Source organism: Choloepus didactylus, chromosome 1 (assembly GCF_015220235.1).
Source record: "Choloepus didactylus isolate mChoDid1 chromosome 1, mChoDid1.pri, whole genome shotgun sequence".
Taxonomy (NCBI): domain Eukaryota; kingdom Metazoa; phylum Chordata; class Mammalia; order Pilosa; family Megalonychidae; genus Choloepus; species Choloepus didactylus.
The window spans coordinates 244,453,917-244,598,095 of NC_051307.1; the positions used below are offsets into that span (position 1 = coordinate 244,453,917).

A 144,179-nucleotide genomic window follows, 5' to 3' on the forward strand; every position below is an offset into this window, starting at 1 on the left:
TGGGATTTGAAGCCAGGTTTGTCTGACTTAATCACACTGCTGGATCCTCAATGGTCAGTCTTACAATCCCATTAAGGGCAACACACAGACCCAGATCCCCACAGCAGTTTAGAGGTGTTTGGGATGAGCCCCAAGGAAAAATTCCTCTGGAGTAATCAATATCAGAAACAGCAGTGAGGCATGCTGCTTCCACACCCAGGAAGCTTCTAGAAGCAGCCAAGAAAATAGGAACCTACATGCTCCAGTCTATTAAAATTGGGCGATGAATCTAAAAGGAATTTAAAATACTTGGCCTCACCTTCCTCATTCCTTGGTTAGTTTTCGGTGTAAATTGATAACTAGGTAGATATCCACAGTGGCCTATACTGATACTTTCAAGTGAAGGGTGAAGGAGGCAAGATGGTTAGAAGGGTCAAAAAGTAGGTAGCATTGTCCAGTTTTGGGGAGGACACAAGTATCTGGAAAGCTATGTACAAAGTTCACCCTCTTTGCCCCTATGATCCAGTGTTGATCACAAACTACTGTTGCCACTGGTTTTCTTGTTTAATTATTCACTCATTCAGCTTTTATTAAGGACAAACTCTCGGCCAACCCCCTGCCAGGAGTTGTGAACATGGTCCCCGCTCATAAGCAACAACTTGTCTGGTGGGACTCAGTGTTCTTCAATCCTCTCCATTTATGTATTTGGCTCTCCCCAGAGCTCTGAGGACCCTAATACCTACCCCAACCTAACAGCCCCCTAAAGGACTCCAGCTACCATCAGGCTCAGTTACTGAACAAAAGCAATGTGGGCAATAGCTAAGTATTATAAATAAGGGTAAATAAAAGGCTCTTTGCATCTGGGGAGATAATATTTCTAGTTTGGGGTAGATCTTTGAAAATCACTATTTGAAATTTGAAAATTGTTCATTTGTAGCTAATGATTTTAGTCTAACTTGGGATACTCAAGTTACCTGGGTTTTATGCTGCGCACATTTCATCTCAAAGATGAACCTGCGCTCCTACACTTTGTCTCTCTATCTTTGCGGGCAGTAAAGACAATCCAGCACCTTTCCTGAAATCAAGGCAGGATCCAGGTGTGGCATCTGCTTGAGAGGCTTCCAAAGGAAAGATGGTCAGAGGACACCTCCTGGGCTGTGTGATGCTGTATTGTGCGAACCACCAGTCCACAGCTCCAATGACCAGGGGCTGGTCAGCTGACTAGAGTGCCGAGCACCATGCAGCTTTGTGAGTCCAAGCCCGGGGCCCAGGGGGCCTTCTGACTGCATGATCCCGCAGAGGGCAGCGCCCCCACGGACCTATGTGCAGGACTGCGGCAGGGCCCTGCTTGAGCTACCCCTGTTGTGGGTCTGAGCCCAACCCTCCAGGCCAGGAGCCTGAGCTCCCAAAGGGCTCATAAAACTCCTACTGCCTCCTCTCCCTCTACCTGGTAAGGCACAGATGGTTATCCTGCAGTCCGTCTTTAGTCCTTCTTCCTGTATCTTAGCAGCTAGGAGATGAGTGCAAGTCTGTATGTTGCAGCCGAGTTTTTGCTACTGCGTGCATAAGGGTAACTGTCCGATTTTAAGCTTCATGGGTTTTAGAAACGTGCAAAACATTAGTCCTCACAGCCAATAGTTCTAGTCCAATCTATCATTTCCAGAAAAAAAAATGTTCTAGTCCAATCTATCACTTCCAGGAAAAAACGTTCAGAAATTAAGTGTGGAGATCAGAAACCACTAAAAATAAACAGAAAGCTAGAGAGAAGTGCCGAGTGTGGTAGAGAACAAGGGGGAGAAACCCAGCCATGCCAGGGGTGTGGTGACACCAGTAGCCAGGCACAGTCATTTACTAGCCCCAGCCAGAGCTTCTGCAGCATACCACAGCCACACCCGTGCCTCAGGAGTCGGGCAGATTGAGATCCTGCTGTCACGTACCACCTGTGTGACACAGTCAAGTGATTTTTAAGCTCTTTGAGCTTCAGTTTCTAGTAATGTTCTGCAGAAGAAAGCTGTAAGGATTAAATAGTAATACGTATACAAAATGCCTCTGCCTGGGACTTTCTGTTCAACAGATGGTGGCAATATTATTGTGTTTCATCACCATCATCATCTTCGTTTAGGTAAGGGTTATACTCAGAGTGATCCAAAGGCAGCCATTTTCCACTGCCACCCATTTTTCTGACAGTGAACAGGTTTCTATAAACAGGTTACCTCCTAGGACTACTAACGCCTAAGGACAAAGAGTGGGGGTAGCAGAAGTGAAGGGGAGAGTGTCTCCTGCTTGCTTACGTAAGTAAAAACCACGTAAGATAAAACCTCTGTCAGCCCACCCACACTTGTTTTCCCCTTCTCCATTAGCTTTTAGTGACAGGTACAATAAATAATCAAAATGAAACCTTTTTTAAAGATATCTACCAGAAGCTCTTTCTTGCACATGGCTTAAAATATTGTGCATATGTTATCATATCATGCTTGATTATGGATTAACAAACACACATTCAGCATATTTAGACAAGTCATCCATAAAGCAGATTTTCTACATTTCAAAATGGGCAACCTACTCAGTGGAGGATGTCAGGTTCTAAGCCCTGTCTTGAAAAAGTTTTAGAAATTGTAACATACACATATATTTTCCCCTTTACCTTGCAAGCACTAAGTGCTAGCTGACTGAAGCTAGAAATAAAAATAGCTCTGCTTTTAGCAGCTTTCTATTTTATGGTGCCATTGAGATACACTCTTATTAATGGGCTGTGATCCTGCTGAAACACAAAGATGGAAAAATGGTTCTTTGAGTCATAAAACAAGTACAGCACTGGTAGATAAGACCAAGTTGAACCACATGGATAGGTAACTACTGAAGCCTGACTTAAGAAATAAATCAGTCAAGTATAAGGAACAAAATGCCCTTCATATTTTACTGCAGATGTTAATGTTTACAATGACAAATTACAATCACCACACCTACCCACCCACAACATCCTGATTTGGGTACTCTTAAGACACCTTATCAGCATTATTCTGTCAGTGCTAATCTCACTACTCTGTAATTGTTGGTTTCAACAAATGCGTCCCTAGAAGACTTGACAGCAGGAAGTACAGTGACAAAACTAGTAGGCCAGCACCTGACTTGGTGCCTGTAACGGAGTAGATGCACTGTAAATGTGTATTAAGTGAATGTAGGCGTGCTTCCTTTAAAGAATTCACAGGACAGGAGACTGCATGTTTTTTAAAAACTCAAAAAAGGAAAAGTCAGATTTAATTTGAAGAAAAAAAATCAGAAATTGTTTGGAAAAATAACGGAGCAAACCAACTCCTGAAAAAGTTTTGCATTTTGTGATGACATTTTTTTGGAAGGGCTGCAAAAAATAAAAATGCTATTTAGCTTAAGAACTGGTGTGTTATCTACAACTCATGAAGAATCCTTGGTTGTTTCTTAATAACAAAATTTACATACTTTTCCTTCCCATATCTTCGACATTTAAAGAGGTGGTAGTACAAAGTCTCCTATTTTCCACACAGGACAAATTCTTTATTTCAGCCAACTCTCAATGGGGGGGCCACTAGTACAACACCATCGCCTCGGACAAAAAGCATCGGAATATTCCGTTTTGTTGACTAGAAGAGGAAAAAAACAGAAAACACATTGATACAAATACGTATTATTATTATTATTATTATTATTATTATTATACATGGTTTCATCATAGCACACAAAAACTGGACTTAAAAATATGACTACTTACCTCTGTATCCCAAAGAATCAATCTATTAACTGTTCACTTTAGCCTGGATACCAACAACTGGGGCAGAGTGACTGGAGCTGGCCACCAAAACCCCTTCCCCTCCTCTTCTGGGCACACAGCTAGAATGCATTTCTCAAGCTCCCCTGCAACTAGACATGGCCATGCGACTGAATTTTAACTGGTGGGAAGTAAACAGAGGTGACGTGTCCATATCCATACTGACCCGTAAACTTCCCTCTGTTGTCTTTCCCCTACTCCTGGGTGGATTCAGATGATGGTAAGAACCCAGGAGATGGCAGAGCCACCTGATCCTGGATCCCTGACTAACCACACAGAAGACAGTGTGCTGCTCTAAAAGCCACTAGGGACTGTTACATGAGCAAGAAGCTAATGTCTTTTGTGTTGAGCAATTCCATGTTGCTTCTTGGTGCTGCTGCAGTCACACATATGGAATGGATACCTTGTAGTGTTAACTTAGGGGTCTGGCGTTAAGCAGTAAGGAAACAGATACAGCAGGCTGGAAGGTTTGAAATCCCCCTTAAGCCCTGGCAAAACATTAGGGAAATTTGTTGCCTGCAATAACTTGGAAGGTGGACCAAGGGCCTGCCAAACTTCTGGGGGTAGAGGTTGGAAAAAATCAAATGTTAGTAGGTGTTGTTATTAGCCTGATGCATTTAGCAAGACAATATAAGAAAGAGACGAGTTCAGGCAAGAACTAGCTGGGTTTCAATCACAGATTAAAAGAAATAAGGAGAATGGAAAATAAGGGCTTCACATCTTTAGAAAAGTTAGCTGCACTGAGACCCCAAACTGTGGAAGATAAACTTGAAAAAAAGCTTTGATGAAAAAAGACCCAGTAAAATTGTTCAGCAAATAAATTCTGCCCTGAAGCCAAGATCATATTAGGTGTTGCCTGCACCCAAACTTACAAAAGCAAATGGCCTCAGGTAGACACCATTAATTTCAGAGAGAAGAATAGAGGTAAGGAATTAAAGGAAGAAAAGAGCCCTATGAACTCCGTCTAGGAAACAACTCCGACTGAGGTTACTGACCCATAGAATGGTCTAGAAGACAATAGAGCAGCAATCTATGAAGTTATACATCTTTAAAGAAATTGCATTGTCAAAGGAAACATAAGCCTGGCCCCAAAAGCATGTAACTATTCACATCTTCTTGTTCAAGCAAGAAGTTGGCTGTGAAAGCTCTGCAGCCCCCAATTAGGGTTGCCAGATTTAGCAAAAACAAAACAAAACAAAAAAACAATAACCAAAAAAAAACAGGACTCCCAATTAAATGTGAATTAGAGATAAATAACAATTTTTAATGTATCTGAAATTTAAATTTAACTGGATGTCTTGCGTTTTAACTGGTAACCCTGTCCCAATGCCCACTTCTGATGTGGCCATGCAGAAGAATGTATACAAAGAAGTTCCTCCCAGACAGAAAAGCCAGGGGCCAGAGAGGACAACGTACAAGTTCCTTCCAGAGAACATCTTCAGGATCTAATCAAGGAATTTCTTCTACTACCAGGACATGGAGCATTCCTGCCTTCCTAGTGGGATTCATCAATTGTTAAGGACCAGTGATTGCTGTGTGTTTCCCATTTCTTCCTTCTTAGAAATGGAGATTTTATAGTGGATATCCTGGGCCTGTTCTGCTACAGTGGTTGTGGGTGGGACAAATAATGTATCATTTGAGCTCATAGGTCTCTGTACAAGTGACTACATGTGGACCCGACAAAGAAAACTGCAGATCATCTGGGACCCAGACTGAGCTGGTGTGGTTGCCTCCTCTGAAGCAGAGGTGAGTATGTCTTGGAAAGCAGGGCTCTACAACGCCCATTTATGTTTGTCTTTACAGAAACTGGACGATCAAACTCGCAGAGTTCAATGGCCATGCTGACATGAGTGTACACTGCTTTACAGAAGGATGTGAGATAGGCAGTGCCAGGAGTGCTTCTCAGTGAGTCTTTACAGCAGTCCAAGGGCCATCCAAGTGACAGCTCACTTACCCACATGTGTCAACTTGGCCAGGTGATAGTACCCAGCTGTCTGGTCAAGCAAACACTGGCCTAACAATTGCTATGAGGACGTTTGAGGCCGGTTAATAAACCAACAGGCTGGTTTATTAAATCATCAGTCAATTGACTGCAGCTGTGACTGATGACTCATCAAAGGGCATCTTCCACAATGAGAGAATGCAATTGACTGGATTTAATCCAATTAATCAGTTGAAGACTTATAAGCAAGACAGAGAGAGGACCTTCACATCTTCGGCTGCCCAGTGAAGCATTTCCTGAGGAGTTGATCGAAGTTGCCAGTTCATTTCCTGAGGAGTTCATTGAACACGTTCGTTGAAGATGCCAGTTCATTTCCTGAGGAGTTCGTTGAAGTTGCCGGTTCATTTCCTGAGGAGTTCATCGGACATCTTCCTTGGAGTTGACGGTTTGCTGACTGCTCTACAGAATTTGGACTCGTGCATACCCACAGTTGTGTGAGTAACTTCTACAATTTGATAGTCAGAGACACCTCTCATTGATTCTGTTTCCCTAGAAAACCCTAACTAATACACCCACCCTGGCTGAACTGCCCCCAGTTCCATATAGGAACCAGTATCTCTTAGAACAATCCCCTGAGAGTAGCTTCCAGAGCCCCCAAGGATGACAGTGTTCCTCTACAAGTAATGTCGCCCTGCACTGAGGGAAGCCCAAACCCAGGGGTTTCTAAGGGTATTTAGAGATCATTCATAATTCTCCCAGTCCAGACGCAGTTTACTGTTTCCTAGTAACACAACTGACATTCCACTTTATTAAGTTTCTAGGGAAAGAGAACTGGTAAACTAACCCCTGGTCATATTTCCATATACAATTTTTTTTCCCTCACTAGCCCCCTGCTCAGAGGTATACAGAGACATTTGGTGCCAGAGTAGACAGACTGTGGCAGAGACTTCTTTCTTTCTTCCTGGAAACACAAACTACATTTCCCAGCATCTCTTACAGTTAGTTATCATATCACTGAGTTCTAGCCTAAAGAATGTGAGAGGAGGTATGTGGCACCTCTGGGCCTGGCTCAAAAACCTCCTATGAGCATTTCTTTTTTCTCTCCCTACCACTGGCTGGATGCAAGTGATGATAAAGATGGATGGTGAAGCCACAAGATGGAAGGATCCCAGATTCCTGAATGACTGTATGGAGGAAACCTGCTTACAATTTATGTGGTCAAGAAACAAACTTAGGCTGTGCTGAGTCTAGCCCCACAGTAACTAATATGCCCATAAGGGTAAACTTTCAACACCATGTGTGAGTTATCTTCCCTGGGCTGTATGCTCATACCATCCAGCCAGGGGGCCAGGCTATAGACAAATGCTACTTGAGGAAAGAAGAAGACAGGATCAGGTATAAGGGGTTCAGTGTACCAACTTAAGTCTACCAGGCAAGAAAAGGATGCTACAAACTCAGTGTAAGAAAAGTTTATTGAATTCTCTAGCAATGGTGGTAATCAGAATCAAACAATCCAAACACATGGATCTGCAGTCCTTGGTTATGAAATAGACTTTTTTTCTGTTTGAAACAAATCTATGCTCCTAGAGTCCCCATTCCAGAAATGAAAAGTAAAGAAAGCATGAATCTATCCTATGGGTATCTTTACACATGAGCAAAATGATAACATTATTCATGGAAGGATAGCTTCTAATAGCAAAAGACTGTAAATGGCTATTTGATCATGGATAGGAAAATAAGTTACTGTACATCCACATAACAGAGTACTGTAAAGCCAAAAACAAAAGTATGAGTAGGCCATGTACAAAAATGGATAAAGCTCTGAGATGTATTAAGTTTAAAAAGTAAGGGCTGGGAGGACTTTAGGGAAAATTGCAGAATAGGGAGTTGTAGGGCTCACTCCTCTTCAAAAACAGTGAGCGGACAGGCAGAAACAGTCTGCAACAACTGCTCTGAGGCTCTGGAAACCAGGGGAGCAGTGCACAGCATCCAGGGAAGAGGCAGACAAAGAGTCTGAGAAACTGCTGTGAAGAACTGTAACTCACTTGGCTTCAGCTCCTGGCACCCATTCCCCACCTTTAAGGCAAGCAGCTTTGGGTAACCCCTGTCCCTACTTGGTAGGGCTGCTGTGGACTGGGAAGGCAGCAGAAGCCCTCCTCCTCAAGAACAAAGTGGGACATGGCCTAGCACTGATCCAGCTATTAGCCAGCGAATTTGGATGACTGGGTCCCACTGCTTTAGCCAGTCCTGGACAGGCACCACCACACCACTGTTTGGACCAATGCCAGAGACAGAGCTGACAGAGGGGTCAAAATACGCTGCCTTCTTAGGGTTGTGGGGAATAGGTTGCCGAAGAGCACTATGCTAGCCAGGCTAGGAAAGCGCAGACTTGGGGAGCTGAAAAAAAAAAAAAAGGCTTTTTGGCGTCTTTCCTGACTGTCTCCCCAGGGCCCTGTGGAACTGGTCTTTGCTGCCTACGTGGGTCCCTGGCCGTTTTGGCTGAGAAATACTGAAAAACCAAGTGTCAAAGAAGAGCCTTAACACAAACCCAATCAACAACAAAAGCCTAGACAAGAGAGAGAAACTGACCTTCAGAATAATCTCATCAAGTTAATCAGATGCACAAATATCAGCAAAAAAATTACCAGCCCCACTAAGAAATAGAAAGATATAGCTCAGTCAAAGGAACAAATTAAAAAGGAGGAGATGCAGAATTTGGAACAACTAATCAAAGAGGCTCAAACAAATCTCCTAATTCAGGAAGATGAATTAGGTGAGTGGACAGGCAGAAACAGTCTGCAACAACTGCTCTGAGGCTCCGGAGACCAGGGGAGTAGTGCACAGCATCCAGGGAAGAGGCGGACGAAGAGTCTGAGAAACTGCTGTGAAGAACTGTAACTCACTTCACTTCAGCATAAGGAAGAATGTGAAAGCATGCAGAGACAAAAATAATAGAGCTTATAGGAATGAAAGGTACAATATGAGATTAAAAATAAACAGCAGCAGATTTGACCAGGCAGCAAAAAGGATCAGCGAGCTAGAAAGACAGGACATCCAAAACTGAACAGACAGAAGAAAAGATAGAAAAGAATGGAAAAAATTGAGCAGGGTCTCAAGGAATTGAGTGAAGCATGAAGCGCACAAACAGGCACATCAATGGGTATCCGAGAAGGAGAAGAGAAGGGAAAAGGAACAGAAAGAATATTTGAGGAAATAATGGCTGAAAATTTCCCAACTCTTACAAAAGACATAAATATGCATGTCTAAGAAGTGCAATGTATTCCAAACAGAATCCAAAAAGATTTACTCCAAGACACATACTAATCCGTTTCAACTGTCAAAGATAAAGAGAGTTTTCTGAAAGCAGCAAGAGAAAAGTGAGCCATCATGTATGGGGGATACGCAATAAGACTAAGTTCCAATTTCTCATCAGAAACCATGGAAAGGAGAAGGTAGTGGTATGATATGTTTAAGGTACTGAAAGAGAAAAACTTCCAGCCAAGAATTCTTTATCTGACAAAACAATCCTTCAAAATCAAGGGAGAGTTTAAATTATTCACAGATAAACAGAAGCTGAGAGAGTTCATTAACAAGAGACCTACACTACAAGAAATATTAAAGGAAGTTCTGCAGGCTGAAAAGAAAAAAATAGCAGAGAGAGGCTTGGAGGAGAGTACAGAAATGAGGATTATCAGAAAGGGTAACTAAAAGGGTAAAAAGAGACAAAAACGAGATTTGACATATAAAAGCCAAGGACAAAATGGTTGAAGTACTGCCTTTAAAGTAAAAACATTGAATGCTGACAGATTAAACTCCCCAATCAAAAGACTCACATTGGCAGAATGGATAAAAAAAAAAATATGATCCATCTATATGCTGTCTACAAGAGACTCACCCTAGACCCAAGAATACAAATAGATTGAAAGTGAAGGACTGGAAAAAGATATTCCACGCAAGCAGTAAGTGCGGTCGGGGGGGGGGGGGAGCTTGGGTAGCTATACTAATATCAAACAAAATAGACTTTAAATGCAAAAAGACAAAGAAGGACATTATATATTAATAAAAGTGGCAATCAACCAAGAAGAAGTAACAATCATAAATATTTATGCACCTAACCATGGTGCTCCAAAATACATGAAGCAAACACTGGCAAAATTGAAGGGAGTAATAGACATCTCTACAATAATAGTTGGAGACTTCAATACACCACTCTCATCAACAGACAGAACATTCAGACAGAGGATCACTAAAGAAACAGAGAAATCAAATAATATGATAAATGAACTAGAGCTAACAGACATATACAGAAAATTGCACTCCAAAACAGCAGGATATACATTCTTCTCGAGTGCTCATGGATCATTCTCCAGGACACACCACATGCTGGATCCCAAGACAAGTCTCAACAAATTCTAAAAGACTGAAATTATACAAAGCATTTTTTCTGATCATAATGTGATAAAGCTGGAAATCAATAACAGGGAGATAGCTGGAAAATTCACAAATATTTTGAGGTACAACAAATATTCAAAAATATTTGGAAGTTAAACAACACAATCTTAAATAATCAGTGAGTCGGAAAAGAAACTGCAGGAGAAATCAGTAAATATTGCAAGATGAATGAAAACAAGAACACATCATGTTAAAACTTATGGGATACAGTGAAGGCAGTGCTGAGAGGGAAATTTGCAACCGTAAATGCCTACATTAAAATGGAAGAGCTAAAAATCAAAGACCTAACTGCATACCTGGAGAACTAGAAAAAGAACAGCACAATAATCCCAAAGCAAGCAGAAGGAAAAGAATAACAAAGATAAGAGCAGAAATAAATGAAATTGAGAACAACAACAAAAACAGAGAATCAACAAAACCAAAAGCTGGTTCTTTGAGAAGATCAATAAAATTGACAAACCTTTAGCTAGACTGACACAAAAAAAGAGAGAAGATGCAAATAAATAAAATCAGAAATGAGAGGGGAGACATTACTACCGACCCCACAGAAATAAAAAAATATCAAAGTTGGATACTATGAACAACTGTATGCCAACAAATTACACAACTTAGATGAACTGGACAATTTCCTAGAAACTTACGAATAACCCATTAGAAGAAATAGAAGACCTCAACAAACCAATCACAAGCAAAAAGATTGAATCAGTCTTCAAAAACCTACCAACAAAGAAAAGCCCAGGACCAGATGGCTTCATGGGTAAATTCCACCAAACATTCCATGAAGAATTAATACCAATCCTGCTCAAACTTTTCCAAAAAATTAAAGAAGAGGGAATAATACCTAACTCATTCTTTGAAGTCAACATCACCCTAATACCAAAGCCAGATAAAGATACCATAAGAAAAGAAAATTACAGACCAATTTCTCTAATGAATATAGATGCAAAAATCCTCAAAAAAATACTTGCAAACCAAATCCTACAGCACATTACAAGAATCCTATTCCATGATCAAGTGGGTTTTATTCCAGGTATGCAAGGGTTGTTCAACACAAGAAAATCAATTAATGTAATATACCACACTAACAAATCGAAAGGGAAAAACCACATGATCAAGAAAAAGAAATAAAAGGTATCTAAATCAGACAGAAGTAAAACTTTCACTATTTGCAAATCAAGTGATCCTATACATAGAAAGTCCTGAAAAACGTACAACAATGCTGCTGGAACTAATGAACGAGTTCAGCAAAGTGGTGAGATACAAGATCAACACGTGAATACCAGTAATATTTCTATACATTAGTAATGAGCACTCTGAGGAGGAAATAAAAAAAAATTCCATTTACAACAGCAATGAAAAAAATAATATATCCAGGAATAAATTTAACAAAGGATGTAAAGGATCTGTATTCAGAAAACTACAGAACATTGCTACAAGAAATCAAAGAAGACCTAAATAAATAGAAGTACATTCCATATTCATGAACTGGAAGACTAGATATCATTATGATGTCAATTCTACTCAACCTGATTTATAGATCCAATGCAACACCAATCAAAATTCCAATGGCCTACTTTGAAGGCATGAAAAGCCAGTATCAAGTTTATTTTGAAGGGTAAGGGGTCCCAAATAGTCAAAAACACTTGAAAAAGAAGAATGAAGTTAGAGGGCACACACTTTCTGACTTTGAAGTATATTACAAAGCTACATGTCCAACAGCATGGTACTGGCATAAAGACAGATATATTGACCAATGGAATGGAATTGAGAGTTCAGAAATAGACCTGCACGTTTATGGTCAATGGATCTTTGAAGGCTGCCAAGACAACTCAACTGAGACAGAACAGTCTCTTCAACAAATGTGCTGGGAGAACTGGATACCCATATCCAAAAGAATGAAAGAGAACCCCTATCTCACATCTTGTACAAAAATTAACTCAAAGGGAACCAAAGACCTAAATACAAGAGCCAGAACCATAAAACTCCTAGAAGAAAACGTAGGGAAGCATCTTCAAGATCTTATGGTAGGCAGTGGTTTCTTAGATCTTACACTCAAAGCACAAGCAACAAAAGAAAAAAACAGATAAATGGGATCTCCCTGAAACTGAAAACTTTTGTGCTTCAAAGGACTTTGTCAAAATAGTGAAAAGGCAGCCTACCCAACAGGAGAAAATATTTAGAAACCATATATCCAATAAGGTTTTACTATCTAGAATATATACGGAAATCCTACAACTCAACAATAAAAAAGACAAACAACGCAATTAAAAATTGGGCAAAAGACTTGTAGAGATATTTTTCCAAAAAGAAATAAAAATGGCTAAAAAGCACATGAAAAGATACTCGATATGACTAGCTATTAGGGAAATCCAAATCAAAACCACAATGAGATATTTCATACCCACTAGAATGGCCACTATTAAACAAACAGAAAACTGCAAGGGTTGGAGAGGATGTGGAAAAATAGATCACTTATTCATTGCTGCTAGGAATGTGAAATGGTGCAGCTGCTATGGAAGACAGTTTGGCAGTTCCTCAGAATGGTAAGTATAGTATTGCCATATGATCCGGCAAACCCATTACTAATATACTCAGAAAAACTGAAAGCAGGGATACGAACAGACATTTGCACACTAATGTTCATAGCAGCATTTTTCACAGTTGCCAAAAGATGGAACAACCCAAGTGTCCATCAACCAATGAATGGACAAACAAAAATGTTCTAGAGATACGATGGACTATTATCCAGCAATAAGAAGGAACACAGTCCTTATGCATGTGACAAAATGGATGAATCTTGAGGACATTATGTTGAATGAAATACGCTATACACAAAAAGATGAATATTGTATGATCTCAAGAATATGAACTAAGTATGAGTAAACTCATGGAGTTAATATCTAGAATATAGTTACCAGAAGATAGAATGAAGTAGAGAATGGGGAGCAGATGCTTAATTTGTGCAGAGTTTTTAATAAGGTTGATTGTAAATATCTGGAAATGGATAGAGGTGATAGCAGCACATTATTGTGAGTATAACAGCACTGAATTCTGGGTGTGATTGTGGTTCAAAGGGTAAGTTTAAGGTCATGTATGTCAAAGAAGGAAAGCTAGAGGATAATACATGGGACTGCATAACATAGTGAACCCTGTTGGGGACAATGAAGATGGTTAATAGTACAAATACAAGAATGTTCTAACATGAACTAAAACAAATGTATGTCACCATTACAAGGTATAAATAATAGAGTGGTATATGGGAAAAAATACACATAATGCAAACTATGGACCACAGTTAACATTATATTTTAATATTCTTCCATCGATTGTAACAAAAGTACCACACCAATGTTAGATGTCAATAAAAATAGGGAGGTATAAGGGGAAGCGATGAAAAGCTTCTAAAATTGATTCTTGTGATGAAAGTACAACTCTGTGATTACACTGAGAGCCAAAGATTGTACATATTGGATGGATTGTATGGTGTGTGAATAAAACTGCCTTAAAATCAATAAATTAAAACAAACAAACAATGAAGTAGATGTAAGACCTAACAAGAAACAATGTCCAAGATGCGCTAAGTTACAAAAGTTGCAAAAGACTAACGGTGGCACAACATTGTGAATGTAATTAATACACTGAATTGTATATTTAAAAGTGATTAAAAGTGGAAATTTTATGTTGTATGTATGTTACCACAATAAAAATTAAAAAAAAAAAAGTATAGAATATGTGTAAGGTATGCGATCTTTTGCTGGGGGAAGAAAAAAGAGAGGGAGGATAATTAATACTCCTTCATATATGCATAAAGTCACTGGGTAGGATTCTCAAGAAATCAGTAATAGTGATTACCTCTAGGGATGGGGTATAAAGAAGATGAACAGAAGACAGGGAGGGAGACTTCACTAAAATTCCTTTTTATATTTTGTGATTTTTAAGCTATGTGAATCTATTACCTACTTAAAAATTAAATTAAAAAGGAAGCAATTTAAAGTGAGTAAAAAAAATAGAAATGAAATGTCTTCAGCATTACATAGTGATATATAACATGGGGTCATAAAGAGAGAACTAGTTCTATGTGAAGCAGTTGATCCAGAGCTGCTCTGTTCAATGACAGCCGCTAGCCACAGGGGACTAATTTAAATCAAAATTAAATACAATCGAGAATTCCATTCCTTAGCCACATTAGCAGCATTCCAAGTGCTCCACAGCCACGGGTGGCTCCTGGCTCCTGGCGACTGTACTGGACAATGTGGATGCAGAACCCTCCATCACTGCAGACAGTTCTCTTGGACAGCTAGTGCTCCACAGGAAGGTCTAAGGAAGATATGTGAAGTTGCCTAGGAGACCTGCAGGTGAGGGAGGGTCCCTCAAGTAGAGGGAGCAAGATGGCTCAGTTAGAAAAGGGTACATCATCACCAAGGAAAACAGTCTGGTGAGCCAAACTATGAGGTATTTGGTGAAGAAAGGTGTTAAACATTGAGTCAAAAAAGTAGGCCAAGGCCAAGTTAAAATCACACTTAGCAACCTACAAAATGGGACACTCCAATTATGGTGGGAGAGCCAAGAGTGAGACTGACTGCTTTCCACCTTCCCATTAAGAAATCGGTAGTCAAATTAATTATTTAGAAATCAATTATGTAAGTTACAGAAAAAAAATTTCTAGTCTGTGGGTCCCCCGTCCTAACTAATGTTAATATCATTAGTTAATTTCATCAGAGGAAAGAGTGAGCAAAACATAAAATGGGTCAAACTGAGAAACCCTTTAGTCAGGTTTCCTGTCTTTGGTTGAAATACCAAGAGAGCATATAGGAGAATGAGGTAGTTGTTCTCCTTAATACAGATTCAACAGATTAGAGATCCCACCTCACAAAAGCACTCCTCCCTTTCTATGTCTATAGTTCATATACACGCTACAATGAGAAACTATTATATATGTCTAAAATTCTGTAAGATGCTTGTACAAGAAAACAGACTTTCCATATAGAAAATGGCATGTTACTATACTTTCCAGAGAAGAAACAATTTTTCTTCACAGAGAAAAATGAGAAAAGTATTTGCATTTATCCGAAGATTTTATTTTTAATATTTTACCGAACAAATCACAGCAATGGAACTCTATTTACTCCCCTGCAGATGCAACTCTGGGAGCAAGAGAGCCCATGTTCACCTGGCACAGAGGGTACCATCATCCAACAGTCCCTTTAGGAGCAGCAGCCAGCCTTTGGCAGCAGTGGTTACTAATCTTTTGGGGAGGTCAGCGACTACTCCGACTGCTCCGGGAATCTGTTAAAGACAGTCCACCAAGAAACATGCACATGCCCAGACATGCAACACCTTCAAATGGTTTCAGGAGGCACCCCGTTTGGAGTGGACTGTGGTAGGGATGAGAAAGGGGCTGATCCTGCTGCCGCTCACCACGAATCTGGAGTGAGCAGCAGTGTTCCCCTCTATGAGAATGGAGACCACCACTGAACGGTCATTTCTGTCATAAGCAGAAGCCAAGACAAGAACATTAAAATGTTTATTATTAAGAGTCATTTCTGTGGTGAAATCCTTACGTTAATAATGTTATATAAAAAAGGCAGAATATACAATTGTATATTCCACATTTCATCACATTTAAGACACCATCATTTGTAAGCTTCTCTTTGAGCTAAAAAAAGGAAAATGCTGCCAATTAGACTATGACACACTTCTTTAATTCTTTCTTATTAAATCAATTGTAAGATGCATCCAATTTTAGAGACGCTAAAAGAAAAGTGCATCTTAGAATTGGTACATTGGTACACTATGATTTTATCTGTTAAAAAAAAAGCAACAGGCAAGACCCTGAGAAGCAGAAAGAAGAACCAAGAAAAGAGAACAGAGCCCGAGGAACGTGTGGGACAACATCAAGCATACCAATTGTACATATTGTGGGAGTCCCAGGAGGAGAAAAAAGAGTGAAAGAGGCAGAGAGAACATTCAAAGAAATAATGGCTGAAAGCTTCCCAGATTTAGCAAATGAAATGAATGTACACATCCAAGACTCTCAACAAATTCCAAACAGGATAAATCCAAACAGACCTATATCACAACATATTAAAATCAAACTGTTAAATGCCAAAGATAAAGACAGAATTTTGAAAGCCACAAGAAAAGCAATGTGTCATGTACAAGGGAGCCTCAATGATATTAAGTGCTGATTTCTCATTGAAACCATAAGACAAGAAGGCAGTAGAACGATATATTTAAAGTGCTGAAAGCAAAAAATTGCCGACCAAGAATTCTGTATCTGGCAATACTGTCTTCAAAAATGACAGAGAAATTAAGACAGTCTCAGATAAACAAAAGCTGAATGAGTCTGTCACCACTAGACCAGTCCTACAAGAGATGCTAAATAAGAGTTCTGCAGTTTGAATGGAAAAGGACAATTGATAATACATTGAAGCCACCTGAAAAAATAAACATCTCCAGTTAGAGTAATTACATGGGTAAATATAAATTGCAATACTATTGTATTTTTGGTTTGTAACGCCACTTTTTACTTCCTACAGGATCTAAAAGATTAATGAATAAAATGCAATATCAGTGGTCGTGGACTCATTATGTAAAGATGTAATTTGTGGCAAGAATTATATAAAGGTGGAACACTATGTATATTATTGAAGTTGGTATCAAAGCAAATAGGATTGATACAGATTTAAGATGTTAAATTTAAGCCCCATTGTAACTACAGAGAAAACATCAGAGACTATGCAAGCTCATAGAGACAGAAAGCAGAATACAGGTTACCAGGGGCTGGGGGCAGGGGAAATGGGAAATTAATGCATAATGGATGTAGGGTTTGTTTGGGGAGATGGAAAAGTTTTAGAAATGGAAGATGATGAGGGTACCACAACGTAGTGAATGTGATTAATCTCACTGAATGGTAAGTTTCGGAGGGGATGAGATGGGAAAAGTTTATTTTGCATATATAGTCCCATGATTAAAAAAAAAAAAAAGAAAGAACAAGTAAGGAAACAACGACAATCAACTGCAATTCATGATCCTGGATGGGATCTAGCAAAGGAGGAGAAAAGGCTCAAAGGGAGCTTACTGGGACGTATGAAAAAACGGGAACACAGACTGTAACTTAATAGCAATACAAAATTTTTAGATAAAAGGATACGGTAAATGTGGCAAAATGTTAAAATTGGTGGATGTGGCTATCTGGAAGGAATAGGGGTATGTTAAAGTTCTCTGTATTATTTTTGTAACTGTCCTTTAAGTTTGAAGTATTTCAAAACAAAAAGTTAATATTTTGCTTTTATTGTAAAGTATATGAAGTTTGAAATCCACTAGAAGGGAAACCCCCTCAAGCTAGAGGTCTACCGTGCTGGCTTGAAACTGTTATGGACCCCAGAAAAACCATGATCTTTTAACCCAATCCTGTTGGGTAGACCTTTTGATTGTGTGTTTCCATGGAGATGTGACTCACCCAACTGTAGGCAATACCTTTGATTAGATCATTTCCATGGAGGTGTGGACCCTGCCCATTCCAGGTGGATCCTGATTAGTTCACTGGAGTATTTAAGAGAGCTCAAGGGCTGACACAGACGCTGATGCTTGGAGATGCTTGGAGATGCTTGGAGTTGCGGACAGAAGGACGTCTGGAGATACTAAGCTAAGAGATGAAGCCCAGAGTTTGCCCTGGAGAAGCTAAGAGAGGAATGCCAGACACTTGGAGAGAAACGCCCTGGGAGAGAGAAGCAAGGGTGCACAGGAGCTGAGAGAGAGAAGCTGAAACACAACCCCGGACAAGCAGAAGCCACCCTGACAGAGGTGTTTTGGATGCCATCGACCTTTTTTCAGTGAAGGTATCCTCTTGTTGATGCCTTAGTTTGGACACTTTTATGGCTGTAGAACTATAAATTTGTAGCCAAATAAACCACCTTTATAAAAGTCAATCCATTTGTGGTATCTTGCATAATGACAGCATTAGCAAACTGGAACATCTATTCATTGAACACATTCATGTCACAGATCCACCAAGAGTACTAAAAATTTCAGAGCCAGTTTGAACAAAGTGCTCTGCAAAATAAATAATCTTACATTTTTACATCGACCAAATGTTCTGAGATTCTCCAAAGTGTTTCCTTAATTAACTTCCTAATCATCACACATTTATTCATTTTCTCAAGAGCGAATGATATGTAAGAGCTTTCGAAATATATTCAACAAAGTAAAGTCTCCTTCCCAGAAATTCAATTCCACACCTCCCTATTCAACTAAATACAGGGAATTCATCAAGAAATAAGTAATCTGATGTATGGTACAGTTCCTGGTCTTGGCTGTCTGGCAAATGTAGGTTTGAATCCTGGCTCTGCCACTTCCAGGCTTTGAAACCCTTGGTAAGTTGTCATCTATAAACTAGGAGTAATTTTAAGTGAGATATCAGGCACATAGTAAGCACTCAATAAACAGTTGTGGTTATTTGTAATGCTTCAAATGCACTCCAAGGAGCTTGAGCTTTTATGCTATTCTGATTACTGCTATAGCCTCATGGTTTATAACATACAACAGTTATCACTGTAATACTGAATGACATCTGTGAGAGGAAGAAAATGCACATGAAGAAAGAAAACGTCGAAATGTCCACATTTACAGTGGGAAAGAAAGAAAACTAGCAAAAACGTCAGGAGTGGTCAGAGAGAGGAAGAATGCCAGGATAAAGCAAAACTACAAAAACCAACAAAAGCTAACATTTAAATTATTACTATGTATCTGTCATTGACTGCAAGACTTTTCAAATAACTTCTCAGTTAACACTCACAATAGCTCTATAAAGGAGATCCTATCATTATCCCCATTTTACAGACAAGGAAACTTAGTCACAGACAGGATAGGTAATTTGGTCCAACTATGTAGTTGGTAAGCATGGGAGCCAGGATTTGAACCCAGGCAGTTCTGAAATCTGAGCCCATGTTTTTAGTTAATATGATCTAGGAGGGTCATGGAGATTGGGCCATAGAAGAGTGGTGGTTCTCAAAGTGTAGTCTGCAAACTCCTGAGCCCCTTTCTACTTCTTCCATAACAACATTAAAAACATTCTTTGCCTTTTCCTCTGTGTTGCCATTTGCAGACTGTGCAAAAGCAATAGTGGTGCCTTAGCATAAATAAAGGAACTGGCAAACTTTAATAGTAATTATTATGTTTCTCACCACCCCATATTTACAATTACAAAAAATTAAAAACCAGTTCACAATATCCTTGCTACAGCAATAAAAATTATTACTTTGATCAATCTTGACCCTTAAACACACAATAATATTTTAATATTCTATGTGATAAAATGAGAAGTGAGCATTAAGCAATCTTGGTGTAATGAACTACCATTGAGAAGAAGCACTTGTATTACTGAGTTGTGAGCACAATGACTTCTTTTCAGGTTTATTATTTTAACTTGAAAGAACAAATAACAGAAAAGCTCTAGTTATTCAGTTATTCGGCAGACATTTTCCTGAAAATAAATGAAGGGAATCGGGCACTTTAATAAAAACAATTAATGATATTTATTTCCAATGATAAAATTCAAGCTTTTAGGTGAAAATTAGAATTTGGGAAAACTTATATCCGCCACTGTAAATTGGATGGCTTTCCAATACTTAAAGACTTTTTGATGAGATCACTGGTGATATTAACAAATGTGATTTTTAAAAATATTGAACCATGAAATGTGTAATTATTTGGAAGATCTATGTAAGTTAGTGAACTTATGTCTTCTAAATGACCAGTGCTTGACGTTACAAAATCACACAGGGTTAAAAGATCCATTCAAAGTGTAAGACAGACCAATGGATTTTCATGTAACAAAGGGTATGAAAAGTTCATTGATACGGTTTCAGATTCCACAGTGCAATTAACTTTAAGAAACCATCACTTGTTGATTTTCGGTATAATATCAAAGGAAAGGGAAAGTAGCCATAAAAAATACCCCTCCCTTTTTCAAATACTTTTTTTTTTTAACTTTTCCAACTTGTGAGGCCAGATTTTCTTCAAATGAAATAACATGGTACAACAGAACGAATGCAGAAAAAAAGATGTGAGAATTTGGTGTCACAAATTAAGCCAGACTTAAAGACGTTTGTAAAAATGTAAAACAATGCCTAACAATCATGGAATGTTTTGTTTTAGAAAATATAGTTATTCTTTATAATGGTAACATGTATAGGTTTATTATTGTTATTTTTAATGAATTGACAAATATTTTTTAAATTCCTCAGTTTTAGTTTCCAATATAGTTAAGTACCAGTAGATTGAATCCACATAAAACAGAACACTGTCCAGTATTCCTGTTATATACTGGCATGCACAGACATCTTATACTACTACGTCATTAAATCCTGGCAACGCCATGAGGTACATAGTATTATCCCCATTTACCAATGAGGGTATTAAGTCTGCAAAATTAATTCCCTTGCCCAAGGTGTAGCATAGCTAGGAAGTGGCCAAGCCAGTAAGGGAAATCGGGTTTGCCTGATCCCAAAGTCCCTACTTTTAAATGCTATTCTTTACTGAGCCTATGAGTAGATGTCAACACATGACAGGCATTCCATAAATACGTTTTAAGCTGTTGGATGTTGAGAACGACTGGCATTTCCAAAGCAATGAAAAGAATTGCAGACTTACTTTATATATCTCTTCATATGTTTCTTCATCAATTTCTATAGTAGTCACAGTTTCTTCCACATCTCCCAATATCATATTTAAATGTTGATCATAAGCCTGAAGCAGAAGGGTGGGGGATAAAAAGTTTAATAGTCAAGTTATGAAAAAATAAACAGGGCTTACAATACGCAAATGGCTCAATGACAAGTGATGTAGTTAATACTCATACCACAAACTTTTACATGCAAGTAAAAAATAATCTCAACTACACTAATACACTGTCCATTTCCAATGATAAATTCATTGACCTGTTTATATGGCTAAAAATGAATCTATCAAAATAACAGGAACTTGTATTCAAAGGATCCACCCTCCTTGTTATCCAAGGCAGTCACATCATTTATATTTACACTTAATTATGAAAAATAGCAAATTCATCACTTATCATAAACTTCTTTCAATTCCACCTATAACTGTTTGACGAGAAAGATAGAGAAAAGCAGATAAAAACCCTTTGTTTAAATGCGAGGATGCCAGCAGTGCAGTCTCTGAAAGGTACGAGGCACTGTCATTCGATCCTCCCTGCCCTGGCCTAGAAAAAGCACCACAAAAGTAAAGTGGAGCAACCTCCCTAGCCTATTCAGAACTTAATTGTGTTTGGTACCTGCAGGTTCAATCAATAAATGATGCAACTGAGATATTCAGGGATATACTCAATCCAAGCTCCAAAGCTCAGCATTTTACTAAAATGTGACCCTCCTGGGATGTTGTTTGGAACCCATTTAACCTTATTTCTAACAAATTGTTAACTGACTTGCCAGCTGACATCAAAGTAAAAGTAGCAAATAAATCTTATGGGGAATTACTAGAGTGAGCATACTAACAAGAAAATAAACCTGTAGTCAACAACAAGAAAGACAAATAATCCAATTAAGAAACAGGCAAAGGACTTGAATGAGTAATTCTCCAAATATACACAACTGGCCAATAAGCACATGAAAAAATGCTCAACATCATTAGCCACTAGGGAAATGCAAATCAAAATCACCATGATACCTCACCTCATACTCATTAAAAATGACTATTAGAAAAATGGAAAATAACAAGTGCTGACAAGGATGTAGACAATTAGGTACCTGGAACATTGTAGGTGGGAATGTAAAATGTGCAGTCACCATCCAAAAGTTTGGCATCTTCTCAGAAAGTTAAACAGAACTACCATTTACCTGGCAATCCCACTTCTAGGTAAATACCCAAAAGAAATGAAAGCAGGGACTTGAATATGTACAACAATGCTCACAGCAGCATTATACATACAGCCAAAAGGTGGAAGCAACCCCAATGTCCATCAACAGATAAATGGACAAACAAAACATGGTATGCATATACAATGCAATATTATTTAGTCGTAAAGAAGAAAGAAGTTCTGATACATGCTACAACATGGATGAACCTAGAAGACATCATACTGAGTAAAATAAGCAAGACACAAAAGAATAGATATTATATGATTCCACTTATATGAAAAATAGCAAATTAGAATATGCAAATTATAGAGACAGGAAGTAGAGTGTAGGATACCGGGGCAGGGGAGGGAGGAAGAATGGGGAGTTAATGCATAATGAATGTAGGGTTTCTGTTTGGGGAGATGGAAAAGTTTTGGTAATAGGTGGTGGTGACAACACTGTGAACGTGATCTCACTGAATTGTTTGCTTGGGAGAGGCTGAGATGAGAAATTTTACATAGCATATATGTTTTCATATATTAATGAAAAAAAAGATTAAGGGTCATTCAGTATAGAGGCAATCAGCTCTACCCAGAGAAATGAAACCTCCAAAAATTAAGGGTAACATCTCTGTCCTGCCACAAGCCTTTGTGATTAAGCTCAGTTCCATTTTTCTCCCCCAAGTTGCCGAATACTCCATTTCCTTTCCCTTCAGTCTAGTTGTACATTAAGACCACTGTCTCCCTAGGACCCAACTTCTTTCTTAAGCATGGAGGTCCTTTATCTGAGTAGGTTTTGTGGAAGGTGGAATCATAGTACTGAAGAGCAAAGTTGAAGTCGGACTATCTATGTTCGTTTTCTGACTCTCCCTGTACAAGGTGTAACTTCACCATTCTCTGAGCCTGAACTTCCCCAACTGTAAAATGAGATAATGAGTATCTACCCTCAGAGGGCAGTGATAAAGATCAGATGAGACAGTTATAAAACATTCAGAGTAATGGTGTCTGGCATGCTCAATAAATGTTAGCCATTTTTAATCACCATGGAGTAGGAGTGGAAGTAATAAAAACAACATACTCAGGAAAGTAACAAGTCATCAAGAAGAGGAAAAACCTTCAGAATAATCCTATATTCTGGGACCAATCCTATAGAAATATTTGCAGATACGCACAAAGAAATATGTATAAAAATGCTTACTACAGCACCATTTATAATGGCAAGAAATGGAAAACAACCTAAATATCACTACTACTGTATACAGAAACTTGTGCAGTCATTTAAAAGAACAAAGAAGATTTGTATGCACTCATGGTCAAGGATTACCAAGAATGATTAAGTGAAGAAGGATTTCCAAGAACAATTATTTTTTTTAAGGGTGGTATTTATAGTGTAAATGTATGTATCTAGACACACATGTGAATATAGGTAAACATGCAAAAAAGACCTGAAAGAATACAGATCCAATTTTTAACAGCTGATACCAACAGAGGAAACAGGATTTCATCTTATACTCTATATTTCTGTGGTGTTTAATTTTTTTTGACAACAAAACACATATTTATGAATGTGTCAGCAATTTTTAAAAAATTTAAATAATCAAGGACAAATAAATGTAATTTACAAATAAGAAAGACAAAATGGAGGGAATGAAACTATTCTATAATGAGAACATTTCTCTTAGGAGAAAAAAATGTTAAAAACATGAATAAAATATAGGTGTATGTGGCTTGTAGAAACACGGGTGACTTTCAACTCCCCCACTTCCATGTTTCAAAATATTCTTTCACAATGGATAGTTACTACATTTCAAGTCAGTGGGGAAAGGGAGGGATGATAGGGAAATAGTGTGATTTTATGGTAATTTAATAAGCTTACTTACATGTAATCTACCTCGAAGCTCTCGGTCGTTTCTCATTTTCACATAAATTCGCTCATCCAGGCTGAGCCTGATGAGATCCAGGGGCTCCTCTACGGTATTGGTAGTTTGTTGCTGATTGAAGAAACAGGTTTAGTAATACAGTACTAGAGACAGTGTACTGTTCCAATCACTGTTCTATTGTATCACCATGGGCAAGTTACGTAACCTCTCTTGGCCTCAGTTTCCCAATCTATAAAATGGGGATAATAGTACCTACCTCATACTGTTGTTGTGAAGTTTAAATGACCTACATGAAGGCTTAGAACAGTGCCTGGCACATAAGTGCTATATAAATGAGAGAGAAATCATATACACAAAGCAAGGAGTTATATAGCAAATTAATCCTGGCTATACCAATTAACTGACTTTGCTCCCTCAAAATATAAACTGCCTGACCCAATTTCAGGGTAAAGGGAGCTACTCTCTGGGACTTTAGCTTTATCTCAAACATTTAATCATTCGTAAAACACTCACTTAATGCCTACCACACCAGTCAAAATGCTAAGGAGGGATGAAGGTAGGAGGGAAGGTTATGAATTCAGCACATGGAAGGTTGAGTTCAGGGTGCAAAATGGATAGCAAGGTGAATATAGTTAGTAAGCAGTATAGAATACTGGTTGAAAGCACTGGCCTTGGAGCCACACAGTCTGGGTTCAATGCCCAGCTCTGACCTTTATGAACTGAGATAACAAATCACACCATCTCTAATTTTCAGCTTCTTCATCTGTAAAATGAGGATGCCACAACCATCCCTACAGGGTTCTTGTGAGGATTAAATGAGTCAATGTATTTAAAATATAACCTGGCAAACAGAAAGCACTTAAAATAGTTAATATTAATAATTACTATCATTAACAGGAATATTAAAGAACTGTTGGCAAAATATGTCTGCAGTTTCAGAGAGGACAGGGTTAAGATCACTTGGGAGTCATACATGAAACTTGATAAGATTGTCCAAGGAGAGCTTCTTCAGTGGGCACATCATAAGACCCGTGGAGAAAGGTGACTGAATGTTACAGGCTCTACTTGTAACCGCTTCAAAAAGCTCAAGGAGGAAAAAAAAAAAGTCTTCACCTCAACTGGTACCTCCCCCACCACCCTAGTTCAACAGGTGTTTTCAAAGGACCAGGACAGGTTACAGTGACACAGAACCCACCCTTAAGTTCAACTTCATTAGAAGAGAGGCATACAAATAATTATAGTACCTAAGAATATATAGGTGACAGAACCCTGCTGTTACTTTGGCCTCGGTCTGAAATGTTGCCTTTTCAAAGAGGCCTCCTGATTATCCAATTCATTCACTCATAAACATTGTTGAGTGTTTCCAGCACTGTTATAAACCCTGAGGGTAGAACAGTGTGCAAAACAAACCCCTCTGCTCTTGTAGGGGAGACAGCAGTTAAACAAAGCAGCTCATACTTAATATGAAAAAAGAATGACACGCTATGAAGAAAAATTCAACAGGGTAAGCAGATTGGGGTGGTGGTGGTGCTATCTGATGTAAGGAAGGACTCTTTGATGAGGTGAGATTGAGAGGAAAAGCTGAAGAAGTTGTGACTTGACATTAATCAGAGAGCATTTTGGGAAGAAGAAAAGCAGGTGAAAAACCCTGTAGGACCATCTGTTTTTCTGTATCCCGGTCCCTTGCCTGTTTCCTTCATACCACATCACAGTTCCTATTTACCTCATATACTTATACCCTTCTCCAATAGAATATAAGCTTCAAGTGGAGACTGATGATGTATGTCAATGTTGCTGTCCCTGGTGCCTGGAACAGTGTCTAGTCACAGACAGCTGATGTTCACTACGTATTGGCTGAATGAGTGGATAAAGTACTAAGCTTAGTAATAACGATACTGACTCAACTTTATTACCACGCTTTCTATCTGAATCCCGACAATTCTGCAAGGCAGACAGGGATAATTACTCCCATTCTACAGACTCAGAAGGAAAGTGATAAGCATGAGGAATCGTTGTCAGGTGGGCTTCGAACAGGAAAAGAACTGAGAGTCTCAAGCAAAACTGGAAGAGGGCGCGGTTACAAAGGGACGAAGACAGATTAGGCCTTGCTGACCCGGAAAGAGGCAGCACGTCAGGACACTTTACCGTGAGCTCGGAGAAAGCAGCCCTGGTAAGGGAAGTCGAGCAGGGGCAGGACTGGTAGTGACGGAGAAACTGCTCTGGACCAGTCTTTTAGAACACACTCACCTGGTCCACGTCGTCCGCCATGTTTCAAACCCTGCGCCCTTTCTCTCCTCTCGCGAGAACATACGCGCACCTCCGCGCCTCCGGAAACGTGAGAACGCAAGATACCGGAAGTAGAAAAAAATCTGGGTTCGTCTCGCTGCCTACAATTTACATTGGTTACTAGGACTGAGGCGGAGCTTCCTCTGGGGGTGTGGCTCGGCCGTGGCCGAAGGGGCGTGGCTAAGCCGCGCCTCCTTGGGGGGCGGTGCCCGCGCCGGGACTGCTTCCCGCGACGTGGTGCGTCACTCGCGAGGCGAATCTCGCCGCGGGACCATGGGACGGAAAGGCGTTCGCGGCGGGGCGCAGCGGCCACGGGAGCCGCGCGGCCGGAAGGCCGAAGGCAAGAGCCAGGCCCGGAGCGAAGAGAAGGAGGCGGGTGAGAGCGAAGGGGCAGATGCTGAGAGGGACGGGAGGCAGGTCCGGAGTGCGGGGGACCGGGGTGAGGGAGGAGGCTGCTCGGCGCCGAGAAGCAGGCAGGCGGAGCCTCGCTGGGCCGCTAGGTCACTGCCGGTCCCCCCACTCCACCCCGACGTCCCTGCACGCCTTTGTCTCTCACGCGAGAAGTGGGGCGCCCTGAGCGATTTCCCTGGACCCCATCTGGCCATGAGATACCCATTGCCAGAGGGTAAAGTCCAGCCTCCTCGCAGATGCTCAGGGCTGAATGAGGAAAAAGCATTGCAGTTACTTTGTGTGTCTCCAAAAGACCGACCAGAACCTATAGTGGTGCGGTGTGCTAACTCCCAGAGTATTATCTAAAGCTAAATCTCATCCCAGAGTTCCAGACCCGCATCTAACACGTCTCCACGTGGGTGTCTAAGAGGCTTCCACTATTTATCGTGGACAAAGCAAAAGCTCTTGACTTTTCCCCTTTAAATCTTTGACTCTTCCCCAGTTTTCCCCGTCTCAATAAATGACCACTTCACCCTCTTGTTAAAGCAAAACACTCCTTTTCCTTACACGCACGAGTCCTGTCAGTTCAACCTCAGAAATTTATCCCAAGTCTGTCCACTTAATTTCCTTGACATAGCACGCTTGTCCAAGGCACCCATCGCCTTTCAGTTGCGTGGCTGCAGCTACCTCTTCACTGGTCTCCTTGCTTACCCTCATTCGCCTACGGTGGGTTCTCCACCCAGCTGCCAAAACAAAATGATCTTTAAAAGAAATGCAATCATGCCATGTGCCTACTTCAAACCATCTGCAGACTCCCATTGCTCTTGGCATAAAATCCAAATTTCTTAGCACAGCCTACAAGACCCTACATGAGTTGGCTGCTGCTTGCTACTTTTTCTCCTTGCCAGGGACTTTCTTTATTTATTGGCCAACTTTTTGTTCCTCAAACATGCTAAGTTGTTTCTCACCTTGAGCCTTTACCTTTGATGTACCTTCTGCCTAGAATGTTCTTCCACAGCCCTTATCAAGGCTGATTTCTTCTATTCATTCAGGTCTCAACTCAGACACTCCTTGAGCTTTTCTCATCTAGGGTAGTTCTTCCCCACCTACAGTCTTATCATTGTACCTCCATTAGTGCCCCACAGCATCTGTCATGATCTGTAAGGGTCTTGTTAATTTATTTGCTGCTTTTTTGACCACCCATCTCACTAGAATTTAAGCTCTATGAGAGCAGAAATATCTTATCTTTGCTGTGTCCATTTTGTCCTGCTTCTTACCCTTCTGTCCATACATAGTATGTGCTCAATAAATATTTAGAATAATCGCAAAATGCATGCTGTAGGAGGGATTTCTAGGGTTCCTGAAATAAATGAGTAGAAGATTAGACTAGGTACCCAGCAAGGACTCCTACAACACTAGATTCTATGATTCTGTACACATTGTAAGCTCATTGTCCATTAGGAAATAGTCAAATGGTAATAGTTCTTAAACTCAACAGGTGATTTACCTTACACTTAATACTATGAGTTCCATTTTATTCATTCATGCACTCATTCATCCAAATGACATTTTTTGAGTGCCAGTATATGAGTTAGGTAACATCAGAGATGGACATTTCTTGTGGATAGTACTGTTGACATGACATTTGCACATAAAATACCCAGGGCAGAGTGCATTAAATATCATGGAAGAAGGTACAAAAGACCATGGCTTCTGAAGGATTCATCAAGTTCGACTGGAGAGATTGGGAAATGCTCACTGAAGGAGTTATGTTTGAGCTGCGACCTTAAGGATGGATTATAGTTCAACAAGTGGCAGAAAAGTTGAGGGGCATTCTAGTCAGATGGATTGTGTTCAGAGTATGTTGCAATTCAAATATTAAAGATTTTAATCTGCTGATAATGCCACCTTCCTGGGTAGTAGTCCGCTCAGCTCAGCACTTCAGCTGGACCCCAGCTTGGTACAGCTCCAACACTTAGTGGTTATATGCACTTGGGTAAATTATTTTGGACAAATCACTTAACCTTTCTAAACCTCATCTGTGAAATGTAGTGCTACCCTGCAGGGTGGCTGTGAATTAGCATATAAGGCTTCTGGCATGGTGCCTGGTTCCAAGTTAGGTGATCAGTTGGGCTAGCTGATATCGTTCAGCCTAAATGTGGGTAAGGATGTACCCTAGCTTCAATCCAGCGCTGCCAGCTAGGGGAGCTAGCAACAAGTTGTCAAGGCTGCTTCCAGGTTCTGAAGAGCTACAGTCTTTGTTGTGGTTGAGTAGAAGACTAACTATAGACTTAGCACTTGTGCCTTGGGCTGCAGGTGGAACTATTTTGGTAACTGTTCAGTGCAGAAATTCTGATAGAAATCTTAACAGCACTCCTGTGCATGCAAGTGAAGGGGATACTTGGCTGCTTTCAACAGTTAGGAACAAAGAAGACAGTCTTCCACATTATTTTCTTGGATCTATTTGGGTACCTCTGGTTTCTTCATGTTTATTTGAATGCCTTCATTGATGTAATTAGTTTCGTCAACACATAAGACATATTGATTGAGCACTCAGTATTTCCACTCACTTTCGAGGTATTGGATTTATAGCAGTGAACACGACAGGCAAGTACCCTGCTCTCATGATGCTTATAATCTTTGAGGGGTGAATAGGGTGAGTAGGGCAGACAGTAAGTTAAGAAACCAAATTCACATGGTGATAAGAGCTTCAAAGAAGATAAAACAGGATGCTGTAATAAAGTTGACGTGGGGGTTGGGTTTGAGGAAAAGAGGTAACTAAATTAGAATGAGGGGGCAGGGAAAGCCTCTGGGAGGTGGTGACATTTTGAGCCACTTACAGAATGATGTGAAAGGGCCATTCATAGGAAGTGCTGGGGGTGGGGTGGGAGTGGGAGAAGAATTCTAGCAGAGGAAACAGAAAATTTAAAGGCTCCTAGGAGTAGACAAGCTTGGCCATTTTGAGAAACAGCAGGGAGGCAAGTTGGCTGGATACAGGGGCTGTTAGGTGGGGTTGGAAGGTGGGGTGAGTGGTAGAAATTGAGGTGACAGGAGGGCAAGCAGAGGAGTTTGAATTGTGTTCTGAGTGGTGTGAGATGCCCCTGGAAGGTGTAAGCAGGTGACCTTATTAAATCTCCATAGATGCCCCAGCAAGCCGCAGTGATAATTCCTGTTCTCCTGAAATAACACATTGACAAGCTCAAGGGAAAGAGGCCGGTTAGGCTCCAAATCCTGGAGAGTCCTGGAAATTTTTAGTCTCTAGATTCTCAAGGACCAAACAACACAGCAAAGAATAGAGAAAGAAAATAAAAGTCATTCATAGGTCTACTCTCTAGGAATAATCACTACTAACTATTGGTATGTTTCCTTCCAGTCAGGGCGGCTGTGTGTTTTTGACATGGTAGAAAGCATACTGTAAAAACAACTTTGCACCCATAACATTATATCATATATTGTTTTCCTTCATCTTAAAAGATGACTGAATTATATTTCATTGGGTGACTGTACCATAATTTATTTCACAATTATCTGTGGTTGGACGCTCATGTTAGTTCTTTTATTTTTGGTTATTATGAATCATGATCCTATGGACATCTTTTTGATTCATAGTTTTTTGTTTCCTTTTTTTTTTTTTTTTTTAAATTCCTCTCTCTCTCTTTTTTAAAATGCAGAAGTATACAGCTCTGCCTTTTAACCACTGAAACAAGAGTGGTTAGGGTAAAAATACTGCCTTTGAAGTATCCTCCCACCTCTGTTTTTAGATTAGTTTAAAAAAAATAAAAGGCATTTTTGTTCACTGAGAGGAGTCTAAAGGTCATTGTAGGGTCCAGAAGTCCTGATTTTGAGGGCACCCTATTCAAACTGTCAAGTCTTAAACCTTTCAGCAGCTTCTGGCCTTGAAATAAGAAATCTTCTCCCAAATCCTAAATAACTAATTATGAAATATTTTATTTTTCAAAATTTCTCCTTTTTTTTTCCATTGAAGTGTTTATAGAAATTCATCAAAAACTTCTTTTACAGAACATTTTAAAGAAACAACTGAATCAGTGATTTTAACTAGCATTAAAATGAATGCCCCTAGAATGTGAACTTTATTTAAATTAAATTATGATTCCATTGAAATCAAAAGGGAGAAGTTTTTTTTTTTTTTCCCCTCCATGTACAAATAGGTTCTTGGGGACTATAAATACCTGTACAGAGAATCAGCAGTACTGACTGAAAAGGAATTAACTTGTTATTTTAGATTAATAATGTAGCTCCTTTTGTTTTCCAAAATTAATTGAACTAGAGTCATGCAAAGGCAAAGATGGTTTATTCCAGATTCATGATTATTTGCATGAATGTATTTGCAAAATAGAAAAATATCTTCCCCTGCCATGTTATTTATAAATTATTTAATTGTTGAAATAGATTTATTAATATAATTAATAGTTTATATGTAAATAAACAACATACTCTTAGATAGTGTAGATAACAAAAACCAAAAGCATACACAATTTTTAAATTTCCCTTTAGCAAAAAGCACTATAATTATTTTAAGAAAATGAAGTTATTTTTGAAGTATTGCTATTTTATGCCAACCATCCGTTTGCTGAAGTGGTTTGTATATAAATTCCATAGCAGTGTGTGTTTTGAACAGAGTTTGGTTTTAAAAGATGGCAGAAACATGCATTAGTAGAAACACGGATGTGGTAGAACGCAGACATGCTTATGAAACTCAAAACATTTCACTTATGAGGAGTAGATTATCCTAATCCCTAAATAATTAGTCTTGGCAAGTAGTAATGGATCCGTGTGTTTTCCTTTGTAGAGGTTAACTGAAATTTAAGATTTGGAAGTTAGATTTCATTAAGGTAGTGTCTCTGTAGTCTTTGGGGGACTAAAATAAAATGCTGTTATAGGAAGATGGTTTTTACTGTGAACGTCGACTAGAGTGAAGGTGAGAAGAGGCTGAGACAGGATGGTGAACTGGTAACGGAGACGTGGTTTTGAGAGTGGTTATAGGAGACTTTGCCCATGTAACCATTCTGCCTCCACCTTTCCTAATGTCCTCCACCTCCTGTTTCTTGTGGTCATCCAGAGGTCCTTGAGAATGAGAAACCTCCAAAGAAGAGCCGCCCCTCAAAGGCTTCGCAAGGAAAGAGGAAGAGGGGTTTCAGTGATTCCCGGGGCCCAGCTGACGGTCCAGCCAAAAAGAAAGTGGCCAAGGGCACTGCTAAATCCAAAAAACTCAAGATTATCAAAGAAGAAGCCCTCAGCGATGGGGAAGATTGCAGGTGAGATGGGTCTTCATTGTTTCCTCAGAATAAGTGTGGGCAATAAGACCTGCCACCTGCCCTCTTTTCTTGTCACAAAGATCGGTAGAAAAGATTGGATCTTTAAACTCTTCTAAATAAAGAACTCCAATCAGTCGGAGCTTGGGAGAATGTTAATTATATATTTATCTTTTCAGAAGAGGACACCGAAAGCCCGGAGAAAGTGATTTATTTGCGGTTACACAGCTAGACAGTGTCAAAACCAGGATTAGAACCCAGGTCTCTGACTCTTGCTCCAGTGCTCTTTCTTCTACACAAAGATATTTGATGTATATAAAGTATTTACCTGCCATTCCCGCTTTATCTCGCATTATTCTCCTCATGCACCCTCTGCTTCTATCCAGTCTATCCAGCTGGACTTCTTATCATTCACTTGACACATTCTCATACTTTGCTCACCCCTAAGTTGTGCTCATATTGTTCCTTCTACCCGGAATGCTTTCTTCCACCTTGGAGATGCAGCTCAGAAGCCATCTGTGCTACAGAGTCTTCATTGATTCTTTCCTCCCTCTTCCTATAGCATCTCTTAAGAGTGTAACATGCTCAGTCTACCTTGTATTACCCTTTCTTGGTATGTACCCATGCTGTGTGCCCCTGTGTAAGCTCTCACGTGCCTGGCTGATTTTCAGATGCCCTGTGGCATCAAGGGCAGGGCCTGTTATCTGGACAAAACTGAACAAGTATTTGTTCAAATGAGCATTCATGTCAATATGTGGTAAACTATGACCAGAAGTCTACTAAATACTTGATTACCTGCCTCCTAGGAAGGTTGGAGGGGAAGAGGAAGAACAAACAGGCAGGAGTTTCTTCCTTCAAAAATAAATCTTCACTCTCAGTGTTAGTCTTTCTAGCAGCTTCCTCCTGGCACAGGGCACAAGTCCACTAGAGGGCAGCAGTAGAAAGCAGCACAGGGGAGCATGCGGATTTACCCTCAGGGTTCCTCTCTTTTTTACCCAAGAATGCCTCTGAGCTTACTGCTTCCCAGTTGCCTCCCCTCACTAGTTGAACTCTGTCTCCAGAACCAAGGTGCTTCCAGGGAAAGTTCTGGGTCCACCTTTCCCTCTCAGTTGAGACTTGATGATGGTCAAACCCTTGGCATATGGACTTTTCTGCTACTTTTATTCTAAGAATTTTTTTGTTTCTGTGGTGTTGAGAGAAAGCAGTAGGCTAAACAGAGAGTATGTGTGTTATTACAGCAGAAGACAAGGATTGGTTATTTTTAATGTCTGTGCTAAACATTCTTATATAATGTTCTCACATATTGATCCCAAGTATCAAAGCTTATAAAAGCTAAAAGTAATTCATTAGTCTAAACACATTTTGTAGATAAGTTTGCGGAGATATATTTTCTGGTATACACATTAGCTACCCTTTAGTCTTGAGCCAGTATTTAGCTAGCTATTCACCTGTGTAGTTTCCAATTACTAACATGGGTAGCTATATCCATGTTTCTATTATTTGTGACATACCTATGTATAGTCATAACCCCACTTGAATTTAGAATTCAGCCAACTTCAGTATCCTTACGTCATGTTTCTCAAAGGTAGGAAAAATATCTTCTGAGTTTCCCATAGGAGGATCAAAAATTGCGAATTCCTTTCTCTTCTTTCGAGACTTCTTTCTGCACAGGTGTACACTCAGACATCATAACATTTAATCCTTGAGCTCACGTTATCATTGTGGTTTCTTCTACCTTTTCCCTCCTCATTTCCAGAAACAACTGTGTTTTCCTTCACACAGCTCTAAATTGTAGGTTAAAAGTGTTCTTTCTGCTTTTGACAGCACACCTCAAATTAGACTGATGATCAGAGCATACCTTGATTAGAATTTAAGACCCATGTGTTGAAGGAAATGAGGTTGAGAGCTCTCAAAGTTATCTTTGAACGATTGCGGCAGATTTACAATAATGTAGAAGGAGGAATCTTTTAAAATTCCCTTTAGCTTAAATATAACACTTGAGCTTAAATATAACACTAAGATGTCTTCAATGTTTTCTTTTTGCTTCCTGTGACCTTTACACAGGGACTTTTCAAGGACCCCCAAGAAGGCACACCATCCAAAGAGAGAGAACGTCATTGACAAAGGCAGCAGTGAAGGAGATGATGAAGAAAGTGAAGATGATTGGGAAGAGGTAGAAGGTAAAACAGTTTTCTTTGTTCTTAGAACCTTTTGATTCTATTTATTTTCTGCTTGATTCTTTTTGGAATCATCACACTTCTGGCAATCCCATTTTTTTCTTTTGAAACTAGTAAGACCAAAGATAAGGTTGCAGTAGGGACTCAGTTTTGATAGAAGGAAAAATTCATGACCAGGTTATCAAAGAAGGTTGTATATTTTTTCCTCGGATGACTGTCAGTAGTGTAGATATAACATAGAGGCAGCATAATCTAGTAGAAAGAACACAGGCTTTGAAGCTAGCCCAACCTGGGTTCAGAGCCCAGCTTTCCCATTTACGTAGCTCTGTGACCTTGAGCAAGTAACTTAACTTCTCTGAGCTAAAGTTTTTTCATCAGCAACATTCAGTAAACAATGAATGCCTACTATATGCCTTGCACAGTTTAGGTGTGAAGATTGCTGTGGGAAAAAAGCTTACAAATGTGAAGGCCCTAGCGCATCATATACTCACAATGAATAGTAGCTAATGTATCATACCTGATTGCTTCCGCCTATGCTTGACTTTTCCCCAGCTTTGTATTTTGAAAATTTCCAAGCCTACAAAAACATGGAAAATGTAGTACAGTGAATACCCGTACACCCTTCACCTAGATTCACTAACTTTAACATTTTTCCACATAGACTGTATCTTTCTCTCTGTAAATATGCATTGTGGAATCATTTGCACATAAGTTGCAGGCATCCTAAAGCTTCACTTCTAAATATTTCAGCATGCATTTCCTAAAAATCAGACACTCTCCTATGTGACAAAATAACATTATCACACCTATAAAATAAAAAATAGTTCCATAATATCTCATATCCAGGCCAAAATCAAATACCCCAATTGTTTTAAATATATTCTTTTTTTTCAATCCAGGATCCTGTCAAGGTGTAAGTCTTGTATTTGGTTGTTTTGTCTCTTTAATCTCTTTTAATCTAGAATAGTCCTGAAACCCATTCCTCCTTCATTTGCTTTAAATAACTCTGCTTTTTTCCAAGGAGTTCTGGTCTCTTATAGACTGTCTTGTGTTCTGCTTTTGTCTGATTGTTTTCTCAAGGTGTTGTTGAACTTTTTTCATTATAACCCTGTATTTCTTATAAACTGTAAACTTAGTCCAAAGACTTGATTGGATTTAGATTGAACAGTTTTTGGCAGGAGTAGTTCATGGGTGATGCTCTGTACTTCCTGTTGCATCTGTAAGAGGCATCTGATGTCAGATTATCCCTCTTATTAGTGATACTAATTTTGATCACTTGGTTAAGATGGTATTGCCAGCCAGCTCGTGCCATTGCAGGGGTACATTTTTCCCTTTGTAATTTACCATCTGGGGGTGATATTCTGAGTCTCTGTGAATATCTTATTCCCCAATAACTTTTTAAAAAATTTAGTAGTTTGAACAAACATTGATTATCTTGATGGAATCAAAGATTATTACATTGGGAATTGGAAATGGTTAATTTTGTAATTCTGCCATTTCATGTATATTTATTAGCACATTTTCATCTATAAAGAAGAGCTCCCCCTTTTAAGAATTTTGTTTGTTTATTCATCCATTTATTATGAGTGTGACTATGGTCTTAGAGATTTTTTATAAATTCAAATATGTTATAATCAGTTGTCATCGTTATACTTTTCTGTCTTCAGGTTGTCCTAAATTTGGCTAGTGGGAGCCCCTTTAAGCTAGCTACAGTGTTCTTTTGACATGGCCTTGTTAGCTTTTAAGGACATTTTTGGTTTGGGACAGAAGATGTGCCAAGTTCACCTTGTGCTTTCCTTGCTGCAGACCTAGAGTCATCCTTTTTTCCTCCAAGAAGCCCTAGTTCATTTTAGTAGGGAATATTGTATAGAAACCGAGATCATGGCCTCAGGGATACCCGCTGCCAATGGGTATCCTTTCTTCGAGGCCCAGACCTGCTTTACAAGTGCCTTTGCTGATGAAGTTCACAATTAGATCCAGTTCAGCAAATTCAGTTCTTTTCAGCTAGCATTGCGGGCAGTGTAGAGGATTAAGAGATGAAAAGAGATGTTCCTTGTCATTTGCAAGTTTACATGTCAGAGAGAAAAACAGACACCTAAATCATGATTATACAAAGCAGATTGTGACAAGTGTTATTATATTCATTCAGAGAATAGGAGATTGTTTTCATTTGTTGTTTTAGTGTAGAAATTAGAATAAATATCTACTAAAACACACACATGAGCGTTAGCTCCTTGATAGCAGAGATCTGTATCTAATTCAATTCGATATCTCTGTGCCTTACTTTCTTCATTGAAAGACTTCTCTGTGTTGTTTTGCAGGTTAAATAAGACAAATAAATGTGAGATACGTAGCACAGTGCCTGGCGTGTTGTAGCTCCTTAAAACATGGTAGATGTAATGGTCTCTGTGGATTGTCTATCTGGCATCCATTCCTTACTTCCCAGCAGAATCTCAATTTTGTTAAGGACCATAGCTATAATTATAATTATTGATTTTAAAAAATTATTATCGATAGAACTTAATGAGCCTGTGCCAGGTGACGTGGGAGAAAACGCAACCTTCTCTAAATCTTTTGTGCCTGTGAATCCAGTGGAGATAGAGATTGAAACACCGGAGCAGGCTAAAACAAGAGAAAAAAGGTAAGATGAGGCACTTGCTTCTAGGTTCCTGTCACCTATGATAGGCAATAACTTCTACTTTAAAGAAAGCTTTTGAGAAACACATAGGGAAACACAGCCAAGTATCAAGGTGGTCAGGAACCTTGGGTGAGAAAGCCTGGGCTTCACCTTTGTGTCCTGGCAGGGGCAGGAGACGGGAACCTACAGGTCTTTTATCTGACTAATCCTTAGAATAACATTACAGATGAGGAGCCAGAGGCTCAGAGAGGTTAAGTGACTTTCCAGGAGTCATTCAGCAAGTAAGCAGAGGAGCCAAGATCGAAATCCATGTCGGTCTGACTCAACATTCATGCTTTTCTCACCGTGTCACACTGCAGGACTTGAGGCAATGCCCCAGGTCAGGGAGCCCCCATTCCTTCCCAGATCCCTGGTACCTCTAGGGCCTCTGGTGGCTGGAACAATGGAGTCCAGCACTTGGCGGGTAGATAATCAGTTAATGGGTACCACTGTTGTGTTGAGCACATTATTAGGCATGGTGGAGGGAGATGATAGAAGCCATTCAAGAAGCCTCAAGTTTTCTTGAAGATGCACAGAACACACACATGGAAGAAATTTTACACAGAACAGCATCATGCAAATGTGTGCACATTAATTTAACATAAAGGTAGTAGTTGCTAAGGAGGAAACTACTAGGAAAGGAGACAACCACTTCTTAGAGGAAGTGAGTTTTGAGACGTGTTTTTCAGACATAATTGGATTGAGAGGAAGGCAGTCTGGGTGGAGAATGTCCTGAGCTGGAGGTTTGGAGATGAGAAGGAGCAAGTCAAATGTAGAACAGAGTGAGCTTGTGGATTTGCTGGAGTAACAGCCTTCTGCAGGAAAACAGCTGGTTTCAATTTCCCATTTCATTGTCTGATTTTTCAATATACACTGTAGTGAAAAGACAAAAATGGAATTTGAGATCTATCTTCGGAGGATGGTGAAACGTTTTCATAAAGAAGTCCATGAGTGTACACACAAGGTAAGTGAAAGAAAAGAACAGGATACCTTCTTCTTTGACAAGGCAGTGTAGTGTGGTGGGAAGAACCTGGGTACTGGAGTCAGTCAAATCTAGGTTTTATTTGTGGCTCTTCTAGTTACTATGTAACCTTGGGCAAGTGTCTTATTCTCTCTGAGCCTTAATTTCCTTACCCATAAAGTGGGTATACTCGTAGTATCTACCTTGTAAGGTGGTTGTGAGGACAAAGAAAACTATTCTATATCAAGCACCTAGCACAGTGCCTGGCAAGTGGTAGGGGCTAAATAATATGTGCTTTCAGCTGGTGTGATCACTTTAATTCTGATCTTGCCTGAAGTCTCTCTAGTAGTTATTAAAACATGTTACAGACCTAGCAAGGTGCTAAGGATCGTGGGGATAGAGACACGTATAAAGCTTCTTCCCTACCATCAAGGAGTCTGTGATCTTACAGAGATCCTCAAGACTGCATGCTTCAAACAATGAAGGAGATCAGTGTGGGTCTGAGTAGCAGAGAAAAGGTTGGAGCTGGGTCTGGGAGAAGGGACAGCTTGGAGAGTTAGGGAGAGGACAGAAGGCTGGGGAATCGGCTCTGGCCAAGTTGTGGAGGGCATGGGAGAATGACTGATCTGCCTGGCCTAGTGGAGGGTGTGTGTGCTGGAGGCCAGTGGGAAGTGAGGGAAGAGAAGGACTCTGGTTTTCCTCCGATGGGCAGTGGGGAGCCCCAGAGGGTAATGGTGGGATGGACGTGCGCAGGGCGGATGGAAGCGACACTGTGTCTGCAGCTGCCACCGAAACCTAGAGGTGAAGTGGTGTGGGCACAGCAAGGACAGTAGTGAGGTTAAAAGATGGTGGGTGAGCTTGAGGGATGCATACCTCACCCAGGCCTCGGGGGATTAAATGAGTTAGTGAGGTGTTCCTTTCACCTCTTGGTGGGTGTTGGGAGAGGAAAGAAAGGGAAGGATTGAGATGACTCCAAGTTGGAAGCCTCAGTGAGGGAAGAGGGGCAGTGCCATTGATTAACAACTAGAGATGCTCTCGGGGAGATTTTGAAGGGGAAATGATGAAAGGCTGTGTGTGAGAGAAGGGAAAATCAGCCACATAATCATGTCAGTAGGTTGAAGACGGCGAGGTCAGAGATCAGATGAGGAGACAGATGTGGGGTCGGTGGCAGAGGAGGTTGGGGTCAACACACACACCAGTGGAGAGACCTGTGCCGAGAACTCCCTATTCCCGTCTCTTGGCATTGATGGTTCCCAGCAACTTGCCCATCTGTGTCTCAACTCACTATTGCTCTTGGTCTTTTTTGGTGCAAATCCCAGACACTGTAGCTTTCATCCATAAATCCTTCCATCTGTATCTGTGATGGACAAGGCCTCATTTTTAAAAAAACCCAGTTTGCGTATTGAAGCTTTGAGCTGATTATTTCTTGGAGAGTATGAGTCTATGGAGTGAAGAAGAGGGGTTGGAAACCGATATTGGGAAGTGGCTGATAACTGTGTTTTTACTTTCTCATATCACACAAAATGTCTTTTAATTTGGCAGCAAAAATCTCTGCTGGTTTTAGCCTGCTTCCCTGCCTTCCTCTTCCTCCCAGGTCCACCTGCTGTGCCTGCTAGCAAATGGATTCTTCCGAAACCGCATCTGCAGCCAGCCAAGTCTGCATGCTATTGCCCTCTCCATCATCCCGACTCACTTCACCAAAGTGACACCTAGGGACATGGATATCAGCTTCCTCTCAAACCTGCTGAAATGGTACGCTCTTCGCCCTGTGCTGCGGAGCCTCAGGGTAGGATTTGTGTTTCTCTTGGAGGGTGGGATCAGTTGGTTCCACAGACATCCCCTGAGACAATATTATGTGCCAGGCCATGTGCCTGGCATCGGGACTGAGAAACGCATCAAGTGTGTGTGCGATCACTGCCCTGGAAGAGTTCCCGGGCTAGGCAAGGAGACATAAACCCCCTAGTGATTACAGAGTAGTGTGATGAGGGCTCTGAAAGAGGTGTGCTGGGGGCCTGGGAAGGCTCCCCAAGGAGGTGAAGTCCGAAGTGGGTCTTCAGTGATAGTAGCAAAGAGGCAGACAGGTCCCAGAATTCACTCCCCCTTTTGATTTTCTTGCTGTAGAAGAGCAAAAATTCCCCTTTGCCCTTTCCTCCAACATCAGGGAATGCCTGTTTCTTTCCAGGTTCATTGGAACATTTACAGTTAATGCCGACCTTTCAGTCAACGAGCAAGACAGCCTGCAGACTACCCTGGAGAGGAGATTTGCTATTTACTCCGCGCGAGATGACGAGGAATTGGTCCACGTAAGTGCTTCTGCAGGAAGCACTGTTTTTATTAGCCCTATTCACTACAGATAATGGCAGTCATGGGCCAGACACTGATCAAGGTGTTCTTCACATGTCCTTCTTTAGTTCCTAACAACCTTACTGCACGTGCAGGCCCAGAAAGGCTCACTAACTTCCTGAGCTGAACCCAGTCGGTCGGCAGTAGAATCAGGATCGGGACCCAAGTCTGGGAGTCGACAGCTGCTCACTTCCTTTCTATTAATTTGATGTCCTTTGATAATTTGGTATTTTGAAACATTTAGTTTTTGGTCAGATGCCTTAGAAATGTTCCATTAATTATTCAAAAATTGTGTTCAGAAGTCCCGAAGAAATGTTTGTTTGTTTTCTTTCAAATTGGATGCCAAATGATAATCTTGAGAATCATTCCCTGAAATCCTTTGAAATGTGTTTCCATGCCTTTAACACTGGCAGGCAGCTCTGCAGTTAGGAGAGCTCTGTTTTGTCATCCTTTTCTTCAGAAAGGATAAGTAGGAATCATGGTGGAGTGCTGTTACCAATAGATTGTCTTTTTCAGATGCTTAAAAATACCCTTAGATAAGACTCCATCTGAGTAAAGAAAAATAGAGACAGAAGTCTGCTTTTATCCCTGCAGGGATCCTGTTAACCCAAGTACTTGGATTCAGGAACCCTGGATTCCTTGTGTGTTTGGAGAAAGAGACCAGATTTTCATATTGTTAGAGGTCAAATACTGACATCTTAATTGTCTTATGATTTGGTTTTTAAAAGCCTTAAGAAATCTGGCCTGGCCAGTAATTATACTATAATATTGCTGCCCCAAGAAAACCATTGTTAATATTTTAATATTGTCCTCACAGGCTCTCTTCCTGTGTTATTTGTATGTGTATAGGTATGTATGTGTGTGCGTATGTTTTTTTCTGTTTCTGGCAAAAATGGTATTATACAGTTTTGTCATCTGATTTGTCACAAATCAGGCCACATGGAGAGGTTACTCGTTAAGGGTGATGACCAAGTATGATTGCCTAATGCTAAACTGTTTCTAGACCATAGGCACACACATTGTCTTAGTCTCCTGGTGGTTAAGGAAGATGAGGCAGGGATTATTATAGATGGAGAACTCTAGGCATAGAGAAGTCACTCAGCTAGTTAGTCATCTGAACATCTACACTTGTGCTCCTGCACCGTGCTGTACACTAAGAAACTAAAAAATTAATATTGGTGCAATACTGTCGGCTAAACTATAGACATTCTTTGGATTTACCAAGTTTTTCCATTAATACCCCTTTTGTGTTCCAGAATCCAATCCAGAATACTACATTACATTTAGTCATCGTGGCTGCTCAGTTCTGTCTAATCTGTGACAGTTTCTTGGTCTTTCCTTGCCCTTCGTGACCTTGACACCTTTGAGGAGGACTGGTTAGGAACTCCATGGAATGTCCCTTGATTTGGGTTTCTTTGATGTTTTTTCACCTCCCTCTTTTTAACCCCTGAAAAAATAAGGGCAAAATAATTAGAATTTTTCTCATCATCGCCTGGCTTTTCACAGGATACTTTGACTATTCACAGTGATATTTTTTTTATTTTAACCACAAATGCAACATACATCAATAAAGAAAAGATAAAAAACAAAAAAGCACAGCTGTAAATACCCATAACCCAACTATATGGGTCCTTTTTCAAATATGTGTATCATCTCATATTTATATCCATAAACAGTTTTTCTTATAAAAATGTTATTATATTATACATTCTTTTTTTAAAAAAAATCATACTTGGTCATTGCCCTTAACCTCTCCATGTGTGCTGGTGAGGAAAAACAAATCAGGTGACAAAACTGTAATTCCATTTTTGCTAGAAACAAAACAAAACATTTACATACACACACACACATATATACGCACACACATACATACATATACACACACAAATAACACAGGAAAAGAATATTTTCCCATTTTTCTACAAGAATCATTTTTAAACAGTGTCAAGCGTTCCAATCTCTTGTTTAGACAGTTTGGTTGTTTCCAGCTTGTCCATGTTACAAACAAGCACCACAACAAACATCACCGAAGGAATTGAATCTTTAATTATTTCCTTAGGATGCATATGCTGCTCTTTTTTGTCACAGATATTTTTACTGATACTCCGGGCCCTGCAGCTCCTGACCCGACTGGTATTGTCCCTACAGCCAATTCCTCTGAAGTTATCAGCAGCTAAGGTGAGACTCTCTCAGGGCTCCCGGAGGAGTCTGTCACAGAGGAGAGAGAAATTATCAAACTCAAAACAAAGAAAGAAATTGGTCCTTAGAATATTTTTAAGGGTGGGTGTTAACAGAGCCCAGGTTCTTTCAATCCTGGGCACATGAGTGGGAGTCTAGTGACCTGAGCTTCAGCAGGGGCTTTGCCTCATGGCACAAAACAGTGGCCTGCAGGAGGTCTTGGCTCTTTGGTGCTTTTGTTTCTGGCCCGTAAATGGGTAAATTGGTATACCTGTCCTCCTCCTGAGCAGCATGGAGTGATGATGGGCGAAGGATTCTGAAATTTGAGATGCTCCAAGTCAGAGGCCAAATGCTGTCCTCATTTGGGTGTTGGCAGTATCTGAAACCTGATGGTCCAGAAGTTGACTTTAATAATAATTTCTTTTTTTTTTTTTCTGAAGGGAATGGCATGTATGTAACTTTTTTTTAATCATACTTTTTTATTGTAGAATATAACATGTATACATAGAAGTGATAACTTTCCATGTGCAATTTAACAAGTAGTTAGCAAATTTCAAAGAATGTTACAGGTTACAGTTCCATAGTTTCAGTTATTTCCTTATTGTGAAATATAACATATATAATAAAAAGGTAATTTTTTGAAAGTATGATTTAACAAGTAGTTATACAGGAAATTTCCAAAGTTGTTAGGAGTTATAGCATACCATAACTTTAATAATAATTATTTTTATTGCCTTTAATAATAATTTCTATATTCTTAAATTCCTACTTTACCAACTCAGTAAATATTTGTTTGCACATGTACCACATGTAAGGTGGATATTATTATTGCCAAGGAAACCGAGACTCAGAGGTTAAATAATTTATGTAAATCTTGTAACAGAAGAGGCAGATCTGGAATTTGAACCCACATTTGCCTGTTTCCAAATCCAGTGCACTTTCTCTTGTGCTACAGTTTAGGGTGAAAAGAATCATTCCTGGCCTTATCTAAGGTACTACAGATTTTAGCAAATATTTCTCACATCCCTAAAGGATAGCCAGTTGATCGGTGCGTGAGCCGGGAACATTTTGCGTACACTGGTTCTCTAGCCAGTGAGCTAACCCACTTACAGTACAGGATTGCTATCATATCATTAGCAAAAAGGGAAAAAAAAAAAAGCAAAATCTCCTATTGTGTTTAAGGGAAAGAAACCTTCTGAGAAGAAACCCGTATCAGTTCCTGCAAGCTCCTCAGAAACTTCTAGCCAAGTTCCACAAAAGCAGACCAAACCAAAGACCAGCAAAGGAACAAAACAAGAGAAAACCTTTTCTAAGGGTCCCGGCAGTGCAAGCGCCAAAGGAAAGAGGGGCAAGGCCAGCACGGGCAGAAAGAACCAGAGAGAGCCCTCCACCAGCGAGGACGAAGGCGAGGGAGGAGAGCAGGAGGTGGACTCCCAGCGGCGGCGGCGTGTCCGGGAGCGGCGGGTGGCCTCCAGGGTGTCCTATAAAGAGGAGAGCGGAAGTGACAAGGCTGACAGTGGCTCTGACTTTGAGCTCTCCAGTGGAGAAGCCCATCACCCATCCGATGAGGATTTTGAGTCAGAGCTTCCAAGGCAGAGGAGGGCCCCGGCTCCTCAAGGGACAAAGGCAGGTTCCAAGAGTGACCCCAGGACCCGGCGTAAAAGCCAGTCGAAGCACCCAGTCCTGCCAGCAGCACCCTCAAGCTCTTTGAGCAGTAAGAGAAGCAAGAACTTTTCCCGTGATGGTGAGGAGGCAGAAGGAGGGAAGGCAGCTGGCATAGACCAGTGGCTGGAAGTGTTCTGTGAGCAAGAGGAGAGGTGGATATGTGTAGACTGTGTGCACGGAGTGGTGGGCCAGCCTCTCACCTGTTACAAGTACGCCACCAAGCCCATGACTTACGTCGTGGGCATAGACAGTGACGGCTGTGCCCGAGATGTCACCCAGAGGTATGACCCAGTCTGGATGACGGTGACCCGCAAGGGCCGTGTGGATGCTAAGTGGTGGGCCGAGACCCTGAGGCCGTACCAGAGCCCATTCGTGGAACGGGAGAAGAAAGAAGAATTGGAGGTAAGGCCTTGGCTGCCATGCACTCAAAGACTCAGGCAGGTTGTTTAAACTGTTCCTGTTTCTGAGCACTTGGGTAGGCCCTGCACTGTGCTGGGTTTTTTAATGTGTCACCTCGTTCCATTATCACAACACTTTAAAGCAGGATTATTGTTACCTTAGTTTTACCAGTGAGAAAAAACTGAGAATCTGACTCGGCTTTTGAACCCAGGTTTATCTGGCTTTCAAGCCTGTCTACTTTCAGTTATAACCCAGTTGTAAATTTGGAGTTTTAAAGTAATTTATGTAAGTCTTCTGACTTACATAAATTATTATGACTTAATGAGTGAAAGGAAGAATAAGTCATGGATATAATTGTCACCCCCTTCCCAGCAAGTGTGCACACACACACACATACACACACAGCCCTTCACACAGGGAGGACACTCATCTCCTGGGAAGAAAGGGACTGGGGAGGAGGAAGTATCTTCAGGCTGGTGAGAAGTAGAGACTTCTAAGGCATCTGTACTCCTTGGGCCTAGAACTGCCCATGGACCCAGGCAGAGGGCCTGAGCTTCTTGTGTTTAGGATGGAGCCCAGCATTTCTCCCTGGGAACATGCCCAGTTTTACAGCAGGCTGATTCCTGATCCCTCAGGATGGGTAAAAGGTAGATTTATTTAGCATTCCCTGTAACAGTGCAGTTCATCCCACAGTGCGGGCTTGCTCGGGGAGTGTTCTTGGAGCACTTTATTTGGAAACAACAGGTTCAGAGGGAATCAGATGGTATTGTAACTAACATAGTGGCAGCTGAACATGCAGAGGGCCCTTGTACTCACACCTTCTCCACATTGCTAATCCTTATTCTACTATTGGGAGGAGTTTGAAGAGATACTAAAGGAAAGCTTAAGAGACCTTGGTGAACAGCAGTCGAATTGACTTCAGGATGAGAAATCAGAGTTCCTAAGTGTCCATAGACCCTGTACTAATTATAGTGGATGAAGGGAAGAGCCACAGGGCATTGCCCGCTGAGAGTAGAGTTGAGGGGACCCATGTTGCAGTATGGTGGTACGAGTTTGTGCACAGTCCTCCTTTCTGAAGAAGGCCATGAATTTTTTGCCTTGAAAATCTTCAGTAGAGCAGCACCGATCTGCTAGGGTCGGTTAAAGTGTGTAAGGGCTGGGACTAGGTAGATGACTTTCAAAGTTGCTGTGAGCCACCCATTTGCTTGATTCTTCTTAGCTTTTGATTTATCTAAAACCTCCTTAGCAGCCTGAGCTACACATGCAGTGTCACAACATCATTAGTGTCCATGAAACCTCCATTCCACTGCCTGGTGTCAGAACAAGGTAGTCCAAGGATCGTCCCCCTTGAAGCTCACTTCCTCTAAATAACTTGCTCCCCATTGTCTGTCTGGCCTTTGTAGTTTCAGGCAAAGCACCTGGACCAGCCTTTGCCCACGGCCTTCGGGATTTATAAGAACCACCCTCTTTACGCCCTGAAGAGGCACCTCCTGAAGTACGAGGCCATCTACCCCGAGACAGCCGCCATCCTTGGGTACTGCCGTGGGGAAGCTGTCTACGCCAGGTGAGCTGAGGCAGCCCCGTGGCCTCGCAGCCTCATCATGACCAGGAGTTAGCAGCCTCCTTCCTTGACAAGGGCCTGGGCATGTGAGCTCATCTCCTTTGTCGGCTGCATTATCAAGGGCTTTGCTATCATGTATCCATGTGCTGTGGCGGTGTGTGGGGATGTGTAGATGCAATTGAAGCTTGAAAATTAAACAATGGGGATTTGCAGAAAAAGCAGAGTTGTGAGGGGAGAATAAGAAGTAGGACAAATAAGATTTAAGATAGGGCAATAAGGAACACACCCCTCCAAGAAAAGGTAAAAACCTACAAGAGTAAGGAATAAAGGACTCGATAATGGAAGTTAAAAGATGAGTGAAGTAAGAGTGAAAAAAATGAATGTAGGATATATACAAAATTAAAATTGAAAACATTTTAATATAATTTTAAGGTGAGGAAAAATTAAAGTGGAAGGAGTTTTAAGAAATAGCAATAGAAATAGCAATAGAAAGCAAATAAAAGTAGTGATTTTTAAAAACGTACAAATGCAAGACTAAAAAATAGGGGATGTTCTTAATAAGTAGGAAGGCTGAAGAAAGTATAGGAAAGAAAGGGGGAAAAAGGAAACAGGAAACCCCCAGGAGAGCAGGAGGTGTGAGTCCTCTGCCTGGGGACTACTTCCTGCCTGTCGGCTCCTGTCATGGAGTTATCCTAGAGCCTTTATTCAGGGTTTCACCTGGTGTTAGAGGGGAAGGACCAAGTCCTGGTCAGGGGTAAGGGATTTACTATCTTGGGGCCTCAGCAACCAATAATCCGAGGCAACCAGGGGCCCAGGCGTCCTGACAGAGGCCCTACGGCTCAGGCTTCCTCAGTTGGGCACCTGCAGTGGTTGGGAGAAAGGAAGTCTGGGGGAAGAGAGTGCCAGTGTCAGCGAGAGGGAGGCCGGTGATACAACATCAGAGGGTGACATTTATCTTGAGAGGGCTGGGTCCAGTTCCCTGCCACTCTCCATGGGAATGTCCAGATGATGCCTGCATGCCATCCCCTCTGGTCCCTTTCTCCTCGGCTCCCCTCTGAAGACAACAGCTAGGACATAATGACTCCTTTTGGTGGTCCAGTGGAGAGCGGGAGTGGAGCTCTCTGAGTGCCGTCACATTGATGGTTTCTACAAAAAAACACAGCTCCAGCCCTTGGAAAGTGTCTGGTCCTTTCAGCAGACTTGTGAGATAGAAAAGACAGAGCTCATTATTCCTGATTGACAGATGGGGATACTGAGGCTCAGGAATGTAAAGTGACTTGTCCAAGGCTACCCAGTTAGGAAGACACAGAGCCAAGGCTCAACCTGTGTCCGTCATGCTGTGCTGAAATCCCACCTCAGGCTTTAGGTGGGTAAAGGGCCTGATTTCTGCCCTAGATGGAAGCTTGGTGCTCTTACTTGTTGGAGCCCCTCTCTCTGGAGAGAATTGAGGGGTTCACGCTAAAGAAGAAGAGGACATGACCTGTCAGGCGGCTCAGGCAGGAAAGGAAGTTGAAACTCAGAGGAGAGTAGCACTGCAAGGCCATTCTCTGGCTCTTAGCTGTGGAGAGGGGGAAGCCAGTGGTTCTGCCTGTAATCACAGACTGCCATCAATTATTTGATGTTCCACGTGCACGAATCTTAATTCCATGATGGGTTCTTAACTTCCTGTTCATTTCCATGGAAAGTCTTGGATTCATGACCCCCTTCTCTGGACACTCGCCCTTCCCCACAAGATGTGCACTCACTGGGCACCATGGCTCTGCAGATTGCTGTGCCTAAGGCGTTCCCTCAGGTTGGGTGTGAACTGTGTCTGTCCTTGTCTCCCCATGTTGGCCCCTGCAGGGATTGTGTGCACACCCTGCACTCCAGGGACACATGGCTGAAACAAGCCAGGGTGGTGAAGCTCGGAGAAGTACCCTACAAGGTAATGGGAGCCGAGGGAGTGGGGCTGGGGTTGGGGGTTGAGGTCGGGTTCGGAACTAAAGGTGGTGGAAAGAGCTGAGAGCCACCAAGTGGATATGCAGGGGAGGAATCCAGAAGCCTCTGCCACTTCTGCTTGGGAAGGATTTGAGGAAAAATGCCTTTAAATTGAGTCTTAACCATGAGGAATTTATAAGGGCTGGGTCTTCCAGAGCATGTAAGCAATCTAGAGCACAAGCAGCCCTCTGTCTCCTGATGCCTGCCCAACGGCCCTGTAGATGGGAACTGTGTTGTTGGGTTGTTCTAAGGGACCAGAGTCTGCACGGTGACCCCTTCTATGACCCCTTTGGTCTGACAATACCTCAAGTGTTTTGCATGGATATGCCCTCAGCATTCACAGCGGTGGGCATCACGATGCCCATTTCACAGCTGAGGAGGCAGGAGAGGAGCTCAGGGAGGGGCAGGGACTCGCCTAAGGCTGTGCAGTTTGGTGGCAGCACCAGGCCAGGATCCCGGGCCCTGCCTCCATCCCTGTTCTTTCTCTCACACCGGGCTCCTGCCCGAAGCTGGGTCAGCTGGCCATGAGAGAGAAGGGTTTCAGTACCACCCCCCAAAACAGAACCTCAGTTATGCCAGGGAGGACACTGGCCTGTCAGAGCGCGAGGAGGAGCCCTTTGGGGTTGTAAGGCTCTGGGGAGCTAGGCAGGGAGGGTGAAGAGCTAGAGGCATTTGTAGCCCGTCACTCCCAGGAGCAGGCTCGAGTGCCTTCTGCTGCCTGCTTGGCCCTGAAGGGTTCCCAGGGTTCTCCCTAGACAACCCTCCCCCTACCTTTCTTTTATGCTCCTTATCATTTAACTAGTTCTTTGCTCTAAAATAGCACTGTCCAGGAAACAGAAAGGGAGCCACAAATGTAAATTTAAATGTTTCAGTAGCCACATTAACACAAGTGAAAAAAAAAAACAGGTGAAATTTTAATATCTTCAAATATATATCCAAATATTATCTAAAACATAATCATTTCAACATGTAATCAGTCTTTAAAAATATTAATCAATTATTTGTTCCATTTACATGAAATCTTAATTCCATGATAGTTTCTTTTTTTTTTTTTTTTTTTTCCACCATGATAGTTTCTTAAATTATGACCTTTACTTTTTTGGAAACTCTGTTTTACACTTTTAACAATTTCAAACCATTTTAGGCTACATTTCAAGTGTTCAGTAGCTCATCTGACTGGTGGCTATTAACAATCTCAAATCACATAAAACTATCCCTCATTCTCCTGACGCCCAGTGTCCCAGCTCCAGCCACAGCCTCCTCTTCTGTCTCTGCTCCAGTCCCCCCGAGTCCACTCCCGAGAGCACAGTCGTGGGGATCTTTCCGCAATGCAAAGCCATGCATGTCACCCCCCTGCTTTCTGACTCACCCTCGCCACAGCCTCTCAGCCTTAAGACCTGTGGTGCTCATGTGCCTGGCTCCTCTCCAGCCACTTGTCCTCCGCCTGAACCCCATTCCCCTCACCTGACTGCTTCAAAAGTCCCCAGATACACGTGCTCCCACATTTGTGGGCTTTTGCCTAGGAGGCCTGTTGGCTCAGCTGCCCTTTGGCCAACCCCTCTGTGCCCTTCAAGACAGCTCAGACTTTGCCTGTTCTGCGCAGTCTTTCTTAGCCTCCTCCCTCCACGGCGCTGGATGAGGGGCCCACCTCCTAGCTCCGGTTGCACCCTTTCCCCACAGGAGCCTGAGCTCCTGTAGAACAAAGACTACTTCCTCTCTGTTCCTAATGACTGGTGGCCTGGCCTGGTCTATACAAGGTGCTCAGTGAGCAGCTTCCTCAGAAGGAGGCTGCCAGCGCTCAGGGTCCTCCAAGCCTGCAGGGGTGACAGGATAGTGTGTCGAGAGGCCATAGCAGGAAGTGACACTAGACTAGGGGTCAGCAGGCTGTAACTCACAGGTCATTGCCGACCTGGGTCCTGGTTCTGTAAGACCCTTGATCTCTGAATGCTTTTTACATTTTTTTTAAATTTAGTTTTATTGAGATATATTCACATACCGTACAGTCATCCATGGTGTATAATCAGCTGTTCACAGTACCACCACATAGTTGTGCATTCATCACCCTAATCTATTTTTTAATATTTTCCTTATACCAGAAAGAATCAGAATAAGAATAAAAAATAAAAGTAAAAAAGAACACCCAAATCATCCCCCCCATCCCACCCTATTTTTCATTTAGTTTTTGTCCCCATTTATCTACTCATCCATCCATACACTGGATAAAGGGAGTGCAATCCACAAGGTTTTCACAATCACACTGTCACTCCTTGTAATCTACATTGTTACACAATCGTCTTCAAGAGTCAAGGCTACTGGGTTGTAGTTTGATAGTTTCAGGTATTTACTTCTAGCTATTCCAATACATTAAAACCTAAAAAGTATTATCTATATAGTGGGTAAGAATGTCCACCAAGTGACTCTCGACTCCATTTGAAATCTCTCAGCCACTGAAGCTTTATTTGGTTTCATTTCACATCCCCCTTTTTGGTCAAGAAGATGTTCTCAGTCCCACGATGCTGGGTCCAGATTCATCCCCGGGAGTCATACTCTGCGTTGCCAGGGAGATTTACACCCCTGGGAGTCGGGTCCCACGTAGGGGGGAGAGCAGCGAGTTCACCTGTCGAGGTGGCTCAGAGAGAGAGGGCCACATGTGAGCAACAAAGAGGCACTCAGGAAGACTCTTAGGCACAATTATAAGCAGGTTTAGCCTCTCCTTTGCGGTAATAAGCTTCATAGGGGCAAGTCCCAAGACATGAATGCTTGTTACATTTTTAAAAGATGGTTGGGAAAAAGAAAAAGTATATGGGACAGGAACCTTATATGATCCTCAACAAACAAAAGTTTGCTGACCCTTGTGCTAGAGGAAAGTCGTGTGCCCAGGCCCAGGAGCTTCTCCTTGTAGCAGTTGTGCCGCCTTCTCCTCCATGCCAGTCTCCACCCTCTCATCCCTTAACTTCCTGGTGAAAATCTTGGTATGGGCCACTGGACATCTTTCAGGGGTCCTGAACTGTCATGTTTTCCAGGATGCATGAGGTGACATAAGATCCTACAGTGATCAAGACACAAACTTTACAGAGGGACACAGTACCTGGGCTCAAATTCTGGCCCTTGTCACAACCAGCGGGATCTTAAGGAAGTGACTTTATCGCTGAGCCTCAGCTTCCCTGTCGGTGGCTAAAGTCTAGAGCGAGGCGTCACTCTGGACCTGGCCTTCAGGCTCTGCCCCTTACAACCTGGGTGACTCCAGATGAATCCTTGCAACCTCCCAGGTTCCTCTTATGAAAAATGCAGATGAAAATAGTACTGACCTAGGTGTGTTGAAATGAAATAAGCTCATGCACATTAAGTACTGCACCTGGTGCCTGAAACAGAATGAGCGCTCTCGAAGGGTTTGCCAGTGGGACTGGTAGTTGGTGCCATCAAAGCGCAGCCACCTCACAGGTTTGTTGTGAGGGTCAAATGAGAGAAAGGTGAAGAGCACTGAGTCTGGTGTCCAGTACATAGTAAGCACTAGGAATGGTAGCCCCTTGTTGTAAACTGTGACTGTGCCCTCTGGCGTAGATGGTGAAAGGCTATTCCAACCGGGCCCGGAAAGCCCGTCTTGCCGAGCCCCAGCTGCGGGACCAAAATGACCTGGGCCTCTTCGGCCACTGGCAGACAGAGGAGTATGAGCCGCCTGTGGCCGTGGATGGGAAGGTAAGGGCAGCCCTCACAGCGGGTCAGGACAAGGCTTCTCTGTGCTCCAGCTGGCAAAAGCCAAGTCTCGGTGTGCCCACCCCCTGCAGGTGCCCCGGAATGAGTTTGGGAACGTTTACCTCTTCCTGCCCAGCATGATGCCCGTCGGCTGCATCCAGCTGAAGCTGCCCAACCTTAACCGCGTGGCCCGCAAGCTGAATATTGACTGTGTCCAGGCCATCACCGGCTTCGATTTCCACGGAGGCTATTCCCATCCCGTGTGCGTGAGCAGCCTTCGGTGGACGCTGCAAGGAGGGATGGAGGAGGTCCAGAGATGGGGATAGAAACTTGGTCTGTGCCAGTGGAGGTTGAAGCCCAGGGGCTCTTATTTTCAAATTTTTACACTGGATTTGCAAAATCTGCCTTCACTCTTTACTGATTCTAGCTTCTATCCAGAAGTAGGAAAACTAGTGAAACAGGAGCATCCTGAAAATGCTGGATTAAAACCCTCTTCCCTGGGGGTGACAAGAGCAGGGTCAGCGCCCTTCCTGAGGGGCTGCCGATCAGTGTCCTCTGTGGGGCTGGCGGGGTGGGGAGTGGGAGACATCTCATCCCAACGCTTGTAGGCACGGGCTGGGGGAGAAGATGCAGCGCCCGTTTCCACGAGGCCTGCCTTCTCTATGGGGGCATCCGTTACTAGCTGCTAGTTGGGGTTGAGGACTGGCCGACCCAGGAACCCCTTGCAGGCCCAAGTGTTCACAAGGGGAGACCGGAGAAGTGCAGCAGGTCCAGGGAGGGTATCGCATCCGTGATATGTCTCCCACAGAACCGATGGGTACATAGTCTGTGAGGAATTCAAAGACGTGCTCCTGGCCGCTTGGGAAAACGAGCAGGCACTCATTGAGAAGAAGGAGAAAGAGGTGAGCAGCCTGGCAAAGGCAGCCCTGAGGTGGGAAAGCAGAATGGTGGAGAGAGCACACGGTTGGGGCAGGACTTTCCCCCGTGCATAAAAGAAGGGGATAGAGTAGGTGAGCTCGGCTCACATTGACTTCATGGGGGCACCTTAGGGAGCCAGCACTGGATAAAACAGGCTTTTGCCTATACCTCAGCGTCCCATCAGGCTCTGGGTCTGCCTGGATCCAGGCTCCGGGGTCTGCTCCCCTGCAACCCCTGAGGTTAAAACTGTATTTTTTAACCTCAAATTTCATTCAGAGGTTCCATCTTGGTATTCTGAAACCTCTGTCCTTAACATTTCATTCACTCCCACTTCATTTTTATCTGCAGAAAAGGGAGAAGCGGGCCCTAGGGCACTGGAAGCTGCTGGTCAAAGGGTTGCTCATCCGAGAGAGGCTGCAGCTTCGCTATGGGGCCAAGGTCAGTGCGGGGGTCCATTTCTTGGGGTTCCGGCTCAGAAATCACCTGCCCAGACTCTGCCCAGGTGTCAAGTCACAGATAGCTTTAGGTTTTGACACTACAGTCCTTGTATCTCCAAGGCCCCCGTGTCCCTCCCTTGTTGGGAAAAGCCTTCCTGAATTATCAGCCTTCTCCTGGTCCCCCGCCCCACCCTGACACCCCTTTTCTACCCAAGTGAAGCAGTGCTTGCTGCGGGTCTAATCTGGTGCTGAACACCACACAGGGTGGGCCGGGGGTCTTGTCATTTCAGTGTTTGATGCACCACTCCCAGCCTTCCAATTCTCTCGGTGCCTCCTACCCTCCCTCCGGCCCAGAGTTGCTCATTGAACATACCCCTTATAGCGTCTGCCACGTGTGGACACGGGTGTGAGTTTGACATGCAGCCCTCAAAGGGCTCCCTTCCTGGGGCAGACAGAATGCTGAACACAGTGATGTGATGGGATCAAGTCTGTGTCAGAGACAGCAGTAATGAGCTCTGGAAGCAGCTGCTACCACACCTCCTCAGGCTCTCCAATCCCTCATTTTGGCTGTTTGCCTTAAAAAAAAAAGTTTTTTCATGATTCCCACTCAAGTCCTTTGAGTGACCCCTTTATCTTGCCCCACTCTGTTCTCTGACTGAGCACCCTCTGCTTTCTGTCTGGGCTGGGCTCCAAGCTGCCCCTGCCCATGCAGCAGTGCTTCCTTCCCACGGGGTTTCACCCCTGCATCCAAACCCTCCACCCAGCTCCTCTCCAGCCATGCCAGCCTTCAGCGAGTGCCTCCTTCGGCTGTGCATTTGGACAGTTAGAGAGCTACTATCCTTTTGTTCAGAAATGCAATAAGAAACGCCAGAGCACCACTCACAATTACCTCCTAAATTTGTATGCTCCTCGAGAGCAGCTTCTTGCCTTTGACTTCCTGGCGTTCCCCAGCACTCAGCAAGTTCTCAGGTGCCTGCTTGGGGAGGTCCCCTGTCTGAGGAAAGCAAAGCCAGAGCTACAGGAGAGAGGACCCAGGCTTCGGACGAACAAGAGCAGTCATGGCTCTTGCCCACCTCTGGGAATCTTGGAATTCCCAGATGCCCCCAGCTCATGATAGACTAGCATGCAGCTGGGTTGAGTTGCTGGGAGCTTGCCTGTCTCTTCTCGGTCACCCCTGGTATCATATCACTGACAGGTAGCATGTGTCCCTGTCTCCCACCTCTCCAGAGTGAAGCAGCAGCTCCCCATGCACATGCCAGAGGTGGTCTCTCTTCTGATGAAGAGGAGGGGACCAGCTCCCAAGCAGAAGCAGCCAGGATTCTGGCTGCCTCCTGGCCCCAAAACCGAGAAGCTGAAGAAGAGCAGAAACCAAAGTGCCCAAGGAAGACCAGAAGGGCAAAGAAAGCGGCAGCTTCCCATCTGTTCCCGTTTGAGAAGCTGTGATGTGAGTGTCCACCTGGCCGTGTGCTCTGCGGCTGCAGGTCCCATACCTGCCCGTGGCGGGTCCCAGGCCCGGGTGGCTGTGGCTTCTCTGCTGAGAAGGTGAACGGAAGCAGCGGCCACTGCAGAGGCTGCCAGAGGACGGAAGGGTCAAATTGAGGTTATGCCGCAGGTCTCTTCTGGCATTCCCCCTTGCTGGATTCTGCCTGGGCTGGGTTTCAGAGCTTTTGGCAACCAAACCCTGCCCTTTGAGCTGTAGAGCCCTTCCCCAGGAGACCTTCTCCTGCACCCACACCTTGATCTTCCCATCTTTAGAAATGTGGGTCAGTTCTTTTTATAGAAACCACTGGGAAATTTGGGGGTGATGATGCATCCAATCCTTTCTTCCAGCCGATTCTTCATTCATTAAATACATGTGCTCCTGCCTCTTACAGACTGAGGGCCCTTCTCTGAAGGCCACTTAGTTTTGCCCTGAATCAGGCTGACTGTTGTGCCTGATGCTGCCCCCTCTCTGTAGAACGGGAGAGCAGATGGGAAGGGCAGGTCATCTCAGACTCTGGTGGCGTTGGGACCTGCTTTTGGAAGTAACATTTCATGGTGGCAGGTGACTAGAGCAAAGGCTAAAATCAGGAAAGAAAAGGAAAACCACAGACAGGGAATTAAGGAGATATTAATAAAAGTGGATCAATGTTAAACTAGATTTGATTCATCACTGGATAAACATACCACACTCTATGCACTGTACCCATTCAGGAGAAATCATTTTCGTAACATTTTGAGAAAAAAATAAAGCATTTATATAAAAAGACTCGACTCTATGTTTCCTTTCCGATTTCATGTCATCTAAGAACCTGTGGATGATGTAGCGATTTGCACACTACACCGCATCAAAGATCAGCTTTTGTTTCCATATAGGCTGGGGGCTCATCATGACATACATGGGATCGTTTTCTTTCTATTATTTCTTTCTATATTTAACAGAAGCCATTAAACATTTGAGTAAGTTTTATCCAAGGGAAACAAAATGGGTGTGTGACTCATGCAGCCAGAGCCCTAGCTGGAAAGCTTTTGTTGAGAAACAAACTGACGTTGCTATGGAAACTTCCTGTGCCAGTACCCATCCCCTCCCAGAGGTGAGCAGTTTTGTGTTTTGGTGTTTTGAGTCAAGGGTATTGCCATGTCGCTGGAGAAATAACTTGTTATTCAACAGGCAAATGTCAGCTGTTAGGAGGCGTTCTGGAAATGAAATAATAGAAAAGCATGGATTTCAAATACCGTCACAGATAAACAGACGTTTTCAAATTGCAAGCTTCCAAGTGGACAATGAGCAGCGGTTCACTGCTTCACAACAGGATGTAAAAGGAATGAAAATTAATGTGCCACCAACACGTCAGGCACTTCATGTAGAACGGCACTGCCTCTATTTTACAGATAGGAAACTAGGGCACAGAGATCATTGATTTGCCCAGTCACAATCGGTGGCAGACTTGGGACTTCAACTTGGGCTAGCCTAAAGCCCACAATGCCCTTTGCACTGTATCATAGGGCTGCCCCATCCCTCCTCTTCTACCACATTCTGAAGCTGAATGAAATGAGTCAGTCACTTTAAATCAAGCCAAAACAAAGTAGGCATTGGTATGTAAGACTTGTAAGTGCTATCACATTGAGTTGACCCTTTAAAAAAATTAAACTTATTTTAACCACTAAAAGCAATTTAGAACTGTGATCTAAACTTTGTACTATTCTTAATAAATTCTAAGGCTGAATTTTTAAAGACAAATTTCATAAAGAATGCTAAATTTTAAAAAAGCATAATCAAAGTTCTATACCAAAAGATATTTAAAACTTTATTTTGAATTTTTATAAAAAATACAAAGATAGTACAAATTTCATGGTGAGTTTTCCAAAGGCTTCAAATTGTTCGTAACATCTTGCTCTTTGAAAAGTTTTAAAATTGGCAGTACATAATTTAAAATCTGTAGCAGAGAAAATTGCACAAACCAAATTCCAAGGATTTTGTATTTAGGCAGCATTTAATTAAACTTTTTAAAAAGACTTCCTTAAGAGTTTAGAGATTAGATGAAATTGCTCATTTAATAAACAATGAATACTAGTTCAGTCCTTAAACCCTGACAAGTCATCTCTGGGGCTGGCTGCTTTTAACATGAAGAATCTAAGGCACTCAGGACAATGAAAGAGATTAAACTACTAATTTCAGAAGTTCTAACCCCTTATTCAACTACCAAATACTTATCTGCCAAGCAACCACTCCCATCAAGGGCAAAACAATTTCCAAATAGTAAAAAGGAAAACGATGTATAAAGAATCTTAACACATCAAGGTTACGACATACTTTATCTTTAAAAGAGTGTGAGAGTAGTTGGGAAACAAATTATGTAAATCAAGTGTGGGTGGATTTTGTTTAGAGGAGGAAAGCTATGGGAGCAGAACACCTAAAAGAACCCCTCAGTGCAGCTGCTCGAGGCCTGTATACCAGTGCAGTTCTGCAGCAAGCCTTAGGCCTACGTCTTGATACTGGCTGGCTTGGGGGATCAGCTGTGAAGAAGCCCGCTTACCATAAAGCTTCCAACCTTTTCCTTTAATGGCTAAGAACCCAAACCATCTGCAAGTAAATAGGTAGTTTCTGATACCAGAGAACAAAAGGAAATGCTTTTCTCCATCCTGGAGAGATTCCTCCTCTATCCCAGAATAACAGGAAATCCTTTGGCTAATACTTCTTTCAAAAGCATCTTAAAGCTTCTCAGTGATTCATGATACTGACAGAGGCAACCTTTTTTTTTTTTTTAAGTAGCTAAGTCACACCCCAATTTAATGCCTTTTTGGGCTCTGAGTTAACTCCAACCTACAGATCAAAGGGCACTTTTCTGTAACAGTCTGAAATGTTAAGTCACTCTGGTTTTTGTTTTACTTTTTACATCTTTTTTCAAACAATTCTCTTTAGGGGTAGGAAAGTACAAAGAGACTATTAAGCATAATGAAGAAAAACAAACAGGGCCTTTGGAGACCCTATACCTTTAGAACACTAAAGGTTCGGCCAAACCAAACCATAAAATAAGTGTAAGGCCCAAAAAATGTCCAATTTTTCTCATCATGACATCTTCAGTGTTTCCGTGTTAAGTACCAAATTAAGTTCTATCCAAAAACTTGGCATTGGGCGCACGCTTAGTCTGTTTATTGGTAATGCAGTACCGCTTAGCAGTAACATACTAAGGTGGCCCTTTAGGGTCACAGAAGCATTTGCTGGTGAGGCAGAGTCCTGGCACTTGCCTGCAGGGAGGAGATCCCTGAGTGCTGAGGCTGAGCCCTTTTATCAGCAGACCTCTGTGGGGTGTCACTGCATCATCACCTTCTGCAGACAGATGAGCTGAGTGAAACAAGCTAACCCAGCCAAACCCCTGACGTGACAACAGAAGGAAAGGAAACATGCAGGAGATGCTTGTTATGTTGCTTGACATAAAACTGCCTTCTGCCCACCGAAGCTGTTTAGTGGCAAGGAAAGGGGTGGGGAAGATGTCAGCGGATGGAACCGCAGATCCGGACACAGGTGCGTGTTGCCACGTCTGGCCCCTTGGAGAGTGGAAGGAGTGCAGAATCTCAAATGACCGCGATGCATGCTCTGGTGTAGCGCTGGGTCAGATGGCTGAGGGGGTGGCTTGGCTCCCGAGGCTTGGCAGGTGTCGGATGGGTGCCAGGGCCTGTTTCACTCCAGCTTTTTGGCCGGCACCCGTGTCCGGGCGATGATGAGGGGCACCAGGGCCAGGCAGCCGAGAAAGAGGGCCCACAGGGGCCGGTAGAAGAGCCAGCCAGCGGCCACGGTCAGCAAGGTCAGGGAGGTGGCCATGCAGAAAGCAAAGGCTTTCAGGCCGATGTTGACCAGGTCTCGGAAGACGGGAAACCAGTCCACTGTGGGAGAGAGAACGGCAGTCAGGCTTCTGGGGCCCGCATGCTCTACCTCTCACGGGTCAGCAGCTCCTTCCTGTATCTAGACGGGTCGGTCCTCGTCACATAGACAAGGAAGGGGTTAGCCTGGTGGAAGGCAAACAACCTCAGCCTGAGTGGCAGAAGCTCTGGGAGGAGGAGCCCCCGCTCACCAGCTGTGTGGCTGTGCATGCTGAGCCCCTCATCCTGCCAGTTCCAGAGAGAGAAGGCCTATAGCAGTGCCACGTAAACCTCAAAAGTACATACTAATATCAGCATGAGGCTAATGAAGACATCTGCCTGTCACACTGGCAAATGCTGTCTCCCGTGCACTCAGAGGTGGCTGTGGACGGATCCTCCCCTGCTGCCTGTCTGAGCTGTTCAGCCAGTGGCTACCAGCTCTGCACAGGGGCCGAGGGGACTCAGCTGCCAAGCATCTCACAGGCCAGGGGTTAGGAGGACAGAGCCTAGGCTCCCATGAAATTCTCCTGGAAAGATGTGGTTCCTGGCCTGCCCTGCCCGTGCAGGTCGGCCTTCCAGCAGCACAGGTCTGCTAGGAGGCTCTTCAGTTCAGTTTCCCCGAGGCCCCAGTGCTCTGGTGGGTTTGCCGGGCAAGCCCGCGTTCCCTGCAGGCCACCTCTCAGCCACAGCTTGGCCTCTGCCCAGTCACCCCCCAGCTTCCCCTCGTAATGGGCAGAGTTCCTGTGTTTGAGCACTGACTAGGTGCTGGATCTATGTGAGTCATCTCCCCAAACCCTCAAGCCCACCGTGTAAGGGAGAAACTATTGCTTGCCCTGTTCTACCCCCAGGGTGACTGAGGCTCAGGCAGTTGAGAAACTCACCCCAGGTCTGATAATTAGAAAGTGCCAGAACCAGGATTTAAACCTATGACAGGGTCCACAGCCTGAGCTCTTAGCTACCGCTCTAAAGGACAAGAACCTTGTCTGCCCTGGTCACTGCTGTCTCCAGGGCTTAGAGCAGTGTCTTGCACACAGCGGGCACTCCATAAGTGCTCATCGAATGAAGGAATGGATGAATGAATGCTTTTGCATCATTCTACCTATACTTTGGATCCCTTCATTTTCTGATGTCCACCTTGGGACTGGAGTGTTAGGAATTCATTGTAGAGACAATCAGGGGATCATGGTCAGTGATTCAAACAAGAGCCCTCTGAGAGAGGCTCCAGCCTCATCTTCACAATGGAGAAACTGAGGTCCAAGAGGGAAATGGCCTGCACCAGGCCACACCGCCAAGATGGGCTTAGTTTGAAGGCAAGACGGGGCATTCTATTTAAATTCTCATCTCTCCCGGATGGTGCCCCAGATGCAGCTGGTCTTTCTGAGCACAGTTCCGTTCTCCCAAGAAAGCCTCAGAGGCGGCCTTCCCCTCCCCTCAGCCAACCCTTCTGTTGGCCCTCCTGGCTCTGACAATGTGCGTTTACTACAGTAGCCCTCTCCCCAGCTTGTAAGCGCTAAGAGGATTCTGTTGGGCACAGACAAGGCTGGTCAGAGTCACGTGACTAGACAGGGACACACACTGGGGTAAAGGCATGGAAGGAAATTCTTCCCCTGAGAAACGCCATCCTCCTGGGTCAACAATCTGGCCCCGGCACTACTCGGTCACCCCAGGGGCTCAGATCCTGGACTGAGCTGGCTCACTCGAGTTCCCAGCGGGCTCTTGTTTCCAACCACAGGCCAAGTGAGCAGCCCGGCAAACTCGCCCAGAGCTCCAGACCAGCCAGCAATCCCAAATCTGGCCCTGGTGTGGGAACGGGGAAGGAAGCCTAACTGTTTTTGAGTGTCCTATTTGCCAAGAATTTCACAAAACACTGTGAGCTAGCTGTGAGGTAACTGAAGCTGAGGCGGGCAAGGGAATGGCTCAAGTATCCTGAACTCTGACCTGCCACACGTCTGGCTCACTCCAAAGATGGGCCGGCCTCCCGGCTGCGGCTGTTCAATTACTCACAGAATGAAAAAGGAAGGAACCAGCAGGTGAGTGGTCTCAGCCAGGGGCAGACGGAGTGGAGCCGGCCCCTCAGGCCCCGGAGTGGGACGCCCACCCTGCCCCTAGGCCTGGAGGCACATGGCCTCTGTCTTGCTGCCCCACCTGCCTTCCTCTGCTCACTCAACCGAAAGCTGGGGAGGGCAACAGGCACGGGCCCGAATGTCCGGTGTCCGACCCCAAGGAGCTCCCAGAGCACCAGAGGGGCTGACGGACAATGGTGTGAAGCAGGCAGGGCTGCAAGGGGGAGGGCGTCCATCCGCCCACTGGCCTCGTCTCTCGCCACCTACCCAGGGTATAGAGGATCCGGGTCATCAGGTTGAGGCCCATGAACATGGCCATCCAGCCGGCAGCCCGCAGGCCCCATGTCTTCATGGAGTTGCTCTTCTGTTCTCTCTGAAACACCTCCTGCAGGACAAGACAGGTAGGGGACGGGTGCGAGGGCTCTGAAGGCATCACTGGCTTACCCTGGGGCAGGAGCTGAGGGGGCCATTTCTGAACAGAGAGGAAGCAGATGAAGGCAGATCTCCCACCCCAGGGCAAAGGCCCTCAGCCCACCTAGCACCGTACAGAGCAAGACATAATAAGTTTGTGGAAGGCACGAGCCCTCCTCTAGGCAGATGCCACCTCCTCCAGCCCACCGTCTCATCTGGATTGTACTTGCCCCTCCTTTGCACTGCATCGGGCCCTCCCTGGGTCCTCTATCCCCATCTGTGAGCCGCTGGCACATGTGAGTGTCTCTATGCCAGGCACCGTGCTAAATCCACGAATCCAGGAACTGTTTCATCTCACGGCTTCTGGGACGCCTCACCCTCCTTGTCCTTTGTGTCCCTGGCTGTTCCTTCCCCTCTGCTTTCTTGTCCCTTCTCTCTCCCCAGGTAAGCCCATCCATTTCCTTGGCTCTGACAGGCCACTCAAATTTAAAGCCTCAGCTCAGCACCTCCCCTGGGCCTCACAGCCCAGCATCTCCACTTGAAGTCAGAGCCCAGTCAACGCCGACCCTAGAGCCTCCACCCCCACCTGCTTGTCTCTGGTCTTCCCCACATCAGCAAATGGCACAACCACTCAGCCACCCGCCTACATGGCCAAAACCCGGTGTCAGGCTGGTTTTGCTCCTCTTCCTCACCACCTCCCTTCTGATCCATCAGCAAATCTGTCAACTCCACATCCATCCAGATTGTCTGAAATCTTCTCTCATCACTGCCAGCCCCTCATCTGAGCCTACTCACCGTCTCCCACCTGGACTACTACAGGAGCCACCCCCCACCCCACCCCACCCCACCAGCCTCCCTGCTTCTCCCAGTCAGCCCCTCCATGCTCTCCACCTGCAGCCTGGCCAGGCCCTGCCACACTCTCTGACCCTGTGGCTCATACCCCAGCCCTGCCGGCCACCAGCCCTGGGACCAGGCCAAGTGTCTTCTTGCTTCTGGACCTTTCCACTTGCTGTTCCCTCTACTTAGAATACATCTGCCCACGGTTGTGCGTGCCTCGGCAGCTCCTGCACATCCTTCTAGTCCCAACTTAAATGCCACTTCTTTGGAGAGCCTTCCCTGACCCCTCCATCTAAATCAGGCCCCTGTCATGATCTACAAGAATAATGGCTACCATTTCTTGCTTGCTATTTACCATCATCGTCCTGAGTGTTCCAAGTATTCTTTTAATCAATCCATAAAATAACTCAATGAGCTTGGCACACTTATCCCCATTTTATAGATGAGCAAACAGACTCTGAGTAGCTACACACCTTGCCCAGGGTCACACCCCAAACAGTTAACTAAACTGGAAGTTCCCGAAGGCAGGGACCAGGTCTGTTTCATTCCTCACCATGCCCCTTACATGCAATAAAAACTCGATGAATTAATGAATAATCCTCACAATGACCAGATGAGGAAGAAATGATGATGGTTAACGAGAGAAATGATACTAGTATTTATAAGTTTCCACTTCACAGTTGACAAAAACAGGTGCAGAGGATAAAAGTCTGGTTCAAGGCCTAAATCCCTTGCTGGGGCCACTCTGATGTCCCCACTAGCCCACTTCACTCTCCTGCCTTCTGGGGCTAGAATCCAGGCATTCTGACTTGCAGGGCCTGGGGTCTCTTCTCAGTGCCCCAAGCTGCCTCCTTGGCTCAGGGCCTTCTCTTCCTCCTTGGCAAAGACCCCAGACCCTGTGGGGAGCTGGGAGACACGGGATAGGAGGCGAGGAAAGGGTTGGGGCTGAGCAGCAGCAAGAGGCCCAGGGTGATCCGAGCAGTCAGAGACCAGCCCACTGGGGAGTCAGCTGTCCAGGCCACACGCCCCACCTGCCACTCCCTGGTGTGCCAGCTCTGACCCGGGCCTTGGCCTGCAGAAGGCTGGACACCTGGGCACTGGCAAGAGCCCCAGGGGAGAGAACCAGGCCTGGACGGGGACTCAAATTTTAGAAGCTCCCCAGGGGGCCTCAGAGCTGCTGGTGGGAAGGGTGACTCACAGCCGCACCCGAGCTTGGTCATGTGGCTCTTGGCAGCAGCCTGGCCACCCACTCGCCCTGGCCAGGTACAAGGCGCAGGTGTGGCCCGGGCACAATCATGGGGCTGAGTGGCTAAGATTGGAGGGATGGCAGCCAAGGGCCAAAAGGACCTCAGCTCAGCCCTGACACCCTTCTAGCCCTTCTGGACAGAAAGGCCCCCAGTCCTGTTTTAGGCTAGTACCGAATGCCCACTGATGATACACTGCGTTCATCAACAATGTAAAAAGTTTGTATTTTTCTGTTGAAGAGAAGAATTTCCTGTCTAAACACGAGAGGCTAACATAAGGCACAAAACTGAACTGTATGGTACGTCTCTGCCTCCCTTTTCCTTGGGATTTCGGTGCAGCATGGCCCTCCCTGCTTTGCAGATGGGGACACAGATGCCCACACAGATCTGGGACTGCTGTCTGAGGGCCCCTGCCCCTGCTCTCCTGGTGCTGGGCCTCTCCAGCTCAAATCCATCACTGCCTTCTTTTAGCAGCACACACCTCCCAGGGTGGCCTCTGCAGCTCTCGCCAGCCTCACCTCCCAGGCCCTTCCCCTTCTCTTTGGGCTCTGGCCACACGGCTCTCTTGGTTTCCCCTGCCAGGGTGAACCCTTTCCCGCGTGGACTAGGCTATTTTTTCTTACCAGACCCCCTCAGTCTCCCAGAATTGGGATTCAGCAAAAATGTCACATCAGAGAAGACTGCCCTGACCACTGAAAAAGGAGAATTCCTATTAAATGTCTGTTTATCTCAGAGCTTTTCCTCTTTCTTTCCACCCACTCAGCATGAATTGTCATTACTTCCCAGAAGGTCCAATTAATTTCTCTTTCCTGCAAGACTGAAAGCCTGCGAGGGCAGGATCCTTTGGCTCACCAGTATCTCTGCAGTAGCTGCACAGTCTGGCACACTGAGCGAGACTGGACTTCGTCTTACTTCTTTTTCCTTGCCTCATTGCATTGGCTATGACCTCTAGCAGGAAGAGCTTATTACACAACAGCTGGAGTGAAGAAGGGAGGAAAGGAGAAAGGGAGGGAGGGAGGGACACGCCTGTCCGTCCATCACCCAGATGTGGCAGCAGCAACTCACCTCTGCTGAGAAGTCCCCATGGTGCAGGATAAGCAAGGTGTCCCCAGACTTGGTGGAATATGGGACCAGCTGGTCACCCCGCTGTCGGGCAATCACAGTGACCTGGCCAGAGAATTTAGCTTCAGAGCTGAGGGGACGGTCGAAGGGGGGCGGTACATGCTGAGACCTCCCTTCCATCCCCTGCTGCCTGGTCCCAGCAGTTCCTCCCGGGAGTGGGCGCCAGTGAGCCAAGTGAGGGAAAGATCCCCTGCCCCGCCTTGGGGCCTTTCGCTCCACCTATCCACCTGGGGCAACACCAGCCCCAGCGCTCTGGCTGAGCTGTCACTTCAAAGCCCAAGGGAGGACCCTGGGCAGCAGCACACATCAGGATGAAGCAGGGGCTGGGAGTGGGACTGCCCATGGCAGGATCAGGAATGCAAGACCAAGCATTTATCAATCAAAAATTGGGGATTGGGGAGAGCAGGGCAGATGTGACTGGAAAAGGAGCTCTCGTTAGGCCTGGTTTTGAAATCCCTCCAGAATGGCAGTTCTTGACCTGGCGTCCTTGGGTGGGCTGCAGGGAACCGGACCCCAGGCATTTCTCACAGGCATGTGCCCCTATGAGTGCATGAGCATGTGCAGAGACCGGCACTTTCCAGAGGGGTGTACAAAGCGCTCACTGGATTCTCAAAGGCATCTGTGCCAGGCGTAAGCCCTGACTTAGGGTCTGCCCTGCGAGAAGCCAGGTTACCACGTGAGCCGGGCCCAGGTCGGGGTCGTCGCTGCTCAGTCCCGCGTAGGAGAACGAGACGCGCAGGTCTCCGACCTGGGAAGGGGAGAGAGGGCAGGTGAGCGAGTGGGGCGGCAGCTCCCGGGGACCCCATGCTCTCTTCTCGCCTCCGCACCTTCACAGGCCGTCCCAGCACCTACAAAGCCTTCCCCCTCCAACACCTCAGTGGCCGGGTGTAGCTGTGGATTCAAGTGCGCCCTATCAGGGTCTAGAGTAGGGGCCTACTCTTGTCCGTGTGGCTGGTTCTCCAAGGGCCCTGATCGTTGCTGTCTGAATGCCCAAGGCTCCCCATGTACCTCTGGATACTTGGGGTTTTCGCTGTGGTAGAAAAAGTCTCCACGGCGAATGATGTCCACATGGGGGTCCTCCAGCTTGGACAGGCTCAGAGGCTTGAAGTTGTCAACCTTGTCAATGAGGCCTGAGAGAAGCAGGGTGGTAGGAAGAACGGTGCTTCAACTGAAGAGCCCCCAATCTCCAGACCCTCAGCCTGACAGCCTGCACCCCCCAATCCTTCCAACACACGTGCGCGCACACACACACACGCACCAGCCACACTGTTACCACGAAGCTCACCTCACACCCACTCAGGGACATGCTGTTCTCCCAGCTGGAATGTCCCTTCTCCCTCCATCTCCTCCAAAGCTTCGCATCTGCCAACCCCACTTCAGTCACCATCTCCTCCAGGAAGCCTTCCCTGACCCCTCCCGCCAAGTCGGAGTGCCCTCTGCCACTCCACCTTGGGTTTGGGTCATTCACGCCCAGCCTGGCTCTGCTGCTGGGTGATGAGCTACCTGCAGCAGAGCAGGCAGGAGGCAGACAGGCCCAGCCACGGACCGTCCAGCCCCTTCTCCCTCACCTCAGCTCCCGGGGCTGAGTGTTTTCTCTCCCTTCTTCCTGGGGGGGACAGAGCCCCAGAAGTTACTGTGGCTGATGGGGCTGCCTTGTTCCTCTAAATCCTCACTTTGGAGTCACTTGTGGGGAGGAGGGGAACCCATGATGAGGAGGCTGTGGTTTGGCATCAGCTCACCTAGAAGGGTCCGAGACTTACCCGCTGAGAGAAAAAACCTGCCGATCTGGACAAAGGGGGCTGTCGCTGTGAATGACTCCACTGCCATCGCACTGTGGGGAGGGGGGAGCCATCAGTGAAATGGGCATGCAGGGTTAGTGGGGGGCTGTCTGAGTTCCCTTGGGATGTGTGGCAGGGTCCCCACCAAGGCAGCTCTGGCAAGTCCAGACTGGCCCAGGCACAGCCTTCCCTGCCTTTACCACCTGCCCAGCCCCTGGGGGCTCCTGTCCCCCATGCCTTGGGCTGAGTCCCGCTCTGTCTCTCGTCCCCCAGAGGTTCATTCCCTCTGGCCTACACCCCTTCTGGCCTATCCCTCCCCACCCACCAGCCATCAGATGGATCTTCATGGGACCTTACACCTCCACTGATTCCTCCCAGCCCTGGCAGCACCCAAACCCCACTCCTGACACAGTCCTGCCCACAACCGCCTGCAGCTCACGCTCCAGCCCTGCCCCGGTGCCACATCCACCTCACCACCTCCCTGCCCGTCCTTTCAAAGGCCTCTCCCCTGATCTCCGCTCCCCTTGCTGAAGCCCTAAGAAGGCCCAGCTATAATGACACGACCTCCTGAAAGCCCTCCCTGACAGTCCTCCCACCCTCCCACCCCCCATGGCTAACTGTCAACAAAATGCTACCTGGGGCACTACTTCCTGGCCTTATATTTGTGACTTGTTTCAGGGGAGCTTGTCTGGGGCCAGGAGAATCAGGCTGTGCCTGTGCTCCAAGAGCCTGGCAACAGAGCCTGGCTTCAAAACCACATCCCTGATTTTATCAACTCACAAGGCAGACATAACTCAACCCCACTACTCGGATGAGGAAACCGGGCCTGGGGACCTACCCAGTGGCAGGCAAGGCTGCTCTTACCTGGGGTTTTTGTGGCCAATCTCTCGGTCGAAGTTTCTGCTGTTGACGATATCCGACCTCCATTCGGTGTCTGCCACAGGGAGAGAAGGAAGGACTCAAACCACTAGGAGAGTAGCTAGGTCTGAGGCCCGCTGCGAGCCCACGACCACTTGGGGACGGAAGGAGCAGCTCCTAGAGGCTGGATGGATAGAAGGGGGAACCAGGGCTCCAAGGACGGGCACCCATGGATCCCAATGCCTGGTTCCGTGCTCTTCTCCACCCTGTAAGGCAGAGACCACCTGTGTGCAGGGGGTGCGGCCCAGGAGGGTGGGGAGTCCCAGTACTCACTGTAGGAGTACCTCCTCTCCGTCTTCGTCTGCCCGTCCTCAGTGTACTCCCTGCAGGGAAAGCACAGGCAGCCTTAAGAGTCAGCCCAGGTACTCCTAAGGTAGCCAATCTCTAAGCGTCTCTAGCTGGAGCCTGTACCTGCCCAGGGACAAGGTGCTAATTCTGAAGCAGAGAGCCACCTCCACCCCTCGAAGGCTCTGACTGTGTGTATGCCAGTTTGAATGTATTATGTCCCCCAAAATGCCATATTCTTTGACGCAATCTTGTGTGGGCAGAGGTATTGGTGTTGATTAGATCGTAATTCTTTGGTTGAGTGTTTCCATGGAGATGCACCCCACCCAGCTGTAGGTGATAACTCTGATTAAATAATTTCCATGGAAGTGTGGCCCCACCCATTCAGCGTGGGCCTTGATTAGTTTACTAGAGCACTATATAAACTCAGACAGAAGGAGTGAGCTTACTACAGCCAAGAGGGACACTTTGAAGAATGCACAGGGGCTGAGAGAGGAGCTGCAGCTTACAGAGACATTTTGGAGACAGTTTTGAAAGCAGACTCTTGCTCCGGAGAAGCTAAGAGAGGACAAACACCCCAAGAGCAACTAAGAGTGACGTTTTTGAGGAGGTGAAGCCTAGAGAGGAATGTCCTGGGAGAAAGCCATTTTGAAACCAGAACTCTGGAGCTGACATCAGCCACATGCCTTCCCAGCTAACAGAGGTTTTCTGGACACCACTGGCCATCCTCCAGTGAAGGCACCCTATTGCTGATGCCTTACCTTGGATACTTTATGACCTTAAGACTGTAACTTTGTAACCAAATAAATCCCCTTTATAAAAGCCAATCCATTTCTGGTATTTTGCTTAACGGTAGTGTTAGCAAACCATAACAGTGGAAAAGTGCTTCTTAATCCCGAGCTGAAATCGGCCTCCACCTGGCTCACACCAAGGTCCCAGCACCGCCCTCTGCCCCAGGACAGCCCTGCAGTGACCTCCTGAAGCTGCCCTTCTCCAGGCTCTGCTGCCCGGTTCCTCTAGACACCTCCCCACCCCTCACTCATCATCCAGGTGGGGCTGACCACAATCCTCCACCCAGGGAACCCCAGCCCGGCCAGTGAGGGCCTGCCCTGGGACTTCTGCTGTAACTGAGAGGATGTAAGCCTGGAGGCCTCTCTGCTCCCTCATGGGATAGGGAGAGAACCAACATGGGAAAGCTGAGGCACCCTGAGTCCTGGTGACACTGTTTGAGGCCTGGATTCAGATGCGCCTAAAGCCTGCGTAGCCCCTGACCTCCCAGATACGGGAGCTAATGATCCCCTTCTTCAAGCCACTTTGCATTGGGATTTTGCCCCCTCCAACCAAAAGATCATTGACAAATACTTTGGGGATAATTTGAAACTTTTTCTGAGAGCAAATTATACTTTAAATTTCGGAAGCGTCACAGTGAAAGCCACCTGCGTTCTGTCCTGCCATCTGCACCTCCTCCACCCCCATCCGCTTCCCGGCAGCTCACCGGGACTCTTCCGCCTCCACCCACTGGTACATCTCCACCTGCCGCCGCAGCTTCACAGCTGGAAGGTGGACCCCGTAGTTCGGATCGGACAGGAGCTTCAAAACAGAACCAAACAAACCAAAAAATAAAGGACAAGGCTCACTTCGGCCCAGAATCCCAGCCTTGGGGGACGCTGGACTGGGAGAGACACAGGCATAGAGAAGCAGGGACAGGGCTGGAGAACTCTCCGGCTGCTTCATGTGGGAGAAGCGTGCAGAGTTCCTAACTCCCAATGTGGGTCCCCATGAAGCCGACAGTCCAGGCCCAGGCCACGAGGGCAATGGCGAGGTGCCATCCACAGTGTATCTGGTGTGCAAGGAGAGCGCCAACGAGCAGAGTGCTTGTGGCCTCGAACCAGACACACCCGGCCAGGAATAACTGTTAAGCACCAAGTTGTGAAGCTCATCCCATGTGCCAAGCCCTGTGCCAAGGGCTTATCTCCTTAAACTCACCAAATCTACAAAACGGGCCCTGAGTTTGTTACGATATTGGCCTCATTTTACAGATGAAGACACTGAGACTCAGGACTGACTGGGCCACGCGGCTGCTAAGGGTGGAGTTGGGCATTACAGCCTGTCTGTCCATCTCCAAGGCCTGTGCTTTCAAATCCCCAACCAGACAGCATCCGGTGGCGTGCCCAGAGCCTCCGGCCGGTCAGCAAACACTGCCAGACCTACCTTGGACGTCCGCAGGGCCCCAATGATATGCACCAGCCTCCCCTCGTTTTCTGGAGCCACGCTGTGGATGCTGTCAGGGGACACCACAAGTGAGAGCCCCTCAGCCAGGGAGGTCGCCGTCTTCAATGCACGGCCCTGTCAACAGAGGGGAGCGGGGAAGCCAGCAACTCAGGGGTGGCTCAGCACACTGCTCTGGCTGCAGCATATCAGAGCAGGAGGGGGGTCAGGGAGCAGTGAGACTCAGCTCCCCATTTCACAGTGGGGAAGCAGAGACCCAGCAAATGGCAGGTTCAAGACTGGAACTCAGGATTTCTGCTTTCCCAGGCAGATCTCTTCCTACCACTCTAGTCTCAGCACAGCCCCCATGTTGGGAATAGCTGATGTTTCTGTCTGTCTTCTTACCCATCTCCTGTTTCCTTTTGCCTTCTCTTCCCCTCCCCAACTCTCAGCCACATGGTTTATACAGGCTGATCTGAACTGGCATCCAAATCACGTGAGCCAGGCCTCACCCCTCAGAACGTTCATCCCTTCACCCCAGGGACTGGTTCAGAAAGAGAACTGAGACTCAAGTCAGGACACTGAGAGCTCTCCCTGCAACTTCTGCTAAATTGATTTAGAAAGGGAGGGTTTCTTTTTTCTCTGGGGTCGCTAGACAGGTTGGATGTGACCCCAGAGTTGCTGAGACTCCTGTGCCACCAAGAAGGATAAGCCTGCCCAGAACAATGCCATCACAGAGAAAGACAGCCAAGAGACAGGGAAGTGGAGCGTGAGCACCTGGATCCAACCATGCCTGAAGCTGGTGTACCTCCAGCTTTCAGGTGGGTGAACTGATCCACTGCCCTTCCTGCTTACATCCGTTGTGAAGTGGACCACAACAGAAAGAATTCTGATTCATTCAGCATCCCCCTCTCTCTTTTATAAAATCTAGGCCCTTTATTATCGAATTCCGTCCCTGGATCCACAACCCATGCTCCCTAACACTGTGGGACCCTCCCTCTGCACGCAGGGACCCTGACATTTTACCTCATTGGTGAAAATTAAGTAGAAGGAGAGCAGGAAGGTCGTGAGCCCCACAAACATGCCCCCTGAGGTCTCGCTTAGCCGCTCCAGGAAGCCTGGCTGGGGGTTGCTGGTAATTTTGACATGTTCTTTTCTGTTACTCGTCGTGGAGTACTGGGAAGGGGGGTTGGGGAGATAAAAACAAAACAAAACAGAACATATTTTTAAAAATCAGAATGAGAATTATTTTTTTATATATATGATTGTTTCTATTCATTTATATTGTGTTTATTGATTTTCATTTATATATGATAAAGATGCACAATGATTCCATACAGTTTGATTGATTTTGACAAATGTGTACCCTATCTCACCAGCATCCAGATCAATAAAAAGAACATTTCTACCATCCCAGATGGTTTCCTTGTGCCCATTTCCTGCCAATACTCCTCCTCCCCTCCCCCCAGAGGTAACAACTCTTTGGATTGTTGTCACTAATTGATTAGTTCTGCCTCTTCTAGAGCTTCACGTAAATGGAATCTGACAGCATGAACTCTTTTTCTGTCTGGCCTCTTTCACTCAGCCTAATGCTGTGGTTGTCTCTTGTTTTTTCCTTTTCCTAGCAGGGTAGTATTCCACTTATGAATCTATCACCACTTGTTTCCTCATTCACCCAGTGATGGATGTGTGGGTTGTCCCCAGTATTTTTGGCTGAATAACGTTGCTATGAGTATTTGTGTATAAGTCTTTATGCAGACATGTGCTTTCATCTCTCTTGGGTTTGTGCCAAGGAGAGGAACTGCTTGATCACTGGGAAGATATGCGTTTAACTTCTTAAGAAACTGCCAAGCTGTTTTACAAAGAGCTTATCAGAGACAAAGTTTTAATTAAATTCAACAAATAAAAGTGGCTAAATTTTCTGACGGCCATGCTAGGCCCTATGAGGAAAGAGAGACGAGTAGACAGACTTGTAGGGCAGCCCAACCACAGCCACAAACACCGCCAGGAGGTCATATTGAGTACGGTGGAAAGGGTGGACCCAGTGCTAACGAAGTGACCCCTTTCAGCAGGCAATCAAGGTAGGCTCCCTGGAGGAGGGGGCCATCTTAGAGACAGAACATGGGCAGGCATCCCTAGCATGGGGAACTATTACGAGCAATGATGAGGAAGGAGGAAGTGGTTCTGGGGGAATGGTTGCTTTATCTGCTCTAGCTGAGGCAGGAGGGCAGCTAGGCATGTTGATGGGAGGCTCAGTGCAGGCTTCCCATGCTGGAGCCAGTGGATCAGGCTTTGTTCAGACAAAAACAAAAGCATAGTTTGAAGCTATTCATTGCTGATCAAGAGGCGACCTGGTGTCGTCATCAAGTGCATGGACCATGGAGTACAAATGACTGGGTTTGGATTCTGGCTCTGACCCACATTGGCTACGGGACTTTGGGCAATCCTTACTCTCCATTTCCTCATCTGTAAGCTGAGGATAATAAGCCAATGTACTGGGTTGCTGCGAGGACCAAAGCACGTCATCAGACGTCAGTGCTGGGTGCTTGGTAAGCACTGGACAGGTGGTGGCTATAAGGAATGTTACTTGGTTTCTCTGTAACTGATACCAAGGCTGGCGGTGAGTTGGTAAATGCCACACAGATGCAACATGGTTCCCAGATGAGCTCTTGGGGTGAGCCAGGCCCCACCCTGGCCCTAAGGGTCCAGAAGAAAGATTCGAGGCAGGGTCTCTGCTTGAACAAAGCTGATGTCATTTGTGCATAGGCAAACTGGGGGTCATTCTTCTACACCCCACTCCAGGTTGCGTGCCTCACTCCCTGGGCTATGATGAAGGTTGAACTTTGGGAACCAGCTGTGAGCACAGACAGGGAGAGGAGCTGGAACTACCAGCACGGCCCTGACATCAAGATAAGGGGCCCAAAGATAGCTCTATGGCCCACATCCTGAACCAAAATTCCCAGTAAACATGGAGATATGAGGGTCCATTTATCCTCAGTGACACATAGCCTCCCAATTCCAGCCTTCAGGGCTCAGAAGGAATGTGGTGGGAACAGAGGTGCACACTTAGGTCCTGGAAACAGACAGAACCAGGTGGGAATCCTTGGCTCTGCTAATAGCTTGCTGTGTAGCCCCAGGCAAGTTGCTCTATCTCTCTGATCCTGCTTACTCTCTTACAAAATGGAGACGGTAATAGTACCTCCCTCACGGGATGGCCTCCCTGCTCTACCTCTCCATCTTCAGATCTTTCTCCTTCACCCAGTCTGGTGGCTTCTGTAAATGTGTATCCAGCTACTGGATGAATCATCAAAGGCTTAGTTGCCAATGTAACTCTAAGTGAGTCTACATCCTTGGCAAGATGACAGGTCCCAAAATACACAAGATGGTGTCTTCCCACCAAGGACCATCCAGCTTTGGGTGGGGAGACAGACACAGAGTGTCAGACTGTGAGGACATATATATATATATATATATATATTTTTTTTCTTCATATATTAAATATGTACTATGTGCCAGGCACTCTGCAAAGCACAGTCTCCTCTAAACTTCCCAGTGACTTACCAGAGGAACCATAACCAGTCCCATTTTTACAGATGAGGAAACATAAACCCAGAGAGATTAAGGCCACATGGTTATTGAGTGAAAGAATTCAGATTTGCTCCCGAGGTTGCCTGACTCCGAAGCCTGCTTTTCTTAGCACCTTCCCATGACAGCCCACCAAGCTGGCAGTGAGACCGTCTTCTGCTCCCATTTATCAAATGTGGTGGTCGTGAGGGTCAGTCGGGGGTCTCCCTGCCGGGGGGTAGGCTGACTGTCCCCTCCCCCTGCAGACTCTGGGCCTCTGTGTCTGAAAGTGCATGGCCCACCTCTGAAGCATTTCTAGGTAAGACCTTAATTCAAGGAGTCAAAGCGTCCCACCCCCAACGGGAGGCAGAGGGTGCTAGGGACGTGGGTGACACAAACCTGGCCTCCCAAGGGGTGTGAGCAGCAGAAAGGACGTTTGGGGAGAGAGGAGGTGTCTGTAAAGAGGGTGTAACAACCAAGGGGTGGCCATGTAGGCCACTCCACTGAAGGAGGAGGGAGGGTGTGTCTGGGGCTGGCAGAACGCCCAGGCTGGCTCCAGAAGCGCTTTCACAGAGAAGGGGATTGTTGAGTCACCAGCTTCCCCACCCCACCCCCGACCCAGCGCCCTCGCAGGTGGTGCCGCTCGGTTTGTTGAATGAATGTTCCCGAGAACAGATGGCTGCAGGGAGAAGCGGGAGCTAACAGGGATGGGCTAAGGGAACCACCTGCAGCCAGAAGCTCCGCAACCAAATCTAAATTAGGAGAAGGAAGAATCCTGCAGTAGTGAAACGCTTCCTCTGGCTGTAAGTCCAACTCCTCCTCCGTCCTGGGCTCAGTTTGAGTCCTTTTGCAGCATCACAGCCCACCGCCCTGGACAGCTCCTTCTGGACCGGGGTCGGCCTAGCAACCATCTCCGCGCCAGGACCCTCTCTCTAGGGTCCCATTCGGCAATGCTCTTCCGCCAAGTTTGAGAACCTCAAGGGCCCAGGCGGGAACCGAGAATGAAAGGAGGGGCCGGAGGGTGGATCCCACCGCCGGGAGCGACACATCCCCAGTCTCCCTCTCCACGAACGCGGGACCCGAGGATGAGCAGACAAATGGAATACGGACAAACAGAGCCTGGAGAAGCTAAGGGCAGATGATAGACGGACAGGCTGCCGCAAGGCAGAGACACAGAAATGCAGGCAGACAGGCAGGGGGCAGGCCGCACGGACAAGAGTCAGACAGACAAGCCGAACTAAGGCGCGGATAGGAGGCCCGGGTGATGGGGAAGTTTGGGTGTGGCCCGGCGGACCAGGAGACACTCACATTAGCGGCCATAGTAGGACCCGGCTCGCCGCCGCTGCCTCGCTCTGCTCAACTTGGTGACTGGTTGGCGACTGGAGTGTGGAGTCCAGTGCCCTCTTGCCCGCGGAGAGCTGCGAAAGACAGCGCGGGCCCACGACGTGACCGTCCTTGCTACAGAGTAAACGCCCCTTGACTCCATTCTGTCTGCGCATGCGCGCCGCGAGGCCTTCTGGAAAAGGTAGTCCGAGCAGGGCTCGGGGTCAGGGGCTTGCGCCGCAAAATTGCAACACGCACGGTATCTCACTGATGCGCCTGCGCATTGCAAGCCTTTCTGGGAAATATAGTTCTTACTGTATGGCGAGGTGCCCGGCTGTGCGCGGCCTGCTGGGAAGTGTAGTTCCCGGCTGAGGGGGCGGGCCGGGGCTGGGAGAGCGCGGAGGCAGGCGCGCGGCGGGCAGGCCTGGAGGGGGCGGGTCCGCGCGGGCCTCGGATCCGTACGCTCATCCTGAGAAGAGGTCACGGCGTGGAGCAGCCGCCACTGCTGCCGCTGCGAGGTCTGAGCACCCGGCTGCAGCGATGGCCTACTGCCGGCAGGAAGGTAGGGAGAGCGGCAGAGCGCGGGCTGCTATGGAGACCGGCCTACGAGGGCCCGCAGGGGGCACGCCACCCCGGGCAGCCCCCTTAGGCCCCGGCGTCTCGCGATCCCGCTGCCGGCGCGGCCGACACGATGTGCGGCCCGGGTCATCCTCTTTGCGACCGTCGGGAGAGAGTCGACTGACGGGGTTGTCACCCTGATTTGCAAATGAGAGAACCGAAGCTCTGGGAGGAACGGGGCTGGTCCAAGGTCACGGTGAGGCTCGAACCCCGGCCTGCGAGGGAGCCACACTTGGGAGACTCTTAAGCTAGGCCCGGAGGGTGTATGGGAAGTGCTTAGCACGTTGCCTCGCCCGTAATTGGGAATTTATTGTTATTAATTATTACTTTCGTTCTCGCTTCATACCACGTGTTTCCATATTACGGGCGCCTTGTAACTGTCTCCGAAATCTTGCCGCTAGGGTCGCGTGCTGGGTTGGCGCGGTGTTAATGCAATTTATTAAGCTCCCACTATGCATCAGGCACTGTTTAAAGGGCTTTATGTGATTTATCTCATTGATCTCCCAACGACCTGATAAGTTCTGTTATCCCTTTTTACCGACTAGTGTAGTAAACTCAAGGCACAGAGAGGTTAAGTGATTTGGCTAAAGTCACGCAGCCAGTAGATAGTGAAGCTGGGATTTGAGTTCTGGCGGTCTGATTCCAGAACTGCATTATCCAATCTGGTACTTCGCGGATTCCAGGGAGACTTCTGCTGGGAAGATCTGTTCTCTCCAAACAAAATTGGGCTCCACCCACGCCCCTCTCTACTCACTGTTGTTTCCTCTGCCCAAGAGCCCAGAAGCTTGGTGGGTATCCAGGTGGGAGGACCACCCCACACGCTGGCACTAACTTGCTGCTCGTCCCAGAGCTGCCACTTTACCCCACCAGGCTCCAGTTTCCAGTCTTGTGAAATGAGAAGGTGGACTTCATTCATTCAACAGATACTCATAAAAGACCCTGTCTGTGCCAGGAGATGGGGATAGTGTACACTTGAGAGTTGAACACTCCAGAGAAAGTTGGAACTCATGCAGAGATTCTTTAGCCCCCTAAGTTTCATTCAGGGAATCTGAAGCCCAGGAAAGGGGATTAGCTCGTACCCAAGTTCACACAGCTAGTTAGGGACAGAGCTCAATCGAGAACTCCAGGCCTTTTCCCAAGTACCCCTGCTTTCTTCTAGAATCCTTCTGAGTACTGTTTCCATTAATTAATAATTAATATCTGCTATAAAAAAAAGTCCTCCGCTGTCACCATTATGTTAGGTCTTTTGTCTTGTTTTTAATTACCTTTCTCTGAGTTTCTAATTCACGTCTTCATTTAGTAAATAATTTTTGAGCCTGTTAGGTACAACGAATCTGTGCAAATAAATAACACCCCTCCTTTTTCTTGGGAACTTTATAGGGGACACAGGTTCTCTAGGAAGGAGGGGCAGAACTGGCACCAAAGCATGGAGCCCTATCATTTCCTGGTTCAAGAGTCTCTTTCTTAGTTGGGATGAGAATTGAAAGCACTCACTTTCAGGCCTTCCTTAGCTTTTATCTTATCCATACCACTAGCCCCTAAAAAGCCCCCATGTTTTTTGTTTTTCTACCTACTTATCTTTTTTGCTTTCTCTGGGACTTAGAAAAATGATCCCAAACTCCTTACCTTGTAAGTGCTTATGTGATCTTATCCCTGCCTCTACCTCCAGCCCCATCTCCCATTCCCTCCCTCCATGTCTCTGTTCCCCCTAAATTGGCCTCCTGGCTTTGCCCTTCCCTCTGCCTGGCACATACTTCCTCCAGCTCTTCCATGCCTGGTTCCTCATCCTTTAAGGTTCTGATCAAACATCACCTCCTCGGAGAGGCCTTCTCTGACCATTTCTTTGTGTTTTTCATGTCCCATGTTTTGTGAAATACCTTGTTTATTTTTTGTCTCTTTATTTCCTGCCTATTTTCTCCCACGAGCAGAGAGAATTAGCTGGGCTGTATCCCCAGCATGCGGCACAGGGCCTGGTATATGATAGGCACTCAAGTCTTGATCAAATGAACTCATGCATGTCTGCTCTCTGTTCTGAGCTGATGACTTGCCTATGCTGGTTTACTTTGGAGTCTATCCTCCACTGAACCTTTGGGTAAAAGGCCTTAGCTTGGCATTCAAGGTGTTCCCCAGTATAGACTCAGCCTCCTTGTCTGGCCTTGGACCACCCTCACTGTTCTATGTCAGCCCCATGCTGTTCCTTTCTTTGGTTTCCTCCATTTCTAGGTGGTCTGTTCTCCTATTTGGTTAACAGACGTTTACTGAGCACCTACTATGGGCCAGCCACTGGCACACAGTAGTTAGCAAAGGTAACACAATCTCTGCCCTTGTGGCCTCTAGTGGAAGAGATGGGCATTAAAACATCAATGGATGAATGTATAATTGTAAACTGTGCAGAGTGACGTGAAGAAAAAGCTCAGCATGCCATGATTAAAAAAAAAAAAAAAAAAAGGCTCTGCAGGGTCAAGGAAGGCTTCTAACCAGCTGCAAATTTTGTTACCAGCTCCAGTGCTATTCAGTTTCATTCAATTTACAGTTCTATTATTGTATAAGTCTACAGAGTAGAAGAAGCCAAAAGAAGAGATGCATAGGACAAGGTCTGGGAGGGTCTCAAATACAAGCTCCCTTGTCTTTTCCACTTGGAATCAGAATGGGTCACCCTCCTGGCATAGCAGTGTATCTTGTAAGCTTTGACTATCCTGAGTTTATATGAGGTTTCACTCTGTAGACATAAGAGATCAGAACACTCCTCTATCATGGGAAATTCCAAAGACTAGATTGTTACCTCCCAGGAGTCTGGACAAAGGTCAGACTTCTGGAAGCCAATGATTAGCAGCTTGGTCTTAGGAGGCTTCATGGTCAAATAGTGTGGAAGGAGATGGTCCTGCTGACTTCTGCCCAGCAGAGAAAGCAGGTGATTCTGAGCTAATTCTTGAGTGGGCCTTATGGAGGAACCGAGAAACCTAACCTAAGAGTTTGCCATCCAGGGACACAGGACCCTTCAATTTACCCTACACAGGGAGAGCAGAGGGATGAGACTGGAGAGTGGATTAAGATGTCTGTGAGGTTTCCAAGAGCTGCTGAGTGCAGATTCCTGAGGCTGAGTGCCAGGCTCCTTTTTAACCCTGGGTGATAGTACGATAATCATACCACACGAGGGAATCACTGCTGTTCGAATTTGAGAACTACATGGATTCCAAAGGACATAAATTCTTGTGGACCCCTGTGTTGATCCTTTCTTTTTGTTCTATTGGTATGTTATGTGAATATCCAAGAAATCCATACTTAGATATAAACATTTGCTTGTGGTTTTAACCAACTCTAAGACGTAACAGGTTAACGGATTGAATGCTAACAATATTCAGTTGAACAACATTAATGTCATCTGGTAGATAGTGTTTGAAAATTGTAATTGTCCCCTTAGAGAAAACATGCTTCTATGCCAGTACGGGTCCTTTTGAGTTAACTGTGCCTGTGCTACTATTTTTTGATGCCCACGATCATCCAACGCTGGTCTCTGAATGATTTGAAACCTTTGTTCACCCCATGGAGCTGTGATTAGGCTTCACTGGCTCTGATGGCATTGTTTCTGTGTTAAGTCCATCTTGCTTCTCTTCTTCCAAGATCTTTCAAGTCTGTTGGGTATGAGGTGGTTCTCTCCATCCTTCTGAATATGCTTATGTCAGTGTTTTTTTAGATTACCTTGGATATAAAAACATAAGCATTTTATTCATCCATAGAGTCCCTGAGAAATTTTATGAGAAATACTAGCCTAGCTGACTCCTCGAAGCCTTCTTAACTCTCCTAGTCAGCCGTCTTACGACTAGTTCTTTCACAGTTTGGCATGTTGAGAATAAACAAGCTTGTGTCTGTATCACAATCATCTGCTTTAAAACATTCCAGAAAGCAGAGGCCTGGGATCCATACAGTCAGCTGTGATAGCAAGTCTACTTTCTTAGTAGAAAGTCTGCTTTCAACGGCTGTCCCCAAAATGTCTCTCTAAGCTGCAGCTGCTCTGAGGTCCTTCTGTTTGAGAGCTTTTTATAGGACACTGTGCAATGGGCAGTGTCTAGGGCAAGGGTCTAGAATACACACTCGGGACTTTTCACGCCAGGGTTCCTGTTCCTGCTGGGCCTTCGCTTATCTGTGAGCCTTCCTGCCAGTTCCTTACCTCCTCTGAGCCTCTGTTTTTTCTGTCTCTGTAAAAAGTAGATTAAAAAAAAGGAGATAAAAGTAAATCCCCACCTCACAGGGTTGGTGTGAGGCTTAAATGAGCCAATGGAGGTAAAATGCATTGCATGGGGTCTAACTGTTTAAAAGATGCAGTTTTTATCCTGTTTGTCACTCCAGCGTGAACCATGCTCTCAGAGGTGTGTCCAGGGGGGCATGTGAAAGGACCTTGCTGTGTGGGATGGACCTGAAACTCGGGGGACCTAGGCCAGGCAGGCCTTCCCAGATCTTGCTGTGTTATCAGTCACCTCTGAACTCTGGGAACCATCTGGGTGTGCCAGAGAGCTTGATTCTGCTTTTTCTGGGCCTTACCATCAGGCTGGCAAACAAAACTGTCAGAAGCTGAGAATTTGGTGTCAGCTTATTCTGCTTAGCTGTCAGCATTTTCGCAGACTGCTTTCGAGTGTTTTCTAAACTGTCCAGAATTGGCAAGGTCATCAGGTATATTAACATGACCAACTGCCTGGCCCAAATCCTTTCCCAGACCCCACGGGAAAAGCAGTTCTACTCTGAAATAACGTGAGGTGTTGAAGCAGAGACCAGGCTGGGTGCGGAAACCTCAGTAGGGGTGGACCTTCCAATCATCTACCCTAAGAGTGCCTCCTTACTGTGGTTAAAAGAAAAACTTTTCGTGCAATTTAGGATCTCACTTGCTTCATGGAGCAAGTCATGAATTGGGCAGCATCCTATGCAGAAAGTAGAAAGGAGTCTGTCTAGGAAGTGGAAAGGGGAAGCATCTGATGAGCGTTATCACTCCTGGACTGAAATGGGTGTATTACCAGGTGTTGCTTATCTGCAGCTCTGTAGGATGCATTCCATTGTTCCATTTTGTTTTGGTCTCCTGGAAAATCCTTTCTCGGAAAGGGGTCCCTTCCAGCAGTGCCCAGTGCAGGCGACCCTTTTACTCTACTTAAACTATCACCCATATGGAATGCCCTGTGCAGGTGTGGAAAGGATATAAAGCACTGTTCTGGTTTGCTAATGCTGCCATTATGCAAAATACCAGAAATGGATTGGCTTTTATAAAGGGGGTTTATCTGGTTATAAAGTTATAGTCTGAAGGCCACAAAAATGTCCAAATTAAAGCATCAACATGAGTATACCTTCACCAAAGGAAGGCCATTGGTGCCTGGAAAACCTCTGTTAGCTGAGAAGGCACATGGCTGGCATCTGCTGAACCTGGGTTTTGTTCCAGGTCGTCTCTCAGCTCCTTTGCTTTCTTCAGAATGTTGCTCTTGGGGTATTTTGTCCTCTCTTAGCTTCTCCGGAGCAAACACTGGGCTGGCATCCCCAAAGCATTAACAAAAGTCTGCTTTCAACGGCTGTCCCCAAAATGTCTCTCTAAGCTGCAGCTGCTCTGAGGTCCTTCTGTTTGAGAGCTTTTTATAGGACTCCAGTGATTAAATCAAGATGTACCCTTAATGGGCAGGGTCCATATCTCCATGGAAGTAATTTACTCAAATGTTTCACCCACAGTTGATTGACTGACATCTCCATGGAAATGAAGGATTCCAACCTAATCACTAATACATCTGCCCCCACAAGATTGCATCAAAGAACATGGTGTTTTGGGGGACATAATACATCCAAACTGGCACAAGCACCAAGGGTGCCTTCCCTCTGTCCCCTGAACTGCCCTCACTGGAGGGGTCATTCCAATTTTTGTTGCCTGTGCCTTCCTCCAGCCTCTTCCTTAAATATTCCAGCCCAAGCATGGGTCCCAACCTTTTTCCTTGGTTTCCCTCAGTGTACCTGTGGCAGAACTTTCCTAAATATAAAAGGAAAACAAAACAGAAATAATCAGAGAAAATGCCAGCAGCTTCCAGAGAGCCATATTTCTGTAGGCCTGACCTCTGCCCCTCTAGTAGCTGACCTTCTCTCTCACTGACTAAGGCACTGTCTCTAGTGCCCCTGTCCAAGGGCTCTTTTGGAAGTGTCTGCAAGTCTTTCGAAACACTAGGCACTGCCCATCCCATTGCAGATAAGGGGCCATAATCCCAGATCTTCTGGGCTCAGAATGGGCAGTCATTAGAGCTGTAGAATTTGTCCTTGCCCTTCACAGATAGGCACCCAGAAAGATCCTATTTATTCACGTAATTCTAAGCTTGGGTGAAGATTGGGCCAGTATTTATTGTAGGAAGCATTTCTTCATGCCTAGGGCATGCAGTGCTCTTGGACAGTGCCCGAGACCTGTCAGTACTCAGTGTCAACTGTCCTCCTTGTGCTTGTGGAAAGGATCTCCATGTCACGGACATGGAGACACAGAGCTGGGTTCACGGTCCAGCTCTGCCACTTGCTGGTTGTGTGAGCTTGGACAAGTCAGTTCCCAGGGCCTCTGGCTCACCATTGTATCATGGGGTACTGTTGCCTGTCGGCTTCTCAGGGGAATGGGTGGGTTGGCAGGACACAGAGGTGGACCAGCCCCAGGCCCTGCCCTCCAGGGACTGGTAGGGGAAGCTGATGAGCATGCAGGGTACTGTGGGCAAGTTGCTTATCTTACTAAAAGGGAATATCTGACAAAAACTGCTGTGCGGGAAGCGGATGCCCAAAGTTTTGAGGAAAGCATGAGGTCACATGGTACAGAGCACAAGAGGGAATTGGGTAGGTGCTGGCCCTGCCTTGCTGCTGCCAACTGGTTGATTTTTGGTAACTGCTCTGGGCCTTGGTTTGTGGCTGTATAAAATGGGGGTAAGGGCAGTAATACTGCATAGGCTCTCTGTACAGTATAGACGGGACGAGGCCATTAGCAGCCCAGGGGAGAGCATTCTGATGGGACCACCTCACTGTTGGGTGTCACATGGGACATTCTTCCACCTTAGTTTGTGCAGCTGCTTTGGGTTTTGAGGTGCTGCACTGCTATTAGATGAAACATTTCTTCCTCTGTTCTCCAAATGCCAGGGAAGGATCGGATCATATTTGTGACCAAAGAAGACCACGAAACTCCAAGCAGTGCAGAGCTGGTGGCTGATGACCCCAACGATCCGTACGAGGAGCACGGTGAGTGGCGTGTGTCCTCCCAGGGACCCACAGACATGTGCTGGGGGGAGATTCAGGGGTCATAATTCCTTTCTCTGTTTGTCCTTGCCAAGGCTACATTTCCAGATATCCATCTGCAGAGTTAGTGGGCAGTCACAGGACCATCCTCAGGTTCCGGTGATTTTGCTAGAAGGACCCACAGAACTCACTGAAAGCCGGTATCCCCATGGTTTTGTTGAAAGGAGACAGATTAAAGTCAGCCAAAGGAAGAGGCGTGTGGGGCAGAGTCCAGGAGAGTCCCAAATATGGCACTGCCAGGTATCCTCTGTCTGTGGAGTCCTGGACAGCGCTCACTCCTCCCAACAGTGATGTGTGACAATGTGCATGAGTGTTGCCAGCCAGGGAGGCTTATCCGGGTCTTGGTGGCAAGACTCTTTATTGGAATTCAATTGTATAGATATTGCTAGCTGCCCTCCTGGCTGACCTTAGTCTCCAGCCTCTCTGGAGATCTAGCTGATATGCATGGCCCCAAGCCCCCCACCATAAATCACATAAACAAAGACACTCTTATCAGACAGGACATCCCAAGGCTTTAGAGATTGCTCATCAGGAGACTAGGGCAAAGGCTAAATTTAATCTTTGGGCAAGGTTAAATTTTTTATTATACATCATCTCAGCCATGAGGTCGCCTCTCTCAGAGATGTGCTCACCAGCACTCCTGCTACACTTCCCTGGCAGTTAGGCCAGAACACAGGAGTTTCTCCTTACTGAAGCACTTCCTGCCCCTGTCTCTTCCAAGTCTTTGCACTGACTTATGCAGAGCGAATGCTTCCCAGTGATGAAGTTTTGGGGGAGGGTAACAGTGGATTCTAGTCGTTACAGGTAGGTAAGGTGACAGGGACCCTCCTGCTCGGTCAAGCCACCAGACTGAATCCTGCCCTCTCTCCAGCTTTCTTAGCCAGCAGGCACATGGACAGTCATACTTGTTCTGTGTGGTTGGGGAAGCCTGTGCGTGAAGAGGCCCCTCGAGGGAGATGGACAGAATCCCAGTGGCAGGACTCAGGTGGCCCAGTCAGCACCATTGCCCTGACTGTGGCATTAGGTCCCTGGGGCCTAAGGGGCCGCTCCAGAGCCTGCAGACCACCGGACTCACTGGATCCTTGCAGTCAGCGTACGGGAGGCGGATGTGTCTGCGCAGTACTCACAAGCAATACACATGCTAAGCAGTACTGACTTCGCCACAACCAAAAACTATTTCAAACATCCATGACAACAACTACCAAACCCTCTCGTGCTGACTGGCAGTGCATACATTTAGGAGTGTATAGTAGCTGCCTCTGGAGTATGTGGGCTCCTGGTTGGAATATTTCAGATGCTAATTCAAGTGACTCTTAGGGGCCAGGACACTTCATTACCATTACTGTTCGGAGCGGTGAGCATGAAGCTAAGGATGCATATGTAGCAGCCTGTCTGAAACAGTGGAGAGTACAGACATTATCACAGAGGGTTAGCATTCCGAGAATGATGGGTACAGGAATAATTTTGAATCAGTGCTCTTTTTTAAAGAAAACTAAATCACAGGTAAGCTCCAGTACTTTTCCTATGGTTAGTTAAGCACATTTTGTTAATTGACCAGGATGATATTGGGAGCTGCTAGAGAAATAAGGCCTTGTTTTATTTGTCTCACAGTGTTTCTGGAAAATGTGACTGTGCCTCCCCTCCAGTTCTTACCTTTCTTCATTGTCCCTGCTATTCTCTTTTTAACCTGCTTCTGTCATTTACGATATCTCTGCAGAGGTATTTATCTCTGCGCTTCTAGTGGATGGTTGGACAAAGAAGCTTCTAAAACACAGAGAACTCTGATCCCAGGTTCTGAGCTCTCAATTGCACAATTCCCAAGTGGACCAAGCAGGCCACCAGATGATGCCTGCATCCTGGCACCTGGAGTTCAGTGGCTGGGGTAGCACTTGAAACAGCTAAGGCTACCAAAAGAGAAGATGGCAGGATTAATTGTCATAGAATAAAAAAGCCAGGAGGGCCTTAAAGATCACCTGGTCCCAATGGGAAAACTAAGAGCAAAGGAGGAGGCAGGGGCTGGCTGAGGAAGTTAGTGACAGGTACTAGAAGGCAAGGCCTTTGAGTGCAGATATGAAAGTATACTGGATCTCAGGCCTGGCTGAACTGAACATGCTGTAGCTACTGTCTTGTGGTTTTATAGCATGTCTCTAAAATGCAGCTTGGCACCATAGCTGTCAGAAAAGCTATCATTTGGTTCACCTTCCCTTGAGAAAGGATGAAACAGGTAATCCTGCAGACCTGGGTTATAATTTTTAAACGTCAGTATTATCATCTGTTATTTCTTTTGGAAACTGGTTGTACAGGTTTGTAAGCAGATTTGAACCTCCAGGGGGCACCATTTCTATGTTCCAGCACTGAGAGCCCCTGAGAAGCAGGGAGAGATGGTGAGGTATGGGGGGGTAGGGCATGGGCTCTGGGAATCTTACAAGTCCACCCTTAGACCCTACCAAACCCCAGAAGCCCACATAGAAACGGGTTAGCAGCACCTCCTGCAGTAGATTGACAAATGGACAGCTTGAGTTACTGAGAGTGGAAGATTAACTAAATGCATGAGAACTTACTCTGCAACTGGTCATGGTGGGGGAGGGCAGGGAAGTACTGGTTGCCATCATTCCCCCCAGTTTACAATTAAAGAGCAGCAGATTCGCTGAGCAGTGAAGGTTGCTGAGCTAGAATTAAGAGGCAGGACTCAGCCCAGGACCCAGGACTTTGCATACTAGCTCAGAGTGGCACACTTGGGTACTTTCATGTATACTTCCACAGGGTATTTTAGAGGCTTGCTTTCTTCTTTCTTTTTTTTTTTTTCTCTCAAGGAAGATGTGGTAACAGGTGTGGGGAGACTCACCCTTAGTTCAGACTCTTTTCCTTTTTTTATTTTATTATTTTTTACAATTTTACAGACACTCCTCCTTCTCCCCTTCCCTCGTCCCCCGGTAACCTCTAATCTGCTTTCTGTCACTGTGAATTTGCTATTTCTTTCATATGATATTCTAGTCATCCCTTATAAGTGATATACAATATTTGTCCTTACGTGCCTTGCTTATTTGACTGAACATGTTTTCAAGGTTCTTCCATGTTGTAGCATGTCTCAGAACTTCATTCTTTCTTATAGCTGAATAATATTCCACAGTTTGGATATACCATATTTTCTGTATCCGTTCATCTGTTGATGGACATTTGGGGTGTTTCCACCTTTTGGCAGTTGCGAATAATGCTGCTGTAAACATTGGTGTACAAGTATCTATTTGAGACCCTGTTTTCACTTTCTTTGGGTATATACCTAGAAGTAGAATTGCCTGGTCATATATAATTCTATATTTAGCTTTTCAAGGAACTGCTGTATTGCTTTAGAGATTTTCTAAAAGAATGTGCTCTCGGTGTCTGTAGAAGACTCATGCACCAAATTTCTACCTGAATCATATTTCCATATCTCTCACAAAGCTGAAAATAAAGCCATCATCTTGAAAGCATGTTGGAAAACCAGGAAATGCTATTTAGGTGTTAACAAAGGTCAAAGATAAGAAAAAGAGTGATATTCAAAAATAAAAGATCTATGTAATATTGAAAATGAAAATCCATTTGTAACCACCCCCCAAAACAGATGTACAGTTTGACAGTTCGGTTAATATTCCTCCAGGTTTTTAATTTTTTCCAGGAAGGGGATTTTACAAGAAGAAAACCATGTTTGCCTGGTCTGCCATTAGCCTTCTCCTTTATACAGCAGGTCTTGGAAATCTTTCCACATCAGTGTAGCGGGACCTCCCTTCTCCTTTACACCAGTCCCAGACTGTGCTGACTTCTAAGGGCTGCAGCAGATTGAGAGGGGCTTGCGGGCAGCGGGGCACTGGTGGGTGATCCAGGCCTGGTATGGGAGCGGGGCCAGGGATTGGAAGGAGATCAATAGCTCAGCTCCTAAAATGTGGGCTCTCAAAAAGCTCTCCCCTAACCATCCAGGTGATTGCTTCTTGGGATTAAATGGTTTCCAGGATTTAGTTCTTGGAGCACAACTTCTCAGCACTGGGAGGTGGCTTAGAATATAGTTCTGTGTTGCACATGGAAAAAGATGCCAATGACAGCGTCTCTCTAAGTGGACAGAAACTGCTGGGTCTAATGCTAGGCATTCAAACCTGATGTAAACTGAGTTAAGTCCACAGATGAGTGCTTGCCAGGCCCCAGTTGAGACTGCTCTGCACCTCCTGAGTGGGCTGTGAGGACTGGACTAGGCTTTGCTTTTTCTGAAACCTTAGAGAACATCACTCACATTTTCCTTAACCTGTCTTCCTCCTCCAGGATTGATACTGCCAAATGGAGACATTAACTGGAACTGCCCGTGCCTTGGGGGAATGGCCAGCGGCCCCTGTGGGGAACAGTTCAAGTCAGCCTTTTCCTGCTTCCACTACAGCACAGAGGATGTCAAGGGGTCAGACTGTATAGAGCAGTTCCGGGCCATGCAGGAATGCATGCAGAAATACCCGGACCTCTATCCCCAGGAGGATGAGGAGGAAGAGGAAGAGAAGAAGTCAGCAGGTTTAGAGGAAACAGCTCCTGCTGGGGCTACCGCTACCAAAGAAGAGGAGGGGTCAAGCTAATGAATGGACCTTTTGCAAAATGCCTTTCAGTTGCTCGCCAAGAAAGTGTCTTTCCTTCTGTTGTTCCGTGCACTGTAATGTACAAAATAACTTATTTTGATGATCGAGCCCTTGGGGGTTTTATGCATGTGTGTCCCACATAAATCTGTCAGCAGATGTAGCTGCCCCTTTTTAATTCTTTGTTCTCAGATTGTCCTGAATTTCGCCACTTTGAAATATGTGCTGAATATTCTCAGCAACCAAAAATCATTACACAGGAGTGTTTCTTGTGCATGAGTTGATTTATTCTGACTCATTATATCCCTTTTAGTACATTTGTTTAGGAAACACAAATATTTTCCTTTAAAAATGCCAGAGTGGGGCTATTCCTAATAGAAGAGGCCAGATTATCAGATACTTATTTCTCAAACAACCATCTTGACTTTTTGTATATGAGGAGATATTCTGAGGTTATTATATACTTAATCCTTGATACATTTTGGTTTCCATTTTTGCATTGAACTTCAGGTTTTCTACATTTGGAAAGTAGAGATTTCGACCCTCTGATTCATAATCTTTTTCTAAGTGAAGGGAAAGGATGGTTATCACTGTTCCTTGTTATTTTGAAAGCCCTTATTTGGGGATTTGTTTAACACTGGTTCTGTCTCAGCCAGTTCAGATATAACGTTCTTGAGAGGTGGGGACCTATTATTACCAGAGTAACAGCCAAGAGGGAAAAGGGTATGAATTAAGTACTCAATTAAAAGGAAATAAGATTTCTACCTGATTTTCAATGTGTCCTTGGTTTTTACTAGTTAAAATTGTTTTTGATGTAAGGAAAAATAAATTGAGAAAAGTTCTACTGAAATTCCTATTTAAAGATACTGATAAACCAGTTTGAGTTTGTTAAAATTTTCTGTGTTGAGTTCAAAGCAAGTTAACTTTTATACTTTGCAAGTCAGATGCCTTCATACAAACATCACAGGTGGGAAAAGCTCTAAGGAACTGAATCCCTTGCCCAAGGTGAGTGCTAAACAATTTTCAGACTATTGGGCAGTGATGCCTTATTTGTCCCAGGTGTATTAGTTATTTATTGCTATGTAGCACATTATCCAAAAACTAGTAGCTTAAACATTTATTATCTCACGATTTCTGTAGCTCTGGAAGCTGGGCGCAGCTTCCCCAGGACTCCTGGCTCTCAGAAGGCTGCGACTGAGGTGTTAGCCAAGGCTGCAGTTATCTCAGGACTTGACCAGGGAGGATCTGCTTCAAAAATCAGTTCCTTGTGGCTTGCTGGACTGGGGTGGGGACCTCTCTTTAGGGAAGCTGGCTTCTATCAGAGCAAGCAAGAGAGGATGAGCAAGACCAGTCATCTTGCAACCTGTTCTCAAAAGTGACCTCCTATCACTTTGACCATATTCTGTTTGTTAGGAGCAGGTCACTAGTTTAAGCCCACACTCCAGGGGACGGACACAGGGCATGAATACCAGGAGGCTACCTGCCTCACCAGAGGCAGCAGCATGTTAAAGCTCCACAGCACAGTAAAAATGTAAGGAGGGATTCCAAGGTGTTAGGAAATAGAACTATAGTATCTACATCCAGGACTTGATAAAAACTTGCTTAAGAGCCCAGAACCTGGAGCTGGCCAAACTTGGAGTCTGTGCAGCTCGAAAAGGTGCCCTTGTGACTCAGCCTCATACAAAGTGTTTCACATGTTTTAAAAGTAAACTTCTGCAGTGAAAATTTTGGTCACAACACAAGTGTTAACTGATTTTTGACCATGTCATGTATTCCATTGGTTTGATGCATTTCAATAGACTCCTGCAGGTCCAAGTTCTGGGGCAACAGAAAGTGATTCAGATGTGGTCTCTGCCCTCTTGAAGCTAGTCCAGTCAGGAAGTCAACATCTAGAAAGCAGAAAGGAATGGATGGCTGTTACATGATGGCACTGGATTCTTGGGGTAGATTATTTTCTCTCAGCCATGACAACCCATAGAGCAGACATTCTCACACTGTCTTTGTCCAAATCCACTGAGGTTAGGCAAAAGACTCCATCCTTTTCCATTTTTTCAGTGGAAAAACAACTTGGTGATAAGAAAGTGCCACTGCATAGCAGTTGGGCATGGGTAGAGATTGTGCTATGGCACCAGGGGTTTGGGTAATTTGTTTATGAACTGCTATGTATAAACAGAGAACCTTCAACAGGCCTAGTAGGTAATGATAAAGAAAATTGCAAAACAGCCAGAATTGAAATGAAGGGTGACTCATATTAACACTAATTTGGAAATGCTGGCCACCTACACAAATTGAGTGTTTTGTTTGTTGTTTTTTGCGATGTAGACAAGTGTGGCTTATCTGCCAAGCTTGTGGGTTAGAACATTGAATTTTAGTCCTCATTACGTTCTAGGATTGTACATATTTTAACTTAAGAACATTTTAATAACCCATAATACCTCCACTCTCTTGGGGACTTCCCTATTAACAGCTAACATGACAGAGAATCCAAGACCTGATTTATCAATAGATCATGGTTTGCCAGCACCAGCTGAAGTGTTCATTTGCAGTCTTACAACCTTAAATAGGCATGGCCTTTAAAGAGTGGTGAAAAGAAATAGTCCCAATGGCAGAATTTAAGAAGTACTTTTGGTTGGACACCTCATGGAAGAAGAGATGGCCTGAGCTGTATCTACAGTAATTCATAGTGGCTAATAGGCAGACATGCCCTGGGACGTCACTCGCCTTCCTTCCCAGCCTCCTCCATGTTCATCGTGGCCATGCACAAAATGGCAGCAAGAATGGAGACTGCATAATTTTCACTCACCTCGGCTGATCTGGCTACCACCACCGCTGCCCGCTCAACCTCCAACAATAGACGTTGCTGTTGAGTCTTCGAGGTGGAAATATTTCATGGTGACAGGCTGAATGTATTGGGCCTCTCCCATGGTTTATTCACTGGGGTAGACACAGGATCTGAGTAATGGATGTGACTTCCCTGCCCACAAGTCTTTGGCCAGCATAACCATTCATGAACTTACAAAATGTCTGACACGCATCTTACAATGTGTCTGTGGAGTCTCAGAAATTGCCTCCAACCTGCAAGACATTCTAGGGCACAGGTGGTAAATCGGGGCATCATGTCCGTGTGCCTCATCACTTAGAAGTAGCTGATGTGATGGAATGGTGGGATGGCTTGCTGAAGACTTCCCCCCACCAGCTGGGTTTGGGTGGGGGGAGCAAAACAAAACAAAAAAACCCCGTGGGCATGCACTGCTGCTGTACAAGGAGGGTGTCGTCTATTCAGTACATGGAGCTGTCTACCTCAAAGCCAGAGTGCACAGATCTGGAAACCAAAGGGAAAGGTGGGCCCTTCTCCTTATTATACTTAATAATCCACTTGTTTCCTGTTTTTGCAACCTTAGGCTTGATGGTTTGGAGGACTTGGTGGCTCTGTATTGAATTTAGAGTCAAGTTTCATATAGGGAGCTGCAGGATCAACTCCTATACCCTCTTAGGTTGTACTTCCAGCTGAATGCAGCAATAATCTCTTTTCCAGAATCCAACAGTTTATGGCCCTGATGGGCTCATGAGTGGTTGATGCACTTATCAATGAATCCATCAACATAGATGGGATAAATTTTCTAGCCTAGGCCTATTTACATATTCTCCTGAATTTGCTGGTAGAGTCAGCTCTACAGAATGAGTGAGAGTGAAGGGAAGAATAGTTTTGCAGTAAGGAATTGAGATACCTTTCACCTTTTAGATTCACTTTTAATTTCTGAAAGATGGCACTGCCTACTGTTCCCTTTCAAGATCATTTATTTTTAGGCTCTGTGTCTTATCTGCATGAGGTACACAGCGTCTGGGATGTCCAAACTTTACATTCTGCATTTCCACACAGATGTCCCACATCCTTATAGACCTTCACTCAAAATTTCCATAATGCCCTGTATTGTATTGTACCTTCATACATCTTGGTTATTTACCATATTTAGCCTTTATATTTATTTCTGTGAATATTTTATTACCATCTGGTTTCCCTATTAGGCTGTAATGTTTATGAGGGCAGTGACTAACTGATTTGCTCACAAATCTATCCTTGAAAGCCTTACTCAGTGGATGGCACATAGAAGGGCTCAAGAATATTTTTGGATAAATGCATATATAAATGAAAAATTATGAAAGACTTAAAATGACATATTTAGAATGAGTAAGGAAGAAATGGGGGGACTAGATGAGTTAGGATCTGCAAACTACAGGAGCACAGATCAAGGCATGTAGCTCAGAGAAATAGAATGACGTGGCTCAGAGCTTCTTGGCACAACCAGGCTGGCTGCCACTCTTAGATTCTCATAATGGAACCAGAAAAGAAGAAAGTTCCTTCTTGGCTTCTTATACTGGGAACCAGAAAGGAAGAAAGTTCCTTCCTTTGCCTTTATGACTTCATGAAGTAACTAGTCCTGGGTCATAGTGGTTACATATTACAAGGGAAAATGCAAATGAGAAATGATGCCAGTGTCTTCTTTGAGAACTAGGAATTTTGGTATGAGTGAAAGAAACATGTAAAATTGATGAAATATAGTAAGAATTCTTAATTCTCAGTTTGAATTTGAATTCTCAGTATAAGTTCATAATGTATTTTTTTTAATCTTCATTTTATTGAGATATATTCACATACCACGCAGTCATACAAAACAAATCGTACTTTCGATTGTTTACAGTAACATTACATAGTTGTACATTCATCACCTAAATCAATCCCTGACACCTTCATTAGCACACACACAAAAATAACAATAATAATAATTAGAGTGAAAAAAAGCAATTGAAGTAAAAAAGAACACTGGGTACCTTTGTCTGTTTGTTTCCTTCCCCTATTTTTCTACTCATCCATCCATAATAAACTAGACAAACTGGAGTGTGGTCCTTATGGCTTTCCCAATCCCATTGTCACCCCTCATAAGCTACATTTTTATACAACTGTCTTCGAGATTCATGGGTTCTGGGTTGTAGTTTGATAGTTTCAGGTATCCACCACCAGCTACCCCAATTCTTTAGAACCTAAAAAGGGTTGTCTAAAGTGTGCGTAAGAGTGTCCACCAGAGTGACCTCTCGGCTCCTTTTGGAATCTCTCTGCCACTGAAGCTTATTTCATTTCCTTTCACATCCCCCTTTTGGTCAAGAAGATGTTCTCCGTCCCACGATGCCGCGTCTACATTCCTCCCCGGGAGTCATATTCCACGTTGCCAGGGAGATTCACTCCCCTGGGTGTCTGATCACACGTACGGGGGAGAGCAGTGATTTCACCTTTCAAGTTGGCTTAGCCAGAGAGAGAGGGCCACATCTGAGCAACAAAGAGGCATTCGGGAGGAGGCTCTTAGGCACAACCATAGGGAGGCCTAGCCTCTCCTTTGCAGCAACCGTCTTCTCAAGGGTAAAACTTATGGTAGAGGGCTCAACCCATCAAACCACCAGTCCCCTATGTCTGTGGTCATGTTAGCAACCATCGAGGTGGGGTAGGCGAATACCCCTGCATTCTCCACAGGCTCCTCAAGGGGGCACTACATCTTTTTTTTCCTTGTTTTTCTTATTTTTTTTTTAACTTTCCCTTCTTTTTTAAATCAACTGTATGAAAAAAAAGTTAAAAAGAAAACAAACATACAATAAAAGAACATTTCAAAGAGACCATAACAAGGGAGTAAGAAAAAGACAACTAACCTAAGATAACTGCTTAACTTCCAACATGTTCCTACTTTACCCCAAGAAAGTTACATAATATAGCAACCTTTCTGTGAACTTCTTCTTACTATATCCATCAGAAATTAACAGACCATAGTCATTCCTGGGCATCCCCAGAACGTTAAATAGCTTATCTGTTCTTCTTGGATTATTGTTCCCCCTTCCTTAATTGCTCTCTATTGCTAGTTCCCCTACATTCTACATTATAAACCATTTGTTTTACATTTTTCAAAGTTCACATTAGTGGTAGCATATAATATTTCTCTTTTTGTGCCTGGCTTATTTCGCTCAGCATTATGTCTTCAAGGTTCATCCATGTTGTCATATGTTTCACGAGATCGTTCCTTCTTACTGCCGCGTAGTATTCCATCGTGTGTATATACCACATTTTATTTATCCACTCATCTGTTGAAGGACATTTGGGTTGTTTCCATCTCTTGGCAATTGTGAATAATGCTGCTATGAACATTGGCGTGCAGATATCTGTTCGTGTCACTGCTCTCCGACCTTCCGGGTGTATACCGAGAAGTGCAATCGCTGGATCGAATGGTAACTCTATATCTAGTTTTCTAAGGAACTGCCAGAATGACTTCCAGAGTGGCTGAACCATTATACAGTCCCACCAACAATGAATAAGAGTTCCAATTTCTCCACATCCCCTCCAGCATTTGTAGTTTCCTGTTTGTTTAATGGCAGCCATTCTAACCGGTGTTAGATGGTATCTCATTGTGGTATTAATTTTCATCTCTCTAATAGCTAGTGAAGCTGAACATTTTTTCATGTCTTTCTTGGCCATTTGTATTTCCTCTTCAGAGAATTGTCTTTTCATATCTTTTGCCCATTTTATAATTGGGCTGTCTGTACTATTGTCATTGAGTTGTAGGATTTCTTTATATATGCAAGATATCAGTCTTTTGTCAGATACATGGTTTCCAAAAATTTTTTCCCATTGAGTTGGCTGCCTCTTTACCTTTTTGAGAAATTCCTTTGAGGTACAGAAACTTCTAAGCTTGAGGAGTTCCCATTTATCTATTTTCTCTTTTGTTGCTTGTGCTTTGGGTATAAAGTCTAGGAAGTGGCCACCTAATACAAGGTCTTGAAGATGTTTTCCTACATTATCTTCTAGGAGTTTTATGGTACTTTCTTTTATATTGAGATCTTTGGTCCATTTTGAGTTAATTTTTGTGTAGGGGGTGAGGTAGGGGTCCTCTTTCATTCTTTTGGATATGGATATCCAACTCTCCCAGCCCCATTTGTTGAAAAGACCATTATGACTCAGTTCAGTGACTTTGGGGGCCTTATCAAAGATCAGTCGGCCATAGATCTGAGGGTCTATCTCTGAATTCTCAATTCGATTCCATTGATCTATATGGCTATCTTTGTGCCAGTACCATGCTGTTTTGACAACTGTGGCTTTATAATAAGCTTCAAAGTCAGGGAGTGTAAGTCCTCCCACTTCGTTTTTCTTTTTTAGAGTGTCTTTAGCAATTCGAGGCATCTTCCCTTTCCAAATAAATTTGATAACTAGCTTTTCCAAGTCTGCAAAGTAGGTTGTTGGAATTTTGATTGGGATTGCATTGAATCTGTAGATGAGTTTGGGTAGAATTGACATCTTAATGACGTTTAGCCTTCCTATCCATGAACATGGAATATTTTTCCATCTTTTAAGGTCCCCTTCTATTTCTTTTAGTAGAGTTATGTAGTTTTCTTTGTATAGGTCTTTTACATCTTTGGTTAAGCTTATTCCTAGGTACTTGATTTTTTTAGTTGCTATTGAAAATGGTATCTTTTTCTTGAGTGTCTCTTCAGTTTGTTCATTTCTAGCATATAGAAACATTACTGACTTATGTGCATTAATCTTGTATCCCGCTACTTTGCTAAATTTGTTTATTAGCTCTAGTAGCTGTATCGTCGATTTCTCGGGGTTTTCTAGATATAAGATCATATCATCTGCAAACAATGACAGTTTTACTTCTTCTTTTCCAATTTGGATGCCTTTTATTTCTTTGTCTTGCCGGATTGCCCTGGCTAGCACTTCCAGCACAATGTTGAATAACAGTGGTGACAGCGGGCATCCTTGTCTTGTTCGTGATCTTAGAGGGAAGGCTTTCAGTCTCTCACCATTGAGTACTATGCTGGCTGTGGGTTTTTCATATATACTCTTTATCATGTTGAGGAAGTTGCCTTCAATTCCTACCTTTTGAAGTGTTTTTATCAAAAACGGATGTTGGATTTTGTCAAATGCTTTTTCAGCATCTATTGAGATGATCAATTGATTTTTCCCTTTTGACTTGTTAATGTGTTGTAATACATTAATCGATTTTCCTATGTTGAACCATCCTTGCATGCCTGGAATGAACCCCACTTGGTCATGGTGTATGATTTTTTTAATGTGTCTTTGGATTCGATTTGCAAGTATTTTGTTGAGGATTTTTGCATCTATATTCATTAGGGAGATTGGCCAGTAGTTTTCCTTTTTTGTAGCATCTTTGCCTGGTTTTGGTATTAGATTGATGTTAGCTTCATAAAATTAGTTAGGTAGTGTTCCATTTTTTTCAATGTTTTGAAAGACTTTGAGTAAGATTGGTGTCAGTTCTTTCTGGAAAGTTTGGTAGAATTCCCCTGTGAAGCCATCTGGCCCTGGGCATTTACTTCTGGGAAGATTTTTGATGACTGATTGGATCTCTTTGCTTGTGATGGGTTGGTTGAGGTCTTCTATTTCTTCTCTGGTCAGTCTAGGTTGTTCATATGTTTCCAGGAAATTGTCCATTTCTTCTACATTATCCAGTTTGTTGCCATACAGTTGTTCATAATATCCTCTTATAATTTTTTTAATTTCTTCAGGATCTGCAGTTATGTCACCTTTTTCATTCATTATTTTGTTTATATGGGTCTTCTCTCTTTTTCATTTTGTCAGTCTAGCTAGGGGCTTGTCAATCTTGTTGATCTTCTCAAAGAACCAACTTTTGGTGATATTTATCCCCTCTGTTGTTTTTTTGTTCTCTATGTCATTTATTTCTGCTTTAATCCTTGTAATTTCTTTTCTTCTACTTGGTTTAGGATTGGTTTGCTGTTCATTTTCTAGCTTCTTCAGTTGATCCATTAGTTCTTTGATTTTGGCTCTTTCTTCCTTTTTAATATATGCGTTTAGTGCTATAAATTTCCCCCTTAGCACTGCTTTTGCTGCATCCCATAGGTTTTGGTATGTTGTGTTCTCATTTTCATTCGTCTCTATATATTTAGCAATTTCTCTTGCTATTTCTTCTTTAACCCACTGATTGTTTAGGAGTGTGTTGTTTAACCTCCAGGTATTTGTGAATTTTCTAAGTCTCTGATGGTTATTGACTTCTAATTGTATTCCATTGTGGTCAGAGAATGTGCTTTGAATAATTTCAATCTTTTTAAATTTATTGAGGCTTGTTTTATGTCCCAGCATATGATCTATTCTGGAGAAAGTTCCGTGAGCACTAGAAAAGTATGTGTATCCTGGTGATTTGGGATGTAATGTCCTGTATATGTCTGTTAAATCTAATTCATTTATCAGATTGTTTAGGTTTTCAATTTCCTTATTGGTCTTCTGTCTGGTTGATCTATCTATAGGAGAGAGTGATGTGTTGAAGTCTCCCACAATTATTGTGGAAACATCCCCAATTGCTTCCTTTAGTTTTGCCAGTGTTTCTCTCATGTATTTTGGGGCACCTTGATTGGGTGCATAGACATTTACGATTGTTATTTCTTCTTGTTGAATTGCCCCTTTTATTAGTATGTAGTGGCCTTCTTTGTCTCTCAAAACATCCCTGCATTTGAAGTCTATTTTATCTGAGATTAATATTGCTACACCTGCTTTCTTTTGGCTGTAGCTTGCATGAAATATTTTTTTCCATCCTTTCACTTTCAGTTTCTTTGTGTCCCTGTGTCTAAGATGAGTCTCTTGTATGCAACATATTGATGGTTCATTTTTTTTGATCCATTCTGTGAATCTATATCTTTTAATTGGGGAATTTAATCCATTTACATTCAACGTTATAACCGTGAAGGCATTTCTTGAATCAGCCATCTTATCCTTTGGTTTATGTTTGTCATATTTTCCCCCTCTGTCTATTAATATCCTTTATTGTACCCATACCGAATCTCTTTAGTACTGAACCTTTCTCCAGGTCTCTCTGTCCTTTCTTTGTTTCTCTGTCTGTAGGGCTCCCTTTGGTATCTCCAGTAGGGCAGGTCTCTTGTTAGCAAATTCTCTCAGCATTTGTTTGTCTGTGAAAAATTTAAGCTCTCCCGCAAATTTGAAGGAGAGCTTTGCTGGATAAAGTATTCTTGGCTGGAAATTTTTCTCACTCAGAATTTTAAATATATCGTGCCACTGCCTTCTCGCCTCCATGGTGGCTGCTGAGTAGTCACTACTTAGTCTTATGCTGTTTCCTTTGTATGTGGTGAATTGCTTTTCTCTTGCTGCTTTCAGAACTTGTTCCTTCTCTTCTGTGTTTGACAGTGTGATCAGTATATGTCTTGGAGTGGGTTTATTTGGATTTATTCTATTTGGAGTTCGCTGAGCATTTATGATTTGTGTATTTATGTTGTTTAGAAGATTTGGGAAGTTTTCCCCAACAATTTCTTTGAATACTCTTCCTAGACCTTTACCCTTTTCTTCCCCTTCTGGGACACCAATGAGTCTTATATTTGGACATTTCATATTATCTATCATATCCCTGAGGTCCATTTCGATTTTTTCAATTTTTTTCCCCATTCTTTCTTTTATGCTTTCATTTTCCATTCTGTCATCTTCCAGGTCACTGATTCGTTGTTCAACTTCCTCTAGTCTTGTACTATGAGTGTCCAGAATCTTTTTAATTTGGTCAACAGTTTCTTTAATTTCCATAAGATCATCTGTTTTTTTATTTAGTCTTGCAATGTCTTCTTTATGCTCTTCTAGGGTCTTCTTGATTTCCTTTGTATCCCGTACTATGGTCTCATTGTTCATCTTTAGTTCTTTGAATAGCTGCTCTAGGTGCTGTGTCTCTTCTGATCTTTTGATTTGGGTGCTTGGGCTTGGGTTATCCATATCGTCTGGTTTTTTCATATGCTTTATAATTTTCTGTTGTTTTTGGCCTCTTGGCATTTGCTGAACTTGGTAGGGTTCTTTTAGGATTTGTAGACCAATTGAAGTCCTTATCTCTAATTTATCAGATATACAGCTTCGTGGAGTACACTTTCTCTAACTAACCAGCAGGTGGCGCCACGAGCCACCTGTTCTCCACAAGCCAGTTCTCCCCTGCTTAGCCTTTTTGGTGAGTGGGAGAGTGAGTCTTGTGGGGTCCAATTGGTGTACCAAGCTTGCGTGTGTATTTGGTGTTGCCTGCCCTGTATATGGGGCGTGTTTCTGGGCAGTCAGGGAGTGGGGGTGGCCCTAACAATCAAATCTCCCTGGTGATCCTAGAGTTTTAAAGCTGCTGCAATAGTCTAATCCTTCAGTTCAGTCCTGCCACAGTTTGTCTCTGCCACTGACCCACAAGTCCTTGGTATTGGCGTATGGCTCCTGAGACTTGCAAGTGGGCCCCTCTTCCAGGCTGTGCACCCCGGGTCCTCTATTGAGGGATGACTGTGATATGTCACAGGTGAGTGTCGTCCCCCCAGGGCAGTTCTGGGCTGCTGGGCTGTGTAGGGAGGCTCCCAGTCTGCTGAAATGATGGCTGAATGGGGCTTTGTTAATTCACACTGCTCTACCTTCCCAACTCTGGGACAATCAGCTGAGGTTGCAGGGAAGGCTAATGTCCAAGCCCAGTTTTGTGGTGTGTGCCTGTTATTTGAAGCACTTCCGTCACACTGGGTTGTCTGGGGCAGCTCTGGGCTATGGGGCTGGCGATGGGCAGGAGTGTTTCCTGTCCACCAGGATGATGGCTGTGAGCAGACACCCCCCTTTTCTTGGGAAGTTGTGGTGTTTAGTGAATTTTCTCAGCCACTGGATTATTGCCTTTTGTCTCAGAGCTCTCTTAGTTCTGCTCTTGACTTGACCTGCCCAAATTGTAAGTCTTTGAAGCTTTCTGTATTGGGCTTCTTAGAGTAATTGTTTTAGAAAAAGAAAAAAGGATTAAAAAAAAAAAAAAACACACACAAAAAAAACGGCCCTCCTCAGAGATCTAATGGGTTATTGAAATGCTAAGAGACAAAGCAACCAGGGCCATTAAGGAAAGGTCCACAGGGCAGAGAGATCAGCTTTTCTTCAGTATTTGCATATGCGCCTCAGGGCCTGAGCTCTGCCCTTCCCCTTTCTATGTTCACCAGAACTCCAAAAATCCTCCGCTTTTATTTTGGAGTTTTTCGTGTTGTTTTTTTTCTATGCCTGTCTCCTCTCTGCTGGGCTGGCTGCTCTCAGATTCTCTGGTGTCTGGTCTCAGTCTATCTATGGTTGGAGTTTGGATCACTAGAATGAGTTTCCGATAAGGGCTGCCACTGCAGTTCTCCCTTCTCCTTCCCGGAGCTGACAACCCCTCCTCCCACGGGACTGAGCCTGGCAGGGAGGGGCGTGGGTCCCCTGGCCGCAAAAACTTACAGATTTCGCTGATCTTAGCAGTTCCACGTTTTCATGAGTGTTGTATGAAGTATGCCCAAAGTCAGATTGCTCTGTGGTGTCCAGTCCACGCAGTTCCTGGCTTTCTACCTACTTTCCTGGAGGAGTAACTAAAACATACAGCTCACCAGTCCGCCATCTTTCCCCCGAGGCTCACTCTCATAATGTATTTTTTACTTTAATTTTTTTTTTTTAGTTTTTCCATAGAAAAAAAATGCCTAGAAATAATTACCAATTCAGTAGTGACGAGTTTCTCTGGCACCTAGGTTGTGGTCTCTAAAAACCATTTTTACTAACTGGTCCCATGGCTTCTTGTAGAAATGATTGACTCCAAATCTGGGGCAGGAAATGGAAAAGATGAGCCTGGAACTTCTTATTCTAGGAAGCATGGATGCTATCAAACACTCCTAGGATCAAAGGACTCTGGAACCAAAGTGACTAAACTCCCATTTGCCAAAGAGAGGACAGTTGGATCATCAGGAAGGATAATAATTGCAATAGACTGAAACACACCAAATATGTTTTAATCCATGAGTTTATAATGATACAAAATTAGCTCTTTGGATCTGCAATGTAGACTTCTGGGAAGACGGCAGAATAGGTGAGGCAGAGCAAACTTCTCCTCCATGAAAGAAACTATAGAAAAGGCAGAAAACACCTGGGACAGAGGTTCCAGGCTGCGAGCAGCCAGAGAGGGACTCTACAATATGAGGTGGGGACTTGGATGAAAAAGTGGAAAAATTGCATCTGACAGGACAAGGTGAGTTTATTTGGCCAGGACCACTGCTGGGGGCTGGCATCTGTGAGCATCCACACACCTATCTCAGCAATTACCTGGGGAGATAACCCTTCACAGCCCTAGGCTGGGAGCTCCCATGAGGGAACTCAGGAAATGGTGGACCTGTACTGACTGCATTTACTCTTCCTCCACGGAACCCTGTGGTGTGCATGGGCGAGAGGCAGGGATAGGCAAGTGTGCTACATGGAATCACCAGGAGCTCCTCCCCCACCCCAGAGGCTCACGTGCACATGTCAGACAGGGAGTGGAGCATGTTTGAGTTGGTGGATGAGAAGCACAGCCCCACAGCCTGAGAGTGATCCACTGTGGTATCACCAGACCCACAGTGCAGACTCCCTGCCGAACTGCACAGGGCCCACCTGCCACACCCAGGGCTGGCAGTCCCCAGTGCACATGGAGAACTGGCAAGCTGAATAGATTTCCAACTGATTTGGACCCTGCACAGTGCACAGGCAAATTTGGGGGAAAGTTGGCTTGAGGGTGAGAGGTGGCTCAAGAGTGCCATCTGCTGGGAAGACAGGGAAAGTGAATTCCAACAAGCTGTGCCTCTGCCAAAATCTATATAAATCTTCAAATAATTCTGAATTTCCCAAAATAACATAATCAAGATAAGCAAATGCCCCAAAGTCAACATAAAATCACAAAGCACATGAAAAACCAAGAAGATATGGACAAGCCAAATGACCAAATTTAAAAAGCCAGAGGAGACACAGAACTTGGAGCAATTAATCAAAGAAGTACATACAAATCTCCAAAAAAACTCCAATGGGTTGGCTAAAGATATAAAGGACACAAAGAAGACTCTAGAAGAGCATAAAGAATTTGAAAGAGTAAATTAGAAAATATAGCAGATCTTATGGAAATAAAAGATATTGTTGATCAAATTAAAAATATACTAGAGACATGTAACAGCAGTTTTGAAGAGGCAGAAGAAAGAATAAATGAAGGACAGAGCAATTGAATGTGAATGCACCAAAGAACCAATGGTGAAAAAAAAAAATTGAAATGAATCTCAGGGAGATGATGGAAAACATGAAGCAAACAAATATAAGAATCACGGTGCCCCAGAAGGAGAAGAGAAGAGTAAAGGGCTAGGAAGAGTATTTGAAGATACAGTTGGAGAAAACTTCCCAACCCTTCTAAATGACATAAGTATGCAAATCAAACAAGGCCAATGAACTCCAAATAGAATAAATCCAAATAGACCCACTCCAAGACACATAAAAATCAGATTGTCAATTGCTGAAGAGATGGAGAAAGTCTGGAAAGCAGCAATAGAGAAATGATTCACCACATACAAGGGAATCAACATAAGACTAAGTACTGACTACTCAGCAGGCACCATGGAGGCGAGAATGCAGTGGTGTGACATATTTAAAATTCCGAAAGAGAAAAATTACCAGCCAAGAATTCTTTATCCAGCAAAGCTCTTCTTCAAAATTGAGGGAGAGTTTAAAATTTTCACAAACAAATACTGAGAGAATTTGTTAACAAGAGACCTGCCCTGCAAGAAATACTAAAGGGATCTCTACCAGCTGAGATAAAAAGAAAGGAGAGAGAGGTCTGGAGAAGGGCACAGAACTGAAGAGTATTAGTAAGGGTAACTTAAAGGAAATAAAAAAAAGAGAGTGGAGGTGGGGGATAGATTTGACAAATAAAAACCAAAGGATAAGATGGTTGGTTCAAGAACTGCCTTCACAGTAATAACTTTGAATGTGAATGGATGAAACTCCCCAATTAAATGATACAGACTGGCAGAATGGATTTAAAAAAATATATTATAACTGATATGCTGTTTAAAAGAGACTCATCTTAGACCCTGCAACAATAAGAGGTTGAAAGTCATTGAATGGAAAAAAAAAATATTAGCTAATAAATTCAGTAAAGTGGTGGGATACAAGACTAATGCACAAAAGTCAGTAATGTCCCTATACATTAGTTATGACCTAATGGAAGAGGCAATCAAGAAATAAATTCCTTTCACAATGGCAACTAAAATAATCAAGTACCTAAGAATAAACTTAACCAAGGATGTAAAAGACCTCTACACAGAAAATTATAAAGCTTTAATAAAAGAAATCAAAGAGGTCCTAAATAGGTGGAAGGTTATTCCATGTTCATGGATAGGAAGGCTAAACATCATTAAGATGTCAATCCTACCCAAACTGATTTACAGATTCAACGCAATTCCAGTCAAAATTCCAACAACCTACTTTGCAGAAGTTGGAAATTAGTTATCAAATTTATTTGGATGGGAAATGGGCCATGAATTGCCAAAAACGTTCTAAAAAAGACCACAGTGGTCAAAACAGCATGGTACTGGCACAAAGATAGACATATTGATCAATGGAATTGAATCAAAAGTTTGGAAATAGACCCCCAGATCTATGGTCAACTGATTTTTTATGAGGCCCCCAAATCCACTGAACTGGGACAGAACAGTCTCTTCAACAAATGGGGCTGGGAGAACTGGATATCCATAACCAAAAGGATGAAAGGGGACCCCTACCTCACACCCTATACAAAAATTAACTCAAAGTGGATCAAAGACCTCAATATAAGGAACAGTACCATATAACTCCTAGAAGATAATATAGGAAGGCATGTTTAAGATCTAATAATAAGAGGTCACTTCCTAGACCTTACACCCAAAGCACAAGTAATCAAAGAAAAAATGGATAAGTGTGAAAGTCTCAAAATCAAAAGCTTCTATGTCTCAACGGACTTTCTCAAAAAAGTAAAGAGGCAGCCAACTCAATGGGAGAAAATATTTGGAAATCATATTTTTGATAAGAGACTGACATCCAACATATAAAAACAAATCCTACAACTCAACAACAAAAGAACAAACAGCCCAATTAGAAAACGGGCAAAATATATGAATAGGCATTTTTCTGAAAAGGAAATACAAATGGCTAAAAAGCACATGAAAAGATGTTCATCTTCACTAGCTATTAGGGAAATGTGAATCAAAACCACAATGAGGTACCATCTCACAGCAATAAGAATGGCTGCCATTAAACAAACAGGAAACCACAAATGCTGGAGAGGATGTGGAGAAACTGGAACTCTTATTCATTTCTGGTGGGAATATGTAATGGTACAGCTGCTGTGGAAGAAGGTTTGGCAGTTCTCAGAAAACTAGATATCGAGTTACCCTATGATCCAGCAATTCTACTTCTCGGTATATACTCAGAAGATCTGAAAGCAGTGACATGAAACAAGCACACATTTGCACACTGATGTTCATGGCAGTATTGTTCACAATTGCCAAGAGATGGAAACAATCAAAGTGTCCTTCAACAGAGAGTGGATAAACAAAATGTAGTATACACAATGATGGAATACTATATAGCAGTAAGAAGGAACAAGGTCCTGAAACATATGACAGCATGGATGAATCTTGAAGACATAAGGTTGAGTGAAATAAGTCAGACACAAAAGGAGAGATACTGTATGTTTCACTAATATGAATTCCTGGACAATGTAAAACCAGTGTCTTAAAATGTAGAATATAAGACCTAGAGATAGACAGAAGCTAGTGAAGGCGGAATGATTACCTAATATGTACAGATATGTTAATAAAGTTGAACTTAAAGGTACGGGAATGGACAGAGGTGATGATAGTTTTTGGTGATGACTGAAAGGGGTTGTTTAAAGGCATGTATCCCACAGATTAGCACTACAAATATAAATAAGTGCTTGCATGATCTACTTCGAATCTATGACATTGGTACGGAGTTAACAACAGAGTAGTATATGAGGAAGACTAGCTATTGCATATTATAGACTATATTTAATAGAATACCTTATCAGGACCACACTAACACTAGGGATAAATAATTAGGGACTGATAAGAGCTTTGGGGTGTTTTGAGTTATGATAATTGTTTAAAATTGAGAGTAATAATGATTGTACAACTAAGTGAAGATAATGTGAGACACTGTTTATCTTGGATGGAATATATGTTAAGTGAAATTAGGAACTCCGTACTTAATAAGTCCAGCCCTCGATCTTGAGGCTTACTCTTGTGAAACCTATGGCTGTAAAGGGGAGTTTAGGTCTACCTATAATTATGCCTAAGAGTCACGTCCAGAGAACCTCTTTCATTGCTCAGATGTGGCCTTTCTCTCTTTAAGCCCAACTCTGCAAATAAATTCATTAACCTCCCCCCAAAGTGGGACATGACTCCCAGGGAAGTGAGTCTCCCTGGTGATGTGGGACGTGACTCCCAGGAATGTGCCTGGCCCTGGCATCGGGGCACTGAGAATGCCTTCTTGACCAAAAGAGGGGAAAGAAAGGTAACGAAATAATGTTTCAGTGGCTAAGAGACTTCAGATAGAGTCGAGAGGCTACCCTGGAAATTACTCTTATGCAAGCTTCAGCAAGATATTCCAAATGGCCACAGTAAGCCAAGCCCTAATCAACAGTAGCCCCCAAAATACCAAAGAATATCTATGTCCCTGTGTGAGACTCTATAAAAGTTTCAGTCACTAGTTTATTTTTCAGAAGCTTAGATCCTCCAGAGTGTTCCTAGGCCAGATAAGTCCCAAAACCCAGAGGCAATAGCCTCTTCAAGAACATCAACCAGATGCATCCCTCTTCCCCATAATGTCGACACCCCTTTGCAATATGAACAAGTTTGGGTGGTCACTGCCCAGATATGACTGAAGATTGAGATGGTGAGCAAATGAGAGAGAGGGGTAGCAGCAGACAGGATAGGATTTAACAAAGGATTACAGATACTGAATCTTTATATATATATATATATATATATATATATATATATATATATATGTATATAGATAGATAGATACATATATATTTCTTAGTTTCTAGGGTACTAGAACAGCTAGAAGGAAATAACTGAAATTGTGGAACTGTAACCCATACATTTTTTTTAATTTGTGGATACATTTTTATTTCTGAGTACATTTATATAGAACTGAAAGTGCAACGTCAGGTTTGTAAAGTACAAAGTTCTCTACAGAATATTATACTGTGATAATGATAAGCTCTCCAGTTTATTTACCATAGTGCACAATACTGCCTCACACTGGATAATGCTATGTATCCAGTAAAGGCCAGGTGAAATCCTACTTTCAGATTAAGAGGTGAGAGGTACCAACAAATGTAAGTAGACGCTAAATAGGTCAAGGAGTGCTGAATAATGAATTCCTGTTGCATAAAACAACCGATGCAAATATATGTCATTTGTTTTGTTTTGTTTTGTTTTAAATTCAGATTGAGATATATTCACAAACTATACAGTCATCCATGGTGTACAATCAACTGTTCACAGTACCATCATATAGTTGTGCATTCATCACCCCAACCTATTTTTGAACATTTTCCTTACACCAGAGAGAATCAGAATAAGAATAAAAAATAAAATAAGAGGAGAACCTAAGATGGTGGCTAGGTGAGACAGGGCAAAAAAATACCTCCATGAAAAATACCAGATAAAAACCAGAAGGTGACCCAGAATACCAGTTTCAGCGATACACCACCTGGACAAGGTCTGCTAGAACCACGGGGGCTGTACACTCCCGGGTGAAACCGAGAGTCTGCATTCTGAAACAAGTGAGTAAGCCAGCTGAAAGACCTGCGGCCGCGCTGCGGTGTGGGGAAGCCGGGGGTTGGCATTTGGACATGAACTGGTTCTTTATAAAAAAAAAAAAAAAAAGGGAAAAACCCAGGAGCAGCTGCAGTTGCGACGGTGGGAACCGCGCAGTGAAGCACGGCAGGAGCAGGCTGAGCTGGCCTCTCGGTGTCTGGTGTGGAGGATAGCCTGCTGCAGATTCCCTCAGGGCTAGGGGAGTGGAGGGGAGAGCTGGAAGGAGAAAGAAACCCCGCAGCTTGCAGCTGGCTCCATGGTGGGCTGGATAAACTCCTGCCCGGGGCTGTGCCCACAGCCCAGAGCTGTGCCAGTTGTCCCGGAGCTGGGAAGGAGGAACTGTACGAGGGGAGGGGGTTGAGATGCCCCATTCAGCCATCTTTGCATCAAGCAGAGAGCACCCCTGCACAGCCCAGCAGCCCAGGGCTTCCCTTGAGGGACAGCGCACACTTGTGACGTAGCACGGCATTCCCTCAGCAGAGGTCCTGGAAGATCACAGCTGAGAAGGGGTCCTGCTCAGAGAACCCAGGGACGCGAAAGAGAGGGTCTGGGGCAGAACTAAAATGAAGGCTTAGACTCTTGCAGCGGCCTTGAATCTCCAGGAACACCTCGGGGGATTGAATATTAAAGCTGCCCTGCCTCCCTAGCCACCTGGACACACGCCCCATATTCATGGTGGACGGCTCCAGCAACACACCCAAACTGAGTTCACCAACTGAACCCCACAAGAATCATTTCCCCACACACCACAGAGACAGAGTTGGGGAGAACTGATTTGAGGGGTAGAGGTGACTCGCAGACGCCATCTGCTGGTTAGAGAAAGTGTACGCCACCAACTTGTATTTCTGAGAAATTAGATTGGTATTTTTTTTACAACTTAAAAGAACCCTATCAAGCAAAGCAAATGCCAAGAGGCCAAAAACAACAGAAAATCTTAATGCATATGATAAAACCAGACAATATGGAGAACCCGAACCCAAATACCCAAATCAAAATATCAGAAGAGACACAGTACTTGGCACAATTAATCAAAGAACTACAATTGAGGAACGAAAACATGGCAAAGGGTATAAAAGACATGAAGAAGAACATAGCACAGGATATAAAGGACATAAAGAAGACCCCAGAAGAGTACAAAGAAGACATGCAAGAGTAAATAAAAAAATAGAAGATCTTATGGAAATAAAAGAAACTGTTGGCCAAATTAAAAAGACTCTGGATACTCATAATACAAGCTTAGAGGAAGCTGAACAACAACTCAGTGTCCTAGAGGACCACAGAACAGAAAATGAAAGAACAAAAGAAAGAATGGAGAAAAAAATCGAAAAAATCAAAATGGATCTCAGGGATACAATAGATAAAATAAAATGTCCAAACTTAAGACCCACTGGTGTCCCAGAAGGGGAAGAGAAGGGTAAAGGTCTAGAAAGTATTCAAAGAAATTGTTGGGGAAAACTTCCCCAACCTTCTACACAATATAAATACACAAAGCATAAATGCCCAGCGAACTCCAAATAGAAAAAATCCAAATAAACCCACTCCAAGACATATTCTGATCAGACTCTCAAATACTGAAGAGAAGGAGCAAGTTCTGAAAGCAGCAAGAGAAAAGCAATTCACCACATACAAAGGAAACAACATAAGACTCAGTAGTGACTACTCAGCAGCCACCGTGGAGGCGAGAAGGCAGTGGCATGACATATTGAAAATTCTGAGAGAGAAAAATTTCCAACCAGGAATACTTTATCCAGCAAAACTCTTCTTCAGATGTGAGGGAGAGCTTAAATTTTTCACAGACAAACAAATGCTGAGAGAATGTGCCAATAAAAGACCTGCCCTGCTTCAGATACTAAAGGGAGCCCTACTGACAGAGAAACAAAGAAAGGAGAAAGAGATACAGAGAATTTTAACAGACATATATAGAACCTTACATCCCAAATCACCAGGACACTCATTTTTCTCTAGTGATCACAGATCTTTCTCCAGAATGGACCATATGCTGGGACATAAAACAAGCCTCAATAAATTAAAAAAAAATTTGAATATATTCAAAGCACATTCTCCGACCACAGTGGAATACAAATAGAAGTCAATAATTTTTTAATTGTAACTCCACTGTTTACTTCCTACATGATATAAAATACACAGACTCTAATGACAAATCAGTGGTTTTGAACTCAATGTAAAATATGTAATTTTTGACAAGAACTATATAAAGGTGTGGGAATGGAGGAGTATAGGAACATAGTTTATGTGTCCTATTGAAGTTAAGTTGGTATCAAAGAAAAACAATATTGTTATGGATTTAAGAAGTTAATTTTAAGCCCCACAGTAAACACAAAGAAATTATCAGAGAATATGACCATAGAAATGAAAAGTAGAGTATGGGTTAAGAGAATGGGGGAAGGGGCAATGGGGAGTTAAGAAATGAGTGTAGGGTTGCTGTTTGAGGTAAAGGGAAATTTCTAGTAATGGATGGTGGGAAAGAGATAGCATTACAACATTCTAATTGTGATTAATCCCACTAATGGAATGCTAGGGAGGGGGTGGAATGGGAAGATTTAGGCTGTATATATGTTTCCACAATTGCGAAAAAAAAAAAAAAGACAATCTAAATAGATGACAATTGAATGCCAAGGATGATCCTGGATGGGATCTGAGGATGGAGGTCAGGAGGCTCAAAGGGACACAGTTTGGACATAAGGAAAAAAAAAAGGAAATACAGAATGTAAGCTTTGTATCAATGTTGAATCTCTTGTACTTCTTAGCTGCGTTTAATGGGATTGCATAAAAGAATGTTCTTGTTCATGGGAATTGTATATGTGAATTATAGTGTTTGTTCAAGGATGTGTGCAGCTAGCTTCATATGTTCAGAAGACAGAGCAATAGATGATGGATGATAGATAGGGATGGAGGGAGGGAAAGAAATAGTGGTGTGACAGCACGTTAAAGTTGGTGGATTGGGGTATCAGGGGAGGGGTTTCAGGGTATGCTGGAGTTCTGTGTATGGGGTTTGTATTGTTTTTGCAACTGTTCCTATAACTTTGAATTTATTTCAAAATAAAATAAAAGAAAAGAAAGAACACCCAAATCACCCCCTCATCCCACCCTATTTTTCATTTAGTTTTTTGTCCCCATTTTTCTACTCATCCATCCATATACTAGATAAAGGGAGTGTGATCAACAAGGCTTTCACAATCACACTGTCACCCCTTGTAATCTACATTGTTACACAATCGTCTTCAAGAGTCAAGGTTACTGGGTTGGAGTTTGATAGTTTCAGGTATTTCCGTCTAGCTATTCCAATGCACTAAAACCTAAAAAGTGTTATCTACATAGTGTGTAAGAATGCCCACCAGAGTGACCTCTTGACTCCACTTGAAATCTCTCAGACACTGAAGCTTTATTTCATTTCACTTCCCTCTTTTGGTCAAGATGTCTTCAATCCCACGATGCCGTAACCCATAAATTTTTTAAATTTGATGTCTAACTACTTGTTAAATCATACTTTGAGAGTTATCACTTTTCTGTACATATGTTATATTTCACAATAAAAATGTTAAAAAAAAATAACTATTTGGTCACTTTGGATGGTACTAGGAAACAAAGTGAAACGGTGAAGAGCAGGACTGCCCCAGACTACCTGGGATATATGGAGACCCACTTAAGAGACATATCAACACATCACAATGTATATACTTTATTTGGGTTCCAACAAACAATTGGAAACAAAATATATTTATATTTATATATTTACATTTATATAATATATAGCTATGTGATACATATATATTTATATGATATATATATATAAATACATCAGAAAATGTGAATGTTAGGTATGCGATATATATAATTATTTTTAATTATCTAGGTGTGCGTGATATGATATTGTGATTATGTTTAAAAAGGAAAGTCCCTATATATCATGGAAACATACTGCCTTTTTACTGATGAGATAATGTATTATATTACTAATGGGATTTGTCTCAATATTAGAGGGGAAGGGAAGAGTGTAGAGATGAAACAAGACTGGACATGAGTTCATGATTTTTGAAAATCCCATTTTAAACTCACCATATTTGGGAAACTTGAAATCTTTGCTCATAGTGTTGGCTAGGATGAAAACTCTTACACACTGCCAGGACAGGAATTAAATTCATAGAAACATTTGGAGCACAATTTGGCATAAACCAATATAAAATAAACAAGGGCATAATTTAGGGACAAGCAAATTCTCTGAAATAGTATGTACCCTAAGAAAATCTTACAGGAAACATCTAGAGCAATACTGGGAGGAGCTTTGTTTCCATGTACAGAGTCAGAGGATTGGATGAAGACATTTGGTTATAGTCACGCAATGCCATTCCACAGAAGTGCTGATGCACTGCAGCCTCATACTTCAACAAGAAAGCTCTCAAAACAGAAGGCTTAGCATAGGATGCAAGTCACCAGAATGAATACAGAATAGCTCCACATATATAAACTGCAAAATTAACAAAATATCTTAATGATGTGCTCAGACACATATATGGCGACAACTTTTAAGTGAAAAGCAAGGTAAATGATTTTTACAATCAAGATAATGATTTAATTTGGCCAATGCATTCAGATAGCAAGTTATACAGGGTCTTCAAAGATAAGAATAAACTCTCATTTGTTAAAACCTGAGTGCTGGGTTTAGTGGAGTTAATTCTATTTAATATAATAATAATTATTATTCCTTAACATATCAGTTTCACAAATTAAAAGGTTAAAAAGGAAATATTCTTTCAGAGATCTCTCGGAAGTTTTTTTGGAGCATTTGTAAGGTACAAGTCTTTTTTTTTTCCATATGGATAGCCAATTGTCCCATGATATTTGCTAACTGATTTGAATTGCCACTTCTGTCAAACACCAAATTTACATGTATGGATGATCATTTTCTGAGCTCTCTATTCAGATTCTTTGGTCTAATTAAATGAACCTACATGAATATCACATGGTTTTACTTATAATAGCTTGCACCTTAAACAGAATATTAATCTGAAAAATGCTGAGATTTGTGCCATAAAATACAAAGATAAGTAAAATGAAAATCTCCTCTGGAGAAATACATCCCAAAACTAGAACGCTCAGTATAACTAAATATTAAAGTTTACCACCTATGAGCTCATAATCTAAAATTACAAAATACTAAGAACAGCCATCAAAAAACTAAAGTAGAATAATATTTCAATGGATTTCAGATCTTGGTTATCAGGTAGAGAAAAGTATTTTTAAATGTTTAAAGACATACAAAATTTAATAAAATACGAGCAAACATGTAATTATAAAATGTTAGGCAGATTTAAAAAACACAAAACTCTCAGAAACAAAAATAAATAATTAAATGCAATACACATTTAATGGAAGTGTGACACAGCTGTTTAAACAGTGAATTAGTGAACTAAAATATTGGGCTGAAGAAATTACTCAGGATGCAGTTTAGAGAACAAAGAGATAAGGAATGCGAAAGAGAGATTAAGAGATACGAAGAATAAAATAATAAGGTTTAACACACACTGAACTGGAATTTCAGGTGTAGTGAATATGGGAAAAGGAGGACAAATACTTGAAGAGATAAAGACCTAAAACTTTCCAGAAAGGATAATGGCATGGATTGAGACATGTTTCATTAAACACTAACTTTTCTTCCCCATATGGTTTGTATAATCTTTATTATGTATTTCTCAGCACTGATTAGCTGACCATAGTCATTGGCTACCAGCATCTGAATACACACCAGGATTGGGTCATTCATCCATGTAGTGCCCGTGGAAAACGAAATGACGAAGTCCACACGATACAGGATCACAAAGCAACTCACCAGCAGCAGAGTGGTCTGAGCAGCCCTTTGTTCTGGGGAGCTTCTTGGAGAGAGCCTCTTGCCGTGAAGATGCTGGGACCGCTGCTTATGCCTGTACAGAATTATCATGTATCTGCTTTAGAGGACCAGGAGCCTCGTGAGGGAGACATCCCTAAATGCCACCAGTGCGAAGAACAGACCCCTGTGAGTGCAGCTCACGGGGACAAAGGAACAGTGCTCGGTTAGGAACAGAAGAGTAGCCTAGACGCATTGGGTGTGGTCACAGTGTAGAGGAGGAAGTTGCTACAGGTGGACAGGTTCAGTACCCATAAGGAGAGAAATGAACAGAGGATGGGATTTGGGGATTTAGGTTTGAACTCAGCCCACCAGGAGCTGCTGGGGCTGATGGTGATGGCCTGAAGAATGCTCAGGAGGCAGGTGGTGCAGATGGAGAGGCCCCTCAGCACCTTGTTAAGACAAGTGCCTTGCATTTGAGGTTTCTATGACTACCCTGTACCCCCAAAATGTCTGATACCAACAATCCCGTGATGAGAAGCATCATGATGTGTTCCTACAGCCAAGTGGTGATGGTCAGGTGGACTGGGGCTTGGGTCCCACAAGGAAAAGTGAAATGTGGAGGAAAAGTAGTAAGTGTTTGCTGAGATCCCAATGCTAGCCTGGGAAGAAAAGGCATTTTTAATGACAATATACCTGGAATGTTTATTCATCTTTATGAGAATGGTAAAGCAAATAATGTATTTCTGGAGAGAAAAACAAGAGACTGACAGCAGCAGCATTTTCACATCTTCCTTCTCAATCTCTAGAATCATAATTTTAGCCAAAATAATTGTATGTAAATAAGTCTACTTCTTATCCTTTATTTAACAGTCAACTCAAGCATCTCTCATGCCTCCAAGGAAATATTTTTTGTTTATCCCCCTTTGACTCCTAGTGGTGCTCACAGCATACCCTTCTCTGGGAGCCTGCAATACTTGTGCTTTCTTTTTTTTTTTTTTAATTCAGTTTTATTGAAATATATTCACATATCATACAGTCATCCATGGTATACAATCAACTGTTCACAGTACGATCATATAGTTATGCATTCATCACCACAATCTATTTCTGAACATTTTCCTTACTTCAGAAAGAATCAGAATAAGAATAAAAAATAAAAGTGAAAAAAGAACACCCAAACCATCCCCCCCCATCCCACCCTATTTGTCATTTAGTTTTTATCCCCATTTTTCTACTCTTCCATCCATACACTGGATAAAGGGAGTGTGATCCACAAGGTTTTCACAATCACACTGTCACCCCTTGTAATCTACATTGTTATACAATCGTCTTCAGGAGTCCAGACTGCTGGGTTGGAGTTTGGTAGTTTCAGGTGTTTACTTCTAGCTATTCCAATACCTTAAAACCTAAGAGGCGTTATCTATATAGTGTGTAAGAATGTCCACTGGAGTGACCTCTCGACTCCATTTGAAATCTCTCAGCCACTGAAACTATTTCATCCCATTTTGCATCCCCCTTTTGGTCAAGACGATACTCTCAGTCCCATGATGCCGGGTCCAGATTCATCCCCGGGAGTCATATCCTGCGTTGCCAGGGAGACTTACACCCCTGGGAGTCGGGTCCCACGTAGAGGGGAGGGCAGTGAGTTCACCTGCCGAGGTGGCTCAGTTAGAGAGAGAGAGGGCCACATCTGAGCAACAAAGAGGTACTCAGGGGGAGACTCGTAGGCACAATTATATGCAAGTTTAGCCTCTCCTTTACCTGTGCTTTCTTTTATAGTATAAACCACACTCTATTTAATGAAAGCTTTTGTTTACTTTTCTATCTCCCCTGCAAATTCCTCTAAGACAGAGAGCTATCTTATTTGTCTTTGGCTGCTTACATAAAAACTGTTCACTGAAGTCAGTTGATGTAAATTTTGGGCAAGTGGAAACAAGAATCTTCCAGGTGAACAATCCCAACAGAACTGTTCTCATTTCCAGTTATATTTTCTCTGGGCTATTCTTACCCTGGGCTTATTTATAGATGTCTATAATTGGGAGAGACTCAATAAGGTGTGCCCTAGAGCCTTTGTTTAAATGCAGTTCCACTTCTTACTAGCTGGGTAAGCAATGTCAACTCACTTAACTACTTGTCTCAGTAACATATGAGTAAAAGGGAGAGAACCATAGTACTTTCATCATGGCATTGGAGGAAGACAGAAGGAAATTCTCAAAAAGAGAATGTCTGACATATATGAAGCACTCTAAGAAGTGTTAACTATTGAGTTGTCATTTATTTCCACCTAACTTTGGCTTGGGATAGTTACCGTAGCTTAGTAAGGATTTCATACCTGAGAGGAGAAATGGAAAACCATACGATGGCCTCCTTCTACAAACTTTGATTCCTGGACCCTGGCAGTATTCTAGCTTTTTTTTTTTCTTTCTAGTTTCCCCCAGGAGATATCTCCAGATGTTTTCCATGTCCACAACGTATTCCATGGAAACCTCTTATCAAAGGAGAGCTAGCAGGGTTTCCTTCTCAATTATCAGCAGTAGGAAATGCCACAACTTATATTCTCAATTTTCTTAGGCCTGTGGATTGGAGAAAAATGTCTCCACCGTTTGAGTGATACCAGGCATTCTTTATCTCAAAGAGCCCTTGCAAGGTTAACTGCTCAGTAGTAGGAACCTATGCCATTGAGCCTCCTTCAATAAATCTTTAATATTTATCCAGAATTATGTGGGTACATGGTAAAAATACCCTGAACAATAGGGCCATGACCCATCACGTCTTTTCCTCTGGAATTCAGGTATTTTATTCAATGTTTTTAATATAATCCACACCTTACAAATTCTGATCTGCATAAAGCTGTGAAAGTGGTCATATCTCCTTTCAGAATCTCTATGTGAATAGTAAGAATGATGGAACAAATGACTTTAAAGATCCAGTGTAACTCTAATTTTATCAATATAAATTTCTATGGGAAACCAGAGATGTTGAGAGTCCATTAGTATAATGCTCATGAAATCAAGGCCAAAACCCTAGAGAAATAAAGAGAAACACAGCTGGTGCTTAAGGGAAGCCAGATATCCCCTTTGTAGCACATATAAAAGCCACACAACTAAGATGAGAACCAGGAGACACCTTTGGATTAAACAAATAACAGCTGAATCAGACGAAAGGGGGAACTAACATTTTTTCTTGCTATTGGGGTATTTATCACCCCAAGGCCTTTATATGTGTTTTGTGAAAAAGCAGCAGAACAGAAAACATTACTGCAGAGTCAGGGGATGGGAAAACAGAAGGAGCTCTGTCATAAATACTCAGGTAGACTGAAATTGTGGGAAGATGGTGGCATAGGAAGCTGCAGGAACCAGCCATTGACCAGAATAACTGTTAAACAGGCAGGAACTGTCTGAATCATTATTTTGAAACTATAGAGTCCAGCAGAACACCGTATAGCATCCAAGGAAGAGCAGTTGGAAGACACTGGTAAATTAGAGCAAATACCAGTAAACTGCGCTCTCCCTGTGGCAGTTACCAGAGCCCATGCTTGGGGCAGGCAGCAGTGGGGTCCAGCCCCTGGTGGAGCTTGCTGGTGCTAGAAAGGGACATAAAAATCCACTTCCCCAAGGTTGTGGGGGGTAGGGGGGCATTGTTAGGGGACGATTGCTGATCACTGCTTCTGCTTAGCTACTTCGGATCACTGGAGGCCCCACTCTGAAGGCAGCCATTGTTCCAACCCACCCTGGACACAGGTGGCAGAGACTTAAAGATGGTGCTTCCTCAGGCAGCAGAGGGGAATTCAAGGGCTGCACTGGCTGCACAGGGGCCGAGTCAAGAAAGTACAATTTGGGGAGCATGGAACAAGCTCCTGCCGCCCTTCCTGGCCCCTCCCTCAGCCTTCCCCAGGGCAGTTTGGAGCCTGCTGGAGCTCCCTTTGAGGGTCTCAGGCCTCGGTCCATCTGGGAAAGACTGACTTGGGTAACTCCACTCGACATGCCCCCACTTCCAGAATTTGCCCTCCAGGCAAAAGCAGCTTGAGACAGTGTAAGCAAGAATTGAGGCAGATGGCCTGGGGCAAAGGCTTACTGGCTCTAAGTCCTGCAGTAGAAGACTCAGAGGGAGATCTGTTTCCTGGGAATAATAGATAGAACATCTAGACAGAAGATCAATAAGGAAATACAAGACCTGAATGATACTCTAAGCCAAATAGACCTAGCAAACATATATAGAACACGTCACCCAACAGAAACAGAATATACCTTATTCTTGAATGTACATGGATCATTCTCCAGGATAGACCATATTTTAGGTCACAAAACAAGTCTCAAATTTAAAATATTGAAGACATACAATGTACCTTCTCCAACCACAATAGTATGAAGGTAGAAATCAATAACAGAGGGAGAAATGGAAACTTCACAGATATGTGGAAATTAAACAAGGTATTCTTAAACAGCCAATGGGTTAAAGAAGAAATCACAAGGGAAATAAGGAAATATCTTGAGGCAAATGACAATGAAAATACAATGTAGTAAAATTTATGGGATGTAGCATAGGCAATGCTGAGAGGGAAATTCATAGCTCCAAATGCTTACATTAAAAGAGATTTCAAAACAGAGCTAACCGCAAAATAGAAGAGCAAACTAAGCCTAAATCAAATGGAAGAAAGGAAATAACAAAGATTAGAATGGAGATAAATGACATATGGAATAAAAAGACAATAGAAAGAATCCAAAAAACCAAAAGTTTGTTCTTTGAAAAGACCAATAAAACTGACAAACCTTCAGCTAGACTGATGAAGAAAAAGAGAGAGAAGACACAAATAACTATCAGTAATGAAATGAGAACCAAAAATAAAATCAGAAATAAAATCAGAAATGAGAAGAGGGACATTACAACCAACCCTACAGAAAGAAAAAGGACTAAAAGAGAATACTACCAACAGTTGTAAGCCAACAAATTAGACAACCAAGATGAAATGGACAGATTACTAGAAATATACAAGCTATCTACACTGGCTCAAGAAGAAACAAGACCTCAACAAACTGATTACTAGTAGAGAGATTGAATCAGTTATCAAAAACCTATAAACAGAGAAAAGACCTGAACTAAATATAGCTTCACAGGGGAATTTTACCAAACATTCCAAGAAGAATGAACACTTATCCTGCTCAAAGTCCTCCAAAAAATTGAAGAGGAGAGAACACTTCGTAACACTTAGGCCTTAAATCTGTTTACAAGGCCAACATCAACATCAAGCCAGATGAAGATACCATAAAAAAAGAAAACTACAGACCAATATCCCTTAAGAATATACAGTAAAAAATTCTCAACAAAATACTAGCAAACCGAATCTACAGCATATCAAAAGTATTATATGCCATGATCAATTGGGATTCATCCCAGGTGTGCAAGAGTGGTTCAACATAAGAAAATCAATAAATGTAACAAACCACATTAAGGGAACAAAGCAAAAAACAAAAACAAAAAAACACATGATCATCTCAACTGGTGCAGAAAAGGCATTTGACAAAATACAGCACCTTTTTTTTTTTGATAAAAACACTTAGAAAACAAGGAATAGAAGGAAACTTCCTCAACATGATAGACGGCATCTATGAAAAACCCACAGCTAACATCGTACTCAATGAGGAAAGACTGACAATCTGCTCTCTAAGTTTGGGAACAAGACAAGGATGCCCACTATCACCACTGTTATTCAAAATTGTGCTAGAAAAAAAATAGATAAATGGGACCTCTTCAAAACTAAAAACTTTTGTGCATCAAAGTAAAATGACAACCTACTCAATGGGAAAAAATATTTGAAAACCACCTATCTGATAAAAGTTTAATATCCAAATATATAAAGAAATCCTTCAACTCAATGACAAAAAAAACAAACAATCCAATTTAAAAATGGGCAAAATACTTGAATAGACATTTCACCAAAGAAGATAAACAAATGCCAGAAAAACACATGAAAAGATGCTCGGCATCATTACCTATTAGGGAAATGCACATCTAAACCTCAATAAGAAACCATTTCACACCAGTTAGAATGGCTACTATTTTTTAAAACAAACAGACGATTACAAGTGTTGGAGAGGATTTGGCAAAATAGGAATGCTCATTCATTGCTGATGGGAATGTGAAATGATATAGCCACTGTGGAAGACAGTTTAATATTTCCTCAGAAAGTTAGGTTTAGAATTACCATCTGACCCCGCAATCCCACTTCTAGGTAAATACACAATAGAACTGAAAGCAGAGATCAAAACAGATATTTGCACACTGATGTTCATGGCAGCATTATTCACAATTGCCAAACGATGTAAGCAACTCAAGTGTCCATCAACCAATGAATGGAAAAACAGTGGTATGTCCGTACAACAGAATATTATTCAGCCAAAAAGAAATGAAGTCCTGATACATGCAACAACATGGATGAATCCTGAAGACATCATGTTGAGTGAAATAAGCCAGACACAAAAGGACAAATATTGTATGATCTCACTGATATGAAATAATTGGAATAAGCAAACTCATAGAGTCAGAATCTAGAATACAGGTTACCAGTGGATGTTGTGGGGGTAGGGAATAGGCAGTTAAGGCTTAAAATATACAGTTTCTATCTGGGATGATGGAAAATTTTGGTAAGGGATGGTGGTGGTTGTACCACAACACTGTGAACATAATTAACAACACTGAATTATATACTTGCATATGGTTAAAAGGGGAAAATTTAGGTTGCATATGTTACTAGAATAAAAAAAAAATTTAAATCCATGGAATTGCACAACACAAACAGTGAACCCTAAGTTAAATCATGGACTACAGTTAATAGCACAATAATAAAAATGTGCTTTCATCAATTGTAATAAATTACCACATCAATGCAAGGTGTTAATAACAGGCTTTATATTGGAGCCCTGTGTTTCATGCATGGTTTTTCTATAAACCCACAACTTTTCTAATAAAAATGAATAGATAAGTAAATAAATAAATAGACAGGTAAATTTATATGGAAACTTCAACATTAAGCCTGGAGATGTTTCTTAAAGAAAAGTACCAAGTGGGACTTTTATCAAACAACTTGCCAGCTGTTTGCATCTCAGCAGCTATCAAAAGGGAATAGGTCATTTACAGTGACTCAATTAGCGCAATGACACATTCCACTACAAGTAAAATAAGTGTTTTAAATCTATAATGCAGGCATGCGTGGTAGGGCCAAATTCAACCTGTCACACTGAGCTTCTTTTTTTTTTTTTTTTTTTTTTTAATCATCATTTTATTGAGATATATTCACATACCACGCAGTCATACAAAACAAATTGTACTTTCGATTGTTTACAGTACCATTACATAGTTGTACATTCATCACCTAAATCAATCCCTGACACCTTCATTAGCACACACACAAAAATAACAAGAATAATAATTAGAGTGAAAAAGAGCAATTGAAGTAAAAAAGAACACTGGGTACCTTTGTCTGTTTGTTTCCTTCCCCTACTTTTCTACACATCCATCCATAAACTAGACAAAGGGGAGTGCGGTCCTTATGGCTTTCCCAATCCCATTGTCACCCCTCATAAGCTATATTTTTATACAACTGTCTTCGAGATTCATGGGTTCTGGGTTGTAGTTTAATAGTTTCAGGTATCCACCACCAGCTACCCCAATTCTTTAGAACCTAAAAAAGGTTGTCTAAAGTGTGCGTAAGAGTGCCCACCAGAGTGACCTCTCGGCTCCTTTTGGAATCTCTCTGCCACTGAAGCTTATTTCATTTCCTTTCACATCCCCCTTTTGGTCAAGAAGATGTTCTCCATCCCACGATGCCAGGTCTACATTCCTCCCCGGGAGTCATATTCCACGTTGCCAGGGAGAATCACTTCCCTGGGTGTCTGATCCCACGTAGGGGGGAGGGCAGTGATTTCACCTTTCAAGTTGGCTTAGCCAGAGAGAGAGGGCCACATCTGAGCAATAAAGAGGCATTCAGGAGGAGACTCTTAGGCACAAATACAGGGAGGCCTAGCCTCTCCTTTGCAGCAACCGTCTTCCCAAGGGTAAAACTTATGGTAGAGGGCTCAACCCATCAAACCACCAGTCCCCTATGTCTGTGGTCATGTTAGCAACCATGGAGGTGGGGTAGGTGAATACCCCTGCATTCTCCACAGGCTCCTCAAGGGGGCACTACATCTTTTTTTTTTTTTCCTTGTTTGTCTTTTTTCTTTTTTTTTTTTTTAACGTTCCCTTCTTTTTTAAATCAACTGTATGAAAAAAAAAGTTAAAAAGAAAACAAACATACAATAAAAGAACATTTCAAAGAGACCATAACAAGGGAATAAGAAAAAGACAACTAACCTAAGATAACTGCTTAACATCCAACATGTTCCTACTTTACCCCAAGAAAGTTACATAATATAGCAACATTTCAGTGAACTTGTTCCTACTACATCCATCAGAAATTAACAGACCATAGTCATTTCTGGGCATCCCCAGAACGTTAAATAGCTTATCTGTTCTTCTTGGATTATTGTTCCCCCTTCCTTAATTGCTCTCTACTGCTAGTTCCCCTACATTCTACATTATAAACCATTTGTTTTACATTTTTCAAGGTTCACATTAGTGGTAGCATATAATATTTCTCTTTTTGTGCCTGGCTTATTTCGCTCAGCATTATGTCTTCAAGGTTCATCCATGTTGTCATATGTTTCACCAGATCGTTCCTTCTTACTGCCGCGTAGTATTCCATCGTGTGTATATACCACATTTTATTTATCCACTCATCTGTTGAAGGACATTTGGGTTGTTTCCATCTCTTGGCAATTGTGAATAATGCTGCTATGAACATTGGCGTGCAGATATCTGTTCGTGTCACTGCTTTCCGATCTTCCGGGTATATACCGAGAAGTGCAATCGCTGGATCGAATGGTAGCTCTATATCTAGTTTTCTAAGGAACCGCCAGACTGACTTCCAGAGTGGCTGAACCATTATACAGTCCCACCAACAATGAATAAGAGTTCCAATTTCTCCACATCCCCTCCAGCATTTGTAGTTTCCTGTTTGTTTAATGGCAGCCATTCTAACCGGTGTTAGATGGTATCTCATTGTGGTCTTAATTTGCATCTCTCTAATAGCTAGTGAAGCTGAACATTTTTTCATGTGTTTCTTGGCCATTTGTATTTCCTCTTCAGAGAACTGTCTTTTCATATCTTTTGCCCATTTTATAATTGGGCTGTCTGTACTATTGTCATTGAGTTGTAGGATTTCTTTGTATATGCAAGATATCAGTCTTTTGTCAGATACATGGTTTCCAAATATTTTTTCCCATTGAGTTGGCTGCCTCTTTACCTTTTTGAGAAATTCCTTTGAGGTGCAGAAACTTCTAAGCTTGAGGAGTTCCCATTTATCTATTTTCTCTTTTGTTGCTTGTGCTTTGGGTGTAAAGTCTAGGAAGTGGCCACCTAATACAAAGTCTTGAAGATGTTTTCCTACATTATCTTCTAGGAGTTTTATGGTACTTTCTTTTATATTGAGATCTTTGGTCCATTTTGAGTTAATTTTTGTGTAGGGGGTGAGGTAGGGGTCCTCTTTCATTCTTTTCGATATGGATATCCAACTCTCCCAGCCCCATTTGTTGAAAAGACCATTATGGCTCAGTTCGGTGACTTTGGGGGCCTTATCAAAGATCAGTCGGCCATAGATCTGAGGGTCTATCTCTGAATTCTCAATTCGATTCCATTGATCTATATGTCTATCTTTGTGCCAGTACCATGCTGTTTTGGCAACTGTGGCTTTATAATAAGCTTCAAAGTCAGGGAGTGTAAGTCCTCCCACTTCGTTTTTCTTTTTTAGAGTGTCTTTAGCAATTCGAGGCATCTTCCCTTTCCAAATAAATTTGATAACTAGCTTTTCCAAGTCTGCAAAGTAGGTTGTTGGAATTTTGATTGGGATTGCATTGAATCTGTAGATGAGTTTGGGTAGAATTGACATCTTAATGACATTTAGCCTTCCTATCCATGAACATGGAATATTTTTCCATCTTTTAAGGTCCCCTTCTATTTCTTTTAGTAGAGTTATGTAGTTTTCTTTGTATAGGTCTTTTACATCTTTGGTTAAGTTTATTCCTAGGTACTTGATTTTTTTAGTTGCTATTGAAAATGGTATCTTTTCTTGAGTGTCTCTTCAATTTGTTCATTTCTAGCATATAGAAACATTACTGACTTATGTGCATTAATCTTGTATCCCGCTACTTTGCTAAATTTGTTTATTAGCTCTAGTAGGTGTATCGTTGATTTCTCAGGGTTTTCTAGATATAAGATCATATCATCTGCAAACAATGACAGTTTTACTTCTTCTTTTCCAATTTGGATGCCTTTTATTTCTTTGTCTTGCCGGATTGCCCTGGCTAGCACTTCCAGCACAATGTTGAATAACAGTGGTGACAGCGGGCATCCTTGTCTTGTTCCTGATCTTAGAGGGAAGGCTTTCAGTCTCTCACCATTGAGTACTATGCTGGCTGTGGGTTTTTCATATATGCTCTTTATCATGTTGAGGAAGTTTCCTTCAATTCCTACCTTTTGAAGTGTTTTTATCAAAAAGGGATGTTGGATTTTGTCAAATGCTTTTTCAGCATCTATTGAGATGATCAATTCATTTTTCCCTTTCGAGTTTTTAATGTGTTGTAATACATTGATTGTTTTTCTTATGTTGAACCATCCTTGCATGCCTGGAATGAACCCCACTTGGTCATGGTGTATGATTTTTTTAATGTGTCTTTGGATTCGATTTGCAAGTATTTTGTTGAGGATTTTTGCATCTATATTCATTAGGGAGATTGGCCGGTAGTTTTCCTTTTTTGTAGCATCTTTGCCTGGTTTTGGTATTAGATTGATGTTAGCTTCCTAAAATGAGTTAGGTAGTGTTCCATTTTTTTCAATGTTTTGAAAGAGTTTGAGTAAGATTGGTGTCAGTTCTTTCTGGAAAGTTTGGTAGAATTCCCCTGTGAAGCCATCTGGCCCTGGGCATTTATTTGTGGGAAGATTTTTGATGACTGATTGGATCTCTTTCCTTGTGATGGGTTGGTTGAGGTCTTCTATTTCTTCTCTGGTCAGTCTAGGTTGATAGTATGTTTCCAGGAAATTGTCCATTTCTTCTACATTATCCAGTTTGTTGCCATACAGTTGTTCATAATATCCTCTTATAATTTTTTTAATTTCTTCAGGATCTGCAGTTATGTCACCTTTTTCATTCATTATTTTGTTTATATGGGTCTTCTCTCTTTTTGATTTTGTCAGTCTAGCTAGGGGCTTGTCAATCTTGTTGATCTTCTCAAAGAACCAACTTTTGGTGATATTTATCCTCTCTATTGTTTTTTTGTTCTCTATGTCATTTATTTCTGCTTTAATCCTTGTTACTTCTTTTCTTGTACTTGTTTTAGGATTGGTTTGCTGTTCATTTTCTAGCTTCTTCAGTTGATCCATTAGTTCTTTGATTTTGGCTCTTTCTTCCTTTTTAATATATGCGTTTAGTGCTATAAATTTCCCCCTTAGCACTGCTTTTGCTGCATCCCATAGGTTTTGGTATGTTGTGTTCTCATTTTCATTCGTCTCTATATATTTAGCAATTTCTCTTGCCATTTCTTCTTTAACCCACTGATTGTTTAGGAGTGTGTTGTTTAACCTCCAGGTATTTGTGAATTTTCTAAGTCTCTGATGGTTATTGACTTCTAATTGTATTCCACTGTGGTCAGAGAATGTGCTTTGAATAATTTCAATCTTTTTAAATTTATTGAGGATTGTTTTATGTCCCAGCATATGATCTATTCTGGAGAAAGTTCCGTGAGCACTAGAAAAGTATGTGTATCCTGGTGATTTGGGATGTAATGTCCTGTATATGTCTGTTAAATCTAATTCATTTATCAGATTGTTTAGGTTTTCAATTTCCCTATTGGTCTTCTGTCTGGTTGATCTATCTATAGGAGAGAGTGATGTGTTGAAGTCTCCCACAATTATTGTGGAAACATCAATTGCTTCCTTTAGTTTTGCCAGTGTTTCTCTCATGTATTTTGTGGCACCTTGATTGGGTGCATAGACATTTACGATTGTTATTTCTTCTTGTTGAATTGCCCCTTTTATTAGTATGTAGTGGCCTTCTTTGTCTCTCAAAACATCCCTGCATTTGAAGTCTATTTTATCTGAGATTAATATTGCTACACCTGCTTTCTTTTGGCTGTAGCTTGCATGAAATATTTTTTTCCATCCTTTCACTTTCAGTTTCTTTGTGTCCCTGTGTCTAAGATGAGTCTCTTGTATGCAACATATTGATGGTTCATTTTTTTTTGATCCATTCTGCGAATCTATATCTTTTAATTGGGGAGTTTAATCCATTTACATTCAACGTTAAAACCGTGAAGGCATTTCTTGAATCGGCCATCTTATCCTTTGGTTTATGTTTGCCATATTTTTCCCCCTCTCTATTAATATCCTTTATTGTACCCATACCGAATCTCTTTAGTACTGAACCTTTCTCCAAGTCTCTCTGTCCTGTCTTTGTTTCTCTGTCTGTAGGGCTCCCTTTAGTATCTCCAGTAGGGCAGGTCTGTTTTTAGCAAATTCTCTCAGCATTTCTTTGTCTGTGAAAAATTTAAGCTCTCCCTCAAATTTGAAGGAGAGCTTTGCTGGATAAAGTATTCTTGGCTGGAAATTCCTCTCACTCAGAATTTTAAATATATCGTGCCACTGCCTTCTTGCCTCCATGGTGGCTGCTGAGTAGTCACTACTTAGTCTTATGCTGTTTCCTTTGTATGTGGTGAATTGCTTTTCTCTTGCTGCTTTCAGAACTTGCTCCTTCTCTTCTATGTTTGACAGTGTGATCAGTATATGTCTCGGAGTGGGTTTTTTTGGATTTATTCTATTTGGAGTTCGCTGAGCATTTATGATTTGTGTATTTATCTTGTTTAGAAGACTTGGGAAGTTTTCCCCAAGAATTTCTTTGAATACTCTTCCTAGACCTTTACCCTTTTCTTCCCCTTCTGGGACACCAATGAGTCTTATATTCAGACGTTTCATATTATCTATCATATCCCTGAGGTGCATTTCGAGTTTTTCAATTTTTTTCCCCATTCTTTCTTTTATGCTTTCATTTTCCATTCTGTCATCTTCCAGGTCACTGATTCGTTGTTCAACTTCCTCTAGTCTTGTACTATGAGTGTCCAGAATCTTTTTAATTTGGTCAACAGTTTCTTTAATTTCCATAAGATCATCCATTTTCTTATTTAGTCTTGCAATGTCTTCTTTATGCTCTTCTAGGGTCTTCTTGATTTCCTTCATATCCCGTACTATGGTCTCATTGTTCATCTTTAGTTCTTTGAGTAGCTGCTCTAGGTGCTGTGTCTCTTCTGGTCTTTTGATTTGGGTGCTTGGGCTTGGGTTATCCATATCGTCTGGTTTTTTCATATGCTTTATAATTTTCTGTTGTTTTTGGCCTCGTGGCATTTGCTGAACTTGATAGGGTTCTTTTAGGGTTTGTAGACCTATTGAAGTCCTTATCTCTAATTTATCAGATCTACAGCTTCGTGGAGTACACTTTCTCTAACTAACCAGCAGGTGGCGTCCATGAGACACCTGTTCTCCACAAGCCAGTTCTCCCCTGCTTAGCCTTTTTGGTGAGTGGGGGAGTGAGTCTTGTGGGGCCAATTGGTGTACCAAGCTTGCGTGTGTAGTTGGTGTTGCCTGCCCTGTATGTGGGGCGTGTTTCTGGGCAGTCGGGGAGGGGGGGTGGCCCTAACAATCAAATCTCCCTGATGATCCTAGAGTTTTAAAGCTGCTGCAATAGTCTAATCCTTCAGTTCAGTCATGCCACAGTTTGTCTCTGCCACTGACCCACAAGTCTTTGGTATTGGCGTATGGCTCCTGAGACTTGCAATTGGGCCCCTCTTCCAGGCTGTGCACCCCGGGTCCTCTGTTGAGGGATGACTGTGCTATGTCACAGGTGAGTGCCGTCCCCCCAGGGCAGTTCTGGGCTGCTGGGCTGTGTAGGGAGGCTCCCAGTCTGCTCAAATGATGGCTGAATGGGGCTTTGTTAATTCACACTGCTCCACCTTCCCAGCTCTGGGACATTCAGCTGAGGTTGCAGGGAAGGCTAATGTCCACGCCCAGTTTTGTGGTGTGTGCCTGTTATTTGAAGCACTTCCGTCACACTGGGTTGTCTGGGGCAGCTCTGGGCTATGGGGCTGGCGATGGGCAGGAGTGTTTCCTGTCCACCAGGATGGTGGCTGTGAGCGGACACCCCCCTTTTCTTGGGAAGTTGTGTTGTTTAGTGAATTTTCTCAGCCACTGGATTATTGCCTTTTGTCTCAGAGCTCTCTTAGTTCTGCTCTTGACTTGACGTGCCCAAATTGCAATTCTTTGAAGCTTTCTGTATTGGGCTTCTTAGAGTAATTGTTTTAGAAAAAGAAAAAAGGATTTAAAAAAAAAAAAAAAAAAAAAAAAAAGGGCCCTCCTCAGAGATCTAATGGGTTATTGAAATGCTAATAGACAAAGCAACCAGGGCCATTAAGGAAAGGTCCACAGGGCAGAGAGATCAGCTTTGCTTCGGGATTTGCATATGCGCCTCAAGGCCTGAGCTCCGCCCTTCCCCTTTCTGTGTTCACCAGAACTCCAAAAATCCTCTGCTTTTATTTTGGAGTTTTTCGTGTTGTTTTTTTTCTATGCCTGTCTCCTCTCTGCTGGGCTGGCTGCTCTCAGAGTCTCTGGTGTCTGGTCTCAGTCTATCTATGGTTGGAGTTTGAATCAGTAGAATGAGTTTCCGATAAGAGCAGCCACTGCAGTTCTCCCTTCTCCTTCCCGGAGCTGACAGCCCCTCCTCCCCCGGGACTGAGCCTGGCAGGGAGGGGCGCGGGTCCCCTGGCCACAAAAACTTACAGATTTCGTTGATCTCAGCAGTTCCACGTTTTCATGAGTGTTGTATGAAGTATGCCCAAAGACAGATTGCTCTGTGGTGTCCAGTCCACGCAGTTCCTGGCTTTTTACCTACTTTCCTGGAGGAGTAACTAAAACTTACAGCTCACCAGTCTGCCATCTTGCCCCGCCTTTCCAAATGCTGATTCCCAAAGCCAGTTTACCTTTTCTCTACTTCCTGCCAGCGGGGAAGGGATTCTGAGAGGCAGCCAAGCTCTTTAGGGCGGGGAAGGGGAAGTCCACACTGAGCTTCTTAATTGCAGCCCAGGGCCTGTGAGGAAAGAGGATTTTCCACTTTGAGTATGTTGAAAACCAACTGGAAGTTTTCTGTTCCACTGCCTTAAAGGCTTGCTCCCCCAAGATTATACTGTTAGATGTTTGGGAATCAAGAAGGGAAAATAACTTACCTTGCATATACATTCCAAATTTGAAATTTGTGATAATTCTTGATGAAATTCAAATTCTAAATGGCGAATATTTTTAGTGCAGAAAATTCTCAGCAAGAACATCACAATTAGAGATTTCAGAGGAAGAGGGATCAGTCAGAATCCTTTGGAAAATACGTTTTTGATTCAGAAGATAAAATACCTTTCTCTAAATTATTATGAACTGCTCTTATTTATAAAAAAAATTCTGTGAAACTATGACAAAGGTATTTGTTTTCTTCTAGATGCTTTGGTAAATTGAATATAGTAAAGCAAGTTATTTAAAAATAATATCTAGAATTAGATAGATAAATAACATTTAGAATTAGAATTAAATTCTCTTCCTTCTTCAGTGATTATGAATTAATAAAGAATAACTCTAAAGCCAATAGGTCAGCTGGGAGAAGATGATAATTTTAGATGTCTGTCAGATTTCAAGATAAAAAAGGTTGTCTAAGGAAGAGATGTAAATGTAGCCAGATGAATGGGTTCATTATTATCTATAATATCGAACCATGAAAAAATATATTTTATTTCATTTCAAAATTAAATTTATTCTGCTAACTTAGCATCTCTTTTCATCCCTAGAATGTTTTAAATAGTATAAAAGGTGCCCAAGTTAAATATATCAATATAGGCATAATTATAAATATACATATGTGTGTGTGTGTGTGTGTGTGTGTGTGTATATATATATATATATATATATATATGGTAGTGAAAAAGAAGACAAAGGCATTCTGATGTAGTGCAGCCAAGAACATTTTACAAATATGCAATGTCATTAATTTCATGTGAATATATACTACACATTTTTAAGAAATTAATACTAAAAATAAAATTGCATAAAACAGAATTTTTAATAGGTGTATCTTTCAGCTTGTGAATTAACAAAAACAGGCCATAAAAAATTTTAAATCATAGACTTTATGACCTTGAGTTGACAAAGATTTCTTAAAAAGAACACAAAAATAATTAACTCTAAAGGAAAATATTAATACATTTACTTCATTAAGATCAAAAAAATTCTATTCATTATAAGACATTATTAGTAGAAAGAAAAGGCAAGCCTGAGTGGGAGAGATGTTTCCACTTCATAAATTAAAAGCTCAACATACAAAGAACTAATAATTAAAAATAAAAACAGACAATCTAATAATAGACACTTCACAAAAGATATTGTCCAAAAGACTAATTAAATGCATATAAAGGTACTAAACCTCATTAGTCATCAGAAAAATGCAAATGGAAACTACAGTCAGGTGCCAGTACACAGCATCACAAGCTAAAATTAAAAAGTTTAATAATGACAAGATCTGGCAAAAACGCAACTCTCATATATGACTAGTGAAAGTATAAATTAATACAGCATATTTAGAAAACTGCACTAAAACTGAATGTACACATACTGCAGAACTCAGATATTTCAAAACTAGGAATACACCCAACAGAAGAGAACATATATATGCACCAAAAGACATGTACAAGAATGTTCATAACACCATTATTCTTTATAGATAGAAACTGGGAAAAAAGCTCAGCAAAAATGGATAAATTTTGGCACAACCCCATAATGGAATTATGAAATAATTATGGAATTATGAATCAGTGCTACATGCAACAACATGGATTAATTTTAGAAACATGGTGGTAAGCAAAGGAAGTCAGACACGTGTATATGTGTGGATCCATTTATATATAAAGACCTAAAGCAGACAAAACTAATCTATGAAAACAGAAATCAAAAAGAGTGTTTACTTTTGGAGGTGGATATTGAATAGGAGAAAGCACAAGGTTGACTTATGGGATGCAGATTACTTTCTATATCTCAATCTGCTGATTACATTCTCTCTTGATCTGGTGGCAGTTACATAAATGTGTTCACTTTGTAATTAAAAGAAACAAGCTGTACACTCAAAAACAATTTTTAAGTCACAGAAATGAAACTTAGGAATTGTTGGCTTTTAAAAATATTTTTACTTAAATGAGACTTGGCCCATGTATGGTTTAATAAAAGTCAGCATTTAAAATACCTCTTTCCTTCCATGGCCTACCTAGGAGCCTCCTCCACTCAGCTTTTGGGACTCTGAAAAATCAAGACACTTACCCAGCTGCATCTTTGAAGTGAGTCTGTGTGTTTGCGTTGAGGCTGCCAAGACATGATTACAGGAAAAGATGCTTTTAGCTCGTCTCTCCATGGGCCAGTAAATTTTCTTTTTGTAACTAAAATCAGACAGTACCTGTCTTGAGGTAGGGAAAAAGGGAGTTCCCAAAGGAAAGGAAAGGTTCTTCTTTCATTCTCAGAGAATAGTAAACATGCAATATCTGGGTGAAAACTTTTTTGCATGTAGCTCTCAATTTCCAAGGCCATTATCAGCCTGGGTTGTTCATTGAGGTAGTAATCACAGCAAACAAATCTAAAGCCTTCACGTTGTCAAAGCAAAACTGCACTGGACCACAATAAACAGGCAAGGAAGACTTCATTCAAAGTTATATGCCATAGAGAGAGAACAGGAGGCTATTACAATAGGGGAGAGGGCAGGAGAGATGTTTTTTTTTTAATTTTTTTTTTTATTTTTCCATTGCTTAGTGAAATGACCCACCCTGACTTGAAGGCATTATAATCCTTTACTGCCTGCTCTGTCTGGAGGACTTGTATGATGGTTTGGAGCAGTATGTACCCCAGACAAAAAATGTTCTTAAACCTAATCCATTCCTGTGGGTGTGCACCTATTATAATATTTATAAAAAGGACCTTCTGATGAGGTGACTTCAGTTAAGGTGTGGCCCACCTCAATCAGGATGGGTCTTAATCCTATTACTGGAGGCCACTGTGGAATAAAATTCAGGCACAGGGAGAGAAGGCCACAGAGGCTGAATGTACTTGGCACCCTTTCTGAAAATCAGTTGACCATAGACGTATGGATCCATTTCTGAACTCTCAATTCAATTCCATTGGTCTTTATGTTTATCTTTATGCTAGTGCCAGACCGTTTTGTTTACTGTGGCTTTGCAGTACTTTTGAAATCGGAAAGTGACAGATCCCTAACTTTATTCTTCATTTCCAATATTGGTGTGCTATTCAGGGCTGATTGGGCTTCCATACGAATTTGAGGATCAGTTTTTCCACTTCTCAAAAAAAGGTTGAGGGGACTTTGAAAGGGATTGCTTTGAATCTGTAGATTGTTTTGGGTAGTATGGACATCTTAACAATATTAAGTCTCTTTGCCATGAACATGGATTATCTTGCCATTTATTTAGGTCTTCTTCAATTTCGTTCAACAGTATTTTGTCGTTATCAGTATACAAGTGCTTCATCTTTTTGGTTAAATATATTCCTAGATATTTTACTCTTTTGGATGCTTTTGTAAATGTAATTCTTTCCTTAATTTCCATTTTGGATTGTTCATTGTATAGAATCCAAACTTACTTTTTAAAAATTAAATTTATTTACAATCACGCCATATTCACCAAACATACATTCATTCCCCTTACCACCCCCCCCGCCCCCATAATCTGGTAACCTCTAATCTACTTCCTGTCTCTTCAAGTTTGGTATTTCTAGACATCACATATAAGTGACATCATGCAATACTTGTCCTTATGGGTCCTGCTTATTTCACTGAACATGTTTTCAATGTTCTTCCAGTTTGCAGCATTGTCAGAACTTCATTCTTCTTATACCCAAATAAGAGTCTGTTGTGTGCATTTACCACATTTTGTTTATCCATTCATTTGTTGATGGATTATTGAGTTGTTTCCACTTTTTGGTTACTGTGAATAATGCTGCTGGACTACAAGTATCTGCTTGAGATCCTGTTTTCATTTTCTTCAGGTATACACCTAGAAGTAGAAATGCCACGTAATTTTATATTTAACTTATCAAGGAACCATCACATTCCTTTCCGCAATGGCTGTGCCATTTTACATTCCCACCAACTATGCACTAGCATTCTAATTTCTCCATATTCTCTCCAAATTTGTTTTTTTGTTGTTGTTATTTTTGTTTTTGTTTTTAAATAGCCATCCACATGTGTGTGAAGTGGTATCTCAATGTGGTTTTGATTTCTCTAATGGATAATAGTGTTGTGCATTCTTTCATAAGCTTATTGTACATTTGCTTATTTTCTTTGAAAAAATGTCTATTCAAGGCCTTTGCTGAGTGGTAATGTTCCTTATATATTCTAGATATTAGGCCCTTATCCAATATATGGTTTGCAACTATGTTCTCCCATTCTGTGGGCTGTCTTTTCACTTTCTTGATGATGTCCTTTGATGTACAAAAGTTTTAAATTTTTCATACAGTTTTATTGAGATATATTCACATACCAACAGTCATCCACAGTGTGCAATCAACTGTTCACAGTACCATCATATAGTTGTGCATTCATCACCAGAATCAACTTTTGAACATTTTTCTTACTCCAAAAAAAAAAAAAAAAAAAAAAAAATTAAAAGTAAAAAAGAACACCCAAAATATTCCATCCCCCCATCCCACCCTATTTTTTCATTTAGTTTTTGTCCTCATTTTTCTACTCATCTTTCTATACCCTGAACAAAGGGAGTGTGAGACATGAGGTTTTCACAATCACACAGTCACACCATGTAAGCTATAGAGTTATGCAATCATCTTCAAGAATCAAGGCTATTCTAGCTATTCCAATACACTAAAACTAAAAAGGGATATCTATGTAGTGCATAAGAATGCCCTCCGGAGTGACCTCTCAACTCCATTTGAAATCTCTCAGCCACTGAAACTTTATTTTGTTTCATTTCATTTCCCACTTTTGGTCAAGAAAATTTTCTCAATCCCACAATGCCATGTCCAGGCTCATCCCCAGGACTCATGTCTCATATTGCCAGGGAGATTTACACCCCTGGGAGTCATGTTCCATGTAGGGAGGAGAAAGTTTTTAATTTTGATGAAATTGAATAATCTATATTTTTGTTGTTGTTGCCATCCTTTTGGTGTCATATCTAAGAATCCATTACCAAATCCCAGGTCAAGAGGATTTCCCACATGTTTCTGGAAAGAGTTTTACAGTTTTAGCTTATATTTAGGTCCATGATCTGTTTTGAGTTCATGTAAGTGTATGATATAGAGTAAGGATCTAAATGCATTCTTTTGCATATGCATACCCAGTTTTCCCACCACCATTTGTTGAGGAGATTATTCTTTACACGGTGCACGTACTTAGCATTCTTGTTGAAAATCAATTGGCCATAGATGCTGGGACTGTTTCTGAATTTTCAATTCTGTTTCATTGGTCTATATTTCTGTCCTTGTGCCAGTATCACACTGTTTTCATTACTATAGTTTTGGAGCACATTTTGAAATCAGGAAAACTGAGTCTTCTAACTTTCCTTGTTCAAAAGTGGTTTTGGCTATTTGGGGCCCCTTGCAGTTCCATCTGAATCTGAGGATTTGCTTTTCCATTTCTGCAAAATAGACTGCCAGGATTTTGATAGGGATTGCACTCAATTTGTTGATCACTTTAGATAATAATGACATCTTAACAATATTAAGTTTTCCAATCCATAAGCATGATATGTCTTGCCATCTATTTAAGTCTTTAATTCCTTTCAGCTGTGTTTTGCAGTTTTCAGTGTACAAGTCTTTTATATCCTTGGGTAAACTTATTCATAGATATTTTATTTTTTTGGATTCTATTGTAAATAGGATTGTTCTCTTAATTTGCTCTTAAAATGGTTCATTACTAATGTCTAGAAATATAATTGATTTTTATGTGCTCATCTCGTACCCTACCACTGTTAAAACTGTATATTAGATCTAATAGTTTTCTAGTAGATACCTTTGGATTTTCTATATATAAGACCATGTTGTCTGCAAATAGAGACAGTTTTACTTCTCCCTTCCCAATAGAGAGAAATTTTATTTCTTTTTCTTGCCTAATTGCTCTGGCTAGAGTTTATAGTACCATTTTGAATAGCAGTGGTAAAAATGGGCATCCTTGTCTTGTTTCTAATTTTTAAGGGGAAGGTATTAAGTCTTTTACCTTTAAGTATGATGGTGGCTGTGTGGTTTTCATAAACAGCCATTATCATATAGAGAAAATTCCCTTCTATTCCTAGTTTTCTGAATGTTTTTTAAAACAAAGGATTTTTCTTATGCCTTTTCTGAATCTGAGATAATCACATGGGTTTTTTCCTTCTCTCTGTTTATGTGATGTATTGCATTGATTGCTTTTCTTATTTGAACCACCCTTCCATTCCTAGGAAAAATCCCACTTGGTCATAGTGAATAACCTTTTTTTTGTTTTGTTTTGTTTTGTTTGTTTGTTTTTGTTTTTGCTTTTGTTTTTTTTAAATTCAGTTTTATTGACATATATTCACATACCATACAATCATCCATGGTGTATAATCAGCTGTTTACAGTACCATCATATAGTTGTGCATTCAAATAACCTTTTTAATATGCTGTTGGATTCTGATTATTAGCATTTTCTTAAGGATTTTGTATTTATATTCATCAGGAAATTGGTCTGTAATTGTCTTTTCTTGTGATGCCTTTATCAGGCTTTGGTATCAAGGTAATGTTGCCTTCTTGGAGTGAATTAGGAAGTCTTCCCTCCTCTTGCATTCTTTGGAAGATTTTGAGAATGATTGGTGTTAATTCTTTAAGTGTTCAGTAGAATTCACCAGTGAAGCCATCTGGTACTGGGCTTTTTTTTTTGGTGGGAAGTTTTTGATTATTGACTCTATCTCTGTACTTATTATAGGTTTATTGGGGTTTTCTATTTATTTTTGAGTCAATTTTGTGTTTTTCTAAGAATTTTTCCCTTTTGTTTAGATTATCTAATTTGTTGGCAAACAATTGTTCACATTATTTTTTTAATAATCCTTTCTATTTCTGTAAGGCTAGTAGTGAGAACATTGTTTTCATTTTTGACTTTAGTTATTTGCACCTTTGCATCTTTTCTTTTCTTTTCTTTTCTTGGTCAGGTTTGTCAATTTTATTGATTTTTTCAAAGTACCAACTTTTTGTTTCATTGATTTAAATTTTTTTTTCTACTCTCTATTTCATTTATCTATGCTCTAATCTTAAGAATTTCCTTCCCCCTGCTAACTTTGGGTTTGCGTTGCTCTTCTTTTTCTAGTTCTCCCAGTTGGGGCCAGGGCAGGAAGAGGAACCCTTGTCTCCAATAGTCAGGATTAAAGGTCAAGGTTGGTCTCAGGGATCAGCAAGGACACTGGGTCCAGTTTCAGCCCTCTGGGCAGGAGTGGCTTCCAGTTTATCACCTGCAACCACTGGGTCATAAATAGCCAGTGCACCTCCTTTGTTTGGTGTTTCTCTTCTTCCTATGGGTGTTACTTTGTCTGACAGATCCCTGAGGACCTATCACAGATGCCAGCCTCTGTTTTAGTCTTCTTGGAAACAGCATCATCTGACCTCTCACCAGCATCCACTGGGACCTAAAGGGCCAGCACACCTTTTTTTTCATCATTTCTTCTTTAGCGTATGGGTGCTTTTAGTCTGGGGGAATCCCTGAGGGTTCCAAATGGATGCTAATATTTCTGGATTCTCCATTCTGTTCCATTTAACTATGTGTCTCTCTCTCCACCAACACCACTTGGCTACTGTACCTATATAATATGTCTTAAATTAGGTAACTAATTCCTTATAACGAATGCTAGCCTTGGTTTCGGTTTATAAGTGGCTAAAGTATAAAACTCTTAGAGGAGAATATAGGGTCGTACCTTCATGACCTGGGATTTGGTAATGGAGTCTTAAATAAGACACCAAAAGCACGAGAAACAAAAGAAACAGTACATAAATTCGACTTCATCAAAATTCAAAACTTTTGTACCTCAAAAGACATTATGAAGAAAGTGAAAAGACAACCTACAGAATAGGAGAAAACAGTTGCTAATCGCTTATCAGTAAAGGGCTTATTTCCAGAATATATAAAGAACTTTTTCAATGCAACAACCAAAAGACAAATAACCCAATTTAAAAATGGGTAAAGGACTTGAATAGATATTTTCCAAAGAAGATATACAAGTGGCCAATAAGCACATGAAAAGATGTTCAACAACATAAGCCATTTGGGAAATGCAAATCAAAACCACAATGAGATACTACTTCACACCGACAAGGATGGCTATTAGTAAAAAACGGAAAACTAACAAGTGTTGGAGAGGATGTGGAGAAACTGGAACTCTAGTACATTGCCAGTGGGAATGAAAAATGCTGCATCCACTATGGAATGCAATATGTTGGTTCCTCAAAAAATAAAATATAGAGTTACCATATGACCCAGCACTACACTTCTAGGTATATACCAATGAAAGTGCAAACAGGGTCTCAAACAGATACTTGTACTCCAATATTTATAGCAGCATTATTCATAATAGTTAAAGATGGAAACAACACAAGTATCATCAACAAATGAAAAGATAAACAAATGTAGTACATACACATAATGAAATGTTTAGCCGTAAGAAAGAATGAAGTCCTCACCATGCTGCAACATCGAAGAAACTTGGACACATGCTCAATGAAATAAAGAAGACACATGACAAATGTATCATTATGTCATGTAAAAGAGATCTCTGCAAATAGCAGATCTTCAGAGTCAGCAAGTAAATCAAAAGTTGCCTGAGGAAGGAGAGTGGGAAAAAGTGTAAGTGTATGTTTTATGGATATGGAATGTGAATAAATAAAACTAATAGAAAAATACTTTGAACTAAATGAAAAAACAAAACAAACAAACAAACAAAAAAACCCCAGCATACCACACCTGTTGGACACAGCCAAAATGGTGCTAAGAGGGATATGTATAGTTTTAAATTTTAACATTTGTAAGAGGAAAAATCTCAATAATATAAACTCCCACATCAAGACCTAGAAAAAAAAGAACAAAATAAACTCAAAGCCAGTAAAATGAAGAAAATAAGAGCAGAAATCAATGATATTGAAAATAAAAATCATAGAGAAAATCAATTTTAAAAAAAAGAGACGGTTCTTTGAAAATGATCAATAAAATTTTCACATCTCTACAAAGACTGGGAAAGAAAAAAAGAGTGAAATCACAATTACCAATATTGGAAATGTAATAGGAGCTATCACTCCAGGCTCTTTATATATCAAAAGGATAATAAGGGAATACTATGAGTAATTCTGCACAACTTAAAAATTGAAAACTTAGAAGACATGGATCAATTTCTTAAAAAAACACAAAGTTTTGAAAATCACCCAACATGAAGTAGGTAATTCTAATGGGCCAATAATTATTAATGAAATTTAATATGTAATTTAAAAACTCCCAAAAAAGAAACTTCCAAGTTCAGCTGGTTTTACTAGGTAATTCTACAAAACATTTAAAGAAGAATTAACCCCCAAAATCTCTTCCAGAAAGTAAAAGAGGATGTAATATTTTTCTATTTGCTTTGTAATACCAGCATTACCCTGATACCTAAATCAGAGAGAGATAGTAGAAAAAAAACAAATCTACAGATCATTAACCCTCATAAATACAGATGCACAAATCCAAAACAAATATTAGCAAATAGAATTTGACTATGTATCAGAAGAATTGTACGCTATCACCAAGTGGGTTTTATTTCACGGATACAAGACCTGTTCAATATTTGAAAAATCAATCAATGTAATCCACCATATTAACAAGACAAAGAAGAAAAATCACATCATCATATCAATCAAGGCATAAAAAGAGTTTGATTTAAAAAAACTGAGGAAAATCCAATAGAATGGAACTTCCTCATTTAATAAAGAGCATGTACAGAAAACCTACTTGTAAGATTATATTTAATGGTTGAAAGATTCGATGCTGTATTAGTTAGGGTTCTCTAGGGAAACAGAACCAATACAAAATATCTGTAAATGGTAAGAGATTTTATGAAAGTGTCTCACGCTTTAACTGTGGGGATGCATGAGTCCAAATTCCGTAGGGCAGGCTGCAAACTGGCACTCCAATGAAGGTCTTTCATAAATTCCCCAGGAGAGGCTGGCTGGCCAAAGTAGAAATGAAAGTTCTCTCTTCTGACAGCTGAAGCTATTACTTCCCCCTTAAACCCTTCAACTGATAAGACTAAACATCTCTCATCATGGAAGACAGTCCCCTTGGCCAACTGCAGATGTAATTAGCAACAGATGCAATCAACGTACTGATACATTAAGTTCATACAATGTCCTTGCAGCAACAGATAGGCCACTGCTTGCTTGACCGGACAACTGGGCACCATCACCTGGCCAAGTTGACACATGAACCTAACCATCACAGATGCTTTCCCCTAAAATAGGAATAAAGCAATGATGTCTGCTCTCACCACTCTTACTCAACATTGTGCTGTAAGTTCTAGCCAGTGAAATCAAGTGAGAAAAGGAAATACAAGGCATACATATCAGCAATGGAGAAATAAAACTTTATCTATGACAACAGAACTCCTAAAACAAATAAATGAATCTATAAAATAACTCCTAGAACTAATAAGTGAGTTCATAAGCTCACAGGATACAAGGTAAACATACAAAAATCGATGCATTTTTGCATACTAGAAATGAAAATGTGGACACCTAAATTAAAAATACAAAACCATATAAAACACACAAAAAGATGAAATATTTTGGAGTAAATCTAATGAAACATGTACAGGTCTTATATGCTGAAAAGTACAAAATTGCAATGAAAGAAATCAAAGAAAAATAAGCACATAGGATATTGTGTTCATGAACTGGAACACTCTTCATGCTAAGATGTCAGTCCATCTTTCAAATTGATATACAGGATTAATGCAATTCCTGCCAGATTCCAGCAAGATTTTTTTATAGAGAAAATTATTCTAAAATGTATATAGATAGGCAAAGTGGAATAGCTAAAACAATTTTGAAAAATAAAAATAAAATATAAGGAATTAGTCTACCTAATTTCAAGACATGTTATATAGCTTGTTCAAGCTTTTATGGCATTGGTGAAGAGACAAATACACAGATCAATGGAACAGAACAGAGAAATCAGAAACAGACCCACACAAATATACCCAACTGATTCTTGACAAAAGTGCAAAAGCAGTTCAGTGGAGGAGAAACATCTTCAATAGATGGTGCAAGTCCATAGGGGGGAAAATGAACCTCAATCAAAGTCCTATACCTCACAAAAATTAACTCAAAGTGCATCATGAACTTAAATGTTAAATATAAGAGTATAAAACCTTTAGAAGAAAATACAGGAGAAAATCTTAGGGACTTAGGCTAGCCAAAAAGTTCTTAGATTGACTCAAAAATAAAAATCCATCAGTGGAAAAAATGATAAATTTGACATCATTAAAATTAAATACATTTTCTCCATGAAAGATGCTATTAGGAGGATGAAAATACAAGCCACAAAATGGAAAAATATTTTCAAACTATATATCCAACAAAGGCCTAGAATCAAGAAAGAGAACTTCCAGGGAAGATGGCAGAGTAGGGAGCTCCAGGACTCACTCATTCCTACAAAATAGCCAGTAAACAGGCAGGAACTGTCTGAACAACTGTTCTGGGGCTCAGAGGCCAGAAGAACACAGTACAGCATCCAGGGAAGAGAGAGAAAGAGGCTGATAAACCGCAGTAAAAAGCGCGAGTAGCTCTAGAAGTGTGGTGAAAGCCAGCACCCATCCCCCACTAGCTCAGCAAGCCACATGGGGATCCAGTCCCTGGCTGGCTGCTGCTATCAGAAAGCTACATAAAAATTCTCTTGTTCAAGAATGGGGTTTTGGGGTGGCGGGGCATGGCCAAGCACTGATCACAACTTTTGATGAGCGAATTCAGATTGCTGGATCCCTGATAGGAGCTAGTGTTTCAACCCACCCTGGACAAAGGCAAGGTGGCCGGCAGCTGCAATTATTTCAGCCCTAACCTGACAGGGGCAGAGGTAGTGGAGGTAAAAAGACACAGGGCCTCCCTAGGGCTGTGGGGATCAGTCTGCTGAAGGGCGCATCTTCTGGGCTGGCCAGGAAAGTGCAGCTTCAGGGACCCTCCAAAAAGGCTTTTGATGTCTTTCCTGACCCCGTCTCCAGGAAAGACAGTCTGTGCACCCTCCATGGGTCCCTGGCCCTGTTTTGGCTGGGAAATACTGACTTGGGAAAGTTCTCTCAGGGGTAACCCTCTTCCCAGAATTTGCTTTCCAGGCAAAAGCAGCTAAAGTCCATGAAAGAAGTGTAAACAAACTATGGATGCAAAACAAAAATAAACAGAACAGATAAAGATTCCTGGAGAAGGGACAGAGGAAAGGAAGTTTTCTCCTGAGGGTGAAACAATTGTACAAATAATGCAATCTTGAAAATTGTACTGCATTTCCAGGACAAGAATCAGATGAAGAAGAGCTGAAAAAAATCTGATCAGTTAAACACAGGCTATTTTAAAGGTCTAGAATATGTTGAACCAAGAGTCAAAGAAGAACCTGAACACAGTCAGTCCACAATAAACCCTAGGCAAGAAAGAGAAACTGACCTTCAGGGTAAACTCATCAAGATAATCAAATGTCTGGATATCAGCAAAAAATTACAAGTCATAATAAAAAACAGGAAGATATAGCCCAAAGGAACAAATTGAAAAGATGGAGAAGACACAGAATTTAAAAAAATTAATCAAAGGTGTTTAAACAAATCTCCTAAATCAGTTCAAGGAGATGAAGAAAAATACAGCTAAAGAGAGAAAGGATATTAAGAAGACACCATGTGAGCATAAAGAGAATATGCAAGTATAACAAGAAACATAACAGAAATTATGGCAATGAAAGGCATAATGGAAGAGATTAAAAATACACCAGAGGGTAGACATTCTTATGCACTATATAGATAACACCTCTTAGGTTTTAATGTATTAGAATAGCTAGAAGTAAATACTTGAAACTATCAAACTCCAACCCAGCAGTCTAGATTCCTGAAGACAATTGTATAACAATGTAGATTACAAGGGGTGGCAGTGTGATTGTGAAAAGCTTGTAGATCACACTCCCTTATTGTAGTGTATGCATGGATGAGTAGAAAAATGGGAACAAAAACTAAATGAAAAATAGGGTGGGATGGGGGAGAAGATTTGGGTGTTCTTTCTTACTTTTATTTTTTATCCTTATTCTGATTCTTTCTGATGTAAGGAAAATGTTCAGAAACAGATTGTGGTGATGAATGCATAACTATATGATGGTACTGTGAACAGTTGATTGTACACCATGGATGATTGTATGGTATGTGAATATATTTCAATAAAACTGAATTTAATTAAAAAATACACCAGAGGCATATAACAGCAGATTTGAATAGGTAGAAGAAAGAATCAATGAACTAGAAGACAGGACAATTGAAATCTGACCAAGAAAAAAAGAGAGAGAGAAAAGAATGGAAAAAATTCAGCAGGTTTTCAGGGATTTGAATGACAGCATGACGCACACAAACATACATGTCATGGGTGTCCCAGAAGGAGAAGAGAAGGGAAAAGGGGAAAAAAAAGTATTTGAGGAAATAATGGTTAAAAATTTCCCACTCTTATGGAAGACATAAATATACATGTCCAAGAAGCAAACCATACTTCAAACTATGAATCCTAAAATTTCTACTCCAAGACTTATTAATTAGAATGTCAACTGCCAAAGATAAAGAGAGACTCCTGAAAGCAGCAAGAGAAAATCAGTTCATCGTATACAAAAGAACCACAATAAGATGAAGTACTGATTTCTCATCAGATAGTATAGAGGTGGGAAGGCAGTAGTATGATATATTTAAGGTACTAAAAGAGGAAAAGCTGCCAGTCAAGAATTCTTTATTGGGCAAAACTGTCCTTCAAAGATGAGGGAGAGCTTAAAATAATCACAGATAAACAGAAACTGAGGGAGTTTGTCAACAACAGACTTACCCTACAAGAAATAGTAAGGGGAGTTCTGCAGGCTGAAAGGCAAAGAGAAGAGGGAGAGGCTTGGAGGCGAGGGTAGAAATGAAGATTATCAGTAAGGGTAACTAAAAGGGTAAAAAGAGAGACAAAAACAAGATATGACATATAAAAACCAAAGGATAAAGTAGTTGAAGTACTACTTTTAGAGTCCTGACATTGAATATTAATAAATTAAACTCCCCAATCAAAAGGCACAGATTGGCAGAACAGATTAAAAAGTATGATCCAACTATATGCTGTCTGAAAGAGACTTACCTTAGACATAAAGACACAAATAGATAGAAAGTAAAAGGATGGAAAAGATATTCCAGGCAAACAGTAACCAAAAAAAAAGCTGGGGTAGCTATACCAATATCAGACAAAATAGACTTTAAATACAAAAAGGTTATAAAAGGCAAAGAAGGACACTTTATATTAATAAAAGAGGTAATCCACCAAGAAGAAATAATCATAAATATTTATGCACTTAAGCATGGTGCCCAAAATACATGAGACAAACACTGGCAAAACTGAAGGGATTAATACATATCTCTACAATAATAGCCGGGGATTTCAAAATACCACTCTCATTATTAAGTAGAACATCTAGACAAAGGATCAAAAAAGAAACAGAGAACTTGAATAATATGAAAAATGAACCAGACCTAACAGATATATACAGAACATTGCACCCCCAAATAGCAGGGTATACATTCTTTTCAAGTGCTCATGGTTCATTCTCCAGGAAAGACCACATGTTAGGTCACAAAACAGGTCTCAATAAATTCAAAAGACTGAAATTATACAAAGCACTTTGTTGACCATAATGGAATGAAGCTGGAAATCAATAAGAAGCAGAGAACTAGAAAATTCACAAATATATGGAAGTTAAGCAACACATTCTTAAACAATCAGTGGGTCAAAGAAGAAATTGCAAGAGAAATCAGTAAATATCTTGAAACAAATCAAAACGAGAACACAACATATCAAAACTTATGGAATGCAGTGAAGGCAGTGCCGAGAGGGAAAACTATAGCCCTACACACCTACATTAAAAAAAAGAAGAAAGAGCTAAAAATCAAAGACCTAATTAAACACCAGGAGGAACTAGAAAATGAACAGCAAACTAATCCCAAAGCAAGCAGAAAGAAATAAAAAACAAAGATTAGAGCAGAAATAAATGAAATTAAGAGTAAAAAAACAATAGAATTAACAAAGCCAAAAATTCGTACTTTGAGGTCAACAAAATTGACAAACGCTTAGCCAGATTGACAAAGAAAAAAAGGGAGAGAAGTTGCAAAAAATGAAATCAGAAAAGGGGGGGAGGCATTACTACTGACTCCACAGAAATAAAAAGGATCATAAGAGGATACTATGAACAACCATATGCCAACAAATAAGACAACTAAGATGAAATGGACAAATTCCTAAAAACACTCAGACAATGTACACTGACTCTAGAAGAAATAGAGGACCATAACAGACCAATTACAAGTAAAGAGACTGAATCAGTGATTAAAAACTCAGAAACTTCCCAAAAAAGAAAAGCCCAGGATCAGATGGCTTCACGTGAATTCTACCATACATCCAAGAAGAATTAATACCACTCCTCCTCAAATTCTGCCAAAAAATTGGACAGGAAGGAACACCACCTAACTCATTCTATAAAGCCAACATCATCCTAATACCAAAGCCAGGTAAAGATACCACAAGAAAAGAAAACAGAGACCAATTTCTCTAATGAATATATGTGCAAAAATCCTCAACAAAATACTTACAAATCAAATCCAACAGCACATTAAAAGAGTTATACACCATGATCAAGTGGGTTTTATCCCAAGGCATGCAAGGGTGGTTCAACATAAGAAAATCAATTAATGTAATACACCCCACTAATAAATCAAAGGGGAAAAAAAAAGCACATGATCATCTCAATTGAGGCAAAAAGGCATTTGACAAAATCCAGCATCCTTTCTTGATAAAAAACTTTTAAAAATAGGCATACAAGGATCTTTCCTCAACACGATAAAGGGCATAAATTAAAAACCCACAGCTAGGATCTAAGATGGTGCCATAGAGAGGAGTGGAAGCTAGTTAGTCCCCCTGGAACAACTAATAAACAACCAGGAACAACTAGTAAATAATCCAGAATAAGTGCAGGGAGACAAACGTGAGTGTCCACTTATCATACACCAACTTGAATCGGGAGGAATGCCCAACATCACAGCATAAAATCTCTAAGTAAAAATTTGTGGATCCAAGCTGGGAGACCCTCCCCCCCCCACAGCCTGAGCTACAAAGCCTCGTGGTGCTAGAGAGAAACTCTCTCCCAGCAAGCAAATATAGCTCAGCTGAGCTCCAACTGGGGTTTTAATTAACAAGCGTAGACTGCGCGCTATGAGTTACGAATCCCCAACAAGCAGACAGAGGCTTTGGGTGACGACTGACCTTGGAGAGCCGGAGGGTGGCCATGGACTGGTCCTGAAAGGGGATTTCTGTCCCTGTTTCGGCTCAGTGGAGAAAGCCTAGCCATTTTCAGTTCTCAGTGCTCTGACCCAGACAAGGGTGGAGATGGTACAGGCAGAGTCTATTCAAATGCTAATGACCTCTCCCTAGGGGGTTATCTTCCCTAAAGGAAAGGGGTGGGGCCCAGCTCTACTACCCGCCTTCCATTCAGAACCAGATCCAAGAGCTTGGGGGAAAACAGCCACAGGACACACCTCCTCACACCAGTCTGGAGTTATAGGCTGACAGGCGCCACCTGCTGGGCAGAAAAGCACAGTGACCTGAGGCATCACAGGGTGTACCAATTTTCTAAGACACACCTTCAGGGAAACTGAATACTGAATAGTTCTTCCTTCTGGGACCTGAGCCCATTCTGGTCTGGGAAAACTTTTTTGGGGTAACCAAGGAAACCACACCTAGACAACAGAAAACTACAACCTACACTAAGAGAAACAAAGTTATGGCCCATTCAGAGGAACAAAGTTACACTTCAACTGAGATACAGGAATTGAAACAACTAATAATAAGTCAATTCAAAAAGTTAGGAAAGATATGGCGAAAGAGATGAACCATATAATGAAAACACTGGGTGTACATAAGGTAGAAATTGAAAGTTCGAAAAACCAACTGGCAGACTCTATGGAAATGAAAGGCACAACACAAGATATGAAAGACACAATGGAAACATACAACAGCAGATCTCAAGAGGCAGAAGAAAACACTCAGGAACTGGAGAAAAAGGAACCTGAAAGCCTACACACAAAAGAACAGATAGAGAAAAGAATGGAAAAATAAGAGCAATGTCTCCAGGAACTTAAAAGACAAAATGAAAAGCAAGAATGTACATGTCATTGGTGTCTCAGAAGGAGAAGAGAAGGGAAAAGGGGCAGAAGCAATAATAGAGGAAATAATCAATGAAAATTTCTCATCTCTTATGAAAGACATAAAATTATGGATCCAAGAAGCGCAGCATACCCCAAACAGAATAGATCTGACTAGGCCAACACCAAGACACTTAATAATCAGATTATCAAACGTCAAAGATAAAGAGAGAATCCTGAAAGCAGCAAGAGAAAAGCGATCCACCACATACAAAGGAAGCTTGACAAGACTGTGTGCAGATTTCTCGATAGAAACCATGGAGGCAAGAAGGAAGTGGGGTGATATAGCTAAGATACTGAAAGAGAAAAACCACCAACCAAGAATCCTATATCTGGCAAAACTGTCCTTCAAATATGAAGGAGAGCTCAAAATACTCTCTGACAAACAGACAATGACAGAGTTTGTGAACAAGATACCAGCTGTACAGGAAACACTAAAGGAAGCACTGCAGACAGAAAGGAAAAGACAGGAGTGAGAGGTTTGGAAAACAATTTTGGGAGATAGTAGCACAGCAATGTAAGTACATGGAACAAAGACGACTGTGAGTATGGGTGAAAG

At 42.5% G+C, this 144,179-nt stretch overlaps 4 protein-coding genes and 1 pseudogene across 5 annotated transcripts; 2 read left to right on the forward strand and 3 right to left on the reverse strand.

Moving 5' to 3' along the window:
• Window positions 1–2,870: 2,870 nt before the first annotated feature.
• On the reverse strand, window positions 2,871–26,290 carry LSM3 (LSM3 homolog, U6 small nuclear RNA and mRNA degradation associated). The gene is made up of 4 exons (XM_037802629.1): window positions 26,160–26,290; window positions 23,913–24,023; window positions 20,829–20,924; window positions 2,871–3,596 (listed from the first exon to the last, which is right to left on the reverse strand). Exons 1-4 carry the CDS (start codon window positions 26,178–26,180, stop codon window positions 3,516–3,518), a joined length of 309 nt encoding a protein of 102 aa, XP_037658557.1. The 5' UTR covers window positions 26,181–26,290; the 3' UTR covers window positions 2,871–3,515.
• Window positions 26,291–26,418: 128 nt separating this feature from the next.
• Window positions 26,419–55,093, forward strand: XPC (XPC complex subunit, DNA damage recognition and repair factor). Of its 2 annotated transcripts, XM_037802636.1 has the most exons (16): window positions 26,419–26,574; window positions 31,669–31,864; window positions 33,926–34,041; window positions 36,556–36,679; window positions 37,595–37,679; window positions 39,271–39,428; window positions 39,859–39,979; window positions 42,108–42,197; window positions 43,380–44,264; window positions 45,665–45,825; window positions 47,665–47,746; window positions 51,361–51,495; window positions 51,585–51,754; window positions 52,301–52,394; window positions 52,759–52,848; window positions 54,075–55,093. In XM_037802636.1, the coding sequence occupies exons 1-16, from the start codon at window positions 26,472–26,474 to the stop codon at window positions 54,288–54,290; spliced, it is 2,826 nt and encodes a 941-aa protein (XP_037658564.1). In that variant the 5' UTR covers window positions 26,419–26,471; the 3' UTR covers window positions 54,291–55,093. The 2 variants fall into 2 exon arrangements, with proteins under 2 accessions (XP_037658564.1, XP_037658572.1); XM_037802644.1 differs by lacking the exons at window positions 52,759–52,848; window positions 54,075–55,093 and having other exon boundaries at window positions 51,585–51,853; window positions 52,301–52,397.
• Window positions 55,094–57,014: 1,921 nt separating this feature from the next.
• TMEM43 (transmembrane protein 43) lies at window positions 57,015–74,095 on the reverse strand. The gene is made up of 12 exons (XM_037802658.1): window positions 73,926–74,095; window positions 70,080–70,229; window positions 69,057–69,191; window positions 68,341–68,435; window positions 66,834–66,883; window positions 66,507–66,576; window positions 65,625–65,695; window positions 64,873–64,994; window positions 64,538–64,612; window positions 63,808–63,909; window positions 60,518–60,635; window positions 57,015–58,211 (listed from the first exon to the last, which is right to left on the reverse strand). The coding sequence occupies exons 1-12, from the start codon at window positions 73,935–73,937 to the stop codon at window positions 58,009–58,011; spliced, it is 1,203 nt and encodes a 400-aa protein (XP_037658586.1). The 5' UTR covers window positions 73,938–74,095; the 3' UTR covers window positions 57,015–58,008.
• A 253-nt stretch (window positions 74,096–74,348) lies between these two features.
• Window positions 74,349–87,276, forward strand: CHCHD4 (coiled-coil-helix-coiled-coil-helix domain containing 4). Its single transcript, XM_037802682.1, has 3 exons — window positions 74,349–74,502; window positions 81,684–81,782; window positions 86,130–87,276. Exons 1-3 carry the CDS (start codon window positions 74,481–74,483, stop codon window positions 86,426–86,428), a joined length of 420 nt encoding a protein of 139 aa, XP_037658610.1. The 5' UTR covers window positions 74,349–74,480; the 3' UTR covers window positions 86,429–87,276.
• LOC119527171 lies at window positions 86,691–111,682 on the reverse strand (annotated as a pseudogene).
• Between the last annotated feature and the right edge of the window lie 32,497 nt (window positions 111,683–144,179).

Excerpts from the sequence above, each read along its gene's own strand:
- LSM3 (XM_037802629.1), bottom strand. The coding sequence starts at position 26,180 with ATGGCGGACGACGTGGACCAG. Across the intron at positions 24,024-26,159 it reads TGGCGGACGACGTGGACCAG|CAACAAACTACCAATACCGT; the intron begins GTGAGTGTGTTC and ends TTCTTCAATCAG. Across the intron at positions 20,925-23,912 it reads AGCTTCGAGGTAGATTACAT|GCTTATGATCAACATTTAAA; the intron begins GTAAGTAAGCTT and ends CTTCTGCTTCAG.
- XPC (XM_037802636.1), top strand. The coding sequence starts at position 26,472 with ATGGGACGGAAAGGCGTTCGCGGCGGGGCGCAGCGGCCACGGGAGCCG. Across the intron at positions 37,680-39,270 it reads TCCATGAGTGTACACACAAG|GTCCACCTGCTGTGCCTGCT; the intron begins GTAAGTGAAAGA and ends TCTTCCTCCCAG. Across the intron at positions 45,826-47,664 it reads GGGGAAGCTGTCTACGCCAG|GGATTGTGTGCACACCCTGC; the intron begins GTGAGCTGAGGC and ends TGGCCCCTGCAG.
- TMEM43 (XM_037802658.1), bottom strand. Across the intron at positions 68,436-69,056 it reads GGGCCCTGCGGACGTCCAAG|CTCCTGTCCGATCCGAACTA; the intron begins GTAGGTCTGGCA and ends TCTGTTTTGAAG. Across the intron at positions 58,212-60,517 it reads CCGGATCCTCTATACCCTGG|TGGACTGGTTTCCCGTCTTC; the intron begins GTAGGTGGCGAG and ends TCTCTCCCACAG.
- CHCHD4 (XM_037802682.1), top strand. The coding sequence starts at position 74,481 with ATGGCCTACTGCCGGCAGGAAG. Across the intron at positions 74,503-81,683 it reads GGCCTACTGCCGGCAGGAAG|GGAAGGATCGGATCATATTT; the intron begins GTAGGGAGAGCG and ends TCCAAATGCCAG. Across the intron at positions 81,783-86,129 it reads CGATCCGTACGAGGAGCACG|GATTGATACTGCCAAATGGA; the intron begins GTGAGTGGCGTG and ends TTCCTCCTCCAG.